The sequence below is a fragment of the Aquarana catesbeiana genome, linkage group LG10 (genome assembly GCF_042186555.1).
Source record: "Aquarana catesbeiana isolate 2022-GZ linkage group LG10, ASM4218655v1, whole genome shotgun sequence".
Lineage (NCBI taxonomy): Eukaryota > Metazoa > Chordata > Amphibia > Anura > Ranidae > Aquarana > Aquarana catesbeiana.
In genome coordinates, this window is record NC_133333.1 from 61126784 (window position 1) to 61270962 (window position 144179).

Consider the following 144179-nt stretch of genomic DNA (forward strand, 5'->3'; position numbering starts at 1 on the left):
CAAATCTTAATAGACCCTCTTACATTCAGAGGTGGGAGGAGGACCTGGGACGAACTTTAGAAGACACGGACTTGTCTACCATATGGCTCACATCTAAGTCATCTTCACCCAACATCTTAGCACTGGAGACAAATTATAAAGTCCTAACTCGCTGGTACCTTGTACCCGCTAGAGTGGCAAAATATTCACCTAATACCTCAGCTCTTTGTTTTCGAGGATGCCCAGAAATAGGCACATATTTACACATATGGTGGACGTGCCCAGTAATCCAAACCTTCTGGAAGGAAGTCTTCGTGATTGCATCTAAAATATTTAAAAAAATAATACAACCAGATCCATATTTAACTTTACTTAATCTAAAACCGGAATGGTTAACACTCTCTCAATTCAAACTAATGATCCAACTAATAACGGCTGCAAAACAAACAGTGGCCAAGGCATGGAAATCTCCTACATTGGTACTAGCAGAAACAATTCACAGAAAGAATAATACAATGTCCCATGCTAAGATGGTAGCCATCGATCAAAATCAAATTCCAAAATTTGAAAAACTTTGGCATCCTTGGATAAAACAACAGTTCCTGTCAAACTTCAATGACTCTGTCCTGTTGCCATGGTAACAGATTAAATGACTTACAGAGACACCCATTCTAAGGCTTCAAAGAGAACTAAAAAGAATAATAAACTGACGAGCGGGACAACCTTGTGGACCATACCTCTACCTTTCAACCCTTTTTCTTCTTTCTCTTTCCTTTTCTCCACCTTACGATTAAAGCTCATTATCAGAATTTATTTGACCTATATACACTCTACTTGTAAACAATATGTATAGTAGGTATAAATCATTTAAATACCTACAAAAGTAACTAAGGAAATTATATATATCTTTAATTTAGGTTTAAGTGAACCCAATGTTTAATATTTGAAATTTCATGATATTTACCTATATAAACCCTACTGTAAAACAATGAGCTTACTTTATAGATCCTTGTAAATTTACTTTATGTATCTTTATAACATTGTATACTCAATAAACTTCTTTTGACAAGGAAGTTTGTGAGAACTCTGTGTGAATATCAGCAGCAAAACTACTTTGTTCTTCCTGCATTATAAAGAAGAAGAGAGTGCGCTGTATTAAACAATTTGAAACATTGCAGCCTGACGAAAGTGCTCTATCCATTCCGAACGCTAATTTTACCAGACCGAGCTGTTCCGTCTTGGAATTTCTTCTGAGCATGCGTGGCACTTTGTGCGCCGGAATTATCCACACACGGTCGGAATTGACGCGATCGGATTTTGTTGTCGGAAAATTTTATAGCCTGCTCTCAAACTTTGTGTGTCAGAAAATCCGATGGAAAATGTCCGATGGAGCCCATACACGGTCGGAATTTCCGACAACACGCTCCGATTGCACATTTTCCATCGAAAAATCGGACCGTGTGTACGGGGCATAACACTGCATTTTTGGGAGCCCTAAACTGCTGGGGACACTAATATAGTTCTGATCAGATCAGATATCGATCCGTTCAGACACTATACTACTAAGGGAGGCGTATGGGTGTTAGCGGTACTGGCACTAATCTGACGCTGCCTGGGGCAACTCAGACCCTATCTGACGCTAAAACCCAACTTTTATCACCCGTCGGGTTAAACCATTATTGGGTAAAATACAGCAGGTGCCCTGACACTATAAAAAATAAACTAGCTAAACTGCGTCACCCGTGATACTGTGATTACAGGTGACAGGGAGTAATCAAGGGGTTAAACCTTTATTGGGGGGTTAGGGGGGGTCCCTAGACCTATCTGGGCCTAAGACTAATTACCCTACCACTGATTTTTGTCACTAATGACACCATTACAGCGATCAAAATAGAATCTGATTGCTGTACTGGGTGACACAGTGACAGGTGGTGAAGGGGTTAACTGGGGGGGGTGATCAGGGGGTGAATTGTGTGCCTACGTGACTTGGTGTCAGTGTAGTGTTGTGCAACTCACTTTTAGATGCTCTCTTCTCTCGGTCTGGAACGGAAAAGACCGACACGAGGAGAGATGACGTCACTTCCCCTGTCAGTGTTTACAGTTACACAGACAGGGGAAGGATCTCATTCGTCAGGACCGATCACCAGGTCCAGGCCAGATTTCATTGGCCTGGGCCCGGGGATTGATCGGTTCCTGATCGAATCCGATCATCACGGCCAGCGGGGGGCCGGGGCACGCGCACCCCTCAGCCGGCCACGCGCGGAACGTACACCAACGTGGTTTCGCGCAGCCGGGCCAACCTGCCGCAGTATAACTGTGGTGGCTGGTCCGGAACTGGTTAAAGACAAAGAACGCTCTTCCCCTGTCTTTAGCTTATAGTAATGAGGACATTTTATTTCATTCAATAATCTAATACCCTATCAACTAGTTACGTTATTGCTACAGTGCCTTGAAAAAGTATTCATATCCCTTGAAATTTTCCACATTTTGTCATGTTACAACCAAAAAATTTTAATGTGTTTTATGTGATAGACCAACACAAAGTCGCACATAATGGTGAAGTGAAAGGAAAATGATAAATGGTTTTCCAAATTTTTTACAAGTAAATATCTGAAAAGCAGGGCCGTAGATAATTTTTTTTCCTGGGGGGGTTCAGGTCTTTCAAACTTAAAGGCATCATTTACACTTTTATGTTGGGGGGAGGTATGGTAAAAACATGTGACAGCAGAGTGGGGCCATGAAGCTTTGCAATGCAGCACAGCAAAAATTATCCCCATTCAACTGAAGAGAACGCAATGCACGCAGTTGTGGTGCGGTAGTGTACTCATTAGTACAGCGAGCTCCTCCTAAGCTCCCTAGTTTTCTTTTCATTCAGCCCGCTGGATTAAACTAAAAAAAACTTACCGTATGAGCCTGGTTTTAGATCTCATTCATATTTTAAATGCCCATGGAATGGCAAATATACCATTAATACCTACAGCCAGGATCCCAGATGTTCTAATTTTTGTCAGCTGCTCAGCCTGTTCACCTGAGTGATGGGCTGAAAAGAGCCACTGCTGCTAACATGTATCTACACATCCAGTGGTCCCCATGTTTAAGCTCCGGGGGAAAAAACGAAACACATTGGGGTGTGGCCTGGTGGGAATCCAGGCTGAGGTAGTCTCTCCCATCACTACTACATTACCATAGGACTCTGTGGATGTGCGGCACCAGGGATTTTTTTCTCCATTCCCTTCAGTGACTACAGGAGCTGGAATGAGCTCCATCCCTTGCCAGCACTCCTGCAACACATTTGGTATCATCTACATTACTCCCCACATCGATTAAGCCTGAGCGACACACTAACAAACCGTGGGCCACAGTGGTTACCTGCTGTTAGGGACAAATTTCTGACCCTGGATGCAGAGAGATTTTATCCAAGGGCAAAAATGTATCCCTACCTGCAGGTCACCACTGGATGTGCAGATACATGTGGATACATGTTTACAGCAGCAGACAGCCCTGGGTCTTTTCAGCCCATCACTCAGGTGTACAGGCTGAGCAGAGATTGGAACATCTGAGATCCCGGGTATAGGTATTTGCAGTATACTTGCTGCACCATGATCATGTAGGATGTATGAATGAGACCCAAGTCTGGATTTTAGCTAACCTTACTGTGCAAGTTGAGCAGGTGCAAGGGGCAACATATTGTGGTAGGCTGTAAATTCAGTGATTTATTTAAACCTTACAAAAACTGTGTCCTAAGAAATTTTATGAAATGTTTTAAGAGATGAAAAAAATATATACCGGTATACTGTGCACTGCCTTCCACAGGATGATGTCCTTTGCACCTGGTCAATTTTTTTTTCTTAATGTAGTAAACCCAGCTTTTGCACTTGTACCTACAAGTAAGCCTATAATAACACTTACCTGTGGGTACAGTGAATATCTCCTAAACATGTGGAGTTTAGGAAATATTCACATGGAAAGCATCTGGTGATGTCACCGGTGCATGCGCTCTGAAGGGACGGCATACCGCTTGGTTGTACTTCTCCTGGGGAGGAGTGCAGTTCGTTCTGCACTTTTGTGACCCCTTTTTAGCCGACAGCCAGCTATAGCCCATTGTCAGCTGACATCACTCAGCAGGTCCAGGCTGTGGAAAGATCCTAACTTTAAAGTCAGGATTCACCCAGATGCCTGGACCAGTAGCTCGCTCAGCCTTTAAGTGAGCCGCAGAGACCCTGAGCCAGCTGCTCCTGCCCCCTCCACAGTCTGGCATTCCAGTGAGCTTGGGGGGGGGCAGAGCCAGGGACTGACAGTCACCTCTCTTTGCTCACTGAAGGCAGAGAACTGAGTGATCAGCGGCCTTTAATTGCTCTGTGGTTGGTCTTAGAAGCAGCTAGGGACAGATGCAACATTGGATCGATGCTCCATCCACCTAGGTAAGTATAATTAAAAAAAAAAAACATCTCTTTTAAAGGTAAAAAAAAATCCCCCTCTCCCTCCTAAGAACCCTCCATCCCTAAGCAAAGATTCCCACTGTAAAATATCTCCCTCCCTCAAATATTCCACCAAAAATTAAACTCCCCCGTCTCTAAATGGACCCCCCAAAAAATATCTCCCTCAGTCAACACCCTCTCCTCCCCTAGCAAAGATTCCTAATTATGAAGAAAATCTCCTTTCACCCAATCAAACTCCCTCCCAGAAGCAAATCCCTGCCATTAACCACCTTCTGTAAACTTCTGTACAATAAACTCCCTCCTTCTCCGAAAGCAGCCCCCCCTTTCCTTAACCCACCACCAGAAGAAACTCCCCCAGGCTGGAATTCTCACTTCCTCCTTCCCAAAACAGAAAATTGATGCCTCCCCACTAACCAGACCTCAGATTCAGCACAACACAGAAGTAGGAAAACGTCTACATCCCCAGTCTCCCTTCGGCTGTGTCATATGATACCTCAAGGAGAAGTCTAGGAGTTCCATCAACCGCGCGCTATCAATTGCCGGCATCTGAGACCTCACAGTAATTTCATGCTTTTCAGGGGGACCCCTTATTAAACTGATGGGATGGGGCACTGCAGGGGGGGCTGGCTGCTGCACTTCGAAACTCTGATTGCTGCTACTATGCTGAGGCTAAACAGCAGCGAACTTGTCTGGGCATTTTGCCAGGATGCTCTGGGGGGGGGGTTTGACAACCCCTGACCCCCCCCTTATCTACGCCCCTGCTGAAAAGTGTGGCTTGCATTTGTATTCAGCTCTCCTTTGTGAATACTTTGTAGAACCACCTTTCGCTACAATTACAACTGCAAGTCTTTTTGGGGATGTCTCTGCCAACTTTACACATCTAGAGAGTGAAAGTTTTGCCCATTCTTCTTTGCAAAATAGCTCAAGCTCTGTCAGATTGGATGGCGAGCGTCTGTGACAGCAACTATCAAGATTTGCCACAGATTCTCAATTGGATTTACTGTATGTCTGGACTTTGACATGGCAATTCTAACACACAAATATGCTTTGATCTAAACCATTCCATTGTAGCTCTGGCTGTAGGTTTAGGGTTGTTCTCCAAAAAAAAACAAGTGTAGGCGCAAAAAACTATGGCTCATTTATCTCCCAATACTGACAATAAGAACATTACATATAGAGTCTCAATGAAACCATATGAAGAAGAGGGGGGTGCATGCTCAAGGAATGCGTCCATTGTTGGTGAGGCCATCTTCCTGCTGCCATCTCTGCCCTGAGTTCCAAGCCTCGATTTGATTCCCGAGTTCCTCCACAGCAGCCGGCATCCATCCGCATGGATCGATACTCCCTCAGACAGAGCAACACGGACGGAGGGAACAGCGTCTAGGAGTGGCCACCGAGCCTTACTGTGACTGATATGCTCATTTTACTTCTTCCTAATGTGAGTGCATAACTGTATGCAAATTAAAGTGTCTTAAAATGTCTACCCTTAGAGGCGCCTCTCTCCTTATTTTCTTTAGGGTCATTCTCCCGCTGTAAGGTGAACCTTCGCCCCAGGCTCAAGTCTTTTGCAGACTCTAACAGATTTTCTTTTAAGATTGCCCTGTATTTAGCTCCATCCATCTTTCCATCAACTCTGACCAACTTCCCTGTCCCTGCTGAAGAAAAGCATCCCCACAACATGATGCTGCCACCACCATGTTTCACGATGGGGATGGTGTGTTCAGGATGATCTGCAGTGTTAGTTTTCCGCCAGACATTGCGTTTTGCTTTTAGGCCAAAAAGTTCAATTTTGGTCTCATCTGACCAGAGCACCTACTTCCACATGTTTGCTGTGTCCCCCACATGGCACACCTCCATCTAGGGGAAACACCCTCTGTGTCCCCTCTGCAGCCTTCTCGGATGTGGGTCCTACCGGGGCACCAGGGTTATCAGGTGAATTTTTCATCGAGTGTAACCATCAGAGTGCCTAAAAAATATTAGCTAAAGGTAAACCTAACAACAGGCTACAAAGGACGTGTTGCACCTTGGAGTTGGTCTCCATTGTTGGCCATATGGACCGTAGAGGGGGAGAGAGGGGTATAGGATACACAACTGCAAGCAGGGTTTATGAAAAGTCATGATCAGGTATGCACATCACTATTAACAGGCCTCTTCAGCTTCAGCGAGGGCTCCACTAACTCCAACAGCGCAACATCCAGGCTAGATGGCACAGGGTCTGGGTCGGCAGTATATTTCCGCCACTGTGCCCAGATACCGGTAAAGCGATCACTCCTGTCCTTGCACCTCGTCACCCACTCCTCCGCCTTCTCTAATATCGTCCACCTTCTTAAGCCACTCTGTTATCGTAGGAATCTGTGGGCGTTTCCAGCAGAGAAGTATAAGCCGTTTGGCAGCGTTTAGGAGATGAGGGAGTGTGCATTTCTTACAGTGGCTCAAAGGAAGGGCAGGGAGGTTCAGGAGAAAGTGAGTTGGGGAAAACGGGTTTTCGATCTGCAGGGCATCTTTTATATAGGCGCGAATTTCTAGCCAGAATGGGCTAACCACTGGGTAGTTCCACCAAATATGGAGGAGTGTGCCTTTCTGGCCACAGCCACGCTAACAGCGGTGTGTGGCTAAGGGGTAGATACATGATAGCGCAGCAGGTACATGGTACCAGTGGGTCAGAAGTTTGTAGTTAGTTTCCTGTGTCTTGGAATCGATGGAGCTGGAGTGTACGAGTCTATACATGTGCGACCGTTGTTCTGCTGATAACTCAACTTCCAGATCACGCTCCCATTCCCGCATAAAGGCCGGTTTGGTGACAGCAGAGATTGATCCCAGAAGCTGATATAGTTTGGAATTTAGATGGGGAGTGGGCTCCTCTTCTATGAACAATCGTTCAAGTGGGGTAAGAGTGTCTAGCCCTCTTTTAGAGGCACCATGGATCGCAATGAAGTGAGCTGTTTGTGCCTCCACCAGTCCATTAGGAATCATCCATGTCTGTCCCTCAAGGTGTCTAGGGGTATCAGCTTGCCCTTATCTAAGAATTTACTACAGCTATAGTTACCATCGGTGACCCAGGACCCAAAAAAGGCCACCTGTTCCCCAGGAGGGGGCCACATGAATACTCCTAGTGAAGCTAGCAGGGAACCAGGGGGTGCTAGGGCATACAAAGCATTAGTGCGGTCCCAGACACAGAGGGCATAAGTGGTCAGTGGGGAAGCTGTCTGTGAAAGCCCTCAGTATTCCTGGGCCAGCTGAGGGGCATACGACAGGTTGCGACCCGCTAGGCTTTTCTCTAGGGAGACCCACATTTTGGAGATGGTATGGTGGTGTCAGTTTAGAATGTGTTGAATCGCTATGGCTCTGTAATAGTGATTTATATCTGGAAAGCCTAGACCTTCCATCTCTTTAGGTTTCTGCAGTAAGGACACGGCCAGCCTAGGTTTTTTATTGTGCCATATGAAATTAATCATTAGGCTTTGAAGCTGTGTGAAAAAGCTTTCGGGGGGGGGGATAGGTAGCATCTGCAAAAAGAAAGTACCCTAGGGAGGACATTCATTTTAAGTATGTTAACTTTGCCTAGCCATGTGAAAGAGGTCTTGGCCCAGTTTTGCAGGTCTCTGCGCACCGTGCCCAGAAGAGTAGGGAAATTAGCGGAATATATTGTGTCAAACTGGTCTGTGAGTTGGATCCCTAAGTATTTAATAGAGGTTTTGGCTTAACTGAATAGGAAGGCTTGCTGTAGATTAATGGCCATCATTTTGGGTATAATAATGGGTAGGACCTCAGATTTAGTGTAGTTGATCTTAAAATTTGATATTTGTCCAAACATTTTGAGTTCTCTCATAAGGTTTGGCAGTGAGACAAGGGGGTTGGTCAGGTGGAAAAGCACGTCATCAGCAAAGGCTGAGAGTTTGTGTTCCGTGGACCCCACTGTCACCCCTCTGATATCACTGTTTGCCCGTACTGTTCTAAGGAGAGGCTCCATAACTAAGGTGAACAGGAGGGGGGAGAGGGGGCACCCCTGCCTCGTGCCATTCCGTATGGGGAATCAAGAGGACAGATGGCCATTAACCTTGACCTTCGCACTGGGGGTTGTGTAGAGGGCCATAATCCATTGGAGCATGTGGGGGCCTAACCTCAGGGTTTCCAGAACCGCCTTGAGGTATGTCCAGTCTATTCTGTCAAAAGCCTTTTCAGCTACCGTGGACAGAATGAGGTAGGGGGTGGAGTCAAGGTGGGAGCGGGCCCACTGAATGAGCTGCATGGCCTGGATGAAATTGTCTCTGACCTCTCTACCTGATATTAAGTAGCGATATTGGTCAATAGCTTTGTGGGAGGGTGGGGTCCTTGCCTTCATTTGGAAGCACGATGATGTGAGCTAACAGGGCTTCAGGCAGGATTGGGTGGCCTGTGGCGAATGAGTTGAAGTACCTGCACATGTGGTTTTGTAGCAGGAGGAGAGATTTAGCGTAATATGCTTTGGTATATCCATCCAGGCCAGGGTTCTTCCCATTAGGCAGAGCCTTAACTGTCCCAATAATCTCCTGAGGGGAAATGGGTGATTCAAGGTCTGGTTGTTGCTCTGGTGTCAGAGAGGGGAGCCTGGCGGTAGCGAGGTAACCGCCAATAGCGCGTAGTTTGGCTGTTTGTTCCGTGTGGGAGATGTCTTTGTCTAAGTGATATAAGTCTCCATAATAGTCTGTAAATATTGAAGCAATCCCTGAAGAGTGCAGGGTTGTCATACCGCCGGCAGACCGAAGCGTGTGTATATGAGAAGTTATGCGTCGCTTTCGGAGTGCTCTGGCCAGCATTCTGCCGCACTTATTACCATGTTTGTAATATTTGTGGGATAAGTAGCGTAGTTGCGTTCTCTCCTGAGTACCACTTTATGGCTCTCCCAACCTTAGCTATCACTGAGGCATCGTCCAGGAGATTTTAATTGAGTCTCCAAGACCATGCCTTCGGGGACCCATCCGGGACCTTGATCGTAGCAAGAACACGGGCATAGTCAGATATGGTGATATTTCCTATTTCAGCTGACTGCAGTAGTTCTAAAGTATCATGATCTACACACATGACGTCTATGCGTGTATAGACATCATGCACCCCTGAGTAGTAGCTATAATCTCTGTCCGATGCGTGCAGTGCTCTCCATGTGTCGATGAGAAAATTATTCTGTAGCGATTTGCGGAAATGCTTAAGGAAGGCCTGGGAGTACGAGGGGCGACCACAGGATGTGTCTAAAAGTGGATCAGAGCTAACATTGAAGTCACCTCCAAGGATTAGAAGGCTTTCTCTAAAATCTGACAGCTTTTGTAATACTGAGTCTATAAAGGAAAGTTGTTGGGTGAATTTTGTGTTCACAAAGACATAACGGCCTTGTGGGTCCATGTGGCTTTCTGAGGGTTGGAATGGGCAGGATTTGTGAAATTCGATGGCTGTACAGCGTGATTTAGCTACCGGGGAGTTGCTAAAGAACCATTGATTATAGAGATGCGTGGGTATCTTGGGGAGGGATTGCTGTCTAAAGTGAGTTTCCTGCCGGAACACTACTTGGGCCCCCAGGCTTTTCAGTTCAAGCCATAGTTTGTGTTGAGAGCAGAGCCTCCTAATGTTATAAGACAGTACCTTTGGCAATGACATATCTGAAGCCGATGACAGTCGGTCCATCTGTTCCCCTCAGTGAGTCCTTTGTGGGCGTTGGCAGGTGAAAGAACAACCTGAAGGCCGAAGGAACAAACAGTTAGCTATCAGAAACAATGTGGGGGACATTGATGAGAGTAAGGGAAAAGAGAAAAAGAAGAGAGGGGAAAGGGAGAGATAGGTGGGGGAGGGAAGGAAGGGAAGAGGGGGAAGGAGAAGAGGGCAGGGTGGAAGAAGAGGGGGAAATAAGGCACAAAAGTAAAATAAGGGCCAGACCTTAACTAGTAGTTCTGGTGCACTGTACAGTAGTGAACTACAAAGCCAGCCCAAGGGGGGTAGCAACCCCAGAAAACACCTGGGCGTCAGCTAGGGACAGTCACCTAATTAGGTGAGGCCTAAGTAGGGTACGTGGGCAAACACTAAGGGGACGTGGGACCGGTGCCCCATCCAGTCCATAAAAAACAAATGAACAGGATGGTGAACAAGGAGTACTCAAATATGTACCCCCAAGAAGTACAAAACACGGCATCCAAACACTGGGCTGTATAACAAACCCTCCAATAGCAGGGGGTGCAACTTAATGCTAGGTAGTATCACAGGGGCCCAAAGTTTCAGTGTCCTTTTCATTGTCCTTCGTGGAATGGGTCTGTGATTACAGCATTGCATCCAGTAGCTCCAATGCCCAGTCCAGGAAGCCAGTAGAGAAAAGGAGGTGTTCTTGGTCCTTCCAAGGGACTGTGGATAAGTTCATCAGCAGTATGGTCAATCTCTAGTAACAGAGAGGCCCCGGGGCCTCTACGCCTGCCGCCCGCCGGGATCCACGGTTGAGGTAGCTGGGGAGTCGGGATGTCAGGAATATTGCGCCAATCTGGAAAGTCAATTGGGTCAAGTTCCAGGGTGTGCAGGAAGCGGGGGAGGTCATCTTTAGTGCGCAGCACAGCCCATCAGCCATTTTTGGATGCCTGGAGGCCACATGGGAAGCTCCAGTGGTATGTGAGGCCTGCTGCTTGGATTTCCACCAGAAGTGGGCGCAAGGCCCGTCGCTGCATTAGGGTGCGTCTGGAGAGGTCCTGGTAGAAGGACAGATGGGCTCCATCAAAGTCAAAGACCGGTCTGTTGTGCATCTTTTGCATGATGCGTTCTTTTAGGGTATATTTGTGGAGTTTGCAAAAATTAACCCTGGGGTTTTCCGGGTCATCTGATGGGGGCCTGAGTGCCCTCTGGGCCCTGTCTATCTCAATCAGGGTTGAGGGTGGTAGAATCAGGATTTCACGGAACACCCCCTGCAGCATAGGTATAATGTCTTTAGGCACTGTGGCTTCTGGTAGGCCACGTATGCGAATGTTCGCTCGCCTGCTGTGGTTTTCCATGTTGTCTAGTTGGCATAGGAGGGCCTCAATTTGGTGATTGTGGGCAAAGGACTGTTCTCTGAGCTGAGAGATGGCATGCACAGTTTCATCAAATTTCTGCTCCAAAGTCTCTACTCTGTGTCCTAGTTCAGTGGTGTCAGTTTTCAATTGCTCTATGTCCTGCTTAAAAGCCCTTTCAATCCGGCTGGTAAAATGCTCTAAGTCCTCTTTAGTGGGGAGAGACCACAGGTGCTGTCTGATATCCCTGTCATCTGCCAGGTCTGCTATCTCTGCGCCCTGGTCCTGTGATGAGGTGGAGTGGGGGAGGCAGGGGGGATGGAGTCACTTACCACCCTGGAAGAAGGGATAGGAGACAACGTTGGTGGTGCAGGCTGAGCCTCATGGTGCTGCTGTGGGGCCATCTTGGATTTTCCCCTCTGCTGGCAGGGGGTGCCGGAGAGGAATGATTCCAATGAATCCTGGCCTTGGTGAGCTTTTTTGGGCTGTGAAGATGCCCGACGCCGCTGTGACATGCCCTGGGTGAAAAACGGGGGGAAATTTCCCCTGTAGCTGCTTGTGTTGCTGCGGACCGGACAGAGCTCAGGCACGGCACGTCCTCACTCCTCCATAGTCATACTACGCCCCTGGGATATTTTTTTTAACCTAACCCTGCTTTAAACTTCTCTACAACTTTATCTCTGATCTGTCTGGTGTGTTCCTTGGCCTTCATGATGCTGTTTGTTTACTAAGGTTCTCTAACAAACCTCCAAGGGCTTTATAGAACAGCTGTATTTATACTGAGATTAAATTACACACAGCTATTTACTAATTAGGTGACTTCTGAAGGCAATTGGTTTCACTAGATTTTAGTTAGGGGTATCAGAGTAAAGGGGGCTGAATACAAATGCATGCCACACTTTTCAGATATTTATTTGTAAACAATTTTGAAAACCATTTATCATTTTCCTTCCACTTCACAATTATGTGCCACCCTATGTTGGTCCATCACATAAAATCCCAATAAAATACATTCACGTTTTTGGTTGTAACATGACAAAATGTGGAAAATTTCAAGGAGTATGAATACTTTTTAAAGGCACCGTACGAGCAGGGAGGGTATTGCACATTTTTATCCAGCCATATTGTAGCTGCTTGAGGATTATCAAAAAAATTGTCTCATCTTTAACCACTTCCCGCCTGGGCTATGGTTCTGTTATCCTGACTGGACGCCATATGATGTCTTTCAGGATAACAAACCAGCGTGCGTCCACAGGGGTGCGCAGCACGGCGATTGGTGGTGCTGTGTGTCACTCTGACACACTGCATCTCTGATCATGGTAAGGAGCCTCTGACGGAGGCCACGTGATCAGCTGTGCCCAATCACAGCTGATCACAGAGTGAACCAGGAAGTGCCGGTAAACGGCTTTCCTTGGGTCACGCTGACAGGGAGAGCCGATCGGCGGCTCTCCCTGTCAGGGGGGTCTGCGCTGATAATCAGCACATTGATTACCAGCGGAGCCCCCATGAGAGGTGCCCATCAACTGCCAATCAGTGCCCATCAGCTGCCAGTCTGTGCCCCATTAGTAACACCTGTCAGTGCCCAAAATGACAATCAGTGCCCATAAATGTGCCAATCAGTCCCCCATCAGTAATGCCTGTTAGTGCCCTTCAGATGCCAATCAGTAATGCCTGTCAGTAGCTCCTCATCAGTGTTACCTATCCAGTGCCATCTATCAGTGCCTATCAGTGTCGCCTTTCAGTGCTGCCTATCAGTGGTGCATATCAGTGTAGCCTATCAGTGCCCATCAGTGCTGCATATCAGTGCCGCCTATCAGTACCCATCAGTTCTACATCAGGGCCTACCCATTAGTGCCAACTCATAAGTGCCCATTAGTGCAGCCTCATCAGTGCCCGTCAGTGAAGGAGAAAACAAAATCTTATAACAAAAAAGGAAGAAAAACTTTTTTTTTCAAAAATTTCGTTTTTTTTTAGTTTGTTTAGCAAAAAATGAAAACCGCAGAGGGGATCATATACCACCAAAAGAAAGCTCTATTTGTGGGAAGAAAATGATAAAAATTTAGTTTGGGTACAGTGTTGTATGACTGCGCAATTGTCATTCAAAGTGCGACAGCACTGAAAGCTGAAAATTGTCCTGGGCAGGAAGGAGGGAAAGTGCCCGGTATTGAAGTGGTTAACAACAATCCTTAGTTTGGCTGGAAATAACATCCCATATATTTGGAGATTGCAAAGTCGCTTTTTAACTTCTGTGCTCTCATTTTTTGTACTTCCACTGAATAATCTGGATAGAAGGAGATTTTCAAACCTTTAATATCTATATTGCCCCTTGTTCAGCCCAAGGCCAGAATTTTATCTCTGTCTTTGTAGTGTAACATCTGAATGATGAATGGGCAAGAACGTTTTCCAGGGGGAGGGGGTCTTGATGGTATCCCATGTGCCATTCAACAGAAAAAAAAACAATGAAAAATGCTTTTTATCAAAAATCTCCAGTAACCATTGCTCCATGAATTCCATAGGACTTCTCCCTTCCATCTGCTCTGGTAAGCCTAGTATCCTCAAATTATTTCTGCGGAGCCTATTTTCAATATCGTTCATATGGTTAGTATGGTGTTTTGACTGTAACCTCACCGCCTTAAGATCACATACATAAAAGCCAGAGTATCCTCAATATTACTAACTCTGCCCTCCACAGTAGATGTACGCTCCAGCACCTTTTGCATATCATGGCGTATATTAGTAACTTCTTCATGTAGATACTGAAATTGATTTGATAAAGTAGAAAAAGTAGTATTGCATATCTGCACTGCTTAAAATATATATTTTAATGTTAGTTCTCCCACCTGCACACTTTGCATAGATTCAACATTATTTTTTATTAACAGTCCCATCTACTTTTTTCATCCCCTCTCACTTTCTCTCTCCCCATCTGAATATTCATCCCTCCCCTGTACCCCTGTATGTGTAGTGACCATAGTTTGCTCAGGAGTGTCCCGCTTCTCCATTGCTTGTACAGGTATAAGGTTTGAGACAGAGGATATAGAGGGTTCTATATTCGAACTTTGTAGTTTCCCCACCGCACTTGTCTTTCATCTAAGAGCGTTGATAAGGTGGTCTGGCACTCAAAGGCTGGGTTTACCCAAACCCAGCGCTATTCCATCCCCTTTATTCCCTTTTGACATGGCTCTTGTAGTTAGCCCGAGCTTAAATATGCCCTGCTAATTGTAACAATTGTCCCAAAACTGCTTCTCCAAGTGTGTTCCTAAGAAAAAAAAGGAAAAACTCCCAGGGCTTGGAATAAGGCTCAGAACAAGCTTAGCACAAGCACAGCATAAGCACAGCACGTGCCCCAAGAACCGATGAGCTCCTCACGCTGCCTCTGTCCCAGTCCTCTTGTCACACTGGACAAGAGGACTAGCTAGCTAGCTCTGATCATACATCGGGGCCTGGGTATGCACTGGGTATGCTCAAGCATGCGCAGAGAGCAAATAACAGCTCATACACCGCCAGCCCCACTGACACTCTGGTAGATAGCTGTTCAGTTGCTGCTGATCTGATCGAGCCCAAGCGTGTCTCCGCAATCCAGTATCCGGAACAAGTACACTCTCCAGCTCCACTACACTCTATCCCCGACAGCAAGCACGCTCCCACACCGCAACAACCAAGCCTCTTTTCCAGGTAAAATTGTCCTCAGCTGAGATCAAGCTAGTAATCAGCAGGAGCAGAGCCAACCACGTCTATTCACATTAAAAGCCCGGCCCAACCCCCCCTTGAAAGTGTAGTTAGGGAATAAAACAAAATCATAGTAAAATCATAAAGCATTTCACTAAAACACTATTTCATTTTTCATTATTACCTTTTCAATAGAAGTATGAAAGGTGTCACATCATGTAGACTGGCGAATTAGGCCCAGTTTACACTGGTGCGACATACGCTCTGACTTTGGAAGTGCATGTCACATGACATGTATAAATCAATTGCTCCCTATGAGAGCCATCTGAACTGGTCCGACACAAGTCGGTCTGACTTTGAAAAAGGTTCCTGCACCACATTGGTCCAACTTGGGGACGATTTCAACCCATTGATTTAAATGTAAGTCGCATCCAAGTCAGATCATCATCTCAAATGATCCAACTTGTGACATGCAACTTGTACTCTGAGGATCTTGAAGGGGAACCCCACGCCAAAATGAAAAACAAAAAAACGAGCATACCAGATCCAAGGGTCTGGTAAGGATTTTGAGGGGAAACCCCACACCAAAAAAACGGCATGGGGTCTCCCCAAAATCCATACCAGATCCTTATCCGAGCATGCAGCCCAGCAGGTCCTCTGATGTCTTCTTCCTCTGGTTCTTCTCCCTCCGCTTATGTCTTCATACTCTGCTTCTTCTCCCTTCGCTGTCTTCTTCCTCTGGTTCCTCTCCCTCATGATGTCTTCTCCTGATGCTATCTCCCGCTTTTGTGTTAGCTCCAGCATGTACCATCGCTTATAAAGCCATGGCGTGAGGCCATCTGGTGATGTCATTTGGAGACCCCGCCCCCTTGTGATATCACCGCCCGGGGATTTGGCAGGCATTATCCCGGTAGACCGACTTCAACACTGCAATGTACTGGTCCATGGGGCTGAAGTGGTTAATATTATAGGGAAGGAGTGTCCTACTAATCCCATTAATTCTGGGCCTTACAACAACTACACAGGTTGCGATTACTGTAGTTACCCTCTTGGTAAGGCAGCACAAAGACCTTTCATTGATGTACAGCAGTTATAATTAAGGATGGGTGAACTGTTCGGACCGAACATGAATTCGGGCCAAATATTGGCTGTTCGGCCCGCTGAACTACCACAATGCACTGCACCGCTGCACAGTGCATTGAAAGCCCTGATTGGCTGAAGCAATGAAAGCTTTGCCCAATCAGGGCACAGAGCACTGTCAGAGCCATGATTGGATGCTGTCATGATGACTGTATCCAATCATGGCTCATTATCCTGCCCCATACAATAAAAGTAGATAGAACAGGGCTCTGTTCAGTGCTATTGGACAGTAATGCCCTGCACACACGATCGCACATTCCGACAACAAAATCCATCGGATTTTTTCCGACGGATGTTGGCTCAAACTTGTCTTGCATACACACGGTCACACAAAGTTAGTCGGAAATTCCGAACATCAAGAACACGGTGACGTACTACACGTATGACGAGCCGAGAAAGATGAAGTCCAATAGCCAGTGCGGCTCTTCTGCTTGATTCTGAGCATGCGTGGCACTTTGTGTGTTGGAATTGTGTACACACGATCAGAATTTACGCGAACATATTTTGTTGTCGGAAAATTTTAGATCCAGCTCTCAAACTTTGTGTGTCGGAAATTCCGATGGAAAAAGTCTGATGGAGCCTACAAACGGTCGGAATTTCCGACAACAAGCTCCGATCGCACATTTTACTGTCAGAAAGTCTGATCGTGTGTACAGGGCATTAGTGTGCAATAGTGTGCTATTCTGTTTCTATTGGCAGTAGAAGATCAGTTTAGTGTGCATCTAGGGATAGTTCAGTGTGAGTGTAGTGTGACCATTCATCTTTACAATAGTGTCAATGTAGGGATAGTTCAGTTAGTGTGAGTGTAGTGACCGTTTAACAGTTTTTTTTTGTGCGTTACTGCAAGTTTAACGACATATAGTTCTGTGGGTTACGGCAAGTTTAATGACGTATAGTTCTGTGCATTACTGCAATTTTAACACCATGTAGTTCTGTGTGTTATGCCTTGTACACACGATGGACTGAACTCCGAAGGACTTTATAGACGTACTTTCGATGGAGTTCCGACAGAGTTCCGACGCAACGGACTTGCCTACACACGAACACATCAAAGTCTGACTGATTCGAACATGATGATGTACCACCGGACTAGAATAAGGAAGTTCATAGCCAGTAGCCAATAGCTGCCCTTGCATCATTGTTCGTTGCATACAGACGAATGGATTTTTTGACCGGATTCAAGCCCGTTGGAAAGATTTGAAACATGTTCTATTTCTAAAGACCATCTGATTTTTCGACAGCAAAGGCCCGAAGAAGCCCAGACACAATCAATTTGTCCGGTGGATTCGTTCATGGCATTACTGCAAGTTTAATGTCATATATTTCATTGCGTTACTGCAAGTTTAACGCCATATATTTCATTGCGTTACTGCAAGTTTAATGCCATATAGTTCTGTGCGTTACTGCAAGTTTAATGCCGTATATTTCATTGCATTAATGCAAGTTTAACACCAAATAGTTCTGTGCGTTACTGCAAGTTTAACACCCTATATTTCATTGCATTACCGCAAGTTTAACACCATATAGTTCTGTGCGTTACTGTAAGCTTAACATTGTATAATTTCATTGCATTTCTGCAAGTTTAACACAATATAGTTCTGTGCGTTACTGCAAGTTTAACATCGTATATTTCATTGCATTACTGCAAGTATAACACCATATAGTTCTTTGCGTTACTGCAAGTTAATCACCATATATTTCATTGCGTTACTGCAAGTTTAACGCCGCATATTACATTGCATTACTGCAAGTTTAACGCCATATAGTTCTATTTGTTACTGCAAGTTTAATGCTGTATATTTCATTGTGTTACTGCAAGTTTAACGCCATATATTTCATTGCGTCACTGCAAGTTTAACGCTATATATTTCATTGCATTACTGCAAGTTTAACGCCATATATTTCATTGCGTTACTGCAAGTTTAACGCCATATACTTAATTGCGTTACTGCAAGTTTAACGTCATATATTTCATTGCATTACTGCAAGTTTAATGCTATATAGTTCTATGAGTTACTGCAAGTTTAACGCCATATATTTCATTGCGCTACTGCAAGTTTAACGTTGAATATTTCATTGCATAACTGCAAGCTTAAAGCTATATAGTTTTATGTGTTACTGCAAGTTTAACGATGTATATTTAATTGTGTTACTGCAAGTTTAACGCCATATATTTCATTGTGTTACTACAAATTTATCACCATATATTTCATTGCGTTACTGCAAGTTTAAAGCCGTATATTTCATTTTATCACTGCAAGTTTAACGCCATATAGTTCTATGTGTTACTGCAAATTTAACACTATATATTTCATTGCATTACTGCAAGTTTAATGCTATATAGTTCTATGTGTTACTGTAAGTTTAACGCCATATATTTCATTGCGTTACTGCAAGTTTAACGTTGTATATTTCATTGCATTACTGCAAGTTTAATGCTATATAGTTCTATGTGTTACTGCAAGTTTAATGCTGTATATTTCATTGCATTACTGCAAGTTTAACGTCACTTATTTCATTGTGTTACTGCAAATTTAACACCATATATTTCATTGCGTTACTGCAAGTTTAACGCCATATAGTTCTATGTGTTACTGCAAGTTTAATGCCATATAGTTCATTGCATTACTGCAAGTTTAACGCTGTATATTTCATTGCGTTACTGCAAATTTAACGCCATGTAGTTAATTGCATTACTGCAAGTTTAACGCCATATAGTTCTGTGCGTTACTGCAAGTTTAATGCCATATATTTCATTGCATTACTGCAAATTTAACACCATATAGTTCTGTGCATAACTGCAAGTTTAACACCGTATATTTCATTGCGTTACTGCAAGTTTAACGCCATATAGTTAAATGAGTTACTGCAAGTTTAACGCCATATAGTTCTGTGCATTACTGCAAGTTTAACACCATATATTTCATTGCATTATTGCAAGTTTAACGCCATATAGTTTTGTGCGTTACTGAATGTTTAACAACATATATTTCATTGCGTTACTGCAAGTTTAACGCCGTATATTTCATTGCATTACTGCAAGTTTAATGCCATATAGTTCTATGTGTTACTGAAAGTTTAACTCCATATAGTTCATTGCCTTACTGCAAGTTTAACGCTGTATATTTCATTGCGTTACTGCAAATTTAACGCCATATATTTCATTGCATTACTGCAAATTTAACGCGATATAGTTCTGTGCGTTACTGAAAGTTTAACGCCATATATTTCATTGCATTACTGCAAGTTTAACGCCATATAGTTCATTGCGTTACTGCAAATTTAACGCAATACAGTTCTGTGCGTTACTGCATGTTTAACACCATATATTTCATTGCGTTACTGCAAGTTTAATGCTTTATATTTCATTGCGTTACTGCAAGTTTAACGCCATATATTTCATTGCGTTACTGCAAGTTTAAAGCCGTATATTTCATTTTATCACTGCAAGTTTAACGCCATATAGTTTTATGTGTTACTGCAAGTTTATGCTGTATATTTCATTGCATTACTGCAAGTTTAACGCCATATAGTTCTATGAGTTACTGAAAGTTCATTGCATTACTGCAAGTTTAATGCTGTATATTTCATTGCGTTACTGCAAATTTAACTCCATATAGTTCTGTGCATTACTGCAAGTTTAATGCTATATATTTCACTGCATTACTGCAAGTTTAACGCCATATATTTCTATGTGTTACTGGAAGTTTAACACTGTATATTTCATTGCGTTACTGCAAGTTTAACGCCATATATTTCATTGTGTTACTGCAAATTTAACACCATATATTTCATTGCATAACTGCAAGTTTAACGCCATATAGTTCTATGTGTTACTGTAAGTTTAATGACATATAGTTCACTGCATTACTGCAAGTTTAACGCTGTATATTTCATTGCGTTACTGCAAATTTAACGCCATATATTTCATTGCATTGCTGCAAGTTTAACGTTATATAGTTCTGTGCATTACTGCAAGTTTAACACCATATATTTCATTGCATTACTGCAAGTTTAACGCTGTATATTTCATTGCGTTACTGCAAATTTAACACCATATAGTTTTGTGCATTACTGCAAGTTTAATGCTGTATATTTCATTGCGTTATAGCAAATTTAATGCCATATATTTCATAGAGTTACTGCAAGTTTAACGCCATATAGTTCTATGTGTTACTGAAAGTTTAACGCCATATGGTTCAATGCATTACTGCCAGTTTAACTCTGTATAGTTCATTGCGTTACTGCAAATTTAACGCCATATAGTTCTGTGCATTACTGCAAGTTTACTGCTATATATTTTATTGCATTACTGCAAGTTTAACACCATATAGTTCTGTGCGTTACTGCAAGTTTAACACCGTATATTGCATTGCGTTACTGCAAGTTTAACCCCGTATAGTTCATTGCATTACTGCAAGTTTAACGCCATATAGTTCTGTGCATTACTGCAAGTTTAACGTCATATATTTCATTGCATTACTGCAAGTTTAACTCCATATAGTTCTGTGCATTACTGCAAGTTTAACGTCATATATTTCATTGCATTACTGCAAGTATAACTCCATATAGTTCTGTGCATTACTGCAAGTTTAATGCCATATATTTCATTGCATTACTGCAAGTTTAACGCCATATAGTTTTGTGCATTACTGAATGTTTAACAACATATATTTCATTGCGTTACTGCAAGTTTAATGCCGTATATTTCATTGCACTACTGCAAGTTTAATGCCATATAGTTCTATGTGTTACTGCAAGTTTAACGCTATATATTTCATTGTGTTACTGCAAATTTAACACCATATATTCCATTGCATTACTGCAAGTTTAATGCCATATAGTTCTATGTGTTACTGAAAGTTTAACTCCATATAGTTCATTGCCTTACTGCAAGTTTTACGCTGTATATTTCATTGCGTTACTGCAAATTTAACGCCATATATTTCATTGCATTACTGCAAATTTAACGCGATATAGTTCTGTGCGTTACTGAAAGTTTAACGCCATATATTTCATTGCATTACTGCAAGTTTAACACCATATAGTTCATTGCGTTACTGCAAATTTAATGCAATACAGTTCTGTGCGTTACTGCATCTTTAACACCATATATTTCATTGCGTTACTGCAAGTTTAATGCTTTATATTTCATTGCGTTATAGCAAATTTAATGCCATATATTTCATAGAGTTACTGCAAGTTTAACGCCATATAGTTCTATGTGTTACTGAAAGTTTAACGCCATATGGTTCAATGCATTACTGCAAGTTTAACTCTGTATAGTTCATTGCGTTACTGCAAATTTAACGCCATATAGTTCTGTGCATTACTGCAAGTTTACTGCTATATATTTTATTGCATTACTGCAAGTTTAACACCATATAGTTCTGTGCGTTACTGCAAGTTTAACACCGTATATTGCATTGCGTTACTGCAAGTTTAACCCCGTATAGTTCATTGCATTACTGCAAGTTTAACGCCATATAGTTCTGTGCATTACTGCAAGTTTAACGTCATATATTTCATTGCATTACTGCAAGTTTAACTCCATATAGTTCTGTGCATTACTGCAAGTTTAACATCATATATTTCATTGCATTACTGCAAGTATAACTCCATATAGTTCTGTGCATTACTGCAAGTTTAATGCCATATATTTCATTGCATTACTGCAAGTTTAACGCCATATAGTTTTGTGCATTACTGAATGTTTAACAACATATATTTCATTGCGTTACTGCAAGTTTAATGCCGTATATTTCATTGCACTACTGCAAGTTTAATGCCATATAGTTCTATGTGTTACTGCAAGTTTAACGCTATATATTTCATTGTGTTACTGCAAATTTAACACCATATATTCCATTGCATTACTGCAAGTTTAATGCCATATAGTTCTATGTGTTACTGAAAGTTTAACTCCATATAGTTCATTGCCTTACTGCAAGTTTTACGCTGTATATTTCATTGCGTTACTGCAAATTTAACGCCATATATTTCATTGCATTACTGCAAATTTAACGCGATATAGTTCTGTGCGTTACTGAAAGTTTAACGCCATATATTTCATTGCATTACTGCAAGTTTAACACCATATAGTTCATTGCGTTACTGCAAATTTAACGCAATACAGTTCTGTGCGTTACTGCATCTTTAACACCATATATTTCATTGCGTTACTGCAAGTTTAATGCTTTATATTTCATTGCGTTACTGCAAGTTTAATGCCATATATTTCATTGCGTTACTGCAAGTTTAAAGCCGTATATTTCATTTTATCAATTCAAGTTTAACGCCATATAGTTCTATGTGTTACTGCAAGTTTATGCTGTATATTTCATTGCATTACTGCAAGTTTAACGCCATATAGTTCTATGAGTTACTGAAAGTTCATTGCATTACTGCAAGTTTAATGCTGTATATTTCATTGCGTTAATGCAAATTTAACGCCATATATTTCATAGTGTTACTGCAAGTTTAACGCCATATAGTTCTATGTGTTACTGAAAGTTTAACGCCATATGGTTCATTGCATTACTGCAAGTTTAACTCTGTATATTTCATTGCGTTACTGCAAATTTAACGCCATATAGTTCTGTGCATTACTGCAAGATTAATGTTATATATTTCACTGCATTACTGTAAGTTTAACGCCATATATTTCTATGTGTTACTGGAAGTTTAACACTGTATATTTCATTGCGTTACTGCAAGTTTAACGCCATATATTTCATTGTGTTACTCCAAATTTAACACCATATATTTCATTGCATTACTGCAAGTTTAATGCTATATAGTTCTATGTGTTACTGTAAGTTTAACGACATACAGTTCACTGCATTACTGCAAGTTTAACGCTGTATATTTCATTGCGTTACTGCAAATTTAACGCCATATAGTTCATTGCATTACTGCAAGTTTAACGTCATATATTTCATTGCATTACTGCAAGTTTAACGCCATATAGTTATGTGCATTACTGCAAGTTTATTGCCATATATTTAATTGCATTATTGCAAGTTTAACACCATATAGTTCTGTGTGTTACTGCAAGTTTAACAACGTATATTTCATTGTGTTATTGCACGTTTAACACTATATATTCAATTGCGCTACTGTAAGTTCAACGTCATATAGTTCTGTGTTACTGCAAGTTTAACTAAATATAGTTCATTGCGTTACTGCAAGTTTCATGCTGTATATTTCATTGCATTACTGCAAATTTACCGCAATATATTTCATTGCATTACGGCAAGTTTAACGCAATATAGTTCTATGTGTTACTGCAAGATTAACACCATATATTTCATTGCTTTACTGCAAGTTTAACGCCACATAGTTCATTGCGGTACTGCAAATTTAACGCCATATAGTTCTGTGTGTTACTGCATGTTTAACACCATATATTTCATTGCGTTACTGCAAGTTTAATGTTTTATATTTCATTGCATTACTGCAAGTTTAACGCCATATATTTCATTGCGTTATTGCAAGTTTAAAGACGTATATTTCATTTCATTACTGCAAGTTTAACGTCATATAGTTCTATGTGTTACTGCAAGTTTAACGCTGTATATTTCATTACATTACTGCAATTTTAACGCCATATAGTTCTATGAGTTACTGAAAGTTCATTGCATTACTGCAAGTTTAACGCTGTATATTTCATTGCGTTACTGCAAATTTAACGCCATATAGTTCTGTGCATTACTGAAAGTTTAATGCTATATATTTCACTGCATTACTGCAAGTTTAACGCCATATATTTCTAAGTGTTACTGTAAGTTTAACGACATACAGTTCACTGCATTACTGCAAGTTTAACGCTGTATATTTCATTGCGTTACTGCAAATTTAACGCCATATAGTTCATTGCATTACTGCAAGTTTAACGTCATATATTTCATTGCATTACTGCAAGTTTAACGCCATATAGTTATGTGCATTACTGCAAGTTTATTGCCATATATTTAATTGCATTATTGCAAGTTTAACACCATATAGTTCTGTGTGTTACTGCAAGTTTAACAACGTATATTTCATTGTGTTATTGCACGTTTAACACTATATATTCAATTGCGCTACTGTAAGTTCAACGTCATATAGTTCTGTGTTACTGCAAGTTTAACTAAATATAGTTCATTGCGTTACTGCAAGTTTCATGCTGTATATTTCATTGCATTACTGCAAATTTACCGCAATATATTTCATTGCATTACGGCAAGTTTAACGCAATATAGTTCTATGTGTTACTGCAAGATTAACACCATATATTTCATTGCTTTACTGCAAGTTTAACGCCACATAGTTCATTGCGGTACTGCAAATTTAACGCCATATAGTTCTGTGTGTTACTGCATGTTTAACACCATATATTTCATTGCGTTACTGCAAGTTTAATGTTTTATATTTCATTGCATTACTGCAAGTTTAACGCCATATATTTCATTGCGTTATTGCAAGTTTAAAGACGTATATTTCATTTCATTACTGCAAGTTTAACGTCATATAGTTCTATGTGTTACTGCAAGTTTAACGCTGTATATTTCATTACATTACTGCAATTTTAACGCCATATAGTTCTATGAGTTACTGAAAGTTCATTGCATTACTGCAAGTTTAACGCTGTATATTTCATTGCGTTACTGCAAATTTAACGCCATATAGTTCTGTGCATTACTGAAAGTTTAATGCTATATATTTCACTGCATTACTGCAAGTTTAACGCCATATATTTCTAAGTGTTACTGGAAGTTTAACGCTGTATATTTCATTGCGTTACTGCAAATTTAACACCATATATTTAATTGCGTTACTGCAATTTTAACGCCATATAGTTCTATGTGTTACTGTAAGTTTAACGACATATAGTTCACTGCATTACTGCAAGTTTAACAATGTATATTTCATTGCGTTACTGCAAATTTAACGCCATATAGTTCATTGCATTACTGCAAGTTTAACGCCATATAGTTCTGTGCATTCCTGCAAGTTTAACACCATATGTTTCATTGCATTACTGCAAGTTTAATGCCATATAGTTCTGTGCGTTACTGCAAGTTTAATGCCATATATTTCATTGCATTACTGCAACTTTAACACCATATAGTTTTGTGTGTTACTGCAAGTTAATAACGTATATTTCATTGTGTTACTGCAAGTTTAACGCCATATAGTTGATTGCATTACAGCAAGTTTAATGCCATATAGTTCATTGCGTTACTGCAAGTTTAATGATGTATATTTCATTGCGTTACTGCAAATTTAACACCATATATTACACTGCATTACTGCAAGTTTAACACCATATAGTTCTATGTGTTACTGCAAGTTTAACACCACATATTTCATTGCTTTACTGCAAGTTTAACACCATATAGTTCTGTGCATTCCTGCAAGTTTAACGCCATATATTTCATTGCTTTACTGCAAGTTTAACGCCATATAGTTCTGTGCGTTACTGCAAGTTAAATTCCATATATTTCATTGTGTTACTGCAAGTTTAAGAAAATCATTCAATAAAGACTTAAGGCCATAATGATGAAGTCACATGACTGTGACGTCACGCGTAGGGACGTCATGCAAGTTAAATGCCATATATTTTATTGCATTACTGCAAGTTTAACACAATATATTTCTGGGCATTACTGCAAGTTTAACACCATATATTTCATTGCATTACTGCAAGTTTAAGAAAATCATTCAATAAAGACTTAAGGCCATAATGATGAAGTCACATGACTGTGACGTCACGCGTAGGGACGTCATGCAAGTTAAATGCCATATATTTTATTGCATTACTGCAAGTTTAACACAATATATTTCTGGGCATTACTGCAAGTTTAACACCATATATTTCATTGCGTTACTGCAAATTTAAGAAATTCATTCAATAAAGACTTAAGGCCATAATGATGAAGTCACGTGACCGTGACGTCACGCGTAGGGACAGGATAGGCATCCAAGACTGATATATGCAAATGAGCTCGCCGCTCGTAGGAGATAAGTTTTCTGTGTGTTTTTTTTGTAAGTGAAGTCAGTACCCTCACCATTGTTTTAATAAAAAACAACTTCTGATTGAAATATTACACTATCTGGCCCCTTCTTTCCTTTAATCCCCCTCCTGCTCCACTGAGAGACAAGGACCCACTAACAGATCCATCCAGCCCAGGAATCCAAGTCAGAGGCAGTTAGGAGTACTTGATGGTATTTGATCACCTCTGCCGTTTTTATTTTTTGCGCTATACACGGAAAAAGACCGAAAATTTTGAAAAAAAAATGATATTTTCTACTTTTTGTTCTAAAAAAAATCCAATAAACTCAATTTTAGTCATACATTTAGGCCAAAATGTATTCGGCCACATGTCTTTGGTAAAAAAAATGTCAATAAGTGTATATTTATTGGTTTGCGCAAAAGTTATAGCGCCTACAAACTAGGGTACATTTTCTGGAATTTACACAGCCTTTAATTTATGACTGCCTATGTCAATTCTTGAGGTGCTAAAATGGCAGGGCAGTACAAAACCCCCACAAATGACCCCATTTTGGAAAGTAGACACCCCAAGGAAATTGCTGAGAGGCATGTTGAGCCCATTGAATATTCATTTTTTTTGTCCCAAGTGATTGAATGACAAAAAAAAAAAAAATTACAAAAAGTTGTCACTAAATGATATATTGCTCACACAGGCCATGGGCATATGTGGAATTGCACCCCAAAATACATTTAGCTGCTTCTCCTGAGTATGGGGATACCACATGTGTGGGACTTTTTGGGAGCCTAGCCACGTACGGGGCCCCGAAAACCAATCACTGCCTTCAGGATTTCTAAGGGCGTACATTTTTGATTTTACTCCTCACTACCTATCACAGTTTTGAAGGCCATAAAATGCCCAGATGGCATAACCCCCCCCAAATGACCCCATTTTGGAAAGTAGACACCCCAAGCTATTTGCTTTGAGGCATGTTGAGTCCATGGAATGTTTTATATTTTGACACAAGTTGCGGGAAAGAGACAATTTTTTATTTTTTTTATTTTTTTTGCACAAAGTTGTCACTAAATAATATATTTCTCACACAGGCCATGGGCATATGTGGAATTGCACCCCCAAAATACATTTAGCTACTTCTCCCATGTGTGGGACTTTTTGGGAGCCTAGCCGCGTACGGGGCCCCGAAAACCAATCACCGCCTTCAGAATTTGTAAGGGTGTAAATTTTTGATTTCACTCTTCACTGCCTATCACAGTTTCGGAGGCCATGGAATGCCCAGGTGGCACAAACCCCCCCAAATGACCCCATTTTGGAAAGTAGACACCCTAAGCTATTTGCTGAGAGGCATGGTGAGTATTTTGCAGCTCTCATTTGTTTTTGAAAATAAAGAAAGACGAGAAAAAACATTTTTTTTTCTTTTTTCAATTTTCAAAACTTTGTGACAAAAAGTGAGGTCTGCAAAATACTCACTATACCTCTCATCAAATAGCTTGGGGTGTCTACTTTCCAAAATGGGGTCATTTGGGTTTTTTTTTTGCCACCTGGGCATTCCATGGCCTCCGAAACTGTGATAGGCAGTGAAGAGTGAAATCAAAAATTTACGGCCTTAGAAAGCCTGAAGGCGGTGCTTGGTTTTTGGGGTCCCGTACGCGGCTAGGCTCCCAAAAAGTCTCACACATGTGGTATCCCCGTACTCAGGAGAAGCAACAGAATGCATTTTGGGGTGTAATTTCACATATTCCCATGGCATGTTTGAGCAATATATCATTTAGTGACAACTTTGCGCAAAAAAAAATAAAAAAAATAAAAAATTGTCTCTTTCCCGCAACTTGTGTGACAATATAAAATATTCCATGGACTCGACATGCCTCTCAGCAAATAGCTTGGGGTGTCTACTTTCCAAAATGGGGTCATTTGGGGGGGTTTTGAACTGTCCTGGCATTTTATGCACAACATTTAGAAGCTTATGTCACACATCACCCACTCTTCTAACCACTTGAAGACAAAGCCCTTTCTGACACTTTTTGATTACATAAAAAAATAATTTTTTTTTGCAAGAAAATTACTTTTAACCCCCAAACATTATATATTTTTTTTAAAGCAAATGCCCTACAGATTAAAATGGTGGGTGTTTCATTTTTTTTTTTCACACAGTATTTGCGCAGCGATTTTTCAAACGCATTTTTTGGGGAAAAAACACACTTTTTTAAATTTTAATGCACTAAAACACACTATATTGCCCAAATGTTTGATGAAATAAAAAAGATGATCTTAGGCCGAGTACATGGATACCAAACATGACATGCTTTAAAATTGCGCACAAACGTGTAGTGGCGACAAACTAAATACATTTTTAAAAGCCTTTAAAAGCCTTTACAGGTTACCACTTTAGATTTACAGAGGAGGTCTACTGCTAAAATTACTGCCCTCGATCTGACGTTCGTGGTGATACCTCACATGCATGGTGCAATTGCTGTTTACATTTGACGCCAGACTGACACTTGCGTTCGCCTTAGCGCGAGAGCAGGGGGGACAGGGGTGCTTTTTTTTTTTTTTTTTTTCTTTATTATTATTATTTTTTTTATCTTATTTTAAAACTGTTCCTTTCATTTTTTTTTTTTTTTTAAATCATTTTTATTGTTATCTCAGGGAATGTAAATATCCCCTATCATAGCAATAGGTAGTGACAGGTACTCTTTTTTGAAAAAATTGGGGTCTATTAGACCCTAGATTTCTCCTCTGCCCTCAAAGCATCTGACCACACCAAGATCGGTGTGATAAAATGCTTTCCCAATTTCCCAATGGCGCTGTTTACATCCGGCGAAATCTAAGTCATAAAATGCTCGTAGCTTCCGGTTTCTTAGGCCATAGAGATGATTGGAGCCACTCTGGTCTCTGATCAGCTCTATGGTCAGCTGGCTGAATCACCGGCTGCATTCTCAGGTTCCCTGTTGAGACAGGAGAGCCAGAGAAAAACACGGAAGACGTTGGGGGGGGCATTCCCTCCCACTGCTTGTAAAAGCAGTCTAGAGGCTAATTAGCCGCTAGGATTGCTTTTACATGAAAGCCGACTGCTGGCTGAAAAGAATGATACCAAGATGATACCTAAACCTGCAGGCATCATTCTGGTATAACCACTCAAAGTCGTGAATGGCGTACCTGAAGACAAAAAAATGGTTAACAATAAAGCACAGTAAACGGTAAAGTATAAAAAAATTGCATACCTGAAAAGCAAACATGATAAAACATAATAACAATAAAACATTGCAGAATAGAATACAGTAAAAAAGAGCAGAACAATAGAGAGAATAGAGAGAGAAAGAACAATAAAATGACAACTATTATTTTTTATTTTATATTTTTGTTTGTGTTTTTTTTTTTTTTACACTTTTTTTTGTAACTAACTTTTATAACTGTAACCGGTTCCAGGTTCGGGTCTCTCAAAATGCGATGGCATCTTGGGAGACCCTGTGAAAGTGTGCCTAGTCTGTGCAATGCTGTACCCTACGCTAATACTCAACTAGTGAATGGTAGCGTTCAAAACATTCACCAATGCAAAGACCAAGATTGTCAGGACAGGAGAGACAATAATAGCGGGTGTCACGCCTATATCCGCGCTTGCTGCAGACACGACATCTTTTTTGGGGGGGTTCGTTGGGTAGGGGTACTCGGGAGGACATAAAGAAAATGCCTCTCATGCAGCCAACTGCATTTGGTTGGGGATGTGAATGGGGGAAGTACGGGCGCTGCAGAAGTGGTGGGTTCCCAATTAGGATTAGCGAATGCAGCAGGAAGGGCATTATGGGCACGACGGGCCTGTGTTTGTCTTTTTGGTGGCAGCGGGACACTACTTGTGCTTGCCACCTCACCAGCTTGAACTGCACTTATGGGACTCGCCACGTCACCAAGTGTTACTGCAGTGCGGGTTTGACTACGACCGGGGTGTACTAGGCTGCTGGTGCTTGCCAGTTCACCAAAACGCTACAAAAAAACTGTTAGCGATCGCAGGGATCAGGCCTGACTCTGCGAACGCTGCAGTTATGAGTTTAGTGTTTTGTAAGTGTCAGTGATCGATCGATACTGCACTTGGGTGGGCTGGGCTGGGCCGGGCGGAGGGGAAAAACGCAGGTGCTAGCAGGTATCTGGGCTGATCCCGCTAACACTGCGTTTGTGGGAACCCTAAACTGCTGGGGACGCTAGTATAGATCTGATCGGATCAGATATTGATCCATTCAGATACTATACCACTAAGGGAGGTGTACGGTGCGTGGGTGTTAGCGGTACTGGCGCTAACCTGACGCTGCCTGGGGCTGGTGCTTGCCAGTTCACCAAAACGCTACCGAGAAAACTGTTAGCGATCGCAGGGATCAGGCCTGACTCTGCGAACGCTGCAGTTATTTGTTCAGTGTTTTGTAAGTGACAGTGATCGATCGATACTGCACTTGGGTGGGCTGGGCTGGGCCGGGCGGAGGGGAAAAACGCAGGTGCTAGCAGGTATCTGGGCTGATCCCGCTAACACTGCGTTTGTGGGAACTCTAAACTGTTGGGGACGCTAGTATAGATCTGATCAGATCAGATATTGATCCGATCAGATACTATACCACCAAGGGAGGTGTACGGTGCATGCGTGGGTGTTAGCGGTACTGGCGCTAACCTGACGCTGCCTGGGGCTGGTGCTTGCCAGTTCACCAAAACGCTACCAAAAAAACTGTTAGCGATCGCAGGGATCAGGCCTGACTCTGCGAACGCTGCAGTTATGCGTTTAGTGTTTTGTAAGTGACAGTGATCGATTGATACTGCACTTGGGTGGGCTGGGCCGGGTGGAGGGGCAAAACGCAGGTGCTAACAGGTATCTGTGCTGATCCCGCTAACACTGCGTGTTTGGGAACCCTAAACTGCTGGGGACGCTAGTATAGATCTGATCGGATCAGATATTGATCCATTCAGATACTATACCACTAAGGGAGGTGTACGGTGCATGCTTGGGTGTTAGCAGTACTGGCGCTAACCTGACGCTGCCTGGGGCTGGTGCTTGCCAGTTCACCAAAACGCTACCAAGAAAACTGTTAGCGATCGCAGGGATCAGGCCTGACTCTGCGAACGCTGCAGTTATTTGTTTAGTGTTTTGTAAGTGACAGTGATCGATCGATACTGCACTTGGGTGGGCTGGGCCGGGCGGAGGGGCAAAACGCAGGTGCTAACAGGTATCTGTGCTGATCCCGCTAACACTGCGTGTTTGGGAACCCTAAACTGCTGGGGACGCTAGTATAGATCTGATCGGATCAGATATTGATCTGTACAGATACTATACCACTAAGGGAGGCGTATGCTGCGTGCGTGGGTGTTAGCGGTACTGGCGCTAATCTGACGCTGCCTGGGGCGACGCATATCACCACCGGGCGATCAGGGGGCTAAACCTTTATTCGGTAATAAACGACGGGTGCCCTGACACTATAAAAAATAAACAAACTAACCAGCGTCACCCATAACACTTATACGGTGATCAGTGGTGAAAGGGTTAACTAGGGGGCAATCAAGGGGTTAAAACATTTATTAGATAGTATATGGGGGTCCCTGACGCTATAAAACGCTGACGGCGAACCTAAATATTTACCTCCCTAACTAGCGTCACCAGCGACACTAATACAGAGATCAGAAAAATGATCGCTTAGCGACACTGGTGACAGGGGGTGATCAAGGGGTTAAAACTTTATTAGGGGGGGTTAGGGGGGTACCCTAGACCTAAAGGGGGCTACCACTCACTGCCCTAACACTGTAACTGTCACAAACTGACACCAATCAGTAATCAGAAAAAAATAAAAAAATACTGCTTGGTGTCAGTTTGTGACAGGGGGGTGGTTGGGGGGGATTGGGGGGCGATCGGGGGGGATCGGGGTGTTTTATGTGCCTGGCATGTTCTACTGTGTGTGTGTAGTGTTTTGTGCACTTACATGTCTTCTCTCCTCGGCGCTGAAAAGGAAACTGCCAAGCCGAGGAGAGATGACATCACATCCTCTTGTGTGAAACTACACACAGGCAGGGGAGGATTCCGATTGGCTGGGAGCGGTCGCGAGGGGGGCCACGATCGGATGGTCTCCCCCTCGCCTCCCAGTCAAATGCCGACCGCCGCTGGCACCGGGGGGGGTCCGATCGGACCCCCCGCCCGCGGGAGGCAGATCACGTACAGGTACGTGATTCTGCCTGCCCGTGCCATTCTGCCGACGTATATCTACGTTAGGCGGTCGGCAAGTGGTTAATCGCATGTTGCACATTTAATTTATTAATTGCTGTTTTTTGCACAATGTTTTTTGCCTACTTGCATGGTCCATTGAGGTTTTTAGTGATTGTATATTGATTTTAGTGTTTCCAGTAAGATACTTATCGCACTTTGCACTTTGTTATTACCACTGGTTATTGTGGAATATCACACTGCACCTATTGGGTATAGAAGTGCTCTATATTCATTGTACTTATTCTTATATTGTTTCTTTTTTTTATATGTTTATATCATTTTACATGTTCATTTACCTTTGTACTACTACCTCTAGCAGCATAGGTTTATTTTTTTTTTTGTTTTTTTTTTTAGAACAGCGCAGCACCAATTTTTACATACCTTATTTCTATTGCTGTATGGGCTGAGCTTGACCTATATTCGGTGATGGCAGCAGTTCAACGTTCATTGCCCTTCGTTTACATGGTAGTGCAGGAATAACTATACATTTAAGTTACTGCAAGATTAACACTATATAGTTCATAGCGTTACTACAAGTTAACGACATATAGTTCTGGGTGTTACTGCATGTTTAACACCATATATTTCATTGTGTTACTGCAAGTTCAACTTCATATAGCTATGTGCGTTACTGCAAGTTTAATGCCATATATTTCATTGTATTACTGCAAGTTTAACGCCATATAGTTATATGTGTTACTGGACATTTAACGCTGTATATTTCATTGCGTTACTGCAAGTTTAACACCATATATTTCATTGTGTTATTGAAAATTTAACACCATATATTTCATTGCGTTACTGCAAGTTTAACGCTATATATTTCATTGCGTTACTGCAAGTTTAACGACATATATTTCATTGCGTTACTGCAAGTTTAATGACGTATATTTCATTGCATTACTGCAAGTTTAATGCCATATAGTTCTATGTGTTACTGCAAGTTTAACGCTGTATATTTCATTGCATTACTGCAAGTTTAACGCCATATAGTTCTATGAGTTACAGAAAGTTGATTGCATTACTGCAAGTTTAACGCTGTATATTTCATTGCGTTACTGCAAATTTAACGGCATATAGTTCTGTGCATTACTGCACGTTTAATGCTATATATTTCACTGCATTACTGCAAGTTTAACGCCATATATTTCTATGTGTTATTGGTAGTTTAACGCTGTATATTTCATTGCGTTACTGCAAGTTTAACGCCATATATATCATTGTGTTACTGCAAATTTAACACCATATATTTCATTGCGTTACTGCAAGTTTAATGCCATATATTTAATTGCGTTACTGCAAGTTTAACGCCATATATTTTATTGCATTACTGCAAGTTTAATGTCATATAGTTCTATGTGTTACTACCAGTTTAACGCTATATATTTAATTGTGTTACTGCAAATTTAACACCATATATTCCACTGCATTACTGCAAGTTTAATGCCATATATTTCTATGTGTTACTGCAAGTTTAACTCCATATAGTTCATTGCATTACTGCAATTTTAAAGCTGCATATTTCATTGTGTTACTGCAAATTTAACGCCATATATTTAATTGCATTACTGCAAGTTTAACGTCATATAGTTCTTTGCGTTACTGCAAGTCTAATGCCATATATTTCATTGCATTACTGCAAGTTTAAGGCCATAGAGTTCTATGTGTTACTGCAAGTTTAACGCCATGTAGTTAATTGCGTTACTGAAAGTTTAACGCTGTATATTTAATTGCATTATAGTTCTGTATATTACTGAAAGTTTAACGCTATATATTTCATTGCATTACTGCAAGTTTAACGCCATATAGGTCTATGCGTTACTGCAAGTTTAACAATATATATTTCATTGCGTTACTGTAAGTTAAACGCCATATAGTTCTATGTGTTACTGCAAGTTTAACTAAATATAGTTCATTGCGTTACTGCAAGTTTAATGCTGTATATTTCATTGCGTTACTGCAAATTTAACGCCATATATTTCATTGCATTACTGCAAGTTTCACGTCATATAGTTCTGTGCATTCTTGCAAGTTTAACACCATATATTTCATTGCTTTACTGCAAGTTTAACGAGATATAGTTCTGTGTGTTACTGCAAGTTAAAGTCCATATATTTCATTGCATTACTGCAAGTTTAACACCATATATTTCTGTGCATTACTGCAAGTTTAACATCGTATATTTCATTGCGTTACTGCAAGTTTAACGCTATATAGTTCATAGCGTTACTACAAGTTAACGACATATAGTTCTGGGTGTTACCGCATGTTTAACACCATATATTTCATTGCGTTACTGCAGGTTCAACGCCATATAGTTCTGTGCATTACTGCAAGTTTAATGCCGTATATTTCATTGCATTACTGCAAGTTTAACGCCATATAGTTCTATATGTTACTGGAAGTTTAATGCTGTATATTTCATTGCGCTACTGCAAGTTTAACGCTATATATATCATTGTGTTACTGCAAATTTAACACCATATATTTCTTTGTGTTACTGCAAGTTTAACGCTATATATTTTGTTGCATTACTGCAAGTTTAATGCCATATATTTCTTTGCTTTACTACAAGTTTAACGCCATATATTTCATTGCATTGCTGCAAGTTTAATGCCATATAGTTCTATGTGTTACTGCAAGTTTAACGCTGTATATTTCATTGTGTTACTGCAAGTTTAACGTCATATATTTCATTGCGTTACTGCAAATTTAATGCCATATAGTTCTGTGCATTACTGCAAGTTTAATGCTATATATTTCATTGCATTACTGCAAGTTTAACGCCATATAGTTCTGTGCATTACTGCAAGTTAAATGCCATTTATTTCATTGCATTACTGCAAGTTTAACACCATATAGTTCTGTGTGTTGCTGCAAGTTTAACACCGTATATTTATTTGCGTTACTGTAAGTTCAACACCATATACTTGTGGGTGTTATTGCAAGTGTAACGCTGTATATTTCATTGCATTATGGCAAATTTAACGCTATATAGTTCTATGTTTTAATGGAAGTTTAACCTTTTATATTTCATTGTGTTACTGCAAGTTTAACGCCATATATTTCATTGTGTTACTGCAAATTTAACACCATATATTTCATTGCGTTACTGCAGGTTTAACGCTATATATTTCATTGCGTTACTGCAAGTTTAATGCCATATATTTTATTGCATTACTGCAAGTGTAACTCCATATAGTTCATTGCATTACTGCAATTTTAACGCTGTATATTTCATTTCGTTACTGCAAATTTAACGCCATATATTTCATTGCATTACTGCAAGTTTAAAGTCATATAGTTCTGTGTGTTACTGCAAGTTTAACACCATATATTTTATTGCATTACTGCAAGTTTAAGGCCATAGAGTTCTATGTGTTACTGCAAGTTTAACGCCATATAGTTCATTCCGTTATTGTAAGTTTAACGCCATATAGTTCTGTGCGTTACTGCAAGTTTAACGTCATATATTTCATTGCATTACTGCAAGTTTAAGGCCATAGAGTTCTATGTGTTACTGCAAGTTTACCGCCATGTAATTAATTGCCATATAGTTCTATGTTTTACTGCAAGTTTAACTCCATATAGTTCATTGCATTACTGCAATTTTAACACTGTATATTTCATTGCGTTACTGCAACTTTAACGCCATATATTTCATTGCATTACTGCAAGTTTAACGTCATATAGTTCTGTACATTACTGAAAGTTTAACGCTATATATTTCATTGCATTACTGCAAGTTTAACGCCATATAGTTCTGTGCGTTACTGCAAGTTTAACGCCATATATTTCATTGCATTACTGCAAGCTTAACGCCATATAGTTCTGTGCGTTACTGCAAGTTTTACGCCATATATTTCATTGCATTACTGCCAGTTTAAGACCATAAAGTTCTATGTGTTACTGAAAGTTTAATGCCATGTAGTTAATTGCATTACTGCAAGTTTAACGCTGTATATTTATTTGCGTTACTGCAAGTTTAACACTATATATTTCATTGTGTTACTGCAAGTTTAACGCCATATAGTTCATTGTGTTACTGCAAGTTTAATGCCATATTGTTCTATGTGTTACTGCAAGTTTAACGCTGTATATTTCATTGCATTACTGCAAGTTTAACGCCAAATAGTTCTATGAGTTAATGAAAGTTGATTGCATTACTGCAAGTTTAACACTGTATATTTCATTGCGTTACTGCAAATTTAACGCCATATAGTTCTGTGCATTACTGCAAGTTTAATGCTATATATTTCATTGCGTTACTGCAAGTTTAACGCCATATATTTCATTGCATTACTGCAAGTTTAACGCCGTATATTTTATTGCATTACTGCAAGTTTAATGCCATATAGTACTATGTGTTACTACCAGTTTAACGCTATATATTTCATTGTGTTACTGAAAATTTAACACCATATATTCCATTGCATTACTGCAAGTTTAATGCCATATAGTTCTATGTGTTACTGCAAGTTTAACTCTATATAGTTCATTGCATTACTGCAATTTTAAAGCTGTATATTTCATTGTGTTACTGCAAATTTAACGCCATATATTTCATTGCATTACTGCAAGTTTAACGTCATATAGTTCTGTGCGTTACTGCAAGTTTAACACAATATATTTTATTGCATTACTGCAAGTTTAAGGCCACAGAGTTCTATGTGTTACTGCAAGTTTAAGGCCATAAAGTTCATTCCATTACTGCAAGTTTAAAGCCATATAGTTCTGTGCGTTACTGCAAGTTTAACGCCATGTATTTCATTGCATCACTGCAAGTTTAAGGCCATAGAGTTCTATGTGTTACTGCAAGTTTACCGCCATGTAGTTAAATGCCATTTAGTTCTATGTGTTACTGCAAGTTTAACTCCATAGAGTTCATTGCATTACTGCAATTTTAACGCTGTATATTTCATTGCATTACTGCAAATTTAACGCCATATATTTAATTGCATTACTGCAAGTTTAACGCCATATAGTTCTGTGCATTACTGCAAGTTTAACGCCGTATATTTTATTGCATTACTGCAAGTTTAATGCCATATAGTTCTATGTGTTACTACCAGTTTAACGCTATATATTTCATTGTGTTACTGAAAATTTAACACCATATATTCCATTGCATTACTGCAAGTTTAATGCCATATAGTTCTATGTGTTACTGCAAGTTTAACTCTATATAGTTCATTGCATTACTGCAATTTTAAAGCTGTATATTTCATTGTGTTACTGCAAATTTAACGCCATATATTTCATTGCATTACTGCAAGTTTAACGTCATATAGTTCTGTGCGTTACTGCAAGTTTAACACAATATATTTTATTGCATTACTGCAAGTTTAAGGCCACAGAGTTCTATGTGTTACTGCAAGTTTAAGGCCATAGAGTTCTATGTGTTACTGCAAGATTAATGCCATAAAGTTCATTCCATTACTGCAAGTTTAAAGCCATATAGTTCTGTGCGTTACTGCAAGTTTAACGCCATGTATTTCATTGCATCACTGCAAGTTTAAGGCCATAGAGTTCTATGTGTCACTGCAAGTTTACCGCCATGTAGTTAAATGCCATTTAGTTCTATGTATTACTGCAAGTTTAACTAAATAGAGTTCATTGCATTACTGCAATTTTAACGCTGTATATTTCATTGCATTACTGCAAATTTAACGCCATATATTTAATTGCATTACTGCAAGTTTAACGCCATATAGTTCTGTGCGTTACTGCAAGTTTAACACCATATATTTCCTTGTGTTACTGCAAGTTTAATGCTATATATTTCATTGCATTACTGCAAGTTTAACACCATATAGTTCTGTGCGTTACTGCAAGTTTAACACCGTATATTGCATTGCGTTACTGCAAGATTAACCCCGTATATTTTATTGCATTACTGCAAATTTAATGCCATATAGTTCATTGCGTTACTGCAAGTTTAATGCCATATAGTTCTGTGCATTACTGGAAGATTAATGTCATATATTTAATTGCATTACTGCAAGTTTAACTCCATATAGTTGTGTGCATTACTTCAAGTTTAATGCAATATATTTCATTGTATTACTGCAAGTTTAACACCATATTGTTCATTGCATTACTGCAAGTTTAATGCTGTATATTTCATTGCGTTACTGCAAATTTAATACCATAAAGTTCTCTGCTTAACTGCATGTTTAACAGCATATATTTCATTGTGTTACTGTAAGTTCAACGCCATATAGTTCTGTGTGCTACTGAAAGTTTAACGCCATACAGTTCTATGTGTTAGTGGAAATTTAATGCTGTATATTTCATTGCGTTACTGCAAGTTTAATGCCATATATTTCATTGTGTTACTGCAAATTTAACACCATATGTTTCATTGCGTTACTGCAAGTTTAATGCTATATATTTCATTGCGTTACTGCAAGTTTAATGCCATATATTTCATTGCATTACCGCAAGTTTAACGCCGTACATTTCATTGCATTACTGCAAGTTTAACGCCATATAGTTCATTGCATTACTGCAAGTTTATCCTGTATATTTCATTGCGTTACTGCAAATTTAATACCATATAGTTCTTTGCATTACTGCAAGTTTAAAAATATATATTTTATTGCATTACTGCAAGTTTAACTCCATATATTTCTGTGCATTACTGCAAGTTTAATGCCATATATTTCATTGCATTACTGTAAGTTTAACATCATATAGTTCTGTCCGTTACTGCAAGTTTAACACCGTATATTTCATTGCATTACTGCAAGTTTAACGCCATATAGTTCATTGCGTTACTGCAAGTTTAACGCCATACAGTTCTATGTGTTAGTGGAAATTTAACGCTGTATATTTCATTGCGTTACTGCAAATTTAACACCATATATTTCATTTTGTTACTGTAAATTTAACACCATATATTTAATTACGTTACTGCAAGTTTAATGCTATATATTTCATTGCATTACTGCAAGTTTAACGCCGTACATTTCATTGCATTACTGCAAGTTTAACGCCATATAGTTCATTGCATTACTGCAAGTTTAACTCTGTATATTTCATTGCGTTACTGCAAATTTAATACCATATAGTTCATTGCATTACTGCAAGTTTAACGCCATATAGTTCTGTGCATTACTGCAAGTTTAAAAATATATATTTTATTGCATTACTGCAAGTTTAGCTCCATATAGTTCTGTACATTACTGCAAGTTTAATGCCATATATTTCATTGCATTACTGTAATTTTAACACCATATAGTTCTGTGCGTTACTGCAAGTTTAACACCGAATATTTCATTGCGTTACTTCAAGTTTAACGCCATATAATTCATTGCGTTACTGAAAGTTTAACGACATATAATTCTGTGCTTAAAAGATAATCAACAGGAGACACTCACATGAGTGCAGACAAAAGAGGCTGTGCACCCCATAAGATGCATAAAAAATTTACAGAAAAAAGCAGCCAATGAATACAAGATGGATGATCAAAACATAATTTTATTGGTACACAAATATTATATAACAAAATGAATTCTGACCTATAGAGTCAGGACATGAACTGGGATACAGTATGCAATAAAAGTATAAAAAATACAGTGGACAGTGCCCGTACTCGGGAACAATGTGCAATAAAATGTATATGCACCTGTGTGGCGCTCCTCCCCGTGGTGGAGGGGGGGAGGGGGTGGGGATTAGACGGTCAGCCTGCACCTGTAGGGGTTTTCAGTCAATCAGCACCTCCTTATAATAAATACACAGCCACATGGGAGGCTCAGCGATCCTCTCTTGACTTTGTGAATTTCTTGCATGTAGCCATTGGTCTCATGTAATGAATTCGGCTAATTAACTTAAGCTCTCCCGGTCTTCAGTATTAGTATCATCGTTACCTCATCCCGGGAGCGGTGAGTGCCTGCTGTCCGCCTCTCCCTACTTCCCTACCCTGTGTGTGGGGGGTAACAAATGCATGATTCCTCATAAGGCATGCCTGGCCAACCGCCTGCTCTCTGAGGAGTTGACCCAATACTGGGGAGGCACTGACTCAGGAGGGACCATATCCTTTTCATCGTGAACACCTAACATTATCGGGAATTTTGTGATTGTTGACAATTATCCTCTGAAGAAGACCCATTCAGGGTCGAAACGCATCAGTATTTTAATATTTAACATTCTCTTGTTGTCCTATACATTGTATTGCACATTGTTCCCGAGTACGGGCACTGTCCGCTGTATTTTTTATACTTTTAGTGCATACTCTATCCCAGTTCATGTCCTGACTCCATAGGTCAGAATTCATTTTGTTATATAATATTTTTGTACCAATAAAATTATGTTTTGATCATCCATCTTGTATTCAATGGCTGCTTTAAAGCCCCACTAGGGGGTTTTCTGTACATTTTTTATAATTAACTGCATGTTTAACACCATATATTTCATTGTCTTACTGTAAGTTCAACGCCATATAGTTCTGTGTGTTACTGCAAGTTTAACGCCATATAGTTCTATGTGTTACTGGAAGTTTAACGCTGTATATTTGATTGCGTTACTGCAAGTTTAACGCCATATATTTCATTATGTTACTGCAAATTTAACACCATATGTTTCATTGCATTACTGCAAGTTTAATGCTATATATTTCATTGCGTTACTGCAAGTTTAATGCCATATAGTTTTATGTCTTACTGCAAGTTTAACGTCATATATTTGATTGCGTTACTGCAAGTTTAACGTCATATATTTCTTTGTTTTACTGCACATTTAACACCATATATTTCATTGTGTTACTGCAAATTTAACACCATATATTTCATAGCATTACTGCAAGTTTAATGTCATATAGTTCTGTGCGTTACTGCAAGTTTAATGCCATATATTTCATTGCATTACTGCAAGTTTAACGGCACCATATAGTTCTATGTGGTACTGCAAGTTTAACGCCATATAGTTCATTGCATATTTGCAAGTTTAAGGCTGTATATTTCATTGCGTTACTGCAAATTTAACGCCATATATTTCATTGCAATACTGCAAGTTTAACGCCATATAGTTCTGTGCTTTACTGAAAGTTTAATGCCATATTTTTCATTGCATTACTGCAAGTTTAACGCCATATAGTTTTGTGCGTTACTGCATGTTTAACACCATATATTTCATTGCGTTACTGCAAGTTTAACGCCGTATATTTCATTGCATTACTGTAAGTTTAATGCCATATAGTGCTATGTGTTACTGCAAGTTTAACGTCATATATTTGATTGCGTTACTGCAAGTTTGTGTTACTGCACATTTATCACCATATATTTCATTGTGTTACTGCAAATTTAACACCATATATTTCATTGCGTTACTGCAAGTTTAACACTATAAATTTCATTGCATTAATGCAAGTTTAAGGCCATATAGTTCTATGTGTTACTGGAAGTTTAACGCTGTATATTTCATTGTGTTACTGCAAGTTTAATGCCATATATTTCATTGTGTTACTGCAAATTTAACACCATATATTTTGTTGCGTTACTGCAAGTTTAACGCTATATATTTCATTGTGTTACTGCAAGTTTAACATTGTATATTTCATTGCGTTACTGCAAGTTTAACGCCATATATTTCATTGTGTTACTACAAATTTAACACCATATATTCCATTGCATTACTGCAAGTTTAACGCCATATAGTTCCATTTGTTACTGCAAGTTTAACTCCATATAGTTCATTGTGTTACTGCAAGTTTAATGCTCTATATTTCATTGCGCTACTGCAAATTTAACGCCATATATTTCATTGTATTACTGCAAGTTTAACGCCATATAGTTCTGTGCATTACTGCAAGTTTAACACCATATAGTTCTATGTGTTACTGGAAGTTTAACGCTGTATATTTCATTGCGTTACTGCAAGTTTAACGCCATATATTTCATTGTGTTACTGCAAATTTAACACCATATATTTAATTGCGTTACTGCAAGTTTAACAATATATATTTTATTGCGTTACTGCAGGTTTAACGCCATATAATTCATTGCATTACTGCAAGTTTAACGCTGTATATTTCGTTGCGTTACTGCAAATTTAATGCCATATAGTTCATTGCGTTACTACAATATTGACGCCATATAGTTCTGTGCATTACTGCAAGTTTAACGCCATATATTTCATTGCATTACTGCAAGTTTAACGCCATATAGTTCTATGCATTACTGCAAGTTTAATACCATATATTTCATTGCGTTACTGTAAGTTCAACGCCATATAGTTCTATGTGTTATTGCAAGTTTAACTAAATATAGTTCACTGCGTTACTGCAAGTTTAATGCTGTATATTTCATTGCGTTACTGCAAATTTAACGCCATATATTTCATTGCATTACTGCAAGTTTAATGCCATATACAGTAGTTCTATGTGTTACTGCAAGTTTAACACCACATATTTCATTGCTTTACTGCAAGTTTAATGCCATATAGTTCTGTGCATTCCTGCAAGTTTAACACCATATATTTAATTGCTTTACTGCAAGTTTAACGCCATATCGTTCTGTGCGTTACTGCAAGTTAAATGCCATATATTTCATTGCATTACTGCAAGTTTAACATAGTATATTTAATTGCTTTACTGCAAGTTTAACGCCATATCGTTCTGTGCGTTACTGCAAGTTAAATGCCATATATTTCATTGCGTTACTGCAAGTTTAACGCTATATAGTTCATAGCATTACTACAAGTAAACGACATATAGTTCTGGGTGTTACTGCATGTTTATCACCATATATTTCATTGCGTTTCTGCAGGTTCAACGCCATATAGTTCTGCGTGTTACTGCAAGTTTAATGCCATATATTTCATTGCATTACTGCAAGTTTAACACCATATAGTTCTATGTGTTACTGGAAGTTTAATGCTGTATATTTCATTGCGCTACTGCAAGTTTAACGCCATATATTTCATTGTGTTACTGCAAATTTAATACCATATATTTCATTGTGTTACTGCAAGTTTAACGCTATATATTTCATTGTGTTACTGCAAATTTAACACCATATATTTCTTTGCGTTACTGCAAGTTTAATGTTATATATTTTGTTGCATTACTGCAAGTTTAACGCCATATATTTCATAGAATTACTTAAAGTTTAATGCCATATAGTTCTATGTGTTACTGCAAGTTTAGCGCTGTATATTTCATTGCGTTACTGCAAGTTTAACGTCATATATTTCATTGCGTTACTGCAAATTTAATGCCATATAGTTCTGTGCATTACTGCAAGTTTAATACTATATATTTCATTGCATTACTGCAAGTTTAATGCCATATAGTTCTGTGCGTTACTGCAAGTTAAATGCCATATATTTCATTGCATTACTGCAAGTTTAACACCATATAGTTCTGTGTAAGAGGTAATCGGGAAAAAATTGGCGCTGCCCTACTAGCAATACTAAATTATTTAGGGCTATGTGATCCTTTGTGAAACAAGCATTAGCAAAATAAGATACTATCTCCTACAAACTTTATGTAAAAATGAATTATAGTCTATACCAGAGCTGCTATATGTATGGAGATAAAAATAATAATAATAATAATAAAGAAAAAAGGAAAAAACATCGAACATAAATGAAGCTGTGTGATCAATCCTTATATGTTAAAAATATGAGTAAGTGCCGTTTATAAATAAAATTATATAAATATATGTGAAAAAATTTAAAAATAAATGTGTAAAAGTTTGTGTGGGCATTAATAACCCCAAAGATCTAAAGTTTTGTGACAATGTGGTGCCCCCTAGGGGCTAGCACTGATAGTGAAAAATTCTAATTATTAGTGATATAAGGTGCCAATACCACCATATGTATGACCTCTATATGACCTCTTAATTTTAACCGGTCAATACCTGACCTGTATGCTAATATATAGTATATCACAGTAAGGCTCATAAGTTATATACAGGGTTATAACAGCCAGCTTATGTACTTATATAAGCAGTTGATAATACTAAGTAATAGTACATTTGAAATGCCCAAAAGTCTCCAGAAAAAATAGAAGTATGTAGCAAAGTCCAGTGAATATGCAATTCATGGATGCCAGGAGCAGTAAACAGTGACTTCCGTGCTCTTTAAAGCTGGTGACTTGAAGTGCTCCCCCCCGTGTTCCCCCACTCACCAGAACCAATCACCCCCACAGGGGTACCGAGCGATAAAGTGGGTGTCTTGGGGTGGTGGAATGCGACTAGGTTAGACTACCGTTCCTCTGTTCCGTGAGCTCCCTCCAGTTAATCGCAGTTCCTACCAGGCGTTCCAGGACTAGGCTCCTCCACTATTTTCCACCATCAACCTGTTTAATCCTCCATCAGATAAAAAGAAAGAAACAGGGGGCTTCCATGGTGTAGTATGTCCAGTTTATTTACGTTATACAAATATTTAAAAGCAGGGATCCAATACAGGTACGGCTGCAGGCAAGGATGGGGCTAGGAAGTAAATCCAAGTGTGCGCTCCACCTTGCGTTCCAGCCTGTTTTTCTGGGTATGACGTGTGAGCGTGACTCCGCGTTACGCGTTTCGTCATAGGATGTTCTCAAAGATGGCGTCGACGCTTCACGCTTCACACTATAATATAGTCCTTCGGTCTTCACATGCCCTCCCCTAATTATGGTAATATCGCTCGGGGGGTGTGGGAGTGATAGAGCCGCCGGACTATATATAAACATAGCAGTATGTGGCTAACTCGTCTAATGTAGACAATAGAAACAATTTACATTTGACTTCTTTGGTGATCCTTACATAGATCTTTTGAGCCATGTTAATCAATATATTTAATCCACTTATTCACTGTCTAATAAAGTGCATTTGGTATCCACGACATATTGTACAAAAAAAGGTTTATAAAACAACTTTATATATGCATAATTAAAATTCATAATAATAATTAATAATTACTAAAAAAGGGAGAAAAGGATTATGTTATGTAGAAAATAAAAATGGATAAAAAAGAGGGGAGGAAAAAATACTATAAAAAATGAAACTAAAATGGGACAGAGGTCCAGATAAAAAAAAAAAATAACCGTGAAATTAAAAATAAAAATAAGGTAAAAATCAAGATAAAAATCAATTTGAGGAATATGTCCACAAATCGAATAGAGAGCGGTGGGCTTAAAGCATTTTATACCAATCTTAAAAAGGTGAATTAGTAATGGTGCTAGATATTTCTAATCGTGTATATATATGTGGTTCTAAACCCTTATAAACAGTCTGGGTGAGTTCAAAAATTATATAAGTGCAGGATTAATATTATCTAATCTCAGGTGGACCTACACCATTAAAGTGGTATTATAACTTTGTATAGCGACTAATGGGGACACCCTGGTTATTTAATCTCACAGTGTGCCCCATATATCCACCTGTATAATACCTTCATATGTAAACACCAGGAGGTGGGTAAAAGAAGAGAAGACATATTCCTAAGGCTTTCACATGTGGTATCATAAAGACTCAAAGTATGTTAGACCATTAATATGGGGCCTAGGGGTCCCAAAGATTATTAAATATATAACGGGGTTAAGTATAAAGAAGAACCAATTTTGATTGGTGAATGAAAATATATATATGGCCCTAATGTGATTGAATAGGGGCAGCCCAACCACAAGAGGGCCCATATGTTGTACCCCAGATATTGGTCATTAGTACGGGGCCTGGGAGTCCCATTGATATAAAGGGGGTTAGATATAAGAAGACAATTTTGATTAGTGAATGGAAATATGTAAATGGCCCTGGTATGATGGAGTGAGGGTGGTCCAACCACATGAGGGACTGTACACAAGAGCAGGGGCTAGAAACAGAATCAGGGAATTTTAATTGAACTTCCATAGATTCTAGGTGTGTTGCCTAATTAATCTTTATTTGTCCCTACATTTGGATATATACCTGTTTATACCTGTTTAGAAATTGGCTATGTGACAATTTAGGTTATATATATCCATATTTCTAGCTGTTTAAGGGTTGGCTATATAACAATTTAAGTCTATGTCCAGGTTTAATCCTTTAGGGGCAAGAGATCCTAGTCGGTATATCCAGCTGGTTTCATTTCTAGAAATCAAAGTTTCTCTATTTCCTCCACGCCAATGTTCTTGTACTGAATCGATGCCATAGAAGATAAGTCCACTGGGGTCTCTATGGTGGACCTCATCAAACTGCCGGGACAGGCTGTGGTTGGGGAACCCTTTTCTGATGTTTTTAATATGTTCCCTGATCCGAACAAAAAGGGGGCGGGTGGTTCTGCCCACATATTGGAGATGGCAGGGGCATTCGATGATATACGTAACATGTGTACTTCGGCAGGTGATTAATTGGTTAATACGATACTCTTTGTGGTCAGTACATGATTTAAATACTATCTTCTTCCTTGGTTGCCGCTTGGCAACTTTACATGGTAGACACCTCTGACATCTAAAGAATCCTTTCAACTCTGGGCAGATTTTAATAGGCTGTGGGGGATCTATGACATTTTTCACTAGGTGATTTCTTAGATTAGGTGCCTTCCTATTTACAAACTTAGGTTTCACGGGTAGGATTTTTGATAAAGTAAGATCTTCCTTGAGGATTGGCCAATATTTTCTTATTGTTTTTTCAAAGTCTCTGTATTGACTATTAAACCCGGCAATAAATGTTATGTCAGCTTCCTTGTTGCTCTTTCTATTTTTATTCAGGAGGAGGGAGGTTCTGTCAATCTTCATGACATTTGTTTTTAGTTTTAAAAGACCATCCCTATCATATCCCTTCTCCTGGAATCTTTTAATAAGGATGTCGGCCTGGTTGTTAAAATCCTCAACCGTATCACAATTGCGACGTATGCGCAGTAATTGTCCTTTAGGGACATTAGATTTCCATCGTGGGTGATGACAACTGGAGGTGGGGATGTACCCGTTGCGATCTGTCGGTTTAAAGAATGTGCGGGTAAGTAGTGTATCTCTCACTTTGAGAATTTCTAGATCCAGATAGTCGATCTTCTCACAGCTCCACTTCCCAGTAAAAGTGATACCATATTTGTTGATGTTTAAATTCTCAAGGAATTTAGTGAGGCTCTCCGGTGTTCCATCCCATAGGATGAACAGGTCATCTATATAGCTTTTGTACATCCTAATCTGGGGTATGTTCTTACTATAGATGTACTTGTCTTCCCACATATCCATGAATAAATTAGCTACGCTGGGAGCATAGCGAGCTCCCATTGCGACACCCTTAGTTTGTACATAGTATTTCCTATCGTACCAAAAATAGTTACATTCCATGGCCAACTTGAAACCCTCTAAAATGTAACTGATCTGTTCCTGCTTCATACTTGTATTTGTGTGCATAGCTCTTTCAACCCCTCGTAGTCCATCCTTAGTTCTGTGTGTTGCTGCAAGTTTAACACCGTATATATTCATTGCGTTACTGTAAGTTCAACACCATATAGTTCTGGGTGTTATTGCAAGTTTAATGCTGTATATTTCTTGAATTATGGCAAATTTCTATGTTTTACTGGAAGTTTAACACTTTATATTTCATTGTGTTACTGCAAGTTTAACGGCATATATTTCATTGTGCTACTGCAAATTTAACACCATATATTTCATTGCGTTACTGCAGGTTTAACGCTACATATTTCATTGCGTTACTGCAAGTTTAATGCCATATATTTACCTGCGTTACTGCAATTTTAACGCTGTATGTTTTATTGCATTACTGCAAGTTTAATGCCATATAGTTCTATGTGTTACTACCAGTTTAATGCTATATATTTTATTGTGTTACTGCAAATTTAACACCATATATTCCATTGCATTAGTGGAAGTTTAATGCCATATAGTTCTATGTGTTACTGCAAGTTTAACTCCATATAGTTCATTGCATTACTGCAATTTTAACGCTGTATATTTCATTGCGTTACTGCAAATTTAACGCCATATATTTCATTGCATTACTGCAAGTTTAACGTCATATAGTTCTGTGTGTAACTGCAAGTTTAACATATATTTTATTGCATTACTGCAAGTTTAAGGCCATAGAGTTCTGTGCATTCCTGCAAGTTTAATGCTGTATATTTCATTGCATTACTGCAAATTTAACGCCATATATTTCATTGCATTACTGCAAGTTTAAAGTCATATAGTTCTATGTGTTACTGCAAGTTTAACGCTGTATATTTCATTGCATTACTGCAATTTTAACGCCATATAGTTCTATGAGTTACTGAAAGTTCATTGCATTACTGCAAGTTTAACAACGTATATTTCATTGTGTTACTGCAAGTTTAACGCCATATAGTTGATTGCATTACAGCAAGTTTAATGCCATATAGTTCATTGCGTTACTGTAAGTTTAATGATGTATATTTCATTGCGTTACTGCAAATTTAACGCCATATATTTCATTGCATTACTGCAAGTTTTACACCATATAGTTCTATGTGTTACTGCAAGTTTAACACCACATATTTCATTGCTTTACTGCAAGTTTAACACCATATAGTTCTGTGCATTCCTGCAAGTTTAACACCATATATTTCATTGCTTTACTGCAAGTTTAACGCCATATAGTTCTGTGCGTTACTGCAAGTTAAATGCCATATATTTCCTTATCAAAAGAAGTTTATTGAGTATACAATGTTATAAAGATACATAAAGTAAGTTTACAAGGATCTATAAAGTAAGCTCATTGTTTTACAGTAGGGTTTATATAGGTAAATATCATGAAATTTCAAATATTAAACATTGGGTTCACGTAAACCTAAATTAAAGATATATATCATTTCCTTAGTTACTTTTGTAGGTATTTAAATGATTTGTAACCTACTATACATATTGTTTACAAGTAGAGTGTATATAGGTCAAATAAATTCTGATAATGAGCTTTAATCGTAAGGCGGAGAAAAGGAAAGAGAAAGAAGAAAAAGGGTTGAAAGGTAGAGGTATGGTCTACAAGGTTGTCCCGCTCGTCAGTTTATTATTCTTTTTAGTTCTCTTTGAAGCCTTAGAATGGGTGTCTCTGTAAGTCATTTAATCTGTTACCATGGCAACAGGACAGAGTCATTGATGTTTGACAGGAACTGTTGTTTTATCCGAGGATGCCAAAGTTTTTCAAATTTTGGAATTTGATTTTGATCGATGGCTACCATCTTAGCATGGGACATTGTATTATTCATTCTGTGAATTGTTTCTGCTAGTACCAATGTAGGAGATTTCCATGCCTTGGCCACTGTTTGTTTTGCAGCCGTTATTAGTTGGATCATAAGTTTGAATTGAGAGAGTGTTAACCATTCCGGTTTTAGATTAAGTAAAGTTAAATATGGATCTGGTTGTATTATTTTTTTAAATATTTTAGATGCAATCACGAAGACTTCCTTCCAGAAGGTTTGGATTACTGGGCACGTCCACCATATATGTAAATATGTGCCTATTTCTGGGCATCCTCGAAAACAAAGAGCTGAGGTATTAGGTGAATATTTTGCCACTCTAGCGGGTACAAGGTACCAGCGAGTTAGGACTTTATAATTTGTCTCCAGTGCTAAGATGTTGGGTGAAGATGACTTAGATGTGAGCCATATGTTAGACCAGTCCGTGTCTTCTAAAGTTCGTCCCAGGTCCTCCTCCCACCTCTGAACGTAAGAGGGTCTATTAAGATTTGCTACTCCATATAATTGATTATAAAGTGATGAAATTGTACCTTTAGCAAATGGATCTTTTGTACAGATTGATTCAAAAATGGATAATTGGGATAATGGTGTATCCCCCTTTAGGAATGGTGTATAGAAATTTTTGATTTGGAGATATCTAAATATCTCAGAGTTTGGTAGATCATATTTTTCTCTAAGCGATGGGAATGAAAGGAATGATTTAGATGCTATGAAGTCATTTAGTGTCTGAATGCCTGATGTTGTCCAAGCTTTAAAAGAATTTGGGTAGATCCATGCCGGATAAAAGGCCGGATTTCTGATAAAAGAAAGGAGAGGATTGTGTGGAGATTGTAACTGATATTTGGTTTTTAGTTTATCCCAGAGAGATAAGAAGTGTTTAGTTATGGGATTATGAATTTTAAAGCGGTCTTTAGGATCAAGCCATAATAAATTTGATATTAATAGAGGGTCATTTTCTGAAGCCTCTATAAATACCCATAATGGGATTTCCTGTTTTGCATGGTATTTGGACAGACTGGCCAAATGTGCTGCTCTGTAGTAGTTAGTAAAATTAGGGTATCCCAGGCCTCCTTTATTTTTGGGAAGATGTAGTGTGTGTATAGGTATACGTGGTTTAGAAGAGCCCCATATAAACGAAGTTGCTCTTTTTTGTACTATTCTCAAAAAATAGGAAGGAATTGGAATAGGGAGGACTCTGAATAGATAAAGCAATTTGTGTAGAATAGTCATTTTGATTGCATTAATCTTCCCTATCCAGGATAAAGGAAGTTGCGACCATTGTTTTATTAGATTTGTGATCTGTCTTAATACAGGAGGATAATTGGTTGAGAATAAGTCAGAATGAGATGCTGTTAAATGAATTCCAAGATATGGGATTGATTTTTCTGCCCATGTGAATGGGAGTGCAGCCCTAGCCGGGATCAATTCCATGTTTGTGAGTGAAATATTAAGCACTAGGCATTTCTTAGGATTAATCATAAGACCAGATAGGGCTGCAAATCCATCAAGAGCTGGTATTAAGTTAGGACCAGAGACCTGTGGTGATGATAGAAAAAGTAATATATCGTCTGCAAATATACATAATTTGTGTGTAATACCTCCTACTTCAATGCCAGTTATAGTTTGGTTTGTTCTGATGTATTGGGCCATGGGTTCGAGTATAAGGGCAAATAATAAGGGAGATAATGGGCAACCCTGTCGGGTACCTCTTTCGATATTAAAGGCTTCAGATTTGTATCCAGCATATTTTATATAGGCTTTGGGTTTATTATATAATGCTTTGATCCATGTTAAAAAGTGGGGTCCAAAACCCCATTTTTGTAATGAATATTGCATATATTGCCAGGATACTGTGTCAAATGCCCTCTTAATATCGAGAGATAGAAAACATAAAGGGATTTTCCATTTTTTAGCAATATGTGCCAATAACACTGCCCTGCGTATATTATCGCCTGCCTGTCTATTTGGCATGAAGCCTACTTGATCTCTATGTATTAATTTTCCTATAATGCTATTGAGGCGTTTTGCTATTATTTTTGCTAATAATTTAATATCGAGGTTTACCAGAGAGATAGGCCGATAATTCACACAGGAAGTATCATCAGAAAGGGGTTTTGGGATCATACAAACAATTGCCATTAGTGTTTCTTGCCGAAAAGAATGTCCATCTAGAAGTTTGTTAAAAGTTTCAGTGAGAATGGGAGAGAGTATTTCTGAGAATGTTTTATAGTATAAAGCCGAGTATCCGTCTGGGCCTGGTCTTTTGTTAAGTTTTAGGTCTTTTATGGCGTTAGCAACTTCATCTATAGTTATAGGCTCATCCAAACTGCTTTTTTGATTCTGAGATAACTCAGGTAAGGTTATTTTTGAGAAGAAGGATTCAGCCTCTGTAGGATTAAATTCATTGTTTGTCTTGTATAAAGTTGCGAGATGTGAGTGAAATTTATGGACTATTTTAACTGGATTACAAGTGTAAACATTTTTTGATAATTTCAAACGTATTGGTTTGAAAGATTTGTTAGTTGAATTTAATGCCCGAGCCAAATATGTACCTGGTTTGTTTGTATTCATGTAGAAATTGTGTTTGGAGCGTTTGAGGGATTTATCAACTGACTCAGTGAGAAATAGATCGTATTCCAATCTAGATTTTTCCAGATGAGATTTTGTACTCTGAGATGGATTATCTTGAAATGATATGTAGGCTGCATTAAAATTGAGTTCTAGTTTTTTTGCTAGATTTTTGCGTTCCCGTTTAAATAGTGCCATTTGTCTTTGTATTGTGCCACGCAAGACAGGCTTATGAGCTTCCCACAGTGTTATTGGGGAGATGTCTGTTGTATTATTAATTGATATGTATTCCTTTAAAGCTTGTTCAATGTCCATCTGATGTAGTGGGTGTTTGAGCATTATGTCCGGTAAGTACCACGTTGGGTCATGCGCTTTTGGTATGGCTGAGGCTATAGTAGTGTATACTGCATTATGGTCAGACCATGGAATCGGAATTATATCTGATGCAATAATTTCTGGTATCATTCCTATTGTTAGAAAAATATGATCTATTCTGGTGAAGGTTTGATGAGGGTGCGAGAAATAAGTGAATTTCTTTTTCATTGGGTTACTTTCTCTCCACGAATCTACCAGATTGTATTTGGAAAGAAGTTGAGAAAAAGGTAATCTAGAGGTTATTTTAGATGGTGTAAAAGGTGATTTATCTAGAAATGGGAGGAGGACCTGGTTCGAATCCTCACACATTATCACTGTTCCTATTTTGTGTGTATTAATCACTTGTAATATATGTGAGAGGAATGGTGTAGGTTGTTTGTTAGGAGCGTAGTAGGAAATCACCATGATTGCTGTATCCATTATATAACCCATGAGTATCAGGTATCTACCTTCTGGGTCTTTAATTTCTGATGATAAGGTGAATGGTGTGGATCGGTGAAATGCAATTAGAGTTCCCCTTTGCTTGGTACAGGCAGAAGCCGTGTAAATTTGTTGATAAAAAGGAGAAATATATTTTGGAGTAGAATCTTTGGTGAAGTGTGTTTCTTGGAGGCATACTATGTGAGCCTTCTTGTTATGGAAAGTACGGAAGGCTTTGGTCCTTTTTTGAGGGACATTTATTCCCTGAACATTCAGGGAAAGTATATTCAGTGGTGCCATGGCAATAGATCAAATAGTTTTGACTTACTTTTTGTTATGCAGAGCTGACTGCGCAGATCAACCTGTGTGGACTGAAGAGATGAATAGATAGAAAAGAAACCAGTGAATTCTGGTGTAAAGAGTAAACAAAAAACATATGAGATTAGATGATACATTGTATAAATTATTTTTTGCAAGTAATCACAATTTACCCGTGAAAGAGAATAAATATCTCTCTCAGGAGAATAAGTGCCTTCGTCACACTCCCACATAATATGGTTGGGAGAATGAGGAGGGCTAATGGGGGTACACGGATCTTCCGCTTACAGGAGAGAAGTGCTATGTCAAAAGACATCAAAATGATGTTTCATTAATTGGAGTGCAGAATATAGTTTTTGTTGAAATTATTTATTCCAGGGTGGTTGTATATGGTTAGTCTTGCCCTAGGCTAAATAATTCAGTTAGAAATGTACTGTTAATAACTTTGGTATTGATGAAGATAGTTTGAATTATTTTGGGATTTTAACCCTTTTAGAGTAAACAATTACATATTTTATTCATATGTAACTGTTTAGATATGTTAACTCATAAAATTGAGGTTGTATTGCTTCAGATTAGAATAAACAAAAACATAATTCTAGGAACTAGTTAGGTAATAATATATTTGTTTTAAGAAAAGAAAGAAAAAGCTTCCATTACTTCTGGATTATTAAACATATTTGTCCTAAAAAGTAATAAATCTATTGTTATTACCTGATAATATATAACTGAACAAGAAATTCCTTATTTCACTTATATATTCTAAGGCTATATGAATCAGAAGTAATAAGAAATATAACTGGAATGTAACATGATCCCACACAGTGTGTGACTATCAGAATGCAGTTACATTCAGTTATAAATATAGGTTTTTTATAGAGAACCATCTCTTAGTATAATAAATGAAGAGATATCAGGAATTAGGATGTCAGTCCATTGAATCTTCTTGGTCCATGGATGATGTGGCATAACGGCCTCTTTTGTGAGAATGATGATTCCCATTTTGTTCTGAAATTTTCTGGGTGCTGCCTGAAGGTGAAGATGATGCCATTCTTCTGCGTGTGGGGGTGTTGCTGCTTGTGGGTTCTGTCAGATTTAATTTTAAAAGGGTTTGTTGTAGTTCATCTGCTGATCTGCTTCTGTAAATTGTACCTTGGTAGTTAAATCTGACTGAAAAGGGGAAGCCCCATTGATACATAATGTTGTGGCGTTGCAGTTCCATTAGTTGGGGTTCATGGATCGTCTTTTAGTAATAGTAAGTTGGGATAGGTCAGCAAAAATTTGATAATTGTATCCTTGAAAATTAAGTTCCTTTTTTTCTCTTGCAGCAATTAGTATTTGTTCTTTCGTTCTGTAATAATGAAATTTTGTGATTATGTCACGTGGGGGTCCATCTTTCTTTTTGGCTGTGAGGGCTCTGTGTACTCTGTCCAGTTCTAAACGTTCAATAGGGATATCTGGCTTTAGTTCTTGTAATAGAGCAGTAATAGTAGATTGCAGGTCTGTCACAGTTTCAGGTATTCCCCTTATGCGCAAGTTTGAACGTCTGGCTCTATTTTCGTAATCTTCAAGCTTAGTTTGAAGTATTAAATTCTCTTTTTTTAATTGTTCCAATTCTGTTATATTTTCTTGGGTTGTAATTTCAATTTCATCCATTTTTATTTCTAAGGCTGCAGTGCGGTTTCCCAGCTCTCTTATTTCTTTGGTTAGGCTTTTTGTTATTTGGTCTGAGGTTTGTTTTAAAGCCTTATGAAGCATCTTTTCAAACTGTAATAATATTACTGGGGATGCTGAGGAGGCTTGTGGAGAAGTTTGTGAGAGGATTTGTTCTGTATCTGACTCAAATGGAGAGTCTTGCTGTGACATTTTCTGTCTGTGAGAGCGCCCTGATGCTGTATCTTGTGAGGTGACTGGAGCTGCTTCAGCTGCAGTGAGTGCCTGTGAGCTCTTTGTGAGGTGATTTTTATTTCTGCCACGGTTTCCTCCCAGTACCATATTTCCTGCCCAAACTTTCACAGTTTGTTTCCTGGGGCAAAAAGGTTCAAATGGATACCTTTTGAGCCTGCAGGCTCCGCTTTGTCCTTCTCTTCTCTCCTCAGCGGTGTGGAGCTCTAACAATGCATGTCTGCTCCGCTAGGCTCCGCCTCCTGCCCCCAATGCCATATATTTCATTGCATTACTGCAAGTTTAACACAATATATTTCTGTGCATTACTGCAAGTTTAACACCATATATTTCATTGCATTACTGCAAGTTTAAGAAAATCATTCAATAAAGACTTAAGGCCATAATGATGAAGTCACGTGACTGTGACGTCATGCGTAGGGACGTCACGCAAGTTAAATGCCATATATTTTATTGCATTACTGCAAGTTTAACACAATATATTTCTGGGCATTACTGCAAGTTTAACACCATATATTTCATTGCGTTACTGCAAATTTAAGAAAATCATTCAATAAAGACTTAAGGCCATAATGATAAAGTCACGTGACCGTGACATCATGCGTAGGGACGGGATAGACATCCAAGACTGATATATGCAAACGAGCTCGCCGCTCGTAGGAGATAAGTTTTCTGTGTGTACCCTCACCATTGTTTTAATAAAAACCAACCTCTGATTGAAATACTACACTATCTGGCCCCTTCTTTCCTTTAATCCCCCTCCTGCTCCACTGAGAGACAAGGACCCACTAACAGATCCATCCAGCCCAGGAATCCAAGTCAGAGGCAGTTAGGAGTACAAGGGAGAAGCAGCCATTACCAGCAACTTTATGCAGTTACCTCTTTACCGCAAGGTAAGAGGCCACTTCACACCACTGTGTGTTCTGTGCACAAAGAGGAGATCACTCCCATGCTATCAGCACCTTATTGCACTTTTTTGCACATTTTCTGATTAGGCACATTAAGAGGATTTAAATCGCATTGGACTACATTCCCAGTCCCATTATATATTTTGCACATGTTTGCCTTTGTTTGAATTTTCACAAGTCCTACAGTGGACTTATTTTGGTTATATGTTTATTATACACTGCATTTACGATTTTTGCACATATTGATCGCATGTTGCACATTTAATTTATTAATTGCTGTTTTTTGCACAATTTTTTTGCCTACTTGCACGATCCATTGAGGTGTTTAGTGATTGTATTTTGATTTTTTGGTTATATGTTTATTACACACTGCATTTGTGATTTTTGCACATATTAATCGCATGTTGCACATTTAATTTATTAATTGCTGTTTTTTGCACACTTGCACAGTCTATTGAGGTTTTTAGTGATTGTATATTGATTTTAGTGTTTCCAGTAAGATACTTATCGCACTTTGCACTTTGCTATTACCACCGATTATTGTGGAATATCACACTGCACCTATTGGGTATAGAAGTGCTCTATATTCATTGTACTTATTCTTATATTGTTTCTTTTTTTATATGTTTATATCATTTTACATGTTCATTTACCTTTGTACTACTACCTCTAGCAGCATAGCACCAATTTTTACATACCTTATTTCTATTGCTGTATGGGCTGAGCTTGACCTATATTCGGTGCTTGCAGCAGTTCAACGTTCATTGCCCTTCGTTTACATGGTAGTACAGGAATAACTATACATTTAAGTTACTGCAAGTTTAACACCATATAGTTCATAGCATTACTACAAGTTAACGACATATAGTTCTGGGTGTTACTGCATGTTTAACACCATATATTTCATTGCATTACTGCAAGTTCAATGTCATATAGCTCTGTGCGTTACTGCAAGTTTAATGCCATATATTTCATTGTATTACTGCAAGTTTAACGCCATATAGTTTTATGTGTTACTGGACATTTAACGCTGTATATTTCATTGCGTTACTGCAAGTTTAACGCCATATATTTCATTGTGTTACTGAAAATTTAACACCATATATTTCATTGTGTTACTGCAAGTTTAACGCTATATATTTCATTGCGTTACTGCAAGTTTAATGCCATATATTTCATTGCATTACTGCAAGTTTAACGACGTATATTTCATTGCATTACTGCAAGTTTAATGCCATATAGTTCTATGTGTTACTGCAAGTTTAATGCTGTATATTTCATTGCGTTACTGCAAACTTAACGCCATATAGTTCTGTGCATTACTGCACGTTTAATGCTATATATTTCACTGCATTACAGCAAGTTTAACGCCATATATTTCTATGTGTTATTGGAAGTTTAACGCTGTATATTTCATTGCGTTACTGCAAGTTTAATGCCATATATATCATTGTGTTACTGCAAATTTAACACCATAGATTTCATTGCGTTACTGCAAGTTTAATGAAATATATTTAATTGCATTACTGCAAGTTTAACGCCGTATATTTTATTGCATTACTGCAAGTTTAATGCCATATAGTTCTATGTGTTACTACCAGTTTAACGCTATATATTTCATTGTGTTACTGCAAATTTAACACCATATATTTCACTGCATTACTGCAAGTTTAATGCCATATAGTTCTATGTGTTACTGCAAGTTTAACTCCATAAAGTTCATTGCATTACTGTAATTTTAAAGCTGTATATTTCATTGTGTTACTGCAAATTTAACGCCATATATTTCATTGCATTACTGCAAGTTTAACGTCATATAGTTCTGTGCGTTACTGCAAGTTTAACGCCATATATTTCATTGCATTACTGCAAGTTTAAGGCCATAGAGTTCTATGTGTTACTGCAAGTTTAACGCCATGTAGTTAATTGCGTTACTGAAAGTTTAACGCTGTATATTTAATTGCATTATAGTTCTGTATATTACTGAAAGTTTAACGCTATATATTTCATTGCATTACTGCAAGTTTAACACAGACTCTGGGGACCCTGGATTTGCCATATTGGAATAGTGGCTGATTCATAATACTGGGACAGATACTGTTAGGAGATGCTGATGTAAATTCCAACACCTGTCTGTCTATTGTCTGCTAAAATGTGTATTGTAAATAAGTCTACTATGGGATCTAAGAGTCATTAGATCCCCATTGTTATTTGTGTTAATTAACTCTGCTATTGTGTGAAGAAGAGTCTATGTTTGTGACAGACCTAGCCGGAAAAAAGAAACTTTTGGAGGGGACTGTATGCTAGCCATATAGTTCTGTGCGTTACTGCAAGTTTAACGCTATATATTTCATTGCATTACTGCAAGTTTAACGCCATATAGTTCTATGCGTTACTGCAAGTTTAACAATATATATTTCATTGCGTTACTGTAAGTTCAACGCCAAATAGTTCTATGTGTTACTGCAAGTTTAACTAAATATAGTTTATTGCGTTACTGCAAGTTTAATGCTGTATATTTCATTGCTTAACTGCAAATTTAACGCCATATATTTCATTGCATTACTGCAAGTTTAACGTCATATAGTTCTATGTGTTACTGCAAGTTTAACACCACATATTTCATTGCTTTACTGCAAGTTTAACGCCATATAGTTCTGTGCATTCTTGCAAGTTTAACACCATATATTTCATTGCTTTACTGCAAGTTTAATGAGATATAGTTCTGTGTGTTACTGCAAGTTAAATGCCATATATTTCATTGCATTACTGCAAGTTTAACACCATATATTTCTGTGCATTACTGCAAGTTTAACATCGTATATTTCATTGCGTTACTGCAAGTTTAACGCTATATAGTTCATAGCGTTACTATAAGTTAACGACATATAGTTCTGGGTGTTACCGCATGTTTAACACCATATATTTCATTGCGTTACTGCAGGTTCAACGCCATATAGTTCTGTGCGTTACTGCAAGTTTAATGCCGTATATTTCATTGCATTACTGCAAGTTTAACGCCATATAGCTCTATGTGTTACTAGAAGTTTAATGCTGTATATTTCATTGCGCTACTGCAAGTTTAACGCTATATATTTCATTGTGTTACTGCAAATTTAACACCATATATTTCTTTGCATTACTGCAAGTTTAACGCTATATATTTCATTGCGTTACTGGAAGTTTAATGCCATATATTTCTTTGCGTTACTGCAAGTTTAATGGCATATATTTCATTGCATTACTGCAAGTTTAATGCCATATAGTTCGATGTGTTACTGCAAGTTTAACGCTGTATATTTCATTGCGTTACTGCAAGTTTAACGTCATATATTTCATTGCGTTACTGCAAATTTAACACCATATAGTTTTGTGCATTACTGCAAGTTTAATGCTATATATTTCATTGCATTACTGCAAGTTTAACGCCATATAATTCTGTGCGTTACTGCAAGTTAACTGCCATTCATTTCATTGCATTACTGCAAGTTTAACACCATATAGTTCTGTGTGTTGCTGCAAGTTTAACGCTGTATATTTCATTGCATTATGGCAAATTTAACGCTATATAGTTCTATGTTTTACTGGAAGTTTAACCTTTTATATTTCATTGTGTTACTGCAAGTTTAACGCCATATATTTCATTGTGTTACTGCAATTTTAACGCTGTATATTTCATTGCGTTACTGCAAATTTAACGCCATATATTTAATTGCATTACTGCAAGTTTAACGTCATATAGTTCTGTACGTTACTAAAAGTTTAACACTATATATATCATTGCATTACTGCAAGTTTAACGCCATATAGTTCTGTGCGTTACTGCAAGTTTAACGCCATATATTTCAGTGCATTACTGCAAGTTTAATGCCATATAGTTCTGTGCATTACTGCAATTTTAACGCCATATATTTCATTGCATTACTGCCAGTTTAAGGCCATAAAGTTCTATGTGTTACTGAAAGTTTAACGCCATGTAGTTAATTGCGTTACTGCAAGTTTAACGCTGTATATTTATTTGAGTTACTGCAAGTTTAACACCATATATTTCATTGTGTTACTGCAAGTTTAACGCCATATAGTTCATTGCATTACTGCAAGTTTAACGCCATATAGTTCTGTGCGTTACTGCAAGTTTAATGCCATATATTTCATTGCATTACTGCAAATTTAACACCATATAGTTCTGTGCATAACTGCAAGTTTAACACCGTATATTTCATTGCGTTACTGCAAGTTTAACGCCATATAGTTAAATGAGTTACTGCAAGTTTAACGCCATATAGTTCTGTGCATTACTGCAAGTTTAACACCATATATTTCATTGCATTATTGCAAGTTTAACGCCATATAGTTTTGTGCGTTACTGAATGTTTAACAACATATATTTCATTGCGTTACTGCAAGTTTAACGCCGTATATTTCATTGCATTACTGCAAGTTTAATGCCATATAGTTCTATGTGTTACTGAAAGTTTAACTCCATATAGTTCATTGCCTTACTGCAAGTTTAACGCTGTATATTTCATTGCGTTACTGCAAATTTAACGCCATATATTTCATTGCATTACTGCAAATTTAACGCGATATAGTTCTGTGCGTTACTGAAAGTTTAACGCCATATATTTCATTGCATTACTGCAAGTTTAACGCCATATAGTTCATTGCGTTACTGCAAATTTAACGCAATACAGTTCTGTGCGTTACTGCATGTTTAACACCATATATTTCATTGCGTTACTGCAAGTTTAATGCTTTATATTTCATTGCGTTACTGCAAGTTTAACGCCATATATTTCATTGCGTTACTGCAAGTTTAAAGCCGTATATTTCATTTTATCACTGCAAGTTTAACGCCATATAGTTCTATGTGTTACTGCAAGTTTATGCTGTATATTTCATTGCATTACTGCAAGTTTAACGCCATATAGTTCTATGAGTTACTGAAAGTTCATTGCATTACTGCAAGTTTAATGCTGTATATTTCATTGCGTTACTGCAAATTTAACTCCATATAGTTCTGTGCATTACTGCAAGTTTAATGCTATATATTTCACTGCATTACTGCAAGTTTAACGCCATATATTTCTATGTGTTACTGGAAGTTTAACACTGTATATTTCATTGCGTTACTGCAAGTTTAACGCCATATATTTCATTGTGTTACTGCAAATTTAACACCATATATTTCATTGCATAACTGCAAGTTTAACGCCATATAGTTCTATGTGTTACTGTAAGTTTAATGACATATAGTTCACTGCATTACTGCAAGTTTAACGCTGTATATTTCATTGCGTTACTGCAAATTTAACGCCATATATTTCATTGCATTGCTGCAAGTTTAACGTTATATAGTTCTGTGCATTACTGCAAGTTTAACACCATATATTTCATTGCATTACTGCAAGTTTAACGCTGTATATTTCATTGCGTTACTGCAAATTTAACACCATATAGTTTTGTGCATTACTGCAAGTTTAATGCTGTATATTTCATTGCGTTATAGCAAATTTAATGCCATATATTTCATAGAGTTACTGCAAGTTTAACGCCATATAGTTCTATGTGTTACTGAAAGTTTAACGCCATATGGTTCAATGCATTACTGCAAGTTTAACTCTGTATAGTTCATTGCGTTACTGCAAATTTAACGCCATATAGTTCTGTGCATTACTGCAAGTTTACTGCTATATATTTTATTGCATTACTGCAAGTTTAACACCATATAGTTCTGTGCGTTACTGCAAGTTTAACACCGTATATTGCATTGCGTTACTGCAAGTTTAACCCCGTATAGTTCATTGCATTACTGCAAGTTTAACGCCATATAGTTCTGTGCATTACTGCAAGTTTAACGTCATATATTTCATTGCATTACTGCAAGTTTAACTCCATATAGTTCTGTGCATTACTGCAAGTTTAACGTCATATATTTCATTGCATTACTGCAAGTATAACTCCATATAGTTCTGTGCATTACTGCAAGTTTAATGCCATATATTTCATTGCATTACTGCAAGTTTAACGCCATATAGTTTTGTGCATTACTGAATGTTTAACAACATATATTTCATTGCGTTACTGCAAGTTTAATGCCGTATATTTCATTGCACTACTGCAAGTTTAATGCCATATAGTTCTATGTGTTACTGCAAGTTTAACGCTATATATTTCATTGTGTTACTGCAAATTTAACACCATATATTCCATTGCATTACTGCAAGTTTAATGCCATATAGTTCTATGTGTTACTGAAAGTTTAACTCCATATAGTTCATTGCCTTACTGCAAGTTTTACGCTGTATATTTCATTGCGTTACTGCAAATTTAACGCCATATATTTCATTGCATTACTGCAAATTTAACGCGATATAGTTCTGTGCGTTACTGAAAGTTTAACGCCATATATTTCATTGCATTACTGCAAGTTTAACACCATATAGTTCATTGCGTTACTGCAAATTTAATGCAATACAGTTCTGTGCGTTACTGCATCTTTAACACCATATATTTCATTGCGTTACTGCAAGTTTAATGCTTTATATTTCATTGCGTTATAGCAAATTTAATGCCATATATTTCATAGAGTTACTGCAAGTTTAACGCCATATAGTTCTATGTGTTACTGAAAGTTTAACGCCATATGGTTCAATGCATTACTGCAAGTTTAACTCTGTATAGTTCATTGCGTTACTGCAAATTTAACGCCATATAGTTCTGTGCATTACTGCAAGTTTACTGCTATATATTTTATTGCATTACTGCAAGTTTAACACCATATAGTTCTGTGCGTTACTGCAAGTTTAACACCGTATATTGCATTGCGTTACTGCAAGTTTAACCCCGTATAGTTCATTGCATTACTGCAAGTTTAACGCCATATAGTTCTGTGCATTACTGCAAGTTTAACGTCATATATTTCATTGCATTACTGCAAGTTTAACTCCATATAGTTCTGTGCATTACTGCAAGTTTAACGTCATATATTTCATTGCATTACTGCAAGTATAACTCCATATAGTTCTGTGCATTACTGCAAGTTTAATGCCATATATTTCATTGCATTACTGCAAGTTTAACGCCATATAGTTTTGTGCATTACTGAATGTTTAACAACATATATTTCATTGCGTTACTGCAAGTTTAATGCCGTATATTTCATTGCACTACTGCAAGTTTAATGCCATATAGTTCTATGTGTTACTGCAAGTTTAACGCTATATATTTCATTGTGTTACTGCAAATTTAACACCATATATTCCATTGCATTACTGCAAGTTTAATGCCATATAGTTCTATGTGTTACTGAAAGTTTAACTCCATATAGTTCATTGCCTTACTGCAAGTTTTACGCTGTATATTTCATTGCGTTACTGCAAATTTAACGCCATATATTTCATTGCATTACTGCAAATTTAACGCGATATAGTTCTGTGCGTTACTGAAAGTTTAACGCCATATATTTCATTGCATTACTGCAAGTTTAACACCATATAGTTCATTGCGTTACTGCAAATTTAACGCAATACAGTTCTGTGCGTTACTGCATCTTTAACACCATATATTTCATTGCGTTACTGCAAGTTTAATGCTTTATATTTCATTGCGTTACTGCAAGTTTAATGCCATATATTTCATTGCGTTACTGCAAGTTTAAAGCCGTATATTTCATTTTATCAATTCAAGTTTAACGCCATATAGTTCTATGTGTTACTGCAAGTTTATGCTGTATATTTCATTGCATTACTGCAAGTTTAACGCCATATAGTTCTATGAGTTACTGAAAGTTCATTGCATTACTGCAAGTTTAATGCTGTATATTTCATTGCGTTAATGCAAATTTAACGCCATATATTTCATAGTGTTACTGCAAGTTTAACGCCATATAGTTCTATGTGTTACTGAAAGTTTAACGCCATATGGTTCATTGCATTACTGCAAGTTTAACTCTGTATATTTCATTGCGTTACTGCAAATTTAACGCCATATAGTTCTGTGCATTACTGCAAGATTAATGTTATATATTTCACTGCATTACTGTAAGTTTAACGCCATATATTTCTATGTGTTACTGGAAGTTTAACACTGTATATTTCATTGCGTTACTGCAAGTTTAACGCCATATATTTCATTGTGTTACTCCAAATTTAACACCATATATTTCATTGCATTACTGCAAGTTTAATGCTATATAGTTCTATGTGTTACTGTAAGTTTAACGACATACAGTTCACTGCATTACTGCAAGTTTAACGCTGTATATTTCATTGCGTTACTGCAAATTTAACGCCATATAGTTCATTGCATTACTGCAAGTTTAACGTCATATATTTCATTGCATTACTGCAAGTTTAACGCCATATAGTTATGTGCATTACTGCAAGTTTATTGCCATATATTTAATTGCATTATTGCAAGTTTAACACCATATAGTTCTGTGTGTTACTGCAAGTTTAACAACGTATATTTCATTGTGTTACTGCACGTTTAACACTATATATTCAATTGCGCTACTGTAAGTTCAACGTCATATAGTTCTGTGTTACTGCAAGTTTAACTAAATATAGTTCATTGCGTTACTGCAAGTTTCATGCTGTATATTTCATTGCATTACTGCAAATTTACCGCAATATATTTCATTGCATTACGGCAAGTTTAACGCAATATAGTTCTATGTGTTACTGCAAGATTAACACCATATATTTCATTGCTTTACTGCAAGTTTAACGCCATATAGTTCATTGCGGTACTGCAAATTTAACGCCATATAGTTCTGTGTGTTACTGCATGTTTAACACCATATATTTCATTGCGTTACTGCAAGTTTAATGTTTTATATTTCATTGCATTACTGCAAGTTTAACGCCATATATTTCATTGCGTTATTGCAAGTTTAAAGACGTATATTTCATTTCATTACTGCAAGTTTAACGTCATATAGTTCTATGTGTTACTGCAAGTTTAACGCTGTATATTTCATTACATTACTGCAATTTTAACGCCATATAGTTCTATGAGTTACTGAAAGTTCATTGCATTACTGCAAGTTTAACGCTGTATATTTCATTGCGTTACTGCAAATTTAACGCCATATAGTTCTGTGCATTACTGAAAGTTTAATGCTATATATTTCACTGCATTACTGCAAGTTTAACGCCATATATTTCTAAGTGTTACTGGAAGTTTAACGCTGTATATTTCATTGCGTTACTGCAAATTTAACACCATATATTTAATTGCGTTACTGCAATTTTAACGCCATATAGTTCTATGTGTTACTGTAAGTTTAACGACATATAGTTCACTGCATTACTGCAAGTTTAACAATGTATATTTCATTGCGTTACTGCAAATTTAACGCCATATAGTTCATTGCATTACTGCAAGTTTAACGCCATATAGTTCTGTGCATTCCTGCAAGTTTAACACCATATGTTTCATTGCATTACTGCAAGTTTAATGCCATATAGTTCTGTGCGTTACTGCAAGTTTAATGCCATATATTTCATTGCATTACTGCAACTTTAACACCATATAGTTTTGTGTGTTACTGCAAGTTAATAACGTATATTTCATTGTGTTACTGCAAGTTTAACGCCATATAGTTGATTGCATTACAGCAAGTTTAATGCCATATAGTTCATTGCGTTACTGCAAGTTTAATGATGTATATTTCATTGCGTTACTGCAAATTTAACGCCATATATTACACTGCATTACTGCAAGTTTAACACCATATAGTTCTATGTGTTACTGCAAGTTTAACACCACATATTTCATTGCTTTACTGCAAGTTTAACACCATATAGTTCTGTGCATTCCTGCAAGTTTAACGCCATATATTTCATTGCTTTACTGCAAGTTTAACGCCATATAGTTCTGTGCGTTACTGCAAGTTAAATTCCATATATTTCATTGTGTTACTGCAAGTTTAAGAAAATCATTCAATAAAGACTTAAGGCCATAATCATGAAGTCACGTGACTGTGACGTCACGCGTAGGGACGTCATGCAAGTTAAATGCCATATATTTTATTGCATTACTGCAAGTTTAACACAATATATTTCTGGGCATTACTGCAAGTTTAACACCATATATTTCATTGCGTTACTGCAAGTTTAAGAAAATCATTCAATAAAGACTTAAGGCCATAATGATGAAGTCACATGACTGTGACGTCACGCGTAGGGACGTCATGCAAGTTAAATGCCATATATTTTATTGCATTACTGCAAGTTTAACACAATATATTTCTGGGCATTACTGCAAGTTTAACACCATATATTTCATTGCATTACTGCAAGTTTAAGAAAATCATTCAATAAAGACTTAAGGCTATAATGATGAAGTCACATGACTGTGACGTCACGCGTAGGGACGTCATGCAAGTTAAATGCCATATATTTTATTGCATTACTGCAAGTTTAACACAATATATTTCTGGGCATTACTGCAAGTTTAACACCATATATTTCATTGCGTTACTGCAAATTTAAGAAATTCATTCAATAAAGACTTAAGGCCATAATGATGAAGTCACGTGACCGTGACGTCACGCGTAGGGACAGGATAGGCATCCAAGACTGATATATGCAAATGAGCTCGCCGCTCGTAGGAGATAAGTTTTCTGTGTGTTTTTTTTGTAAGTGAAGTCAGTACCCTCACCATTGTTTTAATAAAAAACAACTTCTGATTGAAATATTACACTATCTGGCCCCTTCTTTCCTTTAATCCCCCTCCTGCTCCACTGAGAGACAAGGACCCACTAACAGATCCATCCAGCCCAGGAATCCAAGTCAGAGGCAGTTAGGAGTACTTGATGGTATTTGATCACCTCTGCCGTTTTTATTTTTTGCGCTATACACGGAAAAAGACCGAAAATTTTGAAAAAAAAATGATATTTTCTACTTTTTGTTCTAAAAAAAATCCAATAAACTCAATTTTAGTCATACATTTAGGCCAAAATGTATTCGGCCACATGTCTTTGGTAAAAAAATGTCAATAAGTGTATATTTATTGGTTTGCGCAAAAGTTATAGCGCCTACAAACTAGGGTACATTTTCTGGAATTTACACAGCCTTTAATTTATGACTGCCTATGTCAATTCTTGAGGTGCTAAAATGGCAGGGCAGTACAAAACCCCCACAAATGACCCCATTTTGGAAAGTAGACACCCCAAGGAAATTGCTGAGAGGCATGTTGAGCCCATTGAATATTCATTTTTTTTGTCCCAAGTGATTGAATGACAAAAAAAAAAAAAAATTACAAAAAGTTGTCACTAAATGATATATTGCTCACACAGGCCATGGGCATATGTGGAATTGCACCCCAAAATACATTTAGCTGCTTCTCCTGAGTATGGGGATACCACATGTGTGGGACTTTTTGGGAGCCTAGCCACGTACGGGGCCCCGAAAACCAATCACTGCCTTCAGGATTTCTAAGGGCGTACATTTTTGATTTTACTCCTCACTACCTATCACAGTTTTGAAGGCCATAAAATGCCCAGATGGCATAACCCCCCCCAAATGACCCCATTTTGGAAAGTAGACACCCCAAGCTATTTGCTTTGAGGCATGTTGAGTCCATGGAATGTTTTATATTTTGACACAAGTTGCGGGAAAGAGACAATTTTTTATTTTTTTTATTTTTTTTGCACAAAGTTGTCACTAAATAATATATTTCTCACACAGGCCATGGGCATATGTGGAATTGCACCCCAAAATACATTTAGCTACTTCTCCTGAGTACGGGGATACCACATGTGTGGGACTTTTTGGGAGCCTAGCCGCGTACGGGGCCCCGAAAACCAATCACCGCCTTCAGAATTTGTAAGGGTGTAAATTTTTGATTTCACTCTTCACTGCCTATCACAGTTTCGGAGGCCATGGAATGCCCAGGTGGCACAAACCCCCCCAAATGACCCCATTTTGGAAAGTAGACACCCTAAGCTATTTGCTGAGAGGCATGGTGAGTATTTTGCAGCTCTCATTTGTTTTTGAAAATAAAGAAAGACGAGAAAAAACATTTTTTTTTCTTTTTTCAATTTTCAAAACTTTGTGACAAAAAGTGAGGTCTGCAAAATACTCACTATACCTCTCATCAAATAGCTTGGGGTGTCTACTTTCCAAAATGGGGTCATTTGGGTTTTTTTTTTGCCACCTGGGCATTCCATGGCCTCCGAAACTGTGATAGGCAGTGAAGAGTGAAATCAAAAATTTACGGCCTTAGAAAGCCTGAAGGCGGTGCTTGGTTTTTGGGGTCCCGTACGCGGCTAGGCTCCCAAAAAGTCTCACACATGTGGTATCCCCGTACTCAGGAGAAGCAACAGAATGCATTTTGGGGTGTAATTTCACATATTCCCATGGCATGTTTGAGCAATATATCATTTAGTGACAACTTTGCGCAAAAAAAAATAAAAAAAATAAAAAATTGTCTCTTTCCCGCAACTTGTGTGACAATATAAAATATTCCATGGACTCGACATGCCTCTCAGCAAATAGCTTGGGGTGTCTACTTTCCAAAATGGGGTCATTTGGGGGGTTTTGAACTGTCCTGGCATTTTATGCACAACATTTAGAAGCTTATGTCACACATCACCCACTCTTCTAACCACTTGAAGACAAAGCCCTTTCTGACACTTTTTGATTACATAAAAAAATAATTTTTTTTTGCAAGAAAATTACTTTTAACCCCCAAACATTATATATTTTTTTTAAAGCAAATGCCCTACAGATTAAAATGGTGGGTGTTTCATTTTTTTTTTTCACACAGTATTTGCGCAGCGATTTTTCAAACGCATTTTTTGGGGAAAAAACACACTTTTTTAAATTTTAATGCACTAAAACACACTATATTGCCCAAATGTTTGATGAAATAAAAAAGATGATCTTAGGCCGAGTACATGGATACCAAACATGACATGCTTTAAAATTGCGCACAAACGTGTAGTGGCGACAAACTAAATACATTTTTAAAAGCCTTTAAAAGCCTTTACAGGTTACCACTTTAGATTTACAGAGGAGGTCTACTGCTAAAATTACTGCCCTCGATCTGACGTTCGTGGTGATACCTCACATGCATGGTGCAATTGCTGTTTACATTTGACGCCAGACTGACACTTGCGTTCGCCTTAGCGCGAGAGCAGGGGGGACAGGGGTGCTTTTTTTTTTTTTTTTTTTCTTTATTATTATTATTTTTTTTATCTTATTTTAAAACTGTTCCTTTCATTTTTTTTTTTTTTTAAATCATTTTTATTGTTATCTCAGGGAATGTAAATATCCCCTATCATAGCAATAGGTAGTGACAGGTACTCTTTTTTGAAAAAATTGGGGTCTATTAGACCCTAGATTTCTCCTCTGCCCTCAAAGCATCTGACCACACCAAGATCGGTGTGATAAAATGCTTTCCCAATTTCCCAATGGCGCTGTTTACATCCGGCGAAATCTAAGTCATAAAATGCTCGTAGCTTCCGGTTTCTTAGGCCATAGAGATGATTGGAGCCACTCTGGTCTCTGATCAGCTCTATGGTCAGCTGGCTGAATCACCGGCTGCATTCTCAGGTTCCCTGTTGAGACAGGAGAGCCAGAGAAAAACACGGAAGACGTTGGGGGGGGGCATTCCCTCCCACTGCTTGTAAAAGCAGTCTAGAGGCTAATTAGCCGCTAGGATTGCTTTTACATGAAAGCCGACTGCTGGCTGAAAAGAATGATACCAAGATGATACCTAAACCTGCAGGCATCATTCTGGTATAACCACTCAAAGTCGTGAATGGCGTACCTGAAGACAAAAAAATGGTTAACAATAAAGCACAGTAAACGGTAAAGTATAAAAAAATTGCATACCTGAAAAGCAAACATGATAAAACATAATAACAATAAAACATTGCAGAATAGAATACAGTAAAAAAGAGCAGAACAATAGAGAGAATAGAGAGAGAAAGAACAATAAAATGACAACTATTATTTTTTATTTTATATTTTTGTTTGTGTTTTTTTTTTTTTTACACTTTTTTTTGTAACTAACTTTTATAACTGTAACCGGTTCCAGGTTCGGGTCTCTCAAAATGTGATGGCATCTTGGGAGACCCTGTGAAAGTGTGCCTAGTCTGTGCAATGCTGTACCCTACGCTAATACTCAACTAGTGAATGGTAGCGTTCAAAACATTCACCAATGCAAAGACCAAGATTGTCAGGACAGGAGAGACAATAATAGCGGGTGTCACGCCTATATCCGCGCTTGCTGCAGACACGACATCTTTTTTGGGGGGGTTCGTTGGGTAGGGGTACTCGGGAGGACATAAAGAAAATGCCTCTCATGCAGCCAACTGCATTTGGTTGGGGATGTGAATGGGGGAAGTACGGGCGCTGCAGAAGTGGTGGGTTCCCAATTAGGATTAGCGAATGCAGCAGGAAGGGCATTATGGGCACGACGGGCCTGTGTTTGTCTTTTTGGTGGCAGCGGGACACTACTTGTGCTTGCCACCTCACCAGCTTGAACTGCACTTATGGGACTCGCCACATCACCAAGTGTTACTGCAGTGCGGGTTTGACTACGACCGGGGTGTACTAGGCTGCTGGTGCTTGCCAGTTCACCAAAACGCTACAAAAAAACTGTTAGCGATCGCAGGGATCAGGCCTGACTCTGCGAACGCTGCAGTTATGAGTTTAGTGTTTTGTAAGTGTCAGTGATCGATCGATACTGCACTTGGGTGGGCTGGGCTGGGCCGGGCGGAGGGGAAAAACGCAGGTGCTAGCAGGTATCTGGGCTGATCCCGCTAACACTGCGTTTGTGGGAACCCTAAACTGCTGGGGACGCTAGTATAGATCTGATCGGATCAGATATTGATCCATTCAGATACTATACCACTAAGGGAGGTGTACGGTGCGTGGGTGTTAGCGGTACTGGCGCTAACCTGACGCTGCCTGGGGCTGGTGCTTGCCAGTTCACCAAAACGCTACCGAGAAAACTGTTAGCGATCGCAGGGATCAGGCCTGACTCTGCGAACGCTGCAGTTATTTGTTTAGTGTTTTGTAAGTGACAGTGATCGATCGATACTGCACTTGGGTGGGCTGGGCTGGGCCGGGCGGAGGGGAAAAACGCAGGTGCTAGCAGGTATCTGGGCTGATCCCGCTAACACTGCGTTTGTGGGAACTCTAAACTGTTGGGGACGCTAGTATAGATCTGATCAGATCAGATATTGATCCGATCAGATACTATACCACCAAGGGAGGTGTACGGTGCATGCGTGGGTGTTAGCGGTACTGGCGCTAACCTGACGCTGCCTGGGGCTGGTGCTTGCCAGTTCACCAAAACGCTACCAAAAAAACTGTTAGCGATCGCAGGGATCAGGCCTGACTCTGCGAACGCTGCAGTTATGCGTTTAGTGTTTTGTAAGTGACAGTGATCGATTGATACTGCACTTGGGTGGGCTGGGCCGGGTGGAGGGGCAAAACGCAGGTGCTAACAGGTATCTGTGCTGATCCCGCTAACACTGCGTGTTTGGGAACCCTAAACTGCTGGGGACGCTAGTATAGATCTGATCGGATCAGATATTGATCCATTCAGATACTATACCACTAAGGGAGGTGTACGGTGCATGCTTGGGTGTTAGCAGTACTGGCGCTAACCTGACGCTGCCTGGGGCTGGTGCTTGCCAGTTCACCAAAACGCTACCAAGAAAACTGTTAGCGATCGCAGGGATCAGGCCTGACTCTGCGAACGCTGCAGTTATTTGTTTAGTGTTTTGTAAGTGACAGTGATCGATCGATACTGCACTTGGGTGGGCTGGGCCGGGCGGAGGGGCAAAACGCAGGTGCTAACAGGTATCTGTGCTGATCCCGCTAACACTGCGTGTTTGGGAACCCTAAACTGCTGGGGACGCTAGTATAGATCTGATCGGATCAGATATTGATCTGTACAGATACTATACCACTAAGGGAGGCGTATGCTGCGTGCGTGGGTGTTAGCGGTACTGGCGCTAATCTGACGCTGCCTGGGGCGACGCATATCACCACCGGGCGATCAGGGGGCTAAACCTTTATTCGGTAATAAACGACGGGTGCCCTGACACTATAAAAAATAAACAAACTAACCAGCGTCACCCATAACACTTATACGGTGATCAGTGGTGAAAGGGTTAACTAGGGGGCAATCAAGGGGTTAAAACATTTATTAGATAGTATATGGGGGTCCCTGACGCTATAAAACGCTGACGGCGAACCTAAATATTTACCTCCCTAACTAGCGTCACCAGCGACACTAATACAGAGATCAGAAAAATGATCGCTTAGCGACACTGGTGACAGGGGGTGATCAAGGGGTTAAAACTTTATTAGGGGGGGTTAGGGGGGTACCCTAGACCTAAAGGGGGCTACCACTCACTGCCCTAACACTGTAACTGTCACAAACTGACACCAATCAGTAATCAGAAAAAAATAAAAAAATACTGCTTGGTGTCAGTTTGTGACAGGGGGGTGGTTGGGGGGGATTGGGGGGCGATCGGGGGGGATCGTGGTGTTTTATGTGCCTGGCATGTTCTACTGTGTGTGTGTAGTGTTTTGTGCACTTACATGTCTTCTCTCCTCGGCGCTGAAAAGGAAACTGCCAAGCCGAGGAGAGATGACATCACATCCTCTGCCTGTGTGAAACTACACACAGGCAGGGGAGGATTCCGATTGGCTGGGAGCGGTCGCGAGGGGGGCCACGATCGGATGGTCTCCCCCTCGCCTCCCAGTCAAATGCCGACCGCCGCTGGCACTGGGGGGGGTCCGATCGGACCCCCCGCCCGCGGGAGGCAGATCACGTACAGGTACGTGATTCTGCCTGCCCGTGCCATTCTGCCGACGTATATCTACGTTAGGCGGTCGGCAAGTGGTTAATCGCATGTTGCACATTTAATTTATTAATTGCTGTTTTTTGCACAATGTTTTTTGCCTACTTGCATGGTCCATTGAGGTTTTTAGTGATTGTATATTGATTTTAGTGTTTCCAGTAAGATACTTATCGCACTTTGCACTTTGTTATTACCACTGGTTATTGTGGAATATCACACTGCACCTATTGGGTATAGAAGTGCTCTATATTCATTGTACTTATTCTTATATTGTTTCTTTTTTTTATATGTTTATATCATTTTACATGTTCATTTACCTTTGTACTACTACCTCTAGCAGCATAGGTTTATTTTTTTTTTTGTTTTTTTTTTTAGAACAGCGCAGCACCAATTTTTACATACCTTATTTCTATTGCTGTATGGGCTGAGCTTGACCTATATTCGGTGATGGCAGCAGTTCAACGTTCATTGCCCTTCGTTTACATGGTAGTGCAGGAATAACTATACATTTAAGTTACTGCAAGATTAACACTATATAGTTCATAGCGTTACTACAAGTTAACGACATATAGTTCTGGGTGTTACTGCATGTTTAACACCATATATTTCATTGTGTTACTGCAAGTTCAACTTCATATAGCTATGTGCGTTACTGCAAGTTTAATGCCATATATTTCATTGTATTACTGCAAGTTTAACGCCATATAGTTATATGTGTTACTGGACATTTAACGCTGTATATTTCATTGCGTTACTGCAAGTTTAACACCATATATTTCATTGTGTTATTGAAAATTTAACACCATATATTTCATTGCGTTACTGCAAGTTTAACGCTATATATTTCATTGCGTTACTGCAAGTTTAACGACATATATTTCATTGCGTTACTGCAAGTTTAATGACGTATATTTCATTGCATTACTGCAAGTTTAATGCCATATAGTTCTATGTGTTACTGCAAGTTTAACGCTGTATATTTCATTGCATTACTGCAAGTTTAACGCCATATAGTTCTATGAGTTACAGAAAGTTGATTGCATTACTGCAAGTTTAACGCTGTATATTTCATTGCGTTACTGCAAATTTAACGGCATATAGTTCTGTGCATTACTGCACGTTTAATGCTATATATTTCACTGCATTACTGCAAGTTTAACGCCATATATTTCTATGTGTTATTGGTAGTTTAACGCTGTATATTTCATTGCGTTACTGCAAGTTTAACGCCATATATATCATTGTGTTACTGCAAATTTAACACCATATATTTCATTGCGTTACTGCAAGTTTAATGCCATATATTTAATTGCGTTACTGCAAGTTTAACGCCATATATTTTATTGCATTACTGCAAGTTTAATGTCATATAGTTCTATGTGTTACTACCAGTTTAACGCTATATATTTAATTGTGTTACTGCAAATTTAACACCATATATTCCACTGCATTACTGCAAGTTTAATGCCATATATTTCTATGTGTTACTGCAAGTTTAACTCCATATAGTTCATTGCATTACTGCAATTTTAAAGCTGCATATTTCATTGTGTTACTGCAAATTTAACGCCATATATTTAATTGCATTACTGCAAGTTTAACGTCATATAGTTCTTTGCGTTACTGCAAGTCTAATGCCATATATTTCATTGCATTACTGCAAGTTTAAGGCCATAGAGTTCTATGTGTTACTGCAAGTTTAACGCCATGTAGTTAATTGCGTTACTGAAAGTTTAACGCTGTATATTTAATTGCATTATAGTTCTGTATATTACTGAAAGTTTAACGCTATATATTTCATTGCATTACTGCAAGTTTAACGCCATATAGGTCTATGCGTTACTGCAAGTTTAACAATATATATTTCATTGCGTTACTGTAAGTTAAACGCCATATAGTTCTATGTGTTACTGCAAGTTTAACTAAATATAGTTCATTGCGTTACTGCAAGTTTAATGCTGTATATTTCATTGCGTTACTGCAAATTTAACGCCATATATTTCATTGCATTACTGCAAGTTTCACGTCATATAGTTCTGTGCATTCTTGCAAGTTTAACACCATATATTTCATTGCTTTACTGCAAGTTTAACGAGATATAGTTCTGTGTGTTACTGCAAGTTAAAGTCCATATATTTCATTGCATTACTGCAAGTTTAACACCATATATTTCTGTGCATTACTGCAAGTTTAACATCGTATATTTCATTGCGTTACTGCAAGTTTAACGCTATATAGTTCATAGCGTTACTACAAGTTAACGACATATAGTTCTGGGTGTTACCGCATGTTTAACACCATATATTTCATTGCGTTACTGCAGGTTCAACGCCATATAGTTCTGTGCATTACTGCAAGTTTAATGCCGTATATTTCATTGCATTACTGCAAGTTTAACGCCATATAGTTCTATATGTTACTGGAAGTTTAATGCTGTATATTTCATTGCGCTACTGCAAGTTTAACGCTATATATATCATTGTGTTACTGCAAATTTAACACCATATATTTCTTTGTGTTACTGCAAGTTTAACGCTATATATTTTGTTGCATTACTGCAAGTTTAATGCCATATATTTCTTTGCTTTACTACAAGTTTAACGCCATATATTTCATTGCATTGCTGCAAGTTTAATGCCATATAGTTCTATGTGTTACTGCAAGTTTAACGCTGTATATTTCATTGTGTTACTGCAAGTTTAACGTCATATATTTCATTGCGTTACTGCAAATTTAATGCCATATAGTTCTGTGCATTACTGCAAGTTTAATGCTATATATTTCATTGCATTACTGCAAGTTTAACGCCATATAGTTCTGTGCATTACTGCAAGTTAAATGCCATTTATTTCATTGCATTACTGCAAGTTTAACACCATATAGTTCTGTGTGTTGCTGCAAGTTTAACACCGTATATTTATTTGCGTTACTGTAAGTTCAACACCATATACTTGTGGGTGTTATTGCAAGTGTAACGCTGTATATTTCATTGCATTATGGCAAATTTAACGCTATATAGTTCTATGTTTTAATGGAAGTTTAACCTTTTATATTTCATTGTGTTACTGCAAGTTTAACGCCATATATTTCATTGTGTTACTGCAAATTTAACACCATATATTTCATTGCGTTACTGCAGGTTTAACGCTATATATTTCATTGCGTTACTGCAAGTTTAATGCCATATATTTTATTGCATTACTGCAAGTGTAACTCCATATAGTTCATTGCATTACTGCAATTTTAACGCTGTATATTTCATTTCGTTACTGCAAATTTAACGCCATATATTTCATTGCATTACTGCAAGTTTAAAGTCATATAGTTCTGTGTGTTACTGCAAGTTTAACACCATATATTTTATTGCATTACTGCAAGTTTAAGGCCATAGAGTTCTATGTGTTACTGCAAGTTTAACGCCATATAGTTCATTCCGTTATTGTAAGTTTAACGCCATATAGTTCTGTGCGTTACTGCAAGTTTAACGTCATATATTTCATTGCATTACTGCAAGTTTAAGGCCATAGAGTTCTATGTGTTACTGCAAGTTTACCGCCATGTAATTAATTGCCATATAGTTCTATGTTTTACTGCAAGTTTAACTCCATATGGTTCATTGCATTACTGCAATTTTAACACTGTATATTTCATTGCGTTACTGCAACTTTAACGCCATATATTTCATTGCATTACTGCAAGTTTAACGTCATATAGTTCTGTACATTACTGAAAGTTTAACGCTATATATTTCATTGCATTACTGCAAGTTTAACGCCATATAGTTCTGTGCGTTACTGCAAGTTTAACGCCATATATTTCATTGCATTACTGCAAGCTTAACGCCATATAGTTCTGTGCGTTACTGCAAGTTTTATGCCATATATTTCATTGCATTACTGCCAGTTTAAGACCATAAAGTTCTATGTGTTACTGAAAGTTTAATGCCATGTAGTTAATTGCATTACTGCAAGTTTAACGCTGTATATTTATTTGCGTTACTGCAAGTTTAACACTATATATTTCATTGTGTTACTGCAAGTTTAACGCCATATAGTTCATTGTGTTACTGCAAGTTTAATGCCATATTGTTCTATGTGTTACTGCAAGTTTAACGCTGTATATTTCATTGCATTACTGCAAGTTTAACGCCAAATAGTTCTATGAGTTAATGAAAGTTGATTGCATTACTGCAAGTTTAACACTGTATATTTCATTGCGTTACTGCAAATTTAACGCCATATAGTTCTGTGCATTACTGCAAGTTTAATGCTATATATTTCATTGTGTTACTGCAAGTTTAACGCCATATAGTTCTGTGCATTACTGCAAGTTTAACGCCGTATATTTTATTGCATTACTGCAAGTTTAATGCCATATAGTTCTATGTGTTACTACCAGTTTAACGCTATATATTTCATTGTGTTACTGAAAATTTAACACCATATATTCCATTGCATTACTGCAAGTTTAATGCCATATAGTTCTATGTGTTACTGCAAGTTTAACTCTATATAGTTCATTGCATTACTGCAATTTTAAAGCTGTATATTTCATTGTGTTACTGCAAATTTAACGCCATATATTTCATTGCATTACTGCAAGTTTAACGTCATATAGTTCTGTGCGTTACTGCAAGTTTAACACAATATATTTTATTGCATTACTGCAAGTTTAAGGCCACAGAGTTCTATGTATTACTGCAAGTTTAAGGCCATAAAGTTCATTCCATTACTGCAAGTTTAAAGCCATATAGTTCTGTGCGTTACTGCAAGTTTAACGCCATGTATTTCATTGCATCACTGCAAGTTTAAGGCCATAGAGTTCTATGTGTTACTGCAAGTTTACCGCCATGTAGTTAAATGCCATTTAGTTCTATGTGTTACTGCAAGTTTAACTCCATAGAGTTCATTGCATTACTGCAATTTTAACGCTGTATATTTCATTGCATTACTGCAAATTTAACGCCATATATTTAATTGCATTACTGCAAGTTTAACGCCATATAGTTCTGTGCATTACTGCAAGTTTAACGCCGTATATTTTATTGCATTACTGCAAGTTTAATGCCATATAGTTCTATGTGTTACTACCAGTTTAACGCTATATATTTCATTGTGTTACTGAAAATTTAACACCATATATTCCATTGCATTACTGCAAGTTTAATGCCATATAGTTCTATGTGTTACTGCAAGTTTAACTCTATATAGTTCATTGCATTACTGCAATTTTAAAGCTGTATATTTCATTGTGTTACTGCAAATTTAACGCCATATATTTCATTGCATTACTGCAAGTTTAACGTCATATAGTTCTGTGCGTTACTGCAAGTTTAACACAATATATTTTATTGCATTACTGCAAGTTTAAGGCCACAGAGTTCTATGTGTTACTGCAAGTTTAAGGCCATAGAGTTCTATGTGTTACTGCAAGATTAATGCCATAAAGTTCATTCCATTACTGCAAGTTTAAAGCCATATAGTTCTGTGCGTTACTGCAAGTTTAACGCCATGTATTTCATTGCATCACTGCAAGTTTAAGGCCATAGAGTTCTATGTGTCACTGCAAGTTTACCGCCATGTAGTTAAATGCCATTTAGTTCTATGTATTACTGCAAGTTTAACTAAATAGAGTTCATTGCATTACTGCAATTTTAACGCTGTATATTTCATTGCATTACTGCAAATTTAACGCCATATATTTAATTGCATTACTGCAAGTTTAACGCCATATAGTTCTGTGCGTTACTGCAAGTTTAACACCATATATTTCCTTGTGTTACTGCAAGTTTAATGCTATATATTTCATTGCATTACTGCAAGTTTAACACCGTATATTGCATTGCGTTACTGCAAGATTAACCCCGTATATTTTATTGCATTACTGCAAATTTAATGCCATATAGTTCATTGCGTTACTGCAAGTTTAATGCCATATAGTTCTGTGCATTACTGGAAGATTAATGTCATATATTTAATTGCATTACTGCAAGTTTAACTCCATATAGTTGTGTGCATTACTTCAAGTTTAATGCAATATATTTCATTGTATTACTGCAAGTTTAACACCATATTGTTCATTGCATTACTGCAAGTTTAATGCTGTATATTTCATTGCGTTACTGCAAATTTAATACCATAAAGTTCTCTGCTTAACTGCATGTTTAACAGCATATATTTCATTGTGTTACTGTAAGTTCAACGCCATATAGTTCTGTGTGCTACTGAAAGTTTAACGCCATACAGTTCTATGTGTTAGTGGAAATTTAATGCTGTATATTTCATTGCGTTACTGCAAGTTTAATGCCATATATTTCATTGTGTTACTGCAAATTTAACACCATATGTTTCATTGCGTTACTGCAAGTTTAATGCTATATATTTCATTGCGTTACTGCAAGTTTAATGCCATATATTTCATTGCATTACCGCAAGTTTAACGCCGTACATTTCATTGCATTACTGCAAGTTTAACGCCATATAGTTCATTGCATTACTGCAAGTTTATCCTGTATATTTCATTGCGTTACTGCAAATTTAATACCATATAGTTCTTTGCATTACTGCAAGTTTAAAAATATATATTTTATTGCATTACTGCAAGTTTAACTCCATATATTTCTGTGCATTACTGCAAGTTTAATGCCATATATTTCATTGCATTACTGTAAGTTTAACATCATATAGTTCTGTCCGTTACTGCAAGTTTAACACCGTATATTTCATTGCATTACTGCAAGTTTAACGCCATATAGTTCATTGCGTTACTGCAAGTTTAACGCCATACAGTTCTATGTGTTAGTGGAAATTTAACGCTGTATATTTCATTGCGTTACTGCAAATTTAACACCATATATTTCATTTTGTTACTGTAAATTTAACACCATATATTTAATTACGTTACTGCAAGTTTAATGCTATATATTTCATTGCATTACTGCAAGTTTAACGCCGTACATTTCATTGCATTACTGCAAGTTTAACGCCATATAGTTCATTGCATTACTGCAAGTTTAACTCTGTATATTTCATTGCGTTACTGCAAATTTAATACCATATAGTTCATTGCATTACTGCAAGTTTAACGCCATATAGTTCTGTGCATTACTGCAAGTTTAAAAATATATATTTTATTGCATTACTGCAAGTTTAGCTCCATATAGTTCTGTACATTACTGCAAGTTTAATGCCATATATTTCATTGCATTACTGTAATTTTAACACCATATAGTTCTGTGCGTTACTGCAAGTTTAACACCGAATATTTCATTGCGTTACTTCAAGTTTAACGCCATATAATTCATTGCGTTACTGAAAGTTTAACGACATATAATTCTGTGCTTAAAAGATAATCAACAGGAGACACTCACATGAGTGCAGACAAAAGAGGCTGTGCACCCCATAAGATGCATAAAAAATTTACAGAAAAAAGCAGCCAATGAATACAAGATGGATGATCAAAACATAATTTTATTGGTACACAAATATTATATAACAAAATGAATTCTGACCTATAGAGTCAGGACATGAACTGGGATACAGTATGCAATAAAAGTATAAAAAATACAGTGGACAGTGCCCGTACTCGGGAACAATGTGCAATAAAATGTATATGCACCTGTGTGGCGCTCCTTCCCGTGGTGGAGGGGGGGAGGGGGTGGGGATTAGACGGTCAGCCTGCACCTGTAGGGGTTTTCAGTCAATCAGCACCTCCTTATAATAAATACACAGCCACATGGGAGGCTCAGCGATCCTCTCTTGACTTTGTGAATTTCTTGCATGTAGCCATTGGTCTCATGTAATGAATTCGGCTAATTAACTTAAGCTCTCCCGGTCTTCAGTATTAGTATCATCGTTACCTCATCCCGGGAGCGGTGAGTGCCTGCTGTCCGCCTCTCCCTACTTCCCTACCCTGTGTGTGGGGGGTAACAAATGCATGATTCCTCATAAGGCATGCCTGGCCAACCGCCTGCTCTCTGAGGAGTTGACCCAATACTGGGGAGGCACTGACTCAGGAGGGACCATATCCTTTTCATCGTGAACACCTAACATTATCGGGAATTTTGTGATTGTTGACAATTATCCTCTGAAGAAGACCCATTCAGGGTCGAAACGCATCAGTATTTTAATATTTAACATTCTCTTGTTGTCCTATACATTGTATTGCACATTGTTCCCGAGTACGGGCACTGTCCGCTGTATTTTTTATACTTTTAGTGCATACTCTATCCCAGTTCATGTCCTGACTCCATAGGTCAGAATTCATTTTGTTATATAATATTTTTGTACCAATAAAATTATGTTTTGATCATCCATCTTGTATTCAATGGCTGCTTTAAAGCCCCACTAGGGGGTTTTCTGTACATTTTTTATAATTAACTGCATGTTTAACACCATATATTTCATTGTCTTACTGTAAGTTCAACGCCATATAGTTCTGTGTGTTACTGCAAGTTTAACGCCATATAGTTCTATGTGTTACTGGAAGTTTAACGCTGTATATTTGATTGCGTTACTGCAAGTTTAACGCCATATATTTCATTATGTTACTGCAAATTTAACACCATATGTTTCATTGCATTACTGCAAGTTTAATGCTATATATTTCATTGCGTTACTGCAAGTTTAATGCCATATAGTTTTATGTCTTACTGCAAGTTTAACGTCATATATTTGATTGCGTTACTGCAAGTTTAACGTCATATATTTCTTTGTTTTACTGCACATTTAACACCATATATTTCATTGTGTTACTGCAAATTTAACACCATATATTTCATAGCATTACTGCAAGTTTAATGTCATATAGTTCTGTGCGTTACTGCAAGTTTAATGCCATATATTTCATTGCATTACTGCAAGTTTAACGGCACCATATAGTTCTATGTGGTACTGCAAGTTTAACGCCATATAGTTCATTGCATATTTGCAAGTTTAAGGCTGTATATTTCATTGCGTTACTGCAAATTTAACGCCATATATTTCATTGCAATACTGCAAGTTTAACGCCATATAGTTCTGTGCTTTACTGAAAGTTTAATGCCATATTTTTCATTGCATTACTGCAAGTTTAACGCCATATAGTTTTGTGCGTTACTGCATGTTTAACACCATATATTTCATTGCATTACTGCAAGTTTAACGCCGTATATTTCATTGCATTACTGCAAGTTTAATGCCATATAGTGCTATGTGTTACTGCAAGTTTAACGTCATATATTTGATTGCGTTACTGCAAGTTTGTGTTACTGCACATTTATCACCATATATTTCATTGTGTTACTGCAAATTTAACACCATATATTTCATTGCGTTACTGCAAGTTTAACACTATAAATTTCATTGCATTAATGCAAGTTTAAGGCCATATAGTTCTATGTGTTACTGGAAGTTTAACGCTGTATATTTCATTGTGTTACTGCAAGTTTAATGCCATATATTTCATTGTGTTACTGCAAATTTAACACCATATATTTTGTTGCGTTACTGCAAGTTTAACGCTATATATTTCATTGTGTTACTGCAAGTTTAACATTGTATATTTCATTGCGTTACTGCAAGTTTAACGCCATATATTTCATTGTGTTACTACAAATTTAACACCATATATTCCATTGCATTACTGCAAGTTTAACGCCATATAGTTCCATTTGTTACTGCAAGTTTAACTCCATATAGTTCATTGTGTTACTGCAAGTTTAATGCTCTATATTTCATTGCGCTACTGCAAATTTAACGCCATATATTTCATTGTATTACTGCAAGTTTAACGCCATATAGTTCTGTGCATTACTGCAAGTTTAACACCATATAGTTCTATGTGTTACTGGAAGTTTAACGCTGTATATTTCATTGCGTTACTGCAAGTTTAACGCCATATATTTCATTGTGTTACTGCAAATTTAACACCATATATTTAATTGCGTTACTGCAAGTTTAACAATATATATTTTATTGCGTTACTGCAGGTTTAACGCCATATAATTCATTGCATTACTGCAAGTTTAACGCTGTATATTTCGTTGCGTTACTGCAAATTTAATGCCATATAGTTCATTGCGTTACTACAATATTGACGCCATATAGTTCTGTGCATTACTGCAAGTTTAACGCCATATATTTCATTGCATTACTGCAAGTTTAACGCCATATAGTTCTATGCATTACTGCAAGTTTAATACCATATATTTCATTGCGTTACTGTAAGTTCAACGCCATATAGTTCTATGTGTTATTGCAAGTTTAACTAAATATAGTTCACTGCGTTACTGCAAGTTTAATGCTGTATATTTCATTGCGTTACTGCAAATTTAACGCCATATATTTCATTGCATTACTGCAAGTTTAATGCCATATACAGTAGTTCTATGTGTTACTGCAAGTTTAACACCACATATTTCATTGCTTTACTGCAAGTTTAATGCCATATAGTTCTGTGCATTCCTGCAAGTTTAACACCATATATTTAATTGCTTTACTGCAAGTTTAACGCCATATCGTTCTGTGCGTTACTGCAAGTTAAATGCCATATATTTCATTGCATTACTGCAAGTTTAACATAGTATATTTAATTGCTTTACTGCAAGTTTAACGCCATATCGTTCTGTGCGTTACTGCAAGTTAAATGCCATATATTTCATTGCGTTACTGCAAGTTTAACGCTATATAGTTCATAGCATTACTACAAGTAAACGACATATAGTTCTGGGTGTTACTGCATGTTTATCACCATATATTTCATTGCGTTTCTGCAGGTTCAACGCCATATAGTTCTGCGTGTTACTGCAAGTTTAATGCCATATATTTCATTGCATTACTGCAAGTTTAACACCATATAGTTCTATGTGTTACTGGAAGTTTAATGCTGTATATTTCATTGCGCTACTGCAAGTTTAACGCCATATATTTCATTGTGTTACTGCAAATTTAATACCATATATTTCATTGTGTTACTGCAAGTTTAACGCTATATATTTCATTGTGTTACTGCAAATTTAACACCATATATTTCTTTGCGTTACTGCAAGTTTAATGTTATATATTTTGTTGCATTACTGCAAGTTTAACGCCATATATTTCATAGAATTACTTAAAGTTTAATGCCATATAGTTCTATGTGTTACTGCAAGTTTAGCGCTGTATATTTCATTGCGTTACTGCAAGTTTAACGTCATATATTTCATTGCGTTACTGCAAATTTAATGCCATATAGTTCTGTGCATTACTGCAAGTTTAATACTATATATTTCATTGCATTACTGCAAGTTTAATGCCATATAGTTCTGTGCGTTACTGCAAGTTAAATGCCATATATTTCATTGCATTACTGCAAGTTTAACACCATATAGTTCTGTGTAAGAGGTAATCGGGAAAAAATTGGCGCTGCCCTACTAGCAATACTAAATTATTTAGGGCTATGTGATCCTTTGTGAAACAAGCATTAGCAAAATAAGATACTATCTCCTACAAACTTTATGTAAAAATGAATTATAGTCTATACCAGAGCTGCTATATGTATGGAGATAAAAATAATAATAATAATAATAAAGAAAAAAGGAAAAAACATCGAACATAAATGAAGCTGTGTGATCAATCCTTATATGTTAAAAATATGAGTAAGTGCCGTTTATAAATAAAATTATATAAATATATGTGAAAAAATTTAAAAATAAATGTGTAAAAGTTTGTGTGGGCATTAATAACCCCAAAGATCTAAAGTTTTGTGACAATGTGGTGCCCCCTAGGGGCTAGCACTGATAGTGAAAAATTCTAATTATTAGTGATATAAGGTGCCAATACCACCATATGTATGACCTCTATATGACCTCTTAATTTTAACCGGTCAATACCTGACCTGTATGCTAATATATAGTATATCACAGTAAGGCTCATAAGTTATATACAGGGTTATAACAGCCAGCTTATGTACTTATATAGGCAGTTGATAATACTAAGTAATAGTACATTTGAAATGCCCAAAAGTCTCCAGAAAAAATAGAAGTATGTAGCAAAGTCCAGTGAATATGCAATTCATGGATGCCAGGAGCAGTAAACAGTGACTTCCGTGCTCTTTAAAGCTGGTGACTTGAAGTGCTCCCCCCCGTGTTCCCCCACTCACCAGAACCAATCACCCCCACAGGGGTACCGAGCGATAAAGTGGGTGTCTTGGGGTGGTGGAATGCGACTAGGTTAGACTACCGTTCCTCTGTTCCGTGAGCTCCCTCCAGTTAATCGCAGTTCCTACCAGGCGTTCCAGGACTAGGCTCCTCCACTATTTTCCACCATCAACCTGTTTAATCCTCCATCAGATAAAAAGAAAGAAACAGGGGGCTTCCATGGTGTAGTATGTCCAGTTTATTTACGTTATACAAATATTTAAAAGCAGGGATCCAATACAGGTACGGCTGCAGGCAAGGATGGGGCTAGGAAGTAAATCCAAGTGTGCGCTCCACCTTGCGTTCCAGCCTGTTTTTCTGGGTATGACGTGTGAGCGTGACTCCGCATTACGCGTTTCGTCATAGGATGTTCTCAAAGATGGCGTCGACGCTTCACGCTTCACACTATAATATAGTCCTTCGGTCTTCACATGCCCTCCCCTAATTATGGTAATATCGCTCGGGGGGTGTGGGAGTGATAGAGCCGCCGGACTATATATAAACATAGCAGTATGTGGCTAACTCGTCTAATATAGACAATAGAAACAATTTACATTTGACTTCTTTGGTGATCCTTACATAGATCTTTTGAGCCATGTTAATCAATATATTTAATCCACTTATTCACTGTCTAATAAAGTGCATTTGGTATCCACGACATATTGTACAAAAAAAGGTTTATAAAACAACTTTATATATGCATAATTAAAATTCATAATAATAATTAATAATTACTAAAAAAGGGAGAAAAGGATTATGTTATGTAGAAAATAAAAATGGATAAAAAAGAGGGGAGGAAAAAATACTATAAAAAATGAAACTAAAATGGGACAGAGGTCCAGATAAAAAAAAAAAATAACCGTAAAATTAAAAATAAAAATAAGGTAAAAATCAAGATAAAAATCAATTTGAGGAATATGTCCACAAATCGAATAGAGAGCGGTGGGCTTAAAGCATTTTATACCAATCTTAAAAAGGTGAATTAGTAATGGTGCTAGATATTTCTAATCGTGTATATATATGTGGTTCTAAACCCTTATAAACAGTCTGGGTGAGTTCAAAAATTATATAAGTGCAGGATTAATATTATCTAATCTCAGGTGGACCTACACCATTAAAGTGGTATTATAACTTTGTATAGCGACTAATGGGGACACCCTGGTTATTTAATCTCACAGTGTGCCCCATATATCCACCTGTATAATACCTTCATATGTAAACACCAGGAGGTGGGTAAAAGAAGAGAAGACATATTCCTAAGGCTTTCACATGTGGTATCATAAAGACTCAAAGTATGTTAGACCATTAATATGGGGCCTAGGGGTCCCAAAGATTATTAAATATATAACGGGGTTAAGTATAAAGAAGAACCAATTTTGATTGGTGAATGAAAATATATATATGGCCCTAATGTGATTGAATAGGGGCAGCCCAACCACAAGAGGGCCCATATGTTGTACCCCAGATATTGGTCATTAGTACGGGGCCTGGGAGTCCCATTGATATAAAGGGGGTTAGATATAAGAAGACAATTTTGATTAGTGAATGGAAATATGTAAATGGCCCTGGTATGATGGAGTGAGGGTGGTCCAACCACATGAGGGACTGTACACAAGAGCAGGGGCTAGAAACAGAATCAGGGTGTGTTGCCTAATTAATCTTTATTTGTCCCTACATTTGGATATATAACTGTTTATACCTGTTTAGAAATTGGCTATGTGACAATTTAGGTTATATATATCCATATTTCTAGCTGTTTAAGGGTTGGCTATATAACAATTTAAGTCTATGTCCAGGTTTAATCCTTTAGGGGCAAGAGATCCTAGTCGGTATATCCAGCTGGTTTCATTTCTAGAAATCAAAGTTTCTCTATTTCCTCCACGCCAATGTTCTTGTACTGAATCGATGCCATAGAAGATAAGTCCACTGGGGTCTCTATGGTGGACCTCATCAAACTGCCGGGACAGGCTGTGGTTGGGGAACCCTTTTCTGATGTTTTTAATATGTTCCCTGATCCGAACAAAAAGGGGGCGGGTGGTTCTGCCCACATATTGGAGATGGCAGGGGCATTCGATGATATACGTAACATGTGTACTTCGGCAGGTGATTAATTGGTTAATACGATACTCTTTGTGGTCAGTACATGATTTAAATACTATCTTCTTCCTTGGTTGCCGCTTGGCAACTTTACATGGTAGACACCTCTGACATCTAAAGAATCCTTTCAACTCTGGGCAGATTTTAATAGGCTGTGGGGGATCTATGACATTTTTCACTAGGTGATTTCTTAGATTAGGTGCCTTCCTATTTACAAACTTAGGTTTCACGGGTAGGATTTTTGATAAAGTAAGATCTTCCTTGAGGATTGGCCAATATTTTCTTATTGTTTTTTCAAAGTCTCTGTATTGACTATTAAACCCGGCAATAAATGTTATGTCAGCTTCCTTGTTGCTCTTTCTATTTTTATTCAGGAGGAGGGAGGTTCTGTCAATCTTCATGACATTTGTTTTTAGTTTTAAAAGACCATCCCTATCATATCCCTTCTCCTGGAATCTTTTAATAAGGATGTCGGCCTGGTTGTTAAAATCCTCAACCGTATCACAATTGCGACGTATGCGCAGTAATTGTCCTTTAGGGACATTAGATTTCCATCGTGGGTGATGACAACTGGAGGTGGGGATGTACCCGTTGCGATCTGTCGGTTTAAAGAATGTGCGGGTAAGTAGTGTATCTCTCACTTTGAGAATTTCTAGATCCAGATAGTCGATCTTCTCACAGCTCCACTTCCCAGTAAAAGTGATACCATATTTGTTGATGTTTAAATTCTCAAGGAATTTAGTGAGGCTCTCCGGTGTTCCATCCCATAGGATGAACAGGTCATCTATATAGCTTTTGTACATCCTAATCTGGGGTATGTTCTTACTATAGATGTACTTGTCTTCCCACATATCCATGAATAAATTAGCTACGCTGGGAGCATAGCGAGCTCCCATTGCGACACCCTTAGTTTGTACATAGTATTTCCTATCGTACCAAAAATAGTTACATTCCATGGCCAACTTGAAACCCTCTAAAATGTAACTGATCTGTTCCTGCTTCATACTTGTATTTGTGTGCATAGCTCTTTCAACCCCTCGTAGTCCATCCTTAGTTCTGTGTGTTGCTGCAAGTTTAACACCGTATATATTCATTGCGTTACTGTAAGTTCAACACCATATAGTTCTGGGTGTTATTGCAAGTTTAATGCTGTATATTTCTTGAATTATGGCAAATTTCTATGTTTTACTGGAAGTTTAACACTTTATATTTCATTGTGTTACTGCAAGTTTAACGGCATATATTTCATTGTGCTACTGCAAATTTAACACCATATATTTCATTGCGTTACTGCAGGTTTAACGCTACATATTTCATTGCGTTACTGCAAGTTTAATGCCATATATTTACCTGCGTTACTGCAATTTTAACGCTGTATGTTTTATTGCATTACTGCAAGTTTAATGCCATATAGTTCTATGTGTTACTACCAGTTTAATGCTATATATTTTATTGTGTTACTGCAAATTTAACACCATATATTCCATTGCATTAGTGGAAGTTTAATGCCATATAGTTCTATGTGTTACTGCAAGTTTAACTCCATATAGTTCATTGCATTACTGCAATTTTAACGCTGTATATTTCATTGCGTTACTGCAAATTTAACGCCATATATTTCATTGCATTACTGCAAGTTTAACGTCATATAGTTCTGTGTGTAACTGCAAGTTTAACATATATTTTATTGCATTACTGCAAGTTTAAGGCCATAGAGTTCTGTGCATTCCTGCAAGTTTAATGCTGTATATTTCATTGCATTACTGCAAATTTAACGCCATATATTTCATTGCATTACTGCAAGTTTAAAGTCATATAGTTCTATGTGTTACTGCAAGTTTAACGCTGTATATTTCATTGCATTACTGCAATTTTAACGCCATATAGTTCTATGAGTTACTGAAAGTTCATTGCATTACTGCAAGTTTAACAACGTATATTTCATTGTGTTACTGCAAGTTTAACGCCATATAGTTGATTGCATTACAGCAAGTTTAATGCCATATAGTTCATTGCGTTACTGTAAGTTTAATGATGTATATTTCATTGCGTTACTGCAAATTTAACGCCATATATTTCATTGCATTACTGCAAGTTTTACACCATATAGTTCTATGTGTTACTGCAAGTTTAACACCACATATTTCATTGCTTTACTGCAAGTTTAACACCATATAGTTCTGTGCATTCCTGCAAGTTTAACACCATATATTTCATTGCTTTACTGCAAGTTTAACGCCATATAGTTCTGTGCGTTACTGCAAGTTAAATGCCATATATTTCCTTATCAAAAGAAGTTTATTGAGTATACAATGTTATAAAGATACATAAAGTAAGTTTACAAGGATCTATAAAGTAAGCTCATTGTTTTACAGTAGGGTTTATATAGGTAAATATCATGAAATTTCAAATATTAAACATTGGGTTCACGTAAACCTAAATTAAAGATATATATCATTTCCTTAGTTACTTTTGTAGGTATTTAAATGATTTGTAACCTACTATACATATTGTTTACAAGTAGAGTGTATATAGGTCAAATAAATTCTGATAATGAGCTTTAATCGTAAGGCGGAGAAAAGGAAAGAGAAAGAAGAAAAAGGGTTGAAAGGTAGAGGTATGGTCTACAAGGTTGTCCCGCTCGTCAGTTTATTATTCTTTTTAGTTCTCTTTGAAGCCTTAGAATGGGTGTCTCTGTAAGTCATTTAATCTGTTACCATGGCAACAGGACAGAGTCATTGATGTTTGACAGGAACTGTTGTTTTATCCGAGGATGCCAAAGTTTTTCAAATTTTGGAATTTGATTTTGATCGATGGCTACCATCTTAGCATGGGACATTGTATTATTCATTCTGTGAATTGTTTCTGCTAGTACCAATGTAGGAGATTTCCATGCCTTGGCCACTGTTTGTTTTGCAGCCGTTATTAGTTGGATCATAAGTTTGAATTGAGAGAGTGTTAACCATTCCGGTTTTAGATTAAGTAAAGTTAAATATGGATCTGGTTGTATTATTTTTTTAAATATTTTAGATGCAATCACGAAGACTTCCTTCCAGAAGGTTTGGATTACTGGGCACGTCCACCATATATGTAAATATGTGCCTATTTCTGGGCATCCTCGAAAACAAAGAGCTGAGGTATTAGGTGAATATTTTGCCACTCTAGCGGGTACAAGGTACCAGCGAGTTAGGACTTTATAATTTGTCTCCAGTGCTAAGATGTTGGGTGAAGATGACTTAGATGTGAGCCATATGTTAGACCAGTCCGTGTCTTCTAAAGTTCGTCCCAGGTCCTCCTCCCACCTCTGAACGTAAGAGGGTCTATTAAGATTTGCTACTCCATATAATTGATTATAAAGTGATGAAATTGTACCTTTAGCAAATGGATCTTTTGTACAGATTGATTCAAAAATGGATAATTGGGATAATGGTGTATCCCCCTTTAGGAATGGTGTATAGAAATTTTTGATTTGGAGATATCTAAATATCTCAGAGTTTGGTAGATCATATTTTTCTCTAAGCGATGGGAATGAAAGGAATGATTTAGATGCTATGAAGTCATTTAGTGTCTGAATGCCTGATGTTGTCCAAGCTTTAAAAGAATTTGGGTAGATCCATGCCGGATAAAAGGCCGGATTTCTGATAAAAGAAAGGAGAGGATTGTGTGGAGATTGTAACTGATATTTGGTTTTTAGTTTATCCCAGAGAGATAAGAAGTGTTTAGTTATGGGATTATGAATTTTAAAGCGGTCTTTAGGATCAAGCCATAATAAATTTGATATTAATAGAGGGTCATTTTCTGAAGCCTCTATAAATACCCATAATGGGATTTCCTGTTTTGCATGGTATTTGGACAGACTGGCCAAATGTGCTGCTCTGTAGTAGTTAGTAAAATTAGGGTATCCCAGGCCTCCTTTATTTTTGGGAAGATGTAGTGTGTGTATAGGTATACGTGGTTTAGAAGAGCCCCATATAAACGAAGTTGCTCTTTTTTGTACTATTCTCAAAAAATAGGAAGGAATTGGAATAGGGAGGACTCTGAATAGATAAAGCAATTTGTGTAGAATAGTCATTTTGATTGCATTAATCTTCCCTATCCAGGATAAAGGAAGTTGCGACCATTGTTTTATTAGATTTGTGATCTGTCTTAATACAGGAGGATAATTGGTTGAGAATAAGTCAGAATGAGATGCTGTTAAATGAATTCCAAGATATGGGATTGATTTTTCTGCCCATGTGAATGGGAGTGCAGCCCTAGCCGGGATCAATTCCATGTTTGTGAGTGAAATATTAAGCACTAGGCATTTCTTAGGATTAATCATAAGACCAGATAGGGCTGCAAATCCATCAAGAGCTGGTATTAAGTTAGGACCAGAGACCTGTGGTGATGATAGAAAAAGTAATATATCGTCTGCAAATATACATAATTTGTGTGTAATACCTCCTACTTCAATGCCAGTTATAGTTTGGTTTGTTCTGATGTATTGGGCCATGGGTTCGAGTATAAGGGCAAATAATAAGGGAGATAATGGGCAACCCTGTCGGGTACCTCTTTCGATATTAAAGGCTTCAGATTTGTATCCAGCATATTTTATATAGGCTTTGGGTTTATTATATAATGCTTTGATCCATGTTAAAAAGTGGGGTCCAAAACCCCATTTTTGTAATGAATATTGCATATATTGCCAGGATACTGTGTCAAATGCCCTCTTAATATCGAGAGATAGAAAACATAAAGGGATTTTCCATTTTTTAGCAATATGTGCCAATAACACTGCCCTGCGTATATTATCGCCTGCCTGTCTATTTGGCATGAAGCCTACTTGATCTCTATGTATTAATTTTCCTATAATGCTATTGAGGCGTTTTGCTATTATTTTTGCTAATAATTTAATATCGAGGTTTACCAGAGAGATAGGCCGATAATTCACACAGGAAGTATCATCAGAAAGGGGTTTTGGGATCATACAAACAATTGCCATTAGTGTTTCTTGCCGAAAAGAATGTCCATCTAGAAGTTTGTTAAAAGTTTCAGTGAGAATGGGAGAGAGTATTTCTGAGAATGTTTTATAGTATAAAGCCGAGTATCCGTCTGGGCCTGGTCTTTTGTTAAGTTTTAGGTCTTTTATGGCGTTAGCAACTTCATCTATAGTTATAGGCTCATCCAAACTGCTTTTTTGATTCTGAGATAACTCAGGTAAGGTTATTTTTGAGAAGAAGGATTCAGCCTCTGTAGGATTAAATTCATTGTTTGTCTTGTATAAAGTTGCGAGATGTGAGTGAAATTTATGGACTATTTTAACTGGATTACAAGTGTAAACATTTTTTGATAATTTCAAACGTATTGGTTTGAAAGATTTGTTAGTTGAATTTAATGCCCGAGCCAAATATGTACCTGGTTTGTTTGTATTCATGTAGAAATTGTGTTTGGAGCGTTTGAGGGATTTATCAACTGACTCAGTGAGAAATAGATCGTATTCCAATCTAGATTTTTCCAGATGAGATTTTGTACTCTGAGATGGATTATCTTGAAATGATATGTAGGCTGCATTAAAATTGAGTTCTAGTTTTTTTGCTAGATTTTTGCGTTCCCGTTTAAATAGTGCCATTTGTCTTTGTATTGTGCCACGCAAGACAGGCTTATGAGCTTCCCACAGTGTTATTGGGGAGATGTCTGTTGTATTATTAATTGATATGTATTCCTTTAAAGCTTGTTCAATGTCCATCTGATGTAGTGGGTGTTTGAGCATTATGTCCGGTAAGTACCACGTTGGGTCATGCGCTTTTGGTATGGCTGAGGCTATAGTAGTGTATACTGCATTATGGTCAGACCATGGAATCGGAATTATATCTGATGCAATAATTTCTGGTATCATTCCTATTGTTAGAAAAATATGATCTATTCTGGTGAAGGTTTGATGAGGGTGCGAGAAATAAGTGAATTTCTTTTTCATTGGGTTACTTTCTCTCCACGAATCTACCAGATTGTATTTGGAAAGAAGTTGAGAAAAAGGTAATCTAGAGGTTATTTTAGATGGTGTAAAAGGTGATTTATCTAGAAATGGGAGGAGGACCTGGTTCGAATCCTCACACATTATCACTGTTCCTATTTTGTGTGTATTAATCACTTGTAATATATGTGAGAGGAATGGTGTAGGTTGTTTGTTAGGAGCGTAGTAGGAAATCACCATGATTGCTGTATCCATTATATAACCCATGAGTATCAGGTATCTACCTTCTGGGTCTTTAATTTCTGATGATAAGGTGAATGGTGTGGATCGGTGAAATGCAATTAGAGTTCCCCTTTGCTTGGTACAGGCAGAAGCCGTGTAAATTTGTTGATAAAAAGGAGAAATATATTTTGGAGTAGAATCTTTGGTGAAGTGTGTTTCTTGGAGGCATACTATGTGAGCCTTCTTGTTATGGAAAGTACGGAAGGCTTTGGTCCTTTTTTGAGGGACATTTATTCCCTGAACATTCAGGGAAAGTATATTCAGTGGTGCCATGGCAATAGATCAAATAGTTTTGACTTACTTTTTGTTATGCAGAGCTGACTGCGCAGATCAACCTGTGTGGACTGAAGAGATGAATAGATAGAAAAGAAACCAGTGAATTCTGGTGTAAAGAGTAAACAAAAAACATATGAGATTAGATGATACATTGTATAAATTATTTTTTGCAAGTAATCACAATTTACCCGTGAAAGAGAATAAATATCTCTCTCAGGAGAATAAGTGCCTTCGTCACACTCCCACATAATATGGTTGGGAGAATGAGGAGGGCTAATGGGGGTACACGGATCTTCCGCTTACAGGAGAGAAGTGCTATGTCAAAAGACATCAAAATGATGTTTCATTAATTGGAGTGCAGAATATAGTTTTTGTTGAAATTATTTATTCCAGGGTGGTTGTATATGGTTAGTCTTGCCCTAGGCTAAATAATTCAGTTAGAAATGTACTGTTAATAACTTTGGTATTGATGAAGATAGTTTGAATTATTTTGGGATTTTAACCCTTTTAGAGTAAACAATTACATATTTTATTCATATGTAACTGTTTAGATATGTTAACTCATAAAATTGAGGTTGTATTGCTTCAGATTAGAATAAACAAAAACATAATTCTAGGAACTAGTTAGGTAATAATATATTTGTTTTAAGAAAAGAAAGAAAAAGCTTCCATTACTTCTGGATTATTAAACATATTTGTCCTAAAAAGTAATAAATCTATTGTTATTACCTGATAATATATAACTGAACAAGAAATTCCTTATTTCACTTATATATTCTAAGGCTATATGAATCAGAAGTAATAAGAAATATAACTGGAATGTAACATGATCCCACACAGTGTGTGACTATCAGAATGCAGTTACATTCAGTTATAAATATAGGTTTTTTATAGAGAACCATCTCTTAGTATAATAAATGAAGAGATATCAGGAATTAGGATGTCAGTCCATTGAATCTTCTTGGTCCATGGATGATGTGGCATAACGGCCTCTTTTGTGAGAATGATGATTCCCATTTTGTTCTGAAATTTTCTGGGTGCTGCCTGAAGGTGAAGATGATGCCATTCTTCTGCGTGTGGGGGTGTTGCTGCTTGTGGGTTCTGTCAGATTTAATTTTAAAAGGGTTTGTTGTAGTTCATCTGCTGATCTGCTTCTGTAAATTGTACCTTGGTAGTTAAATCTGACTGAAAAGGGGAAGCCCCATTGATACATAATGTTGTGGCGTTGCAGTTCCATTAGTTGGGGTTCATGGATCGTCTTTTAGTAATAGTAAGTTGGGATAGGTCAGCAAAAATTTGATAATTGTATCCTTGAAAATTAAGTTCCTTTTTTTCTCTTGCAGCAATTAGTATTTGTTCTTTCGTTCTGTAATAATGAAATTTTGTGATTATGTCACGTGGGGGTCCATCTTTCTTTTTGGCTGTGAGGGCTCTGTGTACTCTGTCCAGTTCTAAACGTTCAATAGGGATATCTGGCTTTAGTTCTTGTAATAGAGCAGTAATAGTAGATTGCAGGTCTGTCACAGTTTCAGGTATTCCCCTTATGCGCAAGTTTGAACGTCTGGCTCTATTTTCGTAATCTTCAAGCTTAGTTTGAAGTATTAAATTCTCTTTTTTTAATTGTTCCAATTCTGTTATATTTTCTTGGGTTGTAATTTCAATTTCATCCATTTTTATTTCTAAGGCTGCAGTGCGGTTTCCCAGCTCTCTTATTTCTTTGGTTAGGCTTTTTGTTATTTGGTCTGAGGTTTGTTTTAAAGCCTTATGAAGCATCTTTTCAAACTGTAATAATATTACTGGGGATGCTGAGGAGGCTTGTGGAGAAGTTTGTGAGAGGATTTGTTCTGTATCTGACTCAAATGGAGAGTCTTGCTGTGACATTTTCTGTCTGTGAGAGCGCCCTGATGCTGTATCTTGTGAGGTGACTGGAGCTGCTTCAGCTGCAGTGAGTGCCTGTGAGCTCTTTGTGAGGTGATTTTTATTTCTGCCACGGTTTCCTCCCAGTACCATATTTCCTGCCCAAACTTTCACAGTTTGTTTCCTGGGGCAAAAAGGTTCAAATGGATACCTTTTGAGCCTGCAGGCTCCGCTTTGTCCTTCTCTTCTCTCCTCAGCGGTGTGGAGCTCTAACAATGCATGTCTGCTCCGCTAGGCTCCGCCTCCTGCCCCCAATGCCATATATTTCATTGCATTACTGCAAGTTTAACACAATATATTTCTGTGCATTACTGCAAGTTTAACACCATATATTTCATTGCATTACTGCAAGTTTAAGAAAATCATTCAATAAAGACTTAAGGCCATAATGATGAAGTCACGTGACTGTGACGTCATGCGTAGGGACGTCACGCAAGTTAAATGCCATATATTTTATTGCATTACTGCAAGTTTAACACAATATATTTCTGGGCATTACTGCAAGTTTAACACCATATATTTCATTGCGTTACTGCAAATTTAAGAAAATCATTCAATAAAGACTTAAGGCCATAATGATAAAGTCACGTGACCGTGACATCATGCGTAGGGACGGGATAGACATCCAAGACTGATATATGCAAACAAGCTCGCCGCTCGTAGGAGATAAGTTTTCTGTGTGTACCCTCACCATTGTTTTAATAAAAACCAACCTCTGATTGAAATACTACACTATCTGGCCCCTTCTTTCCTTTAATCCCCCTCCTGCTCCACTGAGAGACAAGGACCCACTAACAGATCCATCCAGCCCAGGAATCCAAGTCAGAGGCAGTTAGGAGTACAAGGGAGAAGCAGCCATTACCAGCAACTTTATGCAGTTACCTCTTTACCGCAAGGTAAGAGGCCACTTCACACCACTGTGTGTTCTGTGCACAAAGAGGAGATCACTCCCATGCTATCAGCACCTTATTGCACTTTTTTGCACATTTTCTGATTAGGCACATTAAGAGGATTTAAATCGCATTGGACTACATTCCCAGTCCCATTATATATTTTGCACATGTTTGCCTTTGTTTGAATTTTCACAAGTCCTACAGTGGACTTATTTTGGTTATATGTTTATTATACACTGCATTTACGATTTTTGCACATATTGATCGCATGTTGCACATTTAATTTATTAATTGCTGTTTTTTGCACAATTTTTTTGCCTTCTTGCACGATCCATTGAGGTGTTTAGTGATTGTATTTTGATTTTTTGGTTATATGTTTATTACACACTGCATTTGTGATTTTTGCACATATTAATCGCATGTTGCACATTTAATTTATTAATTGCTGTTTTTTGCACACTTGCACAGTCTATTGAGGTTTTTAGTGATTGTATATTGATTTTAGTGTTTCCAGTAAGATACTTATCGCACTTTGCACTTTGCTATTACCACCGATTATTGTGGAATATCACACTGCACCTATTGGGTATAGAAGTGCTCTATATTCATTGTACTTATTCTTATATTGTTTCTTTTTTTATATGTTTATATCATTTTACATGTTCATTTACCTTTGTACTACTACCTCTAGCAGCATAGCACCAATTTTTACATACCTTATTTCTATTGCTGTATGGGCTGAGCTTGACCTATATTCGGTGCTTGCAGCAGTTCAACGTTCATTGCCCTTCGTTTACATGGTAGTACAGGAATAACTATACATTTAAGTTACTGCAAGTTTAACACCATATAGTTCATAGCATTACTACAAGTTAACGACATATAGTTCTGGGTGTTACTGCATGTTTAACACCATATATTTCATTGCATTACTGCAAGTTCAATGTCATATAGCTCTGTGCGTTACTGCAAGTTTAATGCCATATATTTCATTGTATTACTGCAAGTTTAACGCCATATAGTTTTATGTGTTACTGGACATTTAACGCTGTATATTTCATTGCGTTACTGCAAGTTTAACGCCATATATTTCATTGTGTTACTGAAAATTTAACACCATATATTTCATTGTGTTACTGCAAGTTTAACGCTATATATTTCATTGCGTTACTGCAAGTTTAATGCCATATATTTCATTGCATTACTGCAAGTTTAACGACGTATATTTCATTGCATTACTGCAAGTTTAATGCCATATAGTTCTATGTGTTACTGCAAGTTTAATGCTGTATATTTCATTGCGTTACTGCAAACTTAACGCCATATAGTTCTGTGCATTACTGCACGTTTAATGCTATATATTTCACTGCATTACAGCAAGTTTAACGCCATATATTTCTATGTGTTATTGGAAGTTTAACGCTGTATATTTCATTGCGTTACTGCAAGTTTAATGCCATATATATCATTGTGTTACTGCAAATTTAACACCATAGATTTCATTGCGTTACTGCAAGTTTAATGAAATATATTTAATTGCATTACTGCAAGTTTAACGCCGTATATTTTATTGCATTACTGCAAGTTTAATGCCATATAGTTCTATGTGTTACTACCAGTTTAACGCTATATATTTCATTGTGTTACTGCAAATTTAACACCATATATTTCACTGCATTACTGCAAGTTTAATGCCATATAGTTCTATGTGTTACTGCAAGTTTAACTCCATAAAGTTCATTGCATTACTGTAATTTTAAAGCTGTATATTTCATTGTGTTACTGCAAATTTAACGCCATATATTTCATTGCATTACTGCAAGTTTAACGTCATATAGTTCTGTGCGTTACTGCAAGTTTAACGCCATATATTTCATTGCATTACTGCAAGTTTAAGGCCATAGAGTTCTATGTGTTACTGCAAGTTTAACGCCATGTAGTTAATTGCGTTACTGAAAGTTTAACGCTGTATATTTAATTGCATTATAGTTCTGTATATTACTGAAAGTTTAACGCTATATATTTCATTGCATTACTGCAAGTTTAACACAGACTCTGGGGACCCTGGATTTGCCATATTGGAATAGTGGCTGATTCATAATACTGGGACAGATACTGTTAGGAGATGCTGATGTAAATTCCAACACCTGTCTGTCTATTGTCTGCTAAAATGTGTATTGTAAATAAGTCTACTATGGGATCTAAGAGTCATTAGATCCCCATTGTTATTTGTGTTAATTAACTCTGCTATTGTGTGAAGAAGAGTCTATGTTTGTGACAGACCTAGCCGGAAAAAAGAAACTTTTGGAGGGGACTGTATGCTAGCCATATAGTTCTGTGCGTTACTGCAAGTTTAACGCTATATATTTCATTGCATTACTGCAAGTTTAACGCCATATAGTTCTATGCGTTACTGCAAGTTTAACAATATATATTTCATTGCGTTACTGTAAGTTCAACGCCAAATAGTTCTATGTGTTACTGCAAGTTTAACTAAATATAGTTTATTGCGTTACTGCAAGTTTAATGCTGTATATTTCATTGCTTAACTGCAAATTTAACGCCATATATTTCATTGCATTACTGCAAGTTTAACGTCATATAGTTCTATGTGTTACTGCAAGTTTAACACCACATATTTCATTGCTTTACTGCAAGTTTAACGCCATATAGTTCTGTGCATTCTTGCAAGTTTAACACCATATATTTCATTGCTTTACTGCAAGTTTAATGAGATATAGTTCTGTGTGTTACTGCAAGTTAAATGCCATATATTTCATTGCATTACTGCAAGTTTAACACCATATATTTCTGTGCATTACTGCAAGTTTAACATCGTATATTTCATTGCGTTACTGCAAGTTTAACGCTATATAGTTCATAGCGTTACTATAAGTTAACGACATATAGTTCTGGGTGTTACCGCATGTTTAACACCATATATTTCATTGCGTTACTGCAGGTTCAACGCCATATAGTTCTGTGCGTTACTGCAAGTTTAATGCCGTATATTTCATTGCATTACTGCAAGTTTAACGCCATATAGCTCTATGTGTTACTAGAAGTTTAATGCTGTATATTTCATTGCGCTACTGCAAGTTTAACGCTATATATTTCATTGTGTTACTGCAAATTTAACACCATATATTTCTTTGCATTACTGCAAGTTTAACGCTATATATTTCATTGCGTTACTGGAAGTTTAATGCCATATATTTCTTTGCGTTACTGCAAGTTTAATGGCATATATTTCATTGCATTACTGCAAGTTTAATGCCATATAGTTCGATGTGTTACTGCAAGTTTAACGCTGTATATTTCATTGCGTTACTGCAAGTTTAACGTCATATATTTCATTGCGTTACTGCAAATTTAACACCATATAGTTTTGTGCATTACTGCAAGTTTAATGCTATATATTTCATTGCATTACTGCAAGTTTAACGCCATATAATTCTGTGCGTTACTGCAAGTTAACTGCCATTCATTTCATTGCATTACTGCAAGTTTAACACCATATAGTTCTGTGTGTTGCTGCAAGTTTAACGCTGTATATTTCATTGCATTATGGCAAATTTAACGCTATATAGTTCTATGTTTTACTGGAAGTTTAACCTTTTATATTTCATTGTGTTACTGCAAGTTTAACGCCATATATTTCATTGTGTTACTGCAATTTTAACGCTGTATATTTCATTGCGTTACTGCAAATTTAACGCCATATATTTAATTGCATTACTGCAAGTTTAACGTCATATAGTTCTGTACGTTACTAAAAGTTTAACACTATATATATCATTGCATTACTGCAAGTTTAACGCCATATAGTTCTGTGCGTTACTGCAAGTTTAACGCCATATATTTCAGTGCATTACTGCAAGTTTAATGCCATATAGTTCTGTGCATTACTGCAATTTTAACGCCATATATTTCATTGCATTACTGCCAGTTTAAGGCCATAAAGTTCTATGTGTTACTGAAAGTTTAACGCCATGTAGTTAATTGCGTTACTGCAAGTTTAACGCTGTATATTTATTTGAGTTACTGCAAGTTTAACACCATATATTTCATTGTGTTACTGCAAGTTTAACGCCATATAGTTCATTGCATTACTGCAAGTTTAACGCCATATTGTTCTATGTGTTACTGCAAGTTTAACGCTGTATATTTCATTGCATTACTGCAAGTTTAACGCCATATAGTTCTATGAGTTACTGAAAGTTGATTGCATTACTGCAAGTTTAACTCTGTATATTTCATTGCGTTACTGCAAATTTAATGCCATATAGTTCTGTGCATTACTGCAAGTTTAATGCTATATATTTCATTGCGTTACTGCAAGTTTAACGCCATATAGTTCTATGTTTCACTGGAAGTTTAACCTTTTATATTTTATTGTGTTACTGCAAATTTAACGCCATATATTTCATTGTGTTACTGCAAATTTAACACCATATATTTCATTGCGTTACTGCAAATTTAACACCATATATTTCATTGCATTACTGCAAGTTTAACATCATATAGTTCTGTGCGTTACTGCAAGTTTAACACCATATATTTTATTGCATTACTGCAAGTTTAAGGCCATAGAGTTCTATGTGTTACTGCAAGTTTAACGCCATATAGTTCATTCCGTTACTGCAAGTTTAAAGCCATATAGTTCTGTGCATTACTGCAAGTTTAGCGCCATATATTTCATTATGTTACTGCAAATTTAACACCATATGTTTCATTGCATTACTGCAAGTTTAATGCTGTATATTCCATTGCATTACTGCAAGTTTAATGCCATATAGTTCTATGTGTTACTGCAAGTTTAACTCCATATAGTTCATTGCATTACTGCAATTTTAACGCTGTATATTTCATTGCATTACTGCAACTTTAACGCCATATATTTCATTGCATTACTGCAAGTTTAACGTCATATAGTTCTGTACGTTACTAAAAGTTTAACACTATATATATCATTGCATTACTGCAAGTTTAACGCCATATAGTTCTGTGCGTTACTGCAAGTTTAACGCCATATATTTCAGTGCATTACTGCAAGTTTAATGCCATATAGTTCTGTGCATTACTGCAATTTTAACGCCATATATTTCATTGCATTACTGCCAGTTTAGGGCCATAAAGTTCTATGTGTTACTGAAAGTTTAACGCCATGTAGTTAATTGCGTTACTGCAAGTTTAACGCTGTATATTTATTTGAGTTACTGCAAGTTTAACACCATATATTTCATTGTGTTACTGCAAGTTTAACGCCATATAGTTCATTGCATTACTGCAAGTTTAACGCCATATTGTTCTATGTGTTACTGCAAGTTTAACGCTGTATATTTCATTGCATTACTGCAAGTTTAACGCCATATAGTTCTATGAGTTACTGAAAGTTGATTGCATTACTGCAAGTTTAACGCTGTATATTTCATTGCGTTACTGCAAATTTAACGCCATATAGTTCTGTGCATTACTGCAAGTTTAATGCTATATATTTCATTGCGTTACTGCAAGTTTAACGCCATATAGTTCTATGTTTCACTGGAAGATTAACCTTTTATATTTTATTGTGTTACTACAAATTTAACGCCATATATTTCATTGTGTTACTGCCAATTTAACACCATATATTTCATTGCGTTACTGCAAATTTAACACCATATATTTCATTGCATTACTGCAAGTTTAACATCATATAGTTCTGTGCGTTACTGCAAGTTTAACACCATATATTTTATTGCATTACTGCAAGTTTAAGGCCATAGAGTTCTATGTGTTACTGCAAGTTTAACTACTTGCTTACTGGGCACTTAAACCCCCCTCCTGCCCAGACCAATTTTCAGCTTTCAGTGCTCTCACACTTTGAATGACAATTACTCAGTCATGCAACACTGTACCCAAACAATTTTTTTGTCCTTTTTTTCATACAAATAGAGCTTTCATTTGGTGGTATTTGATCACCTCTGGGTTTTTTAATTTTAAGTCTTGAGACCATAACAAGCCAGGAAAGTACAAATGCCCCCCAAATGACCCCTTTTTGGAAAGTAGACATTCCAGGGTATTTAGTAAGAGGCATGGTGAGTTATTTGAAGTTGTCATTTTTTCCCACAATTCTTTGCAAATTAAGGTTTTTTTTTTATTTTTTATATTTTTTTCAGAAAATTGTCATTGTAATAGCTTATTTCTCTCACATGGAATGTGCATACCACAAATGACACCACAAAATAAATTCGGCTACTCCTCCTGTGTATTACAATACCACATGTGTGGGACTTTTTCACTAACTGGCCACATACAGAGGCCCAACATGCAGGGAGCATCATCAGGTGTTCAAGGAGCATAAATTACCCATCTAACTTGTTGACTACCTATTACATTTTGAAGGCCCTAGAGCACCAGGACAATGGAAACGCCCACAAAATAACCCCATTTTGGAAAGCTAACACCCCAATGTATAATCTATGAGGCATAATGAGTCCTTTGAACGGTTCATTTTTTTCCAGAAGTTTTTGGAAAATGTGGAAAAATATGAAAACGCATTTTTTTTTACACAAAGTTGTCCGTTTATAAGATATTTCCAACACATAGCATTTACATAGCAAAAATAACACCCCGAAATACATTCTGCTACTCCTCCTGAGTAAAACGATACCACATGTGTGAGACTTTTACACAGCCTGACCACATACAGAGGCCTAACATTGAAGTAGCACCTTCAGGTGTTCTAGGAGCATAAATTACACATCTCATTTCTCACCCACCTATTACACTTTTGAAGGCCCTGGAGCACCAGGACAATGGAAACGCCCACAAAATGACCCCATTTTGGAAAGCTAACACCCCAACGTATAATCTATGAGGCATAATGAGTCTTTTGAACGGTTCATTTTTTTCCAGAAGTTTTTGGAAAATGTGGAAAAAAATGAAAACGCATTTTTTTTTACACAAAGTTGTCCGTTTATAAGATATTTCCAACACATAGCATTTACATAGCAAAAATAACACCCCGAAATACATTCTGCTACTCCTCCTGAGTAAAACGATACCACATGTGTGAGACTTTTACACAGCCTGACCACATACAGAGGCCTAACATTGAAGTAGCACCTTCAGGTGTTCTAGGAGCATAAATTACACATCTCGATTCTCACCTACCTATTACACTTTTGAAGGTACTGGAGCACCAGGACAATGTAAACGCCCACAAAATGACCCCATTTTGGAAAGCTAACACCCCAACGTATAATCTATGAGGCATAATGAGTCTTTTGAACGGTTCATTTTTTTCCAGAAGTTTTTGGAAAATGTGGAAAAAAATGAAAACGCATTTTTTTTTACACAAAGTTGTCCGTTTATAAGATATTTCCAACACATAGCATTTACATAGCAAAAATAACACTCCGAAATACATTCTGCTACTCCTCCTGAGTAAAACGATACCACATGTGTGAGACTTTTACACAGCCTGACCACATACAGAGGCCTAACATTGAAGTAGCACCTTCAGGTGTTCTAGGAGCATAAATTACACATCTCATTTCTCACCCACCTATTACACTTTTGAAGGCCCTGGAGCACCAGGACAATGGAAACGCCCACAAAATGACCCCATTTTGGAAAGCTAACACCCCAACATATAATCTATGAGGCATAATGAGTCTTTTGAATGGTTCATTTTTTTCCAGAAGTTTTTGGAATATGTGGAAAAAAAATGAAAACCCATTTTTTTTTACACAAAGTTGTCCGTTTATAGGATATTTCCAAAACATAGCATTTACATAGCAAAAATGACACCCCAAAATACACTGTGGCACTCCTTCTGAGTATGGCAATACCACATGTGTGAGACCTTTACACAGCCTGGCCACATACAGAGATCCAACATGCAAGGAACACCATCAGGTGTTCCAGGGACACATAGCATGCATATACCAAGAATTACACCCCAAAATACATTATGCTGAGCAAAGAGAAACAAAAGATTACCTGTGGTTTTAGTAGTATAGTTGTCCCCAGGAGGATAGCACTGGTCCAGGCAGCAGGCAGGGACTTGGTCAGCAACAGCGAACACAATTTTTCAGGCAGCAGGCAGAAATACTGTCCATAGTCAGTACAGGCAGCAGGCAGGGATACTGTCCATAGGTCAGTGCAGTGCAGGGTCAGTGCAGGCAGAGATTGTCAGCAGTGCCAAAATATTGGTCTTGGTAGTAGGCAGAAACAAGGTCCATGTGCTGTGGTCATTGCGACAAACAGAGGCATGACAGCAGTAACTCCTACAGGCAGCAGGCAGAAGTAGGGCCTCGTTCAGGACAGAATGGGGACAGGGGTAGAGGCTTCTCCCACCCAAATCTCTTTGAAGCCTCCGAGTCTCCAGACCCTAATCTAGGAATGAGAAAACAAAGAAAATTGTTTTCTTCATCCAGAAAAACTATTCTGGAGCCCCTCACATATGTGAGACCCCTGTGTTGTATCCCACTAGTCCAGTTGCAGGGTACAAGATCAGTCCAAGAGGCAGGCAAGAGGCATGGTCAAACAGTCCAAGGTCAGTTCCAGATCAGGCAAAGGTATGTACAGAATCGTTAGGCAGAAGCATGGTCGAATAACAGTCCAGGGTCAGTTCCATATCAGGCAGAGGTATGTACAGAATCGTTAGGCAGAAGCATGGTCGAAAAAACAGTCCAGGGTCAGTTCCAGATGAGGCAGCGGTATGTACAAAATCGGCAGGCAGAAGCGTGGTCAAATAACAAGCCAGGGTCAGTTACAGAGCAGGCAGTGGCATAAGGGGTGTGAAGGCAGGAACTGAGGATTACGGTTACCATACTTCACTAATAATTTAGTGAAGTATGGTAACGGCGGAAGCATTCACCTATACAGAGGCCTGGTTCGGAAGGACATTCTGCACAATAATAAGATGTGTCTCTTCTGACTCCTGCTCTGGTACACACCTTACATCTTTTTTGGCGTCTTTGGCCTGTTGGTCTGGGAGGGAGTTTATCTGGAAAGTGGCGCTCGGAGAGTCGACTAACAACATCTGATCGGATGTTTACTGGTGGGCCGTTCGGGAATATAAGGGCAGTGTAAATTTCCTCCAGGTAGCCAAGGAAGCGTTGGGGGTTTTGGGTGGATTTGCAGTAAATGATATAGGAGTTGTATATGGCCAATTGAAAAAAATAAATCGCTACTTTTTTGTACCAGTGGTATGTCCTTCTTGAGGCAAGATATGGTTCCAACATTTGATCGTTAAAGTCGACTCCCCCCATAAACAAATTGTATTGATGGATGCATGTGGGTTTCTGGATGGGGCCATTCCTTCTGGGGATTTCCACATAGGTGTTGTTGTGGATGGAAGACAACATATACACATCCCTTCTGTCCCTCCACTTCACTGCCAGAATCTCTTTGTTACGCAGACATGCCGTTTCTCCTTTTCTCAACTTCTTATTAACAAGACTTTGAGGAAAGCCCTTCCGATTTTTTTTCATGGTGCCACATGCTGGCGTCTTCTTCCGATGAAGGTTGTGGAACAGGGGCAGAGAAGTGTAGAAGTTATCTACATACAGGTGGTATCCTTTGTCGAGTAGGGGGTATATGAGGTCCCAAACAACTTTCCCGCTGGTTCCCAAGTAGTCCGGGCAATTAGGAGGCTGCAGCTGGGTGTCCTTCCCTTCGTACACCCTGAAGGAATATGTGTACCCTGTGGCTCGGTCACATAGTTTGTACACCTTCACCCCATAGCGGGCCCTTTTGCTGGGGATATATTGCTTAATTTTAAGCCTGCCGCTAAATTTCACAAGGGACTCATCTACACATATTTGTTGGTCCGGGGTGAACAGCTGGGGGAATACTTCGGAAAAATAATTTAATATTGGGCGAATTTTGTAAAGCCTGTCAAAATTTGGATCAGTTCGGGGAGGGCACTGGGTATTGTCGCTGAAATGTAGGAACCTCATTATCATCAGATACCTGGTTCTGGGCATTACCGCGGAGAAGAGCGGCATGTGGTGGAGGGGGTGGGTTGACCAATAGGAACGGAATTCGTTTTTTTGAGTGAGCCCCATATTCAATGTAAGGCCCAAAAAAACCTTGAACTCCTCCACTGTCAGGTCTCTCCACTCAAAGGGACGGGCATAATATGATGTGGGATTTTGCAAAATAAATTGCTGTGCATACAGGTTGGACTGGGCCACAATTGACGCCAACATGTCCTCCGTAAAAATTAAATTAAAAAAATTAATTGGGGTGAAATTCCCTGTATCCACCTGGACTCCTGGCTGGGCCGTGAAAGGGGGAACGCTAGCTTCTCCTGAATTGGGAGGAAGACACAAGGGGTTCTGAAGTGCAAAGGGAAGGCTGGCATGGGACCTAACCCTTTGGGGCTGGGGTGACACCCCACTGGTACTTGGCCTTTCTTGCCGAGGCACTGCGGTGCTAGTGGATGGCACTGCAGTGCTAGTGGATGCCACTGCGATGCTGGCGGGTGCCACTGCGGTGCTGGCGGATGCCACTGCGGTGCTGGCGGATGCCACTGCGGTGCTGGTGGATGCCACTGCCTCCTCACTAGAACGCCTTCGTTTGGCGGGCCGAGTTTCTTCCTCCGAGTCTGTAAGTGTTTCACTACTGAGGACTGGCTCGTAATTTACGCAGAATCCGAATTGGAGAGGGAATCTGAAAAAGAGAGCTCCGCGTTGCTCTCGTCGGCCGTAGAAAGAATTTGGTATGCCTCCTCGGCGGAAAAGCTTTTTTTGGACATGGCTGCTGGTGGTTTATGAGATTGCACAGCTGTGTGCTAAGCCTGCACTGATGAGGTGGCACTAATTGATGGCACAGATGTGCACTGATGAGGCGGCACAGGTGGGCACTGATCGCACAGATAGGCACTGATGAGGCGGCACAGATGGGCACTGATGGGCACTGATGAGGCGGCACAAATGGGCACTGAGGCAGCAGATGAGCACTGAGGAAGCAGCACAGATGTGCACAGATTTACACTAATGAGGCGGCACAGGTGGGCACAGATATGCACTGATGTGGCACAGGTGAGGTGGCACAGATGGGCACTGATGAAGCGGCACAGATGGGCACTGATGAAGCGGCACAGATGGGCACTGATAAGGCAGCACAGATGGGCACTGATAAGGCAGCACAGATGTGCACTGAAGCGACAGATGGGCACTGATTGGTACAGATGGGCACTGATGAGGTGGCACAGATGGGCACTGAGGAGATGGCACAGATGGGCACTGAGGAGATGGCACAGATGGGCATTGAGGAGATGGCACAGATGGGCACTGATGAGTTGGCACAGATGCGCACTGATTGCACAGATGCGCACTGCACAGACGGGCACTGATGGGCACAGACGGGCACTGATGGGCACAGACGGGCACTGATGGGCACTGATGGGCACAGACGGGCACAGATGGGCACAGATGGGCACTGATGATGCACTGATGGCACAAGTGGGCACTGATGTGCACAGGTGGGCACAGATGGCACTATATTGGTGTCACTGTGGGCACTGTTGGGCACTTTTTGGGCACACTTTGCTGTTTTACTACTCACAGAATCTCTCTCTCCTCACACGCTGTCTCTGTGTGAGGAGAGAGAGAGCCGGCAATGAGAGATGATCTCAATTGTTTACCTTTTAGATCATCTCTCATTGGAGGCGGCGATCGCGCTGTAAACGGCCGCTGTGATTGGCCGTTTACAGCGATCTGTGATTGGCTGTGTCCAAGGGACACGGCCAACACAGATTTTCCCCGAGGCGCGCTCACGAGAGCGCGCTGGGAATGAGGAAAGGGGAGGACGTCAATGGACGTCGTCCCGGTTTTTCAGATCCGCGCTGTTGCCGTCATTTGGCAATGGCCCGGATCTGAGCAGGTTAAAGCCATATAGTTCTGTGCGTTACTGCAAGTTTAGCGCCATATATTTCATTATGTTACTGCAAATTTAACACCATATGTTTCATTGCATTACTGCAAGTTTAATGCCGTATATTCCATTGCATTACTGCAAGTTTAATGCCATATAGTTCTATGTGTTACTGCAAGTTTAACGTCATATATTTCATTGCATTACTGCAAGTTTAACAGCACCATATAGTTCTATGTGGTACTGCAAGTTTAACGCCATATAGTTCATTGCATAATTGCAAGTTTAAGTCTGTATATTTCATTGCGTTACTACAAATTTAACGCCATATATTTCATTGCAATACTGCAAGTTTAACGCCATATAGTTCTGTGCTTTACTGAAAGTTTAATGCCATATTTTTCATTGCATTACTGCAAGTTTAACTCCATATAGTTCTGTGCATTACTGCAAGTTTAATGCCATATATTTCATTGGATTACTGCAAGTTTAATGCCATATAGTTTTGTGCATTACTGCATGTTTAACACCATATATTTCATTGCGTTACTGCAAGTTTAACGCTGTATATTTCATTGTATTACTGCAAGTTTAATGCCATATAGTGCTATGTGTTAATGCAAGTTTAACATCATATTTGATTGCGTTACTGCAAGTTTAATGCTGTTTATTTCATTGCGTTATTGCAAATTTAACGCCATATATTTCATTGCATTACTGCAAGTTTAATGCCATATAGTTCTATGTGTTACTGCAAGTTTAACACCACATATTTCATTGCTTTACTGCAAGTTTAACGCCATATAGTTCTGTGCATTCCTACAAGTTTAACACCATATATTTAATTGCTTTACTGCAAGTTTAACGCCATATAGTTCTGTGCATTACTGCAAGTTAAATGCCATATATTTCATTGCATTACTGCAAGTTTAACACCATATATTTCTGTGCATTATTGCAGGTTTAACATTGTATATTTCATTGCGTTACTGCAAGTTTAACGCTATATAGTTCATAGCGTTACTACAAGTTAACGACATATAGTTCTGGGTGTTACTGCATGTTTAACACCCTATATTTCATTGCATTTCTGCAGGTTCAATGCCATAAAGTTCTGTGCATTACTGCAAGTTTAATGCCGTATATTTCATTGCATTACTGCAAGTTTAACGCCATATAGTTCTATGTGTTACTGGAAGTTTAATGCTGTATATTTCATTGCGCTACTGCAAGTTTAACACTATATATTTCATTGTGTTACTGCAAATTTAACACCATATATTTAATTGCGTTACTGCAAGTTTAACGCTATATATTTCATTGTGTTACTGCAAATTTAACACCATATATTTCTTTGCGTTACTGCAAGTTTAACGCTATATAATTCATTGCGTTACTGCAAGTTTAATGCCATATAGTTCTATGTGTTACTGCAAGTTTAACGCTGTATATTTCATTGCGTTACTGCAAGTTTAACGTCATATATTTCATTGCGTTACTGCAAATTTAACGCCATATAGTTCTGTGCATTACTGCAAGTTTAATGCTATATATTTCATTGCATTACTGCAAGTTTAACGCCATATAGTTTCGTGCATTACTGTAAGTTAAATGCCATATATTTCATTGCATTACTGCAAGTTTAACACCATATAGTTCTGTGTGTTGCTGCAAGTTTAACACCGTATATATTCATTGCGTTACTGTAAGTTCAACACCATATAGTTCTGGGTGTTATTGCAAGTTTAATGCTGTATATTTCATTGCATTATGGCAAATTTAACGCTATATAGTTCTATGTTTTACTGGAAGTTTAACACTTTATATTTCATTGTGTTACTGCAAGTTTAAAGGCATATATTTCATTGTGTTACTGCAGGTTTAACACTATATATTTCATTGCGTTACTGCAAGTTTAATGCCATATATTTTATTGCATTACTGCAAGTTTAATGCCATATAGTTCTATGTGTTACTACCAGTTTAATGCTATATATTTCATTGTGTTACTGCAAATTTAACACCATATATTCCAAGGATTACTGCAAGTTTAATGCCATATAGTTCTATGTGTTACTGCAAGCTTAACTCCATATAGTTCATTGCATTACTGCAATTTTAACGCTGTATATTTCATTGCGTTAGTGCAAATTTAACGCCATATATTTCATTGCATTACTGCAAGTTTAATGTCATATAGTTCTGTGCGTTACTGCAAGTTTAACACCATATATTTTATTGCATTACTGCAAGTTTAAGGCCATAGAGTTCTGTGCATTCCTGCAAGTTTAATGCTGTATATTTCATTGCGTTACTGCAAATTTAACGCCATATATTTCATTGCATTACTGCAAGTTTAACGTTATATAGTTCTATGTGTTACTGCAAGTTTGACACCACATATTTCATTGCTTTACTGCAAGTTTAACGCCATATAGTTCTGTGCATTCCTGCAAGTTTAACACCATATACTTCATTGCTATACTGCAAGTTTAACGCCATATAGTTCTGTGCGTTACTGCAAGTTAAATGCCATATATTTAATTGCATTACTGCAAGTTTAACACCATATACTTCTGTGCATTACTGCAAGTTTAACATCGCATATTTCATTGCGTTACTGCAAGTTTAACGCTATATAGTTCATAGCGTTACTACAAGTTAACGACATATAGTTCTGGGTGTTACTGCATGTTTTTTTTTAACAGAAAATTTTTTATTGAACAAATCAGCACTACAATACAAGAATTTAGTACAGTCATTACGGTGAGAATAAAGACAGTAAAATTTACCCTTAAACAGTAACCATTATTTATCAGATATTCCAGATGTGCAAACATCAGAAGTTTCACTCGACCATACCTCTCAAGGCTCAAATCATCATACATTTTTAGATAGTATAAAGTGAGTGGCCCCCTATTCAAACCTGGTAGGGACAGCGGGGTGGGGAAGTGGGGGGGGAAGAGGGAAGGAAGGAGAAGGGGAGAGGAAGAAAGGAAAAGAGGGGGGGAGGGAGGGAGGAGAAGGAATGGGATGAAAGAAAATGGGCATAAGAAGAATAAACGTGAGATATAGGATGTCCTCCATTATGTTTCACATCCTGTTTTTGGGGTAGGGGGATCAGGGTCTCCGGAGGCATCGACCCAGGATGACCAGATTTTATCAAACTTCCCCGGGCATTGCCTACTTTCATACGTTAATCTATACAGAGGGAGTACCTTATTCACAGACCTTATCCACGAGGCCAGGGTAGTAGGCTCTACCATTTTCCACCGCAATAGAATTTCCCACCTAGCATAGTACAATGTGAAGGTTAGACACAATTTGCTATACCTATCACCCACAACATCTTCCAGATGACTGAGCAATAGTATTTGGGGATCCACCTGCAAGTCTGATCCTATGACATTGCTCAGTGTGGATGCCACTGCTGACCAAAAGAGTCGGAGACTGGGGCAAGACCAGACCATATGCCAGAAAGTACCCACTTCCTGTCTGCATCTCTGACAATTGGGATCTCTCTGGGGGTAAATGCGCGCCAACCTCTGTGGGGTAAAATACGCCCTGTGTAGGAACTTGAATTGTATGAACCTATCCTTTGCAGCGATCATGGAAGGAATGTAGGATATTACACACTCCCTCCATTCCTCCTCATCTAACGAGGGAATATCAACCCTCCACTTTTCCCAGGTTTTAGTTAGTTTGGCATCATATTCCACTGTCAGGTATAGGTATAATGTGGAGAGGGGCTTCCCCATCACGCTGGAAGTCAAGAGCCTTTCAATAGAGTCTGGTTCCAGAATGAGGGGGGGCAGGGAACTGAGCCTCAAAGGCGTGCTTCAGCTGCCAGTATCTGAACTGGAAGGAGGCCGGAATAGCAAAGGATTGTCTAAGGGCTTGGAAAGTCATGAGCCTGCCATCCTTGACTATATGCTTTAATGTAAGAATTCCCTTTTTTGCCCAGAGAGAGGGGTCCGGTAAAGTGTAAAAATGGGGTAGCATAGGGTTGCCCCACAGGGGCATGTGAGGTTAAATGTAATTGGGCTTTCCATATATTTTCCTAGCCTCCTGCCAAACCCTTACAGTGGTTCGCATCGGGGTCATCATGGACAAACTGGCCCTGAGACCCCAGAAATGGGAGGTTGCTCAAGGCAGCAAAGGAACCCAGAATGGCTGCCTCCGCGGGATTTTCGTGGGCTGGGAGAACCACCACCGAATCCTGACCAGAACTGCAGCCCAGTAGTAAATTTGGAAATTCGGTAGCGCCAATCCCCCCCGAAAGAGGGAGATATAAGATCAGTTTAGCCACCCTGGGTGGCCTCCCAGCCCAGAGAAAGTGTATCAGCAGGCTCTCCAGCCTCCAGAAAAAAGTCCTACAGATGGGTATGGGTGTAGTGCGAAAGAAATATAGATATTTGAGAAGGTAAATCATTTTTAGCAAGTTGACTCTGCCAACAGGAGTCAATGGAAGGGAACGCCAATCAGCGCACCTGGCCGTAAGCTGTGTCATGAGTAAAAGCAAATTGTTATCAATGTAGTCTTGAACTTTACCGCTAATTTTTATCCCCAGGTATTTGAAATCATCTACCCATTTGAGCTGCGGGTGTGGTACCCTTGGGGTCGAGGGATGGAGCGGGAATAGGACCGACTTGTCCCAATTAATGCGAATCCCCGAATACCCGCCGAATCGATTAATCAGATTGAGTGCAGTCTGCAAAGAGGACGATGCATCCGCTAAATAAAGCAGAGCATCGTCCACGTACAGCGATAACTTCTCCTCAATAGGTCCTACCTGATGTCCCCTTACCCCAGGGTCGGCCCTCAACAATATAGCCAGGGGCTCCATCACCAGAGCAAATAGACCCAGGGAAAGGGGACACCCCTGTCGCGTGCCTCGAGAAAACTGGAACTTCCCCGAGAGGCATCCATTGGTGCGTATTTTAGCTGAGGGGCCATGGTATAGCATGCGGAGCCATTACTGCATGTTTAACACCATATATTTCATTGCATTACTGCAAGTTCAACGCCATATAGTTCTGTGCGTTACTGCAAGTTTAATGCCGTATATTTCATTACATTACTGCAAGTTTAACGCCATATAGTTAATGCTGTATATTTCATTGCGCTACTGCAAGTTTAATGCCTTATATTTCATTGTGTTACTGCAAATTTAACACCATATATTTCATTGCGTTACTGCAAGTTTAACACTATATATTTCATTGTGTTACTGCAAATTTAACACCATATATTTCTTTGCGTTACTACAAGTTTAACGCTATATATTTCGTTGCGTTACTGCAAGTTTAATGCCATATATTTCTTTGCGTTACTGCAAGTTTAATGCCATATATTTCATTGCATTACTGCATGTTTAAGGCCATAGAGTTCTATGTGTTACTGCAAGTTTACCACCATGTAGTTAATTGCCATATAGTTCTATGTGTTACTGCAAGTTTAACTCCAAATAGTTCATTGCATTACTGCAATTTTAACGCTGTATATTTCATTGTGTTACTGCAAATTTAACACCATATATTTCATTGCGTTAATGTAAGTTTAACGCTATATATTTCATTGTGTTACTGCAAATTTAACACCATATATTTCTTTGCATTACTGCAAGTTTAACACTATATATTTCGTTGCGTTACTGCAAGTTTAATGCCATATATTTCTTTGCATTATTGCAAGTTTAACGCCATATATTTCATTGCATTACTGCAAGTTTAATGCCATATAGTTCTATGTGTTACTGCAAGTTTAATGCTGTATATTTCATTGCGTTACTGCAAGTTTAACGTCATATATTTCATTACGTTACTGCAAATTTAACGCCATATAGTTCTGTGCATTACTGCAAGTTTAATGCTATATATTTCATTGCATTACTGCAAGTTTAATGCCATATAGTTCTGTGCGTTACTGCAAGTTAAATGCCATATATTTCAATGCATTACTGCAAGTTTAACACCATATAGTTCTGTGTGTTGCTGCAAGTTTAACACCGTATATTTCATTGCGTTACTGTAAGTTCAACACCATATAGTTCTGGGTGTTATTGCAAGTTTAACGCTGTATATTTCATTGCATTATGGCAAATTTAATGCTATGTAGTTCTATGTTTTACTGGAAGTTTAACCCTTTATATTTCACTGTGTTACTGCAAGTTTAACACCATATATTTCATTGTGTTACTGCAAATTTAACACCATATATTTAATTGCGTTACTGCAGGTTTAACGCTATATATTTCATTGCGTTACTGCAAGTTTAATGCCATATATTTAATTGCATTACTGCAAGTTTAACACTGTATATTTTATTGCATTACTGCAAGTTTAATGCCATATAGTTCTATGTGTTACTACCAGTTTAATGCTATATATTTCATTGTGTTACTGCAAATTTAACACCATATATTTCATTGCATTACTGCAAGTTTAATGTCATATAGTTCTGTGCGTTACTGCAAGTTTAACACCATAAATTTTATTGCATTACTGCAAGTTTAAGGCCATAGAGTTCTATGTGTTACAGCAAGTTTAACGCCATATAGTTCATTCCGTTACTGCAAGTTTAACGCCATATAGTTCTGTGCATTACTGCAAGTTTAACGCAATATATTTCATTGCATTACTGCAGATTTAAGGCCATAGAGTTCTATGTGTTACTGCAAGTTTACCACCATGTAGTTAATTGCCATATAGTTCTATGTGTTACTGCAAGTTAATTGCTTTACTGCAAGTTTAACGCCATATAGTTCATTGCATTACTGCAATTTTAACGCTGTACATTTCATTGCGTTACTGCTACTTTAACAACATATATTTCATTGCATTACTGCAAGTCTAACGTCATATAGTTCTGTACGTTACTGAAAGTTTAACGCTATATATTTCATTGCATTACTGCAAGTTTAACACCATATAGTTCTGTGCGTTACTGCAAGTTTAACGCCATATATTTAATTGCATTACTGCAAGTTTAACGCCATATAGTTCTGTGCGTTACTGCAAGCTTAACGCCATATATTTCATTGCATTAATGCAAGTTTAAGGCCATAGAGTTCTTTGTGTTACTGCAAGTTTAACGCCATGTAGTTAATTGCATTACTGAAAGTTTAACGCTGTATATTTAATTGCATTATAGTTCTGTACGTTACTGAAAGTTTAACGCTATATATTTCATTGCATTACTGCAATTTTAACGCCATGTAGTTAATTGCCATATAGTTCTATGTGTTACTGCAAGTTTAACTCCATATAGTTCATTGCATTACTGCAAATTTAACACCATATATTTCCTTGCGTTACTGCAAGTTTAACGCCATATATTTCATTGCATTACTGCAAGTTTAATGCCATATAATTCTATGTGTTACTGCAAGTTTAACGCTGTATATTTCATTGCGTTATTGCAAGTTTAATGTCATATATCTCATTGCGTTACTGCAAATTTAATGCCATATACTTCTGTGCATTACTGCAAGTTTAATGCTATATATTTGATTGCATTACTGCAAGTTTAACGCCATATAGTTCTGTGCGTTACTGCAAGTTAAATGCCATATATTTCATTGCATTACTGCAAGTTTAACACCATATAGTTCTGTGTGTTGCTGCAAGTTTAACACCGTATGTATTCATTGCGTTACTGTAAGTTTAACACCATATAGTTCTGGGTGTTATTGCAAGTTTAACGCTGTATATTTCATTACATTATGGCAAATTTAACGCTATATAGTTCTATGTTTTACTGGAAGTTTAACCCTTTATATTTCATTGTGTTACTGCAAGTTTAACGCCATATATTTCATTGTGTTACTGCAGGTTTAACGCTATATATTTCATTGCATTACTGCAAGTTTAATGCCATATATTTAATTGCGTTACTGCAAGTTTCACTGTGCTCTGCCCAGAACTAATAGCATCTTCTGGGTTCCAGGGACAGGAGATGGTGAACCTTTATCCCCAGACACCAGTTGCAGAGACAGGGGATTTGATAGACTTTTCTGCTGAGGAAGAACAACCTGGTGAGCCTCCAGCAGAAGAGGAGCTGTTACTAGGGCCAAACTTCACTATGCTCTGCCCAGCACCAACAAAAGTATCTGTGAAGTTACAAGGAACTTCCCCAGCTGAAGTGCTGGCAACCGGACAAAGGGTCCAAGATCTCTTACCTACACCTGCGTCGGTTCCGGAGGCTCGGGGTGAGAAGGAGGTGGTCACTTCCCAGCAGCAGATCAGGAGAACAGGGGGAGAAGGGAGAGGAGGTGTTCGTCGTCCCTCCCCAACAGTTAGCCGGGGCAGATGGTGTGGGGTTTCCAGCAGAAGGGCTGGCAACAGGGTCGAGTACTGCTGGACTTTGCCCTCAACTAACAGAGCATGGATGTCCTGTGAAGGTGGATGGGACTTCAGTCTCCACCTGTATACCCCAGGGATGCTGGGCAGTCGGCCCAGATCCCCAACAGCATGACGGAGTGAGCCCAGACACACTGTCTTCTCTCCAGCGGCAGAAAGGACTCCAGGGAGAAGGGCCAGTCCAGGCCTCTCCCCAGCGGCAGATATGTTCTCTGAGGCAGAGGTTGGCTGGGTGAGTAATGCTTTGTTTGGAAGAATTTGTTTGGGGTACTGTATGGGTACAGGCATTAGAGGACTGGAACTACTGACTAACTTCGGAGTCAATCTGTCTGGGGTCTCCTCCTGTGTTAGTCTCCTGCCAAAAGGGGAGAAATGTGACAGACCTAGCCGGGAGAGAGACTTTTAGAGGGGACTGTATGCTAGACTCTTGCCGATCGATTGGGGGCCCTTGCATTTGGGGGAACGGTGCTCTTTGTGAGCTGTATACCTGGGGACTCTTGACGTGGTATTACTGTGGATTCGGGTCCTGGTCCCCCAGGACACACAGACTCTGGGGACCCTGGATTTGCCACATTGGAATAGTGGCTGATTCATAATGCTGGGACAGATACTGTTAGGAGATGCTGATGTAAATTCCAACACCTGTCTGTCTATTGTCTTCTAAAATGTTTATTGTAAATAAGTCTACTATGGGATCTAAGAGTCATTAGATCCCCATTGTTATTTGTGTTAATTAACTCTGCTATTGTGTGAAGAAGAGTCTATATTGATTGTGATAATGTTGATTGGATTTTCTGAACTACAAGACGGCCAGTCTGGCCTAACGGTCATGTCTGAGTCATCTAGTCTGTCTAAAGGGATTAGTTAATTAGCTCATGTTAATTAGGTTAATTAGGTTACAGCTGTATTGTTAGAGTAATATGAGCAGGAGGTCTGCACCTACACTTTGAGTGTATAAAAGCCTGTATTTTGTCAATAAAGATAGATTCCTGGTTGAACTTACATACAGCCTGCCTGGTGTTTGTTCTGAGCTATCACAACTGGGTTAGAACAACACATAGCTGAAGTTCTAATCCCGGAGCATTAGATGACCGAACCATCAGACGTTGCAATCTGATTCAATAGCTGCAGAGGAGTGTCGGGAGAGTGGAACCGAGCGAGCAAGGGGGCTCGTTACATATTTCATTGCATTACTGCAAGTTTAACTCCATATAGTTTTGTGCATTACTGCAAGTTTAATGCCATATATTTCATTGCATTACTGTAAGTTTAACATCATATAGTTCTGTCCGTTACTGCAAGTTTAACATCGTATATTTCACTGCAATACTGCAAGTTTAACGCCATATAGTTCATTGCGTTACTGCAAGTTTAATGCCATTCAGTTCTGTGCTTTATTCCATGTTTAACGCCATATAATTTATTGTGTTACTGCAAGTTTAACGCTGTATATTTCATTGCATTACTGCAAGTTTAACATCATATATTTAATTGTGTTACTGCAAATTTAATACCCTATATTTCATTGTGTTACTGCAAGTTTAACGCCATATAGTTCTACGCGTTACTGAAAGTTTAACGCCATATAGTTCATTGCATTACTGCAAGTTTAACGCCGAATATTTCATTGCGTTACTTCAAGTTTAACGCCATATAGTTCATTGCGTTACTGCAAGTTTAATGACATATAATTCTCTGCTTAACTGCATGTTTAACAGCATATATTTCATTGTGTTACTGTAATTTCAACGCCATATAGTTCTGTGTCTTACTGCAAGTTTAACGCCATATAGTTCTATGTGTTAGTGGAAATTTAACGCTGTATATTTCATTGTGTTACTGCAAATTTACCACCATATGTTTCATTGCGTTACTGCAAGTTTAATGCTATATTTTTCATTGCGTTACTGCAAGTTTCATGCCATATATTTCATTGCGTTACTGCAAGTTTAACGTCATATATTTGAATGTGTTACTGCACATTTAAAACCATATATTTCATTGTGTTACGGCAAATTTAACACCATATATTTCATTGAGTTACTGCAAGTTTAACGCTATATATTTAATTGCATTACGGCAAGTTTAACGCCGTACATTTCATTGTATTACTGCAAGTTTAACGCTGTATATTTCATTGCGTTACTGCAAATTTAATACCATATAGTTCATTGCGTTACTGAAAGTTCATTGCATTACTGCAAGTTTAACGCTGTATATTTCATTGCCTTACTGCAAATTTAACGCCATATAGTTCTGTGCATTACTGCAAGTTTAATACTATATATTTCACTGAATTACTGCAAGATTAACGCCATATAGTTCTATGTGTTACTGTAAGTTTAACGACATATAGTTCACAGCATTACTGCAAGTTTAACGCTGTATATTTCATTGCGTTACTGCAAGTTTAACACCATATATTTCATTGCGTTACTGCAAGTTTAATGACGTATATTTCATTGCATTACTGCAAGTTTAACGCCATATAGTTCTATGAGTTACTGAAAGATCATTGCATTACTGCAAGTTTAACGCTGTATATTTCATTGCGTTACTGCAAATTTAACACGATATAGTTCTGTGCTTTACTGCAAGTTTAATGCTATATATTTCACTGAATTACTGCAAGTTTAACGACATATAGTTCTACGTGTTACTGTAAGTTTAACGACATATAGTTCACAGCATTACTGCAAGTTTAACGCTGTATATTTCATTGCGTTACTGCAAAATTAAAGCCATATAGTTCATTGCATTACTGGAAGTTTAACGCCATATAGCTCTGTGCATTACTGTAAGTTTAACGCCATATATTTCATTGCATTACTGCAAGTTTAACGCCATATAGTTATATGTGTTACTGGACGTTTAATGCTGAATATTTCATTGCATTACTGCAAGTTTAACGCCATATAGTTATATGTGTTACTGGACGTTTAATGCTGTATATTTCATTGCGTTACTGCAAGTTTAACGCCATATATTTAATTGTGTTCCTGAAAATTTAACACCATATATTTCATTGCGTTACTGCAAGTTTAACGCTATATATTTCATTGCGTTACTGCAAGTTTAACGCCATATAGTTCTATGTGTTACTGTATGTTTAACGACATATAGTTCACAGCATTACTGCAAGTTTAACGCTGTATATTTCATTGAGTTATTGCAAATTTAACGCCATATAGGTTGTTGCATTACTGTAAGTTTAACGCCATATAGCTCTGTGCATTACTGCAAGTTTAACGCCATATATTTCATTGCATTACTGCAAGTTTAAAGTCATATAGTTCTGTGCATTACTGCAAGCTTAACGCCATATATTTCATTGCATTACTGCAAGTTTAACGCCATATAGTTGTGTGCGTTACTGCAAGTTTAATGCCATATATTTCATTGCATTACTGCAAATTTAACATCATATATTTATGTGTGTTACTGCAAGTTTAATAACGTATATTTCATTGTGTTACTGCAAGTTTAACGCCCTATAGTTAATTGAATTACAGCAAGTTTAACGACATATAGTTATGTGCGTTACTGCATGTTTAACACCATATATTTCATTGCGTTATTGCAAATTTAACGCCATATAGTTAATTGCATTACTGCAAGTTTAACGCCATATAGTTCAGTGCATTACTGCAAGTTTAACGCCATATATTTCACTGCATTACTGCAAGTTTAACGCCATATAGTTCTGTGCATTACTGCAAGTTTAATGCCATATATTTAATTGCATTACTGCAAGTTTAACACCATATAGTTCTGTGTGTTACTGCAAGTTTAACAACGTATATTTAATTGTGTTACTGCAAGTTTAATGACATATAGTTAATTGCATTACAGCAAGTTTAATGACATATAGTTCTGTGCATTACTGCATATTTAACACCATATATTTCATTGCGTTACTGTAAGTTCAACGCCATATAATTCTGTGTTACCGCAAGTAAATATAGTTAATTGCGTTACTGCAAGTTTAATGCTGTATATTTCATTGCATTACTGCAAATTTAACGCCATATATTTCATTGCATTACTGCAATTTTAACGCCATATAGTTCTTTGTGTTACTGCAAGTTTAACACCATACATTTAATTGCTTTACTGCAAGTTTAACGCCATATAGTTCATTGCGTTACTGCAAGTTTAACGACATATAGTTCTCTGCATGTTTAACAGCATATATTTCTTTGTGTTACTGTAAGTTCAATGCCATATAGTTCTGTGTGTTACTGAAGTTCAATGCCATATAGTTCTGTGTGTTACTGAAAGTTTAACGCCATATAGTTCTATGTGTTAGTGGAAATTTAACACTGTATATTTCATTGCGTTACTGCAAGTTTAATGCCATATATTTCATTGTATTACTGCAAATTTAACACCATATGTTTCATTGCGTGACTGCAAGTTTAATGCTATATATTTCATTGCGTTACTGCAAGTTTAATGCCATATATTTCATTGCGTTACTGCAAGTTTAACTCCGTATATTCCAGTGCATTACTGCAAGTTTAATGCCATATAGTTCTATGTGTTACTGCAAGTTTAACATCATATATTTGATTGTGTTACTGAACATTTAACACCATATATTTCATTGTGTTACTGCAAATTTAATACCATATAGTTCATTGCGTTACTGCAAGTTTAAGGCCATATAGTTCTGTGCATTACTGCAAGTTTAACAATATATATTTTATTGCATTACTGCAAGTTTAACTCCATATATTTCTGTGCATTACTGCTAGTTTAACACCGAATATTTCATTGCATTACTGCAAGTTTAACGCCATATAGTTAAATGCGTTACTGCAAGTTTAACGCCATTCAGTTCTGTGCTTTATTCCATGTTTATGTTGTATTACTGCAAGTTTAACATCATATATTTCATTGTGTTACTGCAAATGTAACACCCTATATTTCATTCTGTTATTGCTGGTTTAACGCCATATAGTTCTACGGGTTACTGAAAGTGTAACACCATATAGTTCATTGCATTACTGCAAGTTTAACGCTGTATATTTCATTGCGTTACTGCAAATTTAACGCCATATAGTTCTGTGCGTTACTGCAAGTTTAAAGACATATAGTCCTGTGTTTAACTGCATGTTTAACACCATATATTTCATTGTGTTACTGTAAGTTCAATGCCATATAGTTCTGTGTGTTACTGCAAGTTTAACGCCATATAGTTCTATGGGTTACTGGAAGTTTAAAGCTGTATATTTCATTGCGTTAATGCACGTTTAACGCCATATATTTCATTGTGTTACTGCAAATTTAACACCATATGATTCATTGCGTTACTGCAGGTTTAATGCTATATATTTCATTGCGTTTCTGCAAGTTTAATGCCATATATTTCATTACGTTACTGCAAGTTTAACACCGTATATTCCATTGCATTACTGCAAGTTTAATGCCATATAGTTCTATGTGTTACTGCAAGTTTAACGTCTTATATTTGATTGCGTTACTGCAAGTTTAAAGTCATAAATTTCATTTTGTTACTGCATATTTAACTCCATATATTTCATTGTGTTACTGCAAATTTAACACCATATATTATATTGCATTACTGCAAGTTTAATGTCATATAGTTCTGTGCGTTACTGCAAGTTTAATGCCATATATTTCATTGCATTACTGCAAGTTTAACGGCACCATATAGTTCTATGAGGTACTGCAAGTTTAACGCCATATAGTTCTTTGCATAATTGCAAGTTTAAGGCTGTATATTTCATGGCGTTACTGTAAATTTAATGCCATATAATTAATTGCATTACTGCAAGTTTAACGCCATATAGTTTTATGCTTTACTGAAAGTTTAATGCCATATATTTCATTGCATTACTGCAAGTTTAACTCCATATAGTTCTGTGCATTACTGCAAGTTTAATGCCATATATTTCATTGCATTACTGCAAGTTTAACGCCATATAGTTTTGTGCGTTACTGCATGTTTAACACCATATATTTCATTGCGTTACTGCAACTTTAACGCCTTATATTTCATTGCATTACTGCAAGTTTAATGCCATATAGTTCTATGTGTTACTGCAAGTTTAACGTCATATATTTGATTGCGTTACTGCAAGTTTAACGTCATATATTTCATTGTGTTACTGCACATTTAACACCATATATTTCATTGTGTTACTGCAAATTTAATGCCATATATTTAATTGTGTTACTGCAAGTTTAATGCTATATATTTAATTGCATTACTGCAAGTTTAAGGCCATATAGTTCTATGTGTTACTGGAAGTTTAATGCTGTATATTTCATTGTGTTACTGCAAGTTTAATGCCATATATTTCAGTGTGTTACTGCAAATTTAACACCATATATTTTGTTGCATTACTGTAAGTTTAACGTTGTATATTTAATTGCGTTACTGCAAGTTTAACGCCATATATTTCATTGTGTTACTACAAATTTAACACCATATATTCCATTGCATTACTGCAAGTTTAATGCTATATAGTTCTATGTGTTACTGCAAGTTTAATGCTGTATATTTGATTGCGTTACTGCAAGTTTAACGCCATATATTTCATTGTGTTACTACAAATTTAACACCATATATTTCATTGCATTACTGCAAGATTAACGCCATATAGTTCCATGTGTTACTGCAAGTTTAACTCCATATAGTTCATTGTGTTACTGCAAGTTTAATGCTTTATATTTCAATGCGTTACTGCAAATTTAATGTCATATATTTCATTGCATTACTGCAAGTTTAAAGCCATATAGTTCTGTGCATTACTGCAAGTTTAACGCCATATAGTTCTATGAGTTACTGGAAGTTTAACGCTGTATATTTCAATGCATTACTGCAAATTTAATGCCATATAGTTCATTGCGTTACTACAAGTTTGACGCCATACAGTTTTGTGCATTACTGCAAGTTTAACGCCATATACTTGATTGCATTACTGCAAGTTTAACCCCATATAGTTCTGTGCATTACTGCATGTTTAATGCAATATATTTCATTGCATTACTGCAAGTTTAACACCATATAGTTCTGTGCGTTACTGCAAGTTTAACACAGTATATTTCATTGTGTTACTACAAGTTTAACTCCATATAGTTCATTGCGTTACTGCAAGTTTAAAGACATATAGTTCTGTGCGTTACTGCATGTTTAACACCATATATTTCATTGAGTTATGGTAAGTTCAACATCATATAGTTCTATGTGTTACTGCAAGTTTAACTAAATATAGTTCACTGCGTTACTGCAAGTTTAATGCTGTATATTTCTTTGCGTTACTGCAAATATAACGCCATATATTTCATTGCATTACTGCAAGTTTAATGTCATATAGTTCTGTGCGATACTGCAAGTTTAATGCCATATATTTCATTGCATTACTGCAAGTTTAACGGCACCATATAGTTCTACGTGGTAGTGCAAGTTTAACGCCATATAGTTAATTGCATAATTGCAAGTTTAAGGCTGTATATTTTATTGCGTTACTGCAAATTTAAAGCCATATATTTCATTGCATTACTGCAAGTTTAACGAGATATAGTTCTGTGCTTTACTGAAAGTTTAATGCCATATATTTCATTACATTACTGCAAGTTTAACTCCATTTGGTTCTGTTCATTACTGCAAGTTTAATGCCATATATTTCATTGCATTACTGCAAGTTTAACGCCATATAGTTTTGTGTGTTACTGCATGTGTAGCCCCCCTGGCGGTTTTCCCGAGTGTGGCTCGGGGTTAAAATTCAGTCCCATTAGCGGTAACCCCGAGCCACACTCGGGATCGCATTGCAGGATCCTGGGGCGGCGTTACTTACCTTGTCCCCAGGATCCTCCGATGTCCCCCGCAGTGTCCGAGGGCTCCGTCCTCTGCCCGAAGCCTCTCTGTGCCAGACTCCGTTCCCTGCGAGCGGCGCGACGCACGGGGGCGGAGCCTGGCGGCAAATTCAAAAAACTGTAAAAAAGCATAACACATACAGTACTGTAATCTTACAGATTACAGTACTGTATGAAATTATTTCACATCCCTTTTGTCCCCAGTGCTTTGGCCCATGCCCTGCATGCAGTTTTATATTATATATACTGTTCTTTCTGCCTGGAAACTGGAGATTGTCCATAGCAACCAAAAAGTGTCCCTTTACGTCAAAAGTGGTTTTAGACCAGCTAGAAAACAGCGATAGTAAATTAGAACACTTGCAGAATTGAGCGATAGTGAATCGTGGGGAAACGTATTTTATTATTATTTTATTTTTATTTTTTTAATTATTTATTTTTATTTATTATATTATAATTTATGTTTTTGTGTTTCAAACTTTATCATACCCGGGATATCTACTAGACTCTTGTTTGGACAGATTTAAGTGTGTTATTGTTAAGAATTACAGACCTACAATATAAAACGCCAAATTTCCATGCAAAATAATTGTACCGCTTTCAGCACCTAAAATCCGAAATAATCATACCGCCAGGGAGGTTAACACCATATATTTAATTGCGTTACTGCAAGTTTAATGCCGTATATTTCATTGCATTACTGCAAGTTTAATGCCATATAGTTCTATGTCTTACTGCAAGATTAACACTATATATTTCATTGTGTTACTGCAAATTTAACACCATATATTCCATTGCATTACTGCAAGTTTAATGCCATATAGTTCTATGTGTTACTGAAAGTTTTACTCCATATAGTTCATTGCCTTACTGCAAGTTTAACTCCGCATATTTCATTGCGTTACTGCAAATTTAACGCCATATATTTCATTGCATTACTGCAAGTTTAACGCCACATAGTTCTGTGCGTTACTGAAAGTTTAACGCCATATATTTAATTGCATTACTGCAAGTTTAACGCCATATAGTTCATTGCGTTACTGCAAATTTAACGTCATACAATTCTGTGCGTTACTGCATGTTTAGCACCATATATTTCATTGCGTTACTTCAAGTTTAATGCTTTATATTTCATTGTGTTACTGCAAGTTTAACGCCATATATTCAATTGCATTACTGCAAGTTTAACATGATATAGTTCTGTGCATTACTGCAAGTTTAACTCCATATAGTTGTATGTGTTACTGGAAGTTTAATGCTGTATATTTCATTGCGCTACTGCAAGTTTAACGCCATATATTTCACTGTGTTACTGCAAATTTAACACCATATATTTCATTGCGTTACTGCAAGTTTAACGCTATATATTTCATTGTGTTACTGCAAATTTAACACAGATATTTCATTGTGTTATTGCAAGTTTAACGTTATATATTTTGTGCGTTACTGCAAGTTTAATGCCATATATTTCTTTGCGTTACTGCAAGTTTAATGCCATATATTTCATTGCATTACTGCAAGTTTAATGCCATATAGTTCTATGTGTTACTGCAAGTTTAACGCTGTATATTTCATTGCGTTATTGCAAGTTTAACGTCATATATTTCACTGCATTACAGCAAATTTAACGCCATATAGTTCTGTGCATTACTGCAAGTTTAATGCTATATATTTCATTGCATTACTGCAAGTTTAACGCCATATAGTTCTGTGCATTACTGCAAGTTAAATGCCATATATTTCATTGCATTACTGCAAGTTTAACACCATATAGTTCTGTGTGTTACTGCAAGTTTAACCCTTTATATTTCATTGAGTTACTGCAAGTTTAACGACGTATATTTAATTGTGTTACTGCAAATTTAACACCATATATTTCATTGCGTTACTGCAGGTTTAACGCTATATATTTAATTGCGTTACTGTAAATTTAATGCCATATATTTCATTGCATTACTGCAAGTTTAATGCCATATAGTTCTGTGTTACTACCAGTTTAACGGTATATATTTCATTGTATTACTGCAAATTTAACACCATATATTCCATTGCATTACTGCAAGTTTAATGCCATATAGTTCTATGTGTTACTGCGAGTTTAACTCCATACAGTTGATTGCGTTACTGCAATTTTAGCGCTGTATATTTCATTGCATTACTGCAAATTTAACGCCATAGATTTCATTGCATTACTGCAAGTTTAACATCATATAGTTCTGTGCTTTACTGCAAGTTTAACACCATATATTTCATTGCATTACTGCAAGTTTAAGGCCATAGAGTTCTATGTGTTACTACAAGTTTAATGCCATATAGTTCATTCCGTTACTGCAAGTTTAACATTATATAGTTCTTTGCGTTACTGCAAGTTTAACACCATATATTTCATTGCAATAAAAAAACAATGTGTCTGCGCTAGAAAAAATCGCTGCACTCAAAGTGCAGTACCCCTAGGTGCTAAAGTATAAAGTGCACAGTGCTATGTGAAACACAGCAAGTGAGTGATCAAACAAAACAACATATCCATTAAAATATCAAAATAAAATACAAGGGGATATAACAAACAGTGAATAAATGAAGTCCAAAAACGTGTATATCCAATGATATAAAAGTGCCCAAATAAATTAGTCCAAAAATTTGGTGAATTTCACATATCCTATCTTCCAAACTGTGCCACCAAAAAACATGCTATGGTGTCTTCCAGCCGCCCCCACAGGTGTATATGCTCACCTTCCTGTGTGTGACACAGCGATTAGACTATGTCAAACAAAGCCTTGGAGCCACTCCTGTGCTCATTAGGAACCAGCTGTGCAGACTTCCAATGTTCTTCCTGTGTGTGACACAGCGATTAGACTATGTCAAACAAAGCCTTGGAGCCACTCCTGTGCTCATTAGGAACCAGCTGTGCAGACTTCCAATGTTCTCAAGTGGAGATGGTTTATGCAAGAGAAAAAAACTCCATAGCGCAATATGTAGGTATAAAGGATTTTAATCAAATAATCAGCTCCCCTCACTGGGGTACTCACATATTGTGGGTGCGTGAGTACACCATCCTTAACAAGCATAAAACGGTCAATCTCTCGGTGTGGTGTGCGGTGCGGCGTGTGTAACGTTACACACGGGGAGCTGAGGGGAGCTGATTATTTGATTAAAATCCTTTATACCTACATATTGCGCTATGGAGTTTTTTTCTCTTGCATAAACCATCTCCACTTGAGAACATTGGAAGTCTGCACAGCTGGTTCCTAATGAGCACAGGAGTGGCTCCAAGGCTTTGTTTGACATAGTCTAATCGCTGTGTCACACACAGGAAGAACATTGGAAGTCTGCACAGCTGGTTCCTAATGAGCACAGGAGTGGCTCCAAGGCTTTGTTTGACATAGTCTAATCGCTGTGTCACACACAGGAAGGTGAGCATATACACCTGTGGGGGCGGCTGGAAGACACCATAGCATGTTTTTTGGTGGCACAGTTTGGAAGATAGGATATGTGAAATTCACCAAATTTTTGGACTAATTTATTTGGGCACTTTTATATCATTGGATATACACGTTTTTGGACTTCATTTATTCACTGTTTGTTATATCCCCTTGTATTTTATTTTGATATTTTAATGGATATGTTGTTTTGTTTGATCACTCACTTGCTGTGTTTCACATAGCACTGTGCACTTTATACTTTAGCACCTAGGGGTACTGCACTTTGAGTGCAGCGATTTTTTCTAGCGCAGACACATTGTTTTTTTATTTTAATACTTTGCACGAATATGGAACGTGACTGAGTGTTTGCAGCTGGTCTCCACTGTTCACTTATTATTTTGTAGGCATTTATCCGTAAGTGGCTCGCAGGGTTTCATATATATTTAATATATTTCATTGCATTACTGAAAGTTTAAGGCCATAGAGTTCTATGTGTTATTGCAAGTTTACCGCCATGTAGTTAATTGCTATATAGTTCTATGTGTTACTGCAAGTTTAACTCCATATAGTTCATTGCATTACTGCAATTTTAACGCTGTTTATTTCATTGTGTTACTGCAAATTTAATGCCATGTACTTCATTGCTTTACTGCAAGTTTAACATCATATAGTTCTGTACGTTACTGAAAGTTTAACGCTATATATTTCATTGCATTACTGCAAGCTAAACGCCATATAGTTCTGTGCGTTACTGCAAGTTCAATGCCACATATTTCATTGCATTACTGCAAGTTTAATGCCATATAGTTCTATGTGTTACTACCAGTTTAACGGAATATATTTCATTGTATTACTGCAAATTTAACACCATATATTCCATTGCATTACTGCAAGTTTAATGCCACATAGTTCTATGTGTTACTGCAAGTTTAACTCCATACAGTTCATTGCATTACTGCAATTTTAACGCTGTATATTTCATTGCATTACTGCAAATTTAACACCATAGATTTCATTGCATTACTGCAAGTTTAACATCATATAGTTCTGTGCGTTACTGCAAGTTTAACACCATATATTTCATTGCATTACTGCAAATTTAAGGCCATAGAGTTCTATGTGTTACTGCAAGTTTAACGCCATATAGTTAATTCCTTTACTGCAAGTTTAACGTTATATAGTTCTGTGCGTTACTGCAAGTTTAACGCCATATATTTCATTGCATTACTGCAAGTTTAAGGCCATAGAGTTCTATGTGTTACTGTAAGTTTACCGCCATGTAGTTAATTGCTATATAGTTCTATGTGTTACTGCAAGTTTAACTCCATATAGTTGATTGCATTACTGCAATTTTAACGCTGTTAATTTCATTGTGTTACTGCAAATTTAACGCCATGTACTTCATTGCATTACTGCAAGTATAACATCATATAGTTCTGTACATTACTGAAAGTTTAACGCTATATATTTCATTGCATTACTGCAAGTTTACCATCATATATTTCATTGTGTTATTGCAAATGTAACACCCTATATTTCATTCTGTTATTGCTAGTTTAATGCCATATAGTTCTACGTGTTACTAAAAGTTTAACGCCATATAGTTCATTGCATTACTGCAAGTTTAACGCTGTATATTTCATTGCGTTACTGAAAATTTAACGCCATATAGTTATGTGCGTTACTGCAAGTTTAACGACATATAGTCCTGTGCTTAACTGCATGTTTAACACCATATATTTCATTGTGTTACTGTAAGTTCAATGCCATATAGTTCTGTGTGTTACTGCAAGTTTAACGCCATATAGTTCTATGTGTTACTGGAAGTTTAACTTTGTATATTTCATTGCGTTACTGCAAGTTTAACGCCATATATTTCATTGTGTTACTGCAAATTTAACACCATATGTTTCATTGCGTTACTGCAAGTTTAATGCTATATATTTCATTGTGTTAATGCAAGTTTAATGCCATATATTTCATTACGTTACTGCAAGTTTAATTCCGTATATTTCATTGCATTACTAAAAGTTTAATGCCATATAGTTCTATGTGTTACTGCAAGTTTAACGTCTTATATTTGATTGCGTTACTGCAAGTTTAACGTCATATATTTCATTGTGTTACTGCACATTTAACTCCATATATTTCATTGTGTTACTGCAAATTTAACACCATATATTATATTGCATTACTGCAAGTCTAATGTCATATAGTTCTGTGCGTTACTGCAAGTTTAATGTCATATATTTCATTGCATTACTGCAAGTTTAACGGCACCATATAGTTCTATGAGGTACTGCAAGTTTAACGCCATTCATTCATTGCATAATTGCAAGTTTAAGGCTGTATATTTCATTGCGTTACTGCAAATTTAACGCCATATATTTAATTGCATTACTGCAAGTTTAACGCCACATAATTTTATGCTTTACTGAAAGTTTAATGCCATATATTTCATTGCATTACTGCAAGTTTAACTCCATATAGTTTTGTGCATTACTGCAAGTTTAATGCCATATATTTCATTGCATTACTGCAAGTTTAACGCCATATAGTTTTGTGCGTTACTGAATGTTTGACACCATATATTTTATTGCGTTACTGCAACTTTAACGCCTTATATTTCATTGCATTACTGCAAGTTTAATGCCATATAGTTCTATGTGTTACTGCAAGTTTAACGTCATATATTTGATTGCGTTACTGCAAGTTTAACGTCATATATTTCATTGTGTTACTGCACATTTAACACCATATATTTCATTGTGTTACTGCAAATTTAATGCCATATATTTAATTGCATTACTGCAAGTTTAACGCTATATATTTCATTGCATTACTGCAAGTTTAAGGCCATATAGTTCTATGTGTTACTGGAAGTTTAACGCTGTATATTTCATTGTGTTACTGCAAGCTTAATGCCATATATTTCATTGTGTTACTGCAAATTTAACACCATATATTTTGTTGCATTACTGTAAGTTTAACGTTGTATATGAGACTGTAGGCCACACCACCCAACTACAATCTAAACCCATTAAACCATCATGATAAACAACACCAAACATTGAATTATGGCAAAAATATGGCCGCGGCACCTTTATTGGTTTAAACACATAAATATTTATTACTCTTTTATTAACAAACAATAACATCATTGATCAACCAATATTATTTTATTATTATCCACTCAGTTATCAGAACTCGAGCAGCCATCCACAATATAATATCAATAACCAGTCCCCCCTGACCTCCAGGGTGACCCTACCACATAAAAGTGCTCGCGACAAGGGCGGGCGGGAGGGGGCTCCTGTCTTCTCAGCTGGTTTCCCGGAAGAGGGGGAATTCCTATGCATAACCCCCTTATATAGCCTCTTCAGTATTCCAGAACCTTCCCTGAATTCTTATTGGATCCTGCCAGCAATCTGCTTTCCTTATCCTTAAAGGGGCAGTATCCTTCCTATTTAGCTTCACTAACTAAATACACCAGGGGTGGGATGGCCACACTCTCACCCAAGTGGGCCCATATTGTGCCCCCTTTTCATTTCATTGCGTTACTGCAAGTTTAATGCCATATATTTCATTGTGTTACTACAAATTTAACACCATATATTCCATTGCATTACTGCAAGTTTAACGCTATATATTCCATTGCATTACTGCAAGTTTAACTCCATATAGTTCATTGTGTTACTGCAAGTTTAATGCTTTATATTTCATTGCGTGACTGCAAATTTAACGCCATATATTTCATTGCATTACTGCAGGTTTAATGCCATATAGTTCTGTGCATTACTGCAAGTTTAACGCCATATAGTTCTATGTGTTACTGGAAGTTTAACGCTGTATATTTCATTGCGTTACTGCAAGTTTAACGCCATATATTTCATTGTGTTATTGCAAATTTAACACCATATATTTCATTGCATTACTGCAAGTTTAACGCTATATATTTCATTGCGTTACTGCAAGTTTAACGCCATATAGTTCATTGCATTACTGCAAGTTTAATGCTGTATATTTTGTTGCGTTACTGCAAATTTAATGCCATATAGTTCATTGCGTTACTACAAGTTTGACACCATACAGTTCTGTGCATTACTGCAAGTTTAACGCCATATATTTCATTGCATTACTGCAAGTTTAACGCCATATAGTTCTGTGCATTACTGCAAGTTTAATGCAATATATTTCATTGCATTACTGCAAGTTTAACACCATATAGTTCTGTGCGTTACTGCAAGTTTAACACCATATATTTCATTGCGTTACTACAAGTTTAACTCCATATAGTTCATTGCGTTTCTGCAAGTTTAACAATATATAGTTCTGTGCGTTACTGCATGTTTAACACCATATATTGAATTGAGTTATGGTAAGTTCAACATCATATAGTTCTATGTGTTACTACAAGTTTAACTAAATATAGTTCACTGCGTTACTGCAAGTTTAATGCTGTATATTTCATTGCGTTACTGCAAATTTAACGCCATATATTTCATTGCATTACTGCCAGTTTAATGTCATATAGTTCTGTGCGATACTGCAAGTTTAATGCCATATATTTCATTGCATTACTGCAAGTTTAACGGCACCATATAGTTCTATGTGGTACTGCAAGTTTAACGCCATATAGTTAATTGCATAATTGCAAGTTTAAGGCTGTATATTTCATTGCGTTACTGCAAATTTAACGCCATATATTTCATTGCATTACTGCAAGTTTAATGAGATATAGTTCTGTGCTTTACTGAAAGTTTAATGCCATATATTTCATTGCATTACTGCAAGTTTAACTCCATTTGGTTCTGTGCATTACTGCAAGTTTAATGCCATATATTTCATTGCATTACTGCAAGTTTAACGCCATATAGTTTTGTGTGTTACTGCATGTTTAACACCATATATTTAATTGCGTTACTGCAAGTTTAATGCGGTATATGTAATTGCATTACTGCAAGTTTAACACCATATATTCCATTGCATTATTGCAAGTTTAATGCCATATAGTTCTATGTGTTACTGAAAGTTTAACGCTATATATTTGATTGTGTTACTGCAAATTTAACACCATATATTCCATTGCATTATTGCAAGTTTAATGCCATATAGTTCTATGTGTTACTGAAAGTTTTACTCCATATAGTTCATTACCTTACTGCAAGTTTAACACTGCATATTTCATTGCGTTGCTGCAAATTTAACGCCATATATTTCATTGCATTACTGCAAGTTTAACGCCACATAGTTCTGTGCGTTACTGAAAGTTTAACGCCATATATTTAATTGCATTACTGCAATTTTAACGCCATATAGTTCATTGCGTTACTGCAAATTTAACGCATACAGTTCTGTGCGTTACTGCATGTTTAGCACCATATATTTCATTGTGTTACTGCAAGTCTAATGCTAAGTATTTCATTGTGTTACTGCAAGTTTAACGCCATATATTCAATTGCATTACTGCAAGTTTAACATGATATAGTTCTGTGCATTACTGCAAGTTTAACGCCATATAGTTCTATGTGTTACTGGAAGTTTAATGCTGTATATTTCATTGCGCTACTGCAAGTTTAACGCCATATATTTCACTGTGTTACTGCAAATTTAACACCATATATTTCATTGTGTTACTGCAAGTTTAACGCTATATATTTCATTGTGTTACTGCAAATTTAACACCAGATATTTCATTGCGTTATTGCAAGTTTAACGCTATATATTTTGTTGCGTTACTGCAAGTTTAATGCCATATATTTCTTTTCGTTACTGCAAGTTTAATGCCATATATTTCATTGCATTACTGCAAGTTTAATGCCATATAGTTCTATGTGTTACTGTAAGTTTAACGCTGTAAATTTCATTGCGTTATTGCAAGTTTAACGTCATATATTTCATTGCGTTACAGCAAATTTAACGCCATATAGTTCTGTGCATTACTGCAAGTTTAATGCTATATATTTCATTGCATTACTGCAAGTTTAACGCTATATAATTCTGTGCATTACTGCAAGTTAAATGCCATATATTTCATTGCATTACAGCAAGTTTAACACCATATAGTTCTGTGTGTTACTGCAAGTTTAACTATTTATATTTCATTGAGTTACTGCAAGTTTAACGCCATATATTTCATTGTGTTACTGCAAATTTAACACCATATATTTCATTGCGTTACTGTAGGTTTAATGCTATATATTTAATTGCGTTACTGTAAGTTTAATGCCATATATTTCATTGCATTACTGGAAGTTTAATGCCATATAGTTCTATGTGTTACTACCAGTTTAATGGTATGTATTTCATTGTATTACTGCAAATTTAACACCATATATTCCATTGCATTACTGCAAGTTTAATGCCATATAGTTCTATGTGTTACTGCAAGTTTAACTCCATACAGTTCATTGCATTACTGCAATTTTAACGCTGTATATTTCATTGCATTACTGCAAATTTAACGCCATAGATTTCATTGCATTACTGCAAGTTTAACGTCATATAGTCCTGTGCGTTACTGCAAGTTTAACACCATATATTTCATTGCATTACTGCAAGTTTAAGGCCATAGAGTTCTATGTGTTACTGCAAGTTTAACGCCATATAGTTAATTCCGTTACTGCAAGTTTAATGTTATATAGTTTTGTGCATTACTGCAAGTTTAATGCCATATATTTCATTGCATTACTGCAAGTTTAACGCCATATAGTTTTGTGCGTTACTGCATGTTTGACACCATATATTTCATTGCGTTACTGCAACTTTAACGCCTTATATTTCATTGCATTACTGCAAGTTTAATGCCATATAGTTCTATGTGTTACTGGAAGTTTAACGCTGTATATTTCATTGTGTTACTGCAAGTTTAATGCCATATATTTCATTGTGTTACTGCAAATTTAACACCATATATTTTGTTGCATTACTATAAGTTTAACGTTGTATATGAGACTGTAGGCCACACCACCCAACTACAATCTAAACCCATTAAACCATCATGATAAACAACACCAAACATTGAATTATGGCAAAAATATGGCCGCGGCACCTTTATTGGTTTAAACACATAAATATTTATTACTCTTTTATTAACAAACAATAACATCATTGATCAACCAATATTATTTTATTATTATCCGCTCAGTTATCAGAACTCGAGCAGCCATCCACAATATAATATCAATAACCAGTCCCCCTGACCTCCAGGGTGACCCTACCACATAAAAGTGCTCGCGACAAGGGCGGGCGGGAGGGGCTCCTGTCTTCTCAGCTGGTTTCCCGGAAGAGGGGGAATTCCTATGCATAACCCCCTTATATAGCCTCTTCAGTATTCCAGAACCTTCCCTGAATTCTTATTGGATCCTGCCAGCAATCTGCTTTCCTTATCCTTAAAGGGGCAGTATCCTTCCTATTTAGCTTCACTAACTAAATACACCAGGGGTGGGATGGCCACACTCTCACCCAAGTGGGCCCATATTGTGCACCCTTTTCATTTCATTGCGTTACTGCAAGTTTAACGCCATATATTTCATTGTGTTACTACAAATTTAACACCATATATTCCATTGCATTACTGCAAGTTTAACGCTATATATTCCATTGCATTACTGCAAGTTTAACTCCATGTAGTTCATTGTGTTACTGCAAGTTTAATGCTTTATATTTCATTGCGTGACTGCAAATTTAACGCCATATATTCAATTGCATTACTGCAAGTTTAACATGATATAGTTCTGTGCATTACTGCAAGTTTAACGCCACATAGTTCTGTGCGTTACTGAAAGTTTAACGCCATATATTTAATTTCATTACTGCAATTTTAACGCCATATAGTTCATTGCGTTACTGCAAATTTAACGCATACAGTTCTGTGCGTTACTGCATGTTTAGCACCATATATTTCATTGTGTTACTGCAAGTTTAATGCTAAATATTTCATTGTGTTACTGCAAGTTTAACGCCATATATTCAATTGCATTACTGCAAGTTTAACATGATATAGTTCTGTGCATTACTGCAAGTTTAACGCCATATAGTTCTATGTGTTACTGGAAGTTTAATGCTGTATATTTCATTGCGCTACTGCAAGTTTAATGCCATATATTTCACTGTGTTACTGCAAATTTAACACCATATATTTCATTGTGTTACTGCAAATTTAACACCAGATATTTCATTGCGTTATTGCAAGTTTAACGCTATATATTTTGTTGCGTTACTGCAAGTTTAATGCCATATAGTTCATTGTGTTACTGCAAGTTTAATGCTTTATATTTCATTGCGTGACTGCAAATTTAACGCCATATATTTCATTGCATTACTGCAGGTTTAATGCCATATAGTTCTGTGCATTACTGCAAGTTTAACGCCATATAGTTCTATGTGTTACTAGAAGTTTAACGCTGTATATTTCATTGCGTTACTGCAAGTTTAACGCCATATATTTCATTGTGTTATTGCAAATTTAACACCATATATTTCATTGCGTTACTGCAAGTTTAACGCTATATATTTCATTGCGTTACTGCAAGTTTAACGCCATATAGTTCATTGCATTACTGCAAGTTTAATGCTGTATATTTTGTTGCGTTACTGCAAATTTAATGCCATATAGTTCATTGCGTTACTACAAGTTTGACGCCATACAGTTCTGTGCATTACTGCAAGTTTAACGCCATATATTTCATTGCATTACTGCAAGTTTAACGCCATATAGTTCTGTGCATTACTGCAAGTTTAATGCAATATATTTCATTGAATTACTGCAAGTTTAACACCATATAGTTTTGTGCGTTACTGCAAGTTTAACACCATATATTTCATTGTGTTACTACAAGTTTAACTCCATATAGTTCATTGCGTTTCTGCAGGTTTAACGATATATGGTTCTGTGCGTTACTGCATGTTTAACACCATATATTTAATTGAGTTATGGTAAGTTCAACATCATATAGTTCTATGTGTTACTGCAAGTTTAACTAAATATAGTTCACTGCGTTACTGCAAGTTTAATGCTGTATATTTCATTGCGTTACTGCAAATTTAACGCCATATATTTCATTGCATTACTGCCAGTTTAATGTCATATAGTTCTGTGCGATACTGCAAGTTTAATGCCATATATTTCATTGCATTACTGCAAGTTTAACGGCACCATATAGTTCTATGTGGTACTGCAAGTTTAACGCCATATAGTTAATTGCATAATTGCAAGTTTAAGGCTGTATATTTCATTGTGTTACTGCAAATTTAACGCCACATATTTCATTGCATTACTGCAAGTTTAATGAGATATAGTTCTGTGCTTTACTGAAAGTTTAATGCCATATATTTCATTGCATTACTGCAAGTTTTTTTTTTTTTCCCAACAAAGTTTTTTATTGTGAATCAGAATACATACAGGTCATATCATTTGCACGTATTTATACATGTATACATTGCAATGTAATTGTACGTGATGTAAAAATAGTTACATATATAAGTGGTCTGTAGTACATTTCTTCTGATGTTTTCTTTTGTTATTATCTTTTAATATAGGGTATAATTATAGTATTTTCATTGAGGAAAGGTATTTCTCCAGTGCATAGAAATTTATATTGGTCATGAGCAGGTTTCCGAGTCCTGTAGCCATCGATCCCATATTCTATTGTATTTGTCAGGGCAGCCTCTATTGATGTATATCACCCGTTTATATGGGAGTGTCCCATTTACCTCTGCTTTCCATTCTTTAGTCTCGGGTGGTAGGGGACGCATCCATTTCCTAGCTATTATCTTTCTGCATGAGAACAGGGTCTCCTGTAAAAATACCTTGGTGTATTTTTCCAGTGGGTTTGGGAACACACCCAACAGGCATTGTTTGGGGTCCAGTGTCACAGGTGAGCCCATGTTGTCATAAAGGAAGGTCACTATCTGTTTCCATAGGCCTTGTATCTGAGGGCATGACCAGAGGAGATGGTAGAACGAGCTCTCCGGGGACCTACACATTGGGCACAGTGTTGGACAGTTGTGTTTGTATCTGGCTATCCTATGCGGAGTTAGGTATGTACGGTGTATTATATTTAATTGTGTCAACCTGTCTGACAGTTTGGGAGATACCTCCTTACATGTATCCAGTGCTTCTTCCCATTCCTCATCTTCTAGGTTACCCAGATCCCTTTCCCAGCGGGACTTGAGACCGTATATTATTTTTGTGGCTATTGGGATAGTGAGCATATTGTAGAAACAAGATATTAATTTTTTTGGGTCTGTGTCTTTTATGATTGCTATTAGGGGATTGGGGGTTGACTGTGGTGGGGGTTGCGGGAATTGTGCCTGTAGTGCGTGTCTCAATTGGAGAAATCTGAATACCATATTGTTGGCTAGATGGAATTCCTCCTTAAGGGTGTCAAAGTTTTTAAGGGTTCCGTTTGACCAGACATGATGTAAGTAGAGTATACCCCTCTCCAGCCAAGGTTTCGGGTCGTGAATATTATGGAGTTCTTGTAGGTCTCTGTTGCACCATAGGGGAGTGAAGTCGTTGTGTCTAGGTATATTGAGTTTGCTGTTTGCAAGTTCCCAGATGCGTCTGTATTGATACAACAAGGATGTTTTGTGTGTGTTGCCTTCGTTGGTCTTAGTGCCCACAGTGATAGCGTATATGGAATCTAAGGTTCCTTGGGCCCATTGTGGGCAGATTAGCATCCGAAATCTTTCACTGTCCACCTTATCTATATGGTATAGTTGGGAGAGTTGGGACGCAATATAGTAGTGATTAAGGTCCGGAAGTGCTGTACCCCCCCTGTCTGTTGGGTTTTTGAGGGTTTGCCATGCAATCTTATGTCTATTTTTTCCCCACACAAAGGGCTTGAGAAGGGACTCCATTATTTTAAAGTGTTTTAGAGGTATATATGTTGGGGTGTGCCAGAGTATGTATAATATTTTGGGGAGTAGTATCATTTTTATGAGGTTAATGCGGCCCCATACTCCTAAGGGTAGTCTAGTCCAAGATTGTGTTTTAGTTTTAATAAGGGAGTATAATGGTTTAATGTTTAGTGTTATGTAGTCTGCTGGATTTTTAGAAGTATTTATTCCTAAGTATTTGATTGTGTCTACTCTTTGTAATGGTAGGGTGGCTTGGAATTCCGTGGGTGGGAAAGTGTCTAATGGTAGGATTTGGGATTTCCCCCAGTTTATTTTGAGGCCCGAGAATTTCCCAAAACGTTCAATCGTTTGGAGAGCCTGGTGGAGGGAAGGACCTGGGTCCGCCAGATAAAGTAGTGTGTCATCAGCGTACATGCTGATTTTTTCTGTGAGGGTTCCAGTTTTTAATCCTATGATCTCTGGGTCTGTCCGGATAGATACAGCCAGTGGTTCCGCAGCCAGAGCGTACAGCAGTGGGGACAATGGGCAGCCCTGTCTCGTGCCTCTGTGGAGGTCGAACTTCTGAGACGGCCATCCACTTGCCACCACTCTGGCCGTGGGGTTCTGGTATAGTAATTGCACCCATTGGATAAAGTTTGGACCAAAGCCATATCGCTCAAGACAGCACCAAAGGTATCCCCACTCGACCGAGTCGAAGGCCTTAGCAGTATCGAGGGTGACTATAACTCTTGTGCCTACGTTCTCATGTGTGGCCTGCAGGTTTATAAATAATTTCCGTAGGTTAAAGGAAGTGTTACGTCCCGGCATAAAACCTGCCTGGTCAGCATGTATAAGGTTGAGTATCACTTGATTGAGTCGCATGGCTAGAATTTTGGCCAGAATCTTAATATCAGCCTGTAATAAAGAGATAGGGCGGTAGGATTCCGGGTGACCCAAGTCCTTGCCCGGTTTAGGTATCAAGACAATTGTGGCCTCACCCATAGAGGGTGGGAGGATGAATTGTTGAAACATGACATTATAGAGGGTAAGCAGTTTGGGAGTGATTATTTCATTATAATGTGAGTAGAATTCTATGGGTAGCCCATCTGAGCCAGGGGATTTAGATTTGGCAAAGCTTGCGATTGCGGCGTCTATTTCTTCTTTAGTGAGAGGGGCCTCTAAAAGTTCCCTTTGTTCAAGTGTAAGTTGAGGGAATGCTACTCCTTCCAGGAAGGAGATCATATCATCTGGTCCCTCTTGGGTCCTGGAATTGTATAAGTCCACAAAGAATTCCCTAAATTTGGATGACACAACAGGAGGATCAGTGATTTTTTGCCCCTCTGGGCTATGCAGTGCAATTACCACTGGGGGTTTGTCCTCATTTCGAGCTAGAAACGCCAAAAGTTTTCCAGCTCTCTCACCCTGCTCAAAATATTTCTGTTTGGCAAAAAATAATTTCTGTCTTGCTTTTTCGTATTGGAGTTGGTTCATGATCCTAGATTGTAGTTTTAAGTGGGAGGCATTAGCTTGGGATGGGTCATTTTGATATATGTGTTCTATGCGTGAGAATTCAGTCTCCGCCCTCTCATATAGATCTGATGAGTTTGCTTTGATCTTATTGATGCGAGTTATTAGGGTGGCCCTGGCGTGTATTTTAAAAGTTTCCCATACTATCGGAAAAGAAGCAGTGTTTGTGTTATCCCGAAAGAAGGTCTCCCATTCGGCCGACAAGTCGTCATCTTCTGGCAACAACGTCAGCCAGAATGGATTAAGGCGCCATGAAGTTGGTGGTTTATCTACATGGAAGGCGAGGGTGATCCAGTATGGAGCATGGTCCGAGAGCAATCTAGGACCAAACTCTGTCTCAAGGAGACGTGCTAACAGATTGTGGGATATGAAAATAAAGTCAATTCTTGACATGGTATTGTGTGTTGCTGAGAAGCAGGAGTATTTACGCGTGTGCGGGTGTTTATGTCTCCAGGTGTCCATCAAGTAAAAAGGTGAGAAAAGCCTGGCAAGTTTAGTATCTCTGGGGGGATTTGTAGCAGGTGGAGTTGGTCTCAGTCTGTCCAGTTCCTCATTGAGTGTGCTATTGAAATCTCCCATCCATACTGTCTGAGCTGATGGGTATCTTGCTATAAAGGAGAGTCCCTCTAGTAGTATGGAAGTGGAAAATGGGGGAGGGACATAGACAGCTAGGATCAAAAAGGGTTCCCCGTGTAATTTAGCGGATATAAATATAAATCTACCTTGTGAATCAGTGTGTAGTTCGCATAATTCAAAGTGCACTGTTTTTGCGATAAGTACCGAGACGCCTCTCGAGTGTGATGTATGGGTCGAGTGGAATGCCCAACCCACCCATGGGCGACGCAGTGTCATCTGAAGTCTCCCCTCAATGTGGGTCTCCACCAGGGTCACCACATCCGCTCTTTGCTTTTTAATAAATGCGAGGGCTGCCGCCCGTTTAATCTTATCACGTAATCCCCTCACGTTCCATGTAAGGAACTTCAGTGATATTTTAGGCATTGTTGTTTGTGCTTATATTTTAGTGTGTTAATGTAGCTTTTAGCCCCATTGTAGCGGGACGGTGTAGGAAGGTTAAACAATAGGGGTGCGTAATATAGCATATTGTATTTGTCCAGTGAACACCCGATGGGACCGGGACGTGCTGGTGTTGTGGACGTAGCAATTAAAGTGCGCACGTTTAAGTCTAGTTTTTCAGCTTCCCTTTTCCACTCTCCCCTCCCAGCAACGTCCCCCGCCCAGTCAGTGCCAGCCTGTGTCAGTAACAGATTTTTCTTTTTGCTTTGGCATCTGGTAGCGTAGTAAAGGAAGAAATAATAAAAGAGCAATAAATAAAATAAGACGGATTTCTGTGCACCCAGCCTGAGGCTCCCTTTCCTTAAAATAAATAGAACAGAGAGTATCGGACTTCTAATATATCTGCGGTATAACATGCTATGGGTAGCGATTGGGTGCCAGTTAGACGTAGGATATAGCACTGTCACACACAGGTTAACCGGGGTACGTGCAACTGGATCTGGCTTTTTAGATTCCCCTTTCTCCCCACCTGATATGTATTCTCTCCAATTGGTCTCGGTATGTATGTATGACAATGCTTTCCCCACAAACCCAGGCTTGACACTGTATTGAAGGGTAACATATTTATATAGGAACAGAAGTTGTAATAGAATATGTTTTTGTGATCTCAATCTATACCCTATTTTCCTTAATTGGAGAAAAACAGAAGTGGTTGTATTCTTTCTGGTTGTGTGACATAACTCACTGGGTGCAACATCTGAACACCAGTGAAACAAAAGGTATGTCAGTACCATACGTTTAAACATTAAAACACTTACATTGAAATTTAACTTGTAGGTTTCCCCTCCCCCCTCCCCCCTCCCTGCTTGGCATCTTCCCCAACTGATGCTAGCATTCACCCATAACAAAACTTTCTGTAGAGTCTCGTCCCTGACGGCATATTGAGAAAAAAAATGATGAAAGTAAAGTACTTGAAGTAGGATGTATGTCTGTGCCCTTCCAAATTTCTCCTTCCATGGAAGAAGAGACACAAAGAGGGCTAACCTCTCTTCACTCAGGTGTGTAATTGGAGTTTGCACATTATCAAGATTGGTGTTGTTGTGGTTTTTCCTTCTTGAGCCGCCAGGTTCAGACTTGTGTGGGGGCTGAATACGCTGCACTCCGCTTGTGGACTGTAGGACTACAGCAGTCCAGAGCTCCATTAAGATGTAAAAAGTGATGTGTGTAGTTCAATCATTTGGGAATTTGTCCCAGGAAAATCCAGCATTGTGTGTCAGAAATGATCCGCAGAATACAAACTGGATCTAAGCCCACAATGGGGGAGTATATGTAGATATTTGCGTGTAGGCACTATGTCCTTCTACCCCTTGGGCTATTCTTCACAACGGTAACAACTGGTGAAGTAAATAGTAGTGGGTGTTCAGTGAAGAATGATAGTGGATTATTGTTGTATCTGTGTCAGGGGTGTGCATGTGGAAGATTAACGTATGGTTGCATACTCACAGACACTTTAGTCCGCCTGTTCTGGGTTGTTTCTGCGTTCCAACCAGGCCAGCAGCTCAGCAGGATCTTCAAAAAAGGAAACTCGGCCGTCGTGTTCCACTCGGAGACGCGCTGGAAACAGCATGGCATATTTCATGTTGAGGCTTCTAAGTTTTCGCTTTGCTTCCATGAAATTTTGTCTGCGTCGCTGTACCTCCGCCGAGAAGTCAGGGAACACCGCAATTTTCACGTTGCCTAGGGGGATGTTGCCCCTTTCTCTTGCAAGTCGCAGGGCAGCGTCTCTATCTCTGTAGTTGAGCATTTTGGCTATAAAGGTACGCGGCGGGGCTCCTTGTGGCGGCGGTCTGGCGGGCATGCGGTGGGCTCTTTCAACTGCCAGCATGGGGGAGAAGGCCTCTCTACCATAGGTCTTGATGAGCAACTGCTCCAGGAAAAGCGTGGGATCCTTACCCTCGGCCCCCTCCGGCAGACCAATGAGACGGAGGTTACATCTCCTGCTTCTGTTCTCGAGGTCTTCTTGCTTAGAGAATAGTTGTTGGATTTGCTGCTTCATGTGGTGCACCTCCGTTCTCATTGGGGGAATGGTATCTTCCATGTCGCTGATGCGAGTTTCAGTTTCTTTAACTCGGTCTCGGAGTTTGTGGAAGTCTTGTCTGATTAAGGATATGTCTACCTTGACTTCTTCTATCTGTGAGGCAAGTGATGTTCTGCAGAAGGTTATTGCTTCCAGCAGCTTTTCTGTGTCTCCCGCTGTGCGCTCCTCGCTATGTGTATTGTCACCGTCATTTTCTGCCTGCTCCTCCCTGTCCTGTCGGCGGTATTGGTCAAGTTTAGATGCGGCAGTTTTCTGAGATTTCGATGGCGACATGATGCCCAGATGTTAGGGTATCTGGGAAAGTGGGGACAGGAGTTAATCTTGCTGTGTCCGTATGCGGGGTATTACCCCTCCTTTCTCAGTGGTATTGGTAGATTGAAGCTATGCCCTGTGGAACATGTAGCGGTGGAGGGGGAGAACAGGACCACTGGTTATATTGCAGTATGTGCAGAGGAGCTAGGTGTACCAAAATGGCCGCCGGTCTCAGCACAGGGGCCTAGGCCGCAATCCAGGCCGTTCTCTCTGGGCCTTTGATGAATTTATAGGCTGGTAGTCAGGGGGGTGAGTGCAGAAACGTTCTCCCAGGGGGCTATCCCGCAGCTATGTACCTTTGTATTGTCGTAGACTTCAGGCAGGGCCGCAGATGAGGAGGACCAAGATGGCCGCGACCTCCGGTGGTAGGCCGAAGCCGCGGTCTAAATTTCGGTGAGCCGCCGAGCGG